At 43.4% G+C, this 144,179-nt stretch overlaps 1 protein-coding gene across 4 annotated transcripts; it reads right to left on the bottom strand.

Annotated features, from left to right (window-relative positions):
• Positions 1-45,494: 45,494 nt before the first annotated feature.
• Positions 45,495-140,022, bottom strand: fam120b (family with sequence similarity 120B). 4 transcript variants are annotated; one of them, XM_055639254.1, is made up of 12 exons: positions 139,934-139,949; positions 129,877-130,167; positions 110,259-111,313; positions 100,544-100,724; positions 89,471-89,584; positions 88,913-89,088; positions 80,491-80,583; positions 63,400-63,606; positions 60,078-60,180; positions 56,839-56,964; positions 50,073-50,152; positions 45,495-45,631 (listed from the first exon to the last, which is right to left on the bottom strand). In XM_055639254.1, exons 3-11 carry the CDS (start codon positions 111,270-111,272, stop codon positions 50,094-50,096), a joined length of 2,073 nt encoding a protein of 690 aa, XP_055495229.1. In that variant the 5' UTR covers positions 111,273-111,313; positions 129,877-130,167; positions 139,934-139,949; the 3' UTR covers positions 45,495-45,631; positions 50,073-50,093. The 4 variants fall into 4 exon arrangements, with proteins under 4 accessions (XP_055495229.1, XP_055495226.1, XP_055495227.1 ...); XM_055639251.1 differs by lacking the exon at positions 129,877-130,167 and having other exon boundaries at positions 139,934-140,022; XM_055639252.1 differs by lacking the exon at positions 129,877-130,167 and having other exon boundaries at positions 50,073-50,134; positions 139,934-140,022.
• Between the last annotated feature and the right edge of the window lie 4,157 nt (positions 140,023-144,179).

Genomic DNA, 144,179 nt, shown 5'->3' with positions numbered 1-144,179 from the left:
AATTATACATAAATCACACATTTTATTTTGCAAGATAGTAAGAAGAAGAACTTGACTGTGAAAAAATACAGCAATTGTGCAAAACACAATCAGAAATATAAATGTATGGTAGTGCAAGAGTAATCTTTAGCTTTCTCTTGTCCAGGTAGAATTAGGATTGTGTTGGTTAGTTCAAGAAACTGATAATTGTGGGAAAAATAGCTGTTCGTGAACATGGTGTGTGACTTCAAGTGTCTGTGTCTCCTGCCACTGAGCAGTGAGCAGAGGACATGGCCCGGAAGGTGGGATCCTTCTGATGATAGATACTGCCTTCCTGAGGTAGCACCTCATGTATGCTAACACATCACTGCCTGTGATTTGGCCACCAACAGCAGTGTTGTTGGTGAATTTATACATGGCATTTGAGCTGTGTGTGGTCACACAGTCATGGTGTAAAAAGGAGTAGAGCTTAGGGCCAAGCTCGCAGACTTGAGATGCACCCATGTTAATGGTCCATGAGGAGAAGAATTATTCTTGTTACTGATCCACCCTGATCAAAGTTTACCAATGAGGAAATTAAGGATCTGGATGCAAAGAGATGTACGGAGACCCAGGTCTTGGGGCTTGGTGATGTTTAAAGAGAATTATAGTGTTGAACAACAAGCTATAGTCAATGAACATCAGCCTGCTGTATATATAAGTGTTAAAAGATGGTCCAGAGCAGAGTGGAAACCCTGTGAGAGCATCTGTTGCTGATATGTTGTGGCAATAGGCAAACTGAAACCGATTCAGCAGTTTCTAAGACAGGAATTAATTTGCGGCATAACCAACCTCCGTATCACTTCATTACAGTGTATGTGAGTGCTACCGGATCATTGATTCATGACACCATGCTCTTCTTGGGAACTAATACAATAGATGCGATTTTGAAGAAAGTGGGAACCTCAGACCACAGATGCAGGAGGTTAAAAGAAAAGATCTTAGAGCAGAGCAAGATAGGCCACTCCTGCGAAATACAATGGGCTGACGTGTAGTGCTACGGAGGGGATCCTGGGCATTTTTCACCGCCCATTTGAGTAACCGGAGCCTACCTGACCCGACCCGACTCGCAGTGTAATCAATGTCGCGGGGTAACAGTTTGTTTGTGTGATATAGGGTTAGATTCATAATTCTGTCAGTTCATACTTCTTGTCAAGAATAAAATTTGACTCTAGTAATTGTCTTTTTTAATGTTTTTTAAATCATTTATTTTTAAATGGCTCACAAGCAGTGTTTGAGTTGATTTTGTAGTAACCGGAACCTACCCGACCCGACCCAACTCGCAGGGTAATTAACATTGCGGGGGATGTTTTTGTGTGTGATATAGGGTTAGATTCATAATTCTGTTAGTTCATAATTCTGTTAATTCTTGTTAAAGAATAAAATGTTTACAAACACACATACATGAATGTGATATAAATGTATATAATCATATAACACACACAATTATATTTCTTCTGATCCAATGATGAACTTTATTTCAGACTAGACAAGGGACATTAAATAAGAAACATTGTAAACCTCCCCGCAACTTCACACACACTAGGCCTTATCCCACCCCTCAACTCTCCCCACCCCAGCACTCCCTCGCCTCCCCCCACACTCCCTCTCCCCGCTGCCCCGGGCTGCTCACTCCTTCTCCCCACTGCCCCGGGCCCCATACCCCCTCTCCCTGGGCCGCACACTCCCTCTCCCCAGGCCGCACACTCCTTCTCCCCGCTGTCCCGGGCCGCTCACTCCTTCTCCCCGCTGCCCCGGGCCGCACACTCCCTCTCCCCCGCACACTCCCTCTCCCCGGGCCGCACAATCCCTCTCCCCAGGCCGCACACTCCTTCTCCCCGCTGCCCCGGGCCCCACACTCCCTCTCCCCAGGCCCCACACTCCCTCTCCCGCTGCCCCGGGCCCCACACTCCCTCTCCCCGGGACCTACACTTCCTCTTCCACTGCCCCGGGTCACACACTCCCTCTCCCCGCCCAAGTCAAAGACCAAAGCGAAGATACGGGAGTGGAGGCGGAAACAAAGATCCGATCTTTGGCCGGAAGCAAGATGGCGGAGCAAGATGGCGGAGCAAGATGGCGGAACTAGATGGCGGAACAAGATGGCGGGGGCTGGTTGCTAATATGGGTCCATGAATCACCCATGAATCTGCCCATGAGCGTACTACAAGTTTGCGTGAGAGTAACCCAACTTGCTCTGCTCTAAGATCTTTGGTTAAAAGGGTGTCCTTGAATACTCCAACCAATCGGTTTGTACAGGTCGTTAGCACTCAGCAGGTATGACGTCTGGGCTGGATGTTTTGTGTGGATTCGCTCTCCTGAAGAAAGCTCTGATGTCGGCCTCAGAGACTGAGATCACAGGATTGTCAGGGCTGTGTGGCTTGTGTAGGTGTGTCATTGTTCTCCTTTTCATCACATAAAATGCATTGAGCTTATCTGGAAATGACTTGGAAGAGAGAATGGCTGGGGTGTGAGCAGTCCTTGATTATGTTGACTGCTTTCCTGAGGCAGTGTGAAATGTAAATTGTCGATGTTGAGGAGGCTGGTTTATGTGATGCACAATTCAGGCCTGGCAACAAAACATGCTAAAGATAGACACAAAATGCTGGATTAACTCAGCGGGACAGGCAGCATTTCTGGAGAGAAGAAATGAGCGACGTTTTGGGTCGAGACTCTTCTTCAGGTCTTTTCCAGCATATCTTCGGTGTAAACCAGCATCTGCAGTTCCTTCCTAAACATAACATGCAGGAAGTGGAACCACAGGGGAAAATAAATGATAATCCAATCAGATTTGTATTTTCTGAAGATGGGAGTAGGATAACGGTCCACAAGTTGAAGTTGTGCACAAATAAACACAACTCTGCTGAATGCTAATAAACAGATTTTAAAGTTTTAAGGGAGAAATGCAGGGAGAAGTCTTCACAACTGTGGGTCAGGCACAACGTGACAATAAATAAACTAACAGGCTTCAAAAAGCTGCTGAGTGCATTGGGACTTTGGGACATGTAAAGCCCATTACAAATGTAAGTATTTTTCTTCTGTTGTCAGGCCCATGATGGATTCGTCCAAGTGCCGGTCAACTTAATAAAAGGGTTGCAATATGGTTAATTAAATGAATTGCTTGCCTACATACCAACCTAAAGCTGGTATTAAAACCTGAAGCTATACAACTAGGTATGACTGCTCATTGGAGAGGAGGCAAAACCTTTACCTCCACAGGCACCTGGCATGGAGGTTGGAACCCAGTCACAGGAAGAGTGGCAGACGAGGGGGTCAATTTGACTCGTTATTTGCCCTTGGTTAGTCCAGTGTTGTTTAATGTATCACCACTGTCCTCGTGAGGCAAACAGGGAATACAAGTACAGCTAATTGCATTTTGGGTTTATAACTAATAAAATTAGCAACTGTCACAATCTTTAAGCATGAAACCTCAATCCTGATTTTGAAAGATAAGATTAACCTAGTTATGCAATGTGAGGCGCCATGTCTCTCCACCTAAAAAAGATGTGCATGTTATAGAGGAGTTCAGTTAATGTTCATCAGACATGTTTTCCAGGATTACAGATCTAACATTTGAGGAGATGCTGAGTTGGCTAGACCTCTCAGAATAGAATTTAGAAGAATGAGAGGTGATATAGCAATATTTTGTCAGTTAGAGAGCCTGACAGGAAAGGTGTGTAGAGGATGTTTGCTCTGTCGAGAAACAATGGGAATAAGTATGCCATTTAGAACTAAGATGAGGAGAGATTTCTTCACACAGTCAAGAATAAAGACCGTTTAATTATCACATGTACTGAAACAGAACAAAATTCTTACTTGCAGCAACACAACAGGTTTCAAAACACAGTAGTCAATAGATAAAATAATAAACAAACAAAAAAAGAAGTTCAATAAATTAAAAAAATTAGCAAAAAGAAGCCAGAAGTTGCTCATGCAACCAAGACAGTTCGAAGTTCAAAGTTTAGTTGGAGTTCGCAGAGTTCAATAGCCTGATAGATGGGAAGAAGCCGTTCCTGAACACCGACATCATAGTTTTCAGACTCCTATAGCTTTTACCCGATAGCAGGAGTGAAATGAGAGCATGGCCAGGGTGGTGTGGATCCTTGATGATGCCCCTTTTGCGACAACGCCTTCCCCTCAACATTAACAGATTTTTTACAGGATGGAGTTTCCAACCAATCTCTGCATTTCCGTGCATGAAGAAGTATTTCCCCACATGATCCAATTAATTGTTCAACTCTAATTTAAAGGTAACTTCTCACAACCATATAACCCTGTAACCAAGTAAACTAGCAGGCTCCACTCTATATGGTTTCAAAGTCAAATGTGAAACTCTTGAAACTGTCTGCATGATCTGTTTCAGCCACTGCCTGACAAAGTATAATAGCAACATTACGATTCAAGTGTTTAATTGTTATATGTACTAACAACAGCACAATTAAGTTCTTACATGCAACAGCTTAACGGAATCATAAACACAATACACAGAGATAAATATAATATAATAAGTTAACAACTGTAATACCAGTGCAGAAAAAAGCAGAAAACAGTCATTAGCGCAAAAAAACCCGACAATGTATAAAGAAGCATATATTTGTTGAGGTTAGTGATGTGTCATGTTTAAATGCCTGATGGTTCACTGGAAATAAGCTATTCTTGAACCTAGTGGTCACAGTTTTCAGGCTCCTGAACCTTCTTCTCAATGGTAGGAGTGAATTGAGTGTGGCCAACGTAGTGTGGGTCCTTGATGATGCTGGCTACATTTTTGAGGCACGTGAAACTCTTGAAGGTGGTGGAAGTGCCTGTAATAGACTGGGTGGTGTCTACCATTTCTGTAATCCCTTTCATTCCTGGGTGTTTGAGTTTCCGAATCAGGCCATGGAAACAGGTCATAGTGCAACCAGTCAGGGTGCTCTCTACGGTACATTTGTAGTTGTTCAATGGAGTATTCATCAACGCTTGAATCTCATCAATCTTCTAAGCAAGTAGAGGCATTGATGAGCTTTCTTTATGATTACATCAATGTGCTGGGCCCAGGACAGATTTGTAGAGCAATGCATGCCTGCGGACTTGAAGCTGTTGACTCTCTCCACTGCCATCCTTCAATTAAGACATTTTTGTGGATCTTCAACTGTCCCTTTCTGAATTCATCAATCAGCTCCTGAACCTGATGTGTGGAACTTCAGGCTTCTTTCTGTACCTCCTTTATCAGTAATCACTGGTGCAGCAATTATAGTTAAGGATAAGCCCAAAGTCAGAATTACTGGATTGCAGAGATCCTGGAGGCTACAAGGAGAACATTAGGTGGAGTAGATGCGGAGCTGAGACCATGGAGAAATTTGAAAGCAATTAAGATAATTTTAGAAATTGAAGCATTGCTTAACTTGGAATTGGTGGGATCAGCGAGCACATGAGTGAACAGTATGTCAGCAGAACTTTGGATGAGTTTAGCTAACAAAGAATGAAGAAGGCTGGAAACATAAGGAACTGCAGATGCTGGAATCTTGTGCAAAACACAAAGTGCTGGAAGAACTCATGGGTCACACAGTATCTGTGGAGGGAATGGACAGGTGATGTTTGGGGTCAGGATCCTTCTTCTGACTGAATGGTCCTGACCCAAAATGTTATATCCCTTCCCTACAAAGATGCTAACTAACCCATTGAGTTCCTCCAGCACTTTGCATCTTGCTCAAGATTCCAGCATCTGCAGTCTCTTTCATCTCCTGTATACCAGATAAACTTTTTCAGTGGGCTTTAAGATGTGAATTTTATATTTCCCACTACTTGATCCAATGCATTGAAGGTACACATCAGGCAGTCAGAAGAATCTTGTAAAGGTACATCTGGACTGTTGGAATAAGTAAAATGTTCCCTTCCTAATGCTATTATCAGTAAGCGGTCATTTATTATCAGAGTCCTGTGAATAAAGTTTGGCCCCTGGAATCATGGATAACAAAACACCTTATTATTGTGACAATCTGTGCATTCAGAAGAGGGGATGTTTGTGTCGCAAAAAAATAATTTACAGCCATTCCTTTGCACTGAGGAAAAGTGAAATCTGAGCATAAAATGCTTTCAATGCCATTGCACTCAGTGGCTCAGTTCCCATAGCGACTAGAGCACTTAATCAACTTGGTAAACAGATGGTCAGTGTGCAACAGGCAGCATATGTGACAATGAGGCCTGACATCACCACAGATGGAGGGTGGAGAGAAGGCTGGTGCAGAAACATAACCTGACATTTCCTCCTCATTTGGTGCTGCATTGTAATCTCTCACACATGTAGATTAGCTGAGGTTATTCATGCAGAAAACAAAAGGCAGTGCGGAACCTGCTCCTATACAACTTGCCACTCACACGCTTACCGAACAAGGCAAAAGGCAATTCTGGACCACTGCTATGATTATGTTTGCAAAAAATATTACTTGTTTTGCAATATGACAAGAGATCTGACATCTGTACTAATGTAACCTTACCTCAGAAACAAACTACTATCGACCTTTTGTAGTTTGCACATCACTCTTCAACTTGTAATATTCTGTCTCGTTACCTCATATAATTGATAATTTATTGTGTTATTTACCATATATTTATTTATTGTGTTGTTGCATTAAGGTATCTGTAAAGTTGCAGCAAGTGAGAAAGTTGTAGCAAGTGAGAATTAAACACTCTTGACGTACCTTCTATTTCTCCAAAACACTCCTCCCCTGTGAGAGCATTCAGTCTTTAACTGGGAATATTGTTCCTTGATAAGTAGCTGTACTTATATGTGGATCTGTGTAGTCAAGAACTGTGGGTCATCAGCAGTAACAGAAAATAAAGTGTCTCTCTGATGCACTTCATATTCCAGTTCCTGAATTCAAATAGCACTAAGAAGACAGAATTTATCCTTTCCTAAACTTGGCAACGTTAAAGTCAATCACAGTGGCCTAGTGCCTGCTATTATTCATACCTGGGATCCTTCCTTACTTTTGACCACATGTTACCAGCTGTAGAGAAGGCTTTGCTGAATCCATCATGAAGCACAAGAGCATAAGAGGGATGACATTGACAAGCAGTGGGAGCACTCAGATTAACGCCTCCCTGAACATGAATGCCATCTTCTGCTCGATCCGCCCACAGTCAGTTCGCCGATTGATTAGCATCTGCAACATTTGAGTTGACATCAGGAGTCATGGTAAATCACAGCATGAGCAAAGCCATGCTCTACGGCGACTGGTCCGACCAATTGATCGTCCACTTCATCATCAGATCTGACTACCTGGCAGTGCCGGGGATCTGGTTTGGAGGGGCCGGGACGTGCAACGCAAATTGACCGGAGCAAATGGCCAAGGTCAAACATGAATTGGGGCTATCGAAGCAGCACTCCCTCTCTATGACCAGCAAAAATGTGATCATCAGGTGTGAGGTGCTCTTGGGGCTGCTGTACTTGACGCAGCTGTGGTTCGTTCCCACTCCTCAGCCTCAGCGATTACCTGAGCCACATTTCAGTTCATCTGGTGTTCAAAGATGGAGCGGCTCCAACAGATCATGACGTACAAGTCCACAGACAATGGAGGCAAAAGCATACTCAACATCACCCTCATCCTGATGGCCACCTTCATGTGTGGCTGCATCAGGCTGTGTGTAGAGCCAAAGTATGTGGTCACCAAGTGTAATTTACCTGCTGAGGTTCTGCCTGTCTCCGGTGTTGTGAAGGATGAGCCTGGTACTGAAGCCACACAATGTGCCAGTCAGCTGGACATTGTCACACCATCTGTCCTTTGTGGAAAGGTCCTTCCAATTAACACCTATGACGACAAGGCTATTTTGACAGTGGTCAGCATGGAACATTCTGCAGGCACTGCATGATAAGGAACAGATGGATCCTGGCGAGTGGTTTGATGAGAGGACTACCCACTTTGTCTGGCAAAATGCCTCATCGCCAGAACTCACAAGACTTTGCTTAGCTGACAGTGAGAGGGGCCCTCCCAATCAAATCCTTCCGATTCTTACAACCGATGCATCCCTGCCTTCAGGATGGCTGCTACGAAGAAGAGACGATTGCCTACCTCTTCACAGAGTGTCGATTTTCGAAGAGGGTCTGGAGAAGGATGCTGCTGAAAGATTATCAACTCAGTGAAAGACACTCTTCCTGTGGGTTGTCTAGCAGAGCAAGATGTCCGTAAAGGGGAATGATGCCAGTCTGCAGGAGTACGTGCTGAGGGACGCTCTGAAGCTTGGTGCAGCCAACGCAAAGGCTCTGTGGGGGAGGATCACAATGTAGGGTTACATTGAGGGGCTTTTGCTGGTGGTGATACCCCTGATGCAAGGGAATGGATATCACTCTTGCAGAGGAACAACTCCAGGACTGTTTGGAGTCTGTAGACTGGGCAATGTTTAGGGACTTGGCAACGGACCTGAATGAATACGCCACAATCATTACAGACTTCATAAAGAAATGTGTAGAGGACTGCATCCCAACAAAACCTTCCAAGTGTTTCCCAATCAGAAGCTTTGGATGAACTATGAGATTCGCACTCTTCTGAAGTCCAGACACTGGGCATTCATGTCTGAAGATACTGAAGACTACAAGAAAACCAGATACGACCTTAGTAAGGCCATCAAAAAGGCCAAAAGGGACTTCTGCTCCAAGCTGGAGGATGAGACGGATGTTCAGCAGCTGTGGCAGGGCCTGAATGCACCTCCTACAAGGCAAAATCAGGAGGCAACACACATGTCAGGGAAACATCACTCCCTGATGAGCTCAATGCGTTTTACGCACGCTTTGATAGGGAGAACACTGATGTGCCTTCTCGAGCCCCCATTCGCTGTGATGGTATTTTGGTCATGGTCACAGAGGTCGACGTCAGAAAATCCTTCAGAGGGGTGAACCCTCGGAAAGCGTCTGGTCCTGATGGTATACCTGGTCGTGTTTTAAAAACCTGTGCGGACCAACTGGCTGGAGTTTTTACGGACATTTTCAATCTCTCACTTCTGAGGTCTGAGGTTCCCACCTGCTTTAAAAGGCATCAATTATACTGGTGCTCAAGAAGAGCAAGATGATGTGCCTCAATGACTATCGATCAGTGGTACTAACGTCGGTGGTGACTAAGTACTTTGAGAGGTTGATCATTGCGCAAATTAACACCTATCTCGACAAAAACCTGGACCCGCTGCAGTTCGCTTACCACCACAACAGATCAACGGTGGATGTGATCTCGCTGGCTCTCCACTCCGCTCTGGACCACTTGGACAACAAAAACTCATATGTCAGGCTGTTATTCATTGACTACAGCTCGGTATTTAACACAATCATCCCCTCCAAGCTGGTTACCAAACTCTCAGAACTGGGTCTCTGCGCATCTCTCTGCAATTGGATCCTCGACTTCCTCATTCACAGACCAGTCTGTTCGTATTGGTAGAAATGTGTCAACATCGATAACAATCAGCATGGGAGCACCTCAAGGCTGCGTGCTCAGCCCCCTGCTATACTCACTCTATACTCATGACTGCGTAGCCAGTCATAGTGCGAACTCCATCATCAAGTTCGCTGATGACACCACTGTTGTGGGACGTATCACTGATGGAGATGAGTCAGAGTATAGAAGTGAGATCGACCATTTGACCAAATGGTGCCAGCACAATAACATGGCTCTCAACACCAGCAAAACCAAGGAACTGATTGTGGACTTTGGAAGGGGTAGGATGGGGACCCATAGTCCCGTTTATATGAACGGGTCGATGGTGGAGAGGGTCATGAGCTTCAAATTCCTAGACGTGCATGTCTCTGAAGATCATTCCAGGTCCAACAACACTGGTGCAATTATAAAGAAAGCTCATCAGCGCCTCTACTTCCTGAGAAGATTACAGAGAGTCGGTATAATAATAATAATTATTATTATTTCATTTTTGGGCGCCTTTCAGACATCTCAAGGACACCTTACAGAGATTAACAGGAATAAATTAATATAATCAGAATAAAATAAATAATAAAGACATCACAGAAACACAAATTAAAAACAGAATTCAGTCCAAAAACAAAAAATCAAAAACACAATGTGAAGAGAGAGCAGCGGCAGCTAAAGCGTGCCAGCGTCCACTCTCCCTTCACGGCAGCCATCTTGGACAAAGACTAACAGGATTACCTTACAAACAAAAAATCATCCCCCCACAATGGATACCACTGTGGGGGAAGGCACAATGTCCAGTCCCCAACCCCAAGTTCACCCCAAAGTCAGGCCTATTGAGGCCACCGCAATTGCCTCTACGGAGGCCCGATGTTCCTGGCCGTTCTCACCGGGTGGTCTTGCCCCGGCGTCGGGAGAGTCCTCTCAGCGGCTGGGCCACCTGGAACGGCCGCTTCCTAGCTGGAGACCGCGGCTTCCGAAGCCGACAAGGCCGCGCCGGTTTGGAGCTCCCAGGCTCCCGATGTTGAAATCGGCGCCGCCCGCTCCGCTCCGCAGACCCGCAGCCCGGAGGTGTTGAACACGGCGGTCTCAGCTCACCAGAGCTCCAGCGCGTCGATCCAGCGCGGCGACCCAGGCAAGGCATCGCCCGCTCCGCTCCGCGATAGCGCTCCAGCGCTGTGCCGCCACCGAGGCCGAGGTGCTGGGCGGTCCCCGCCAGGAAACGGCGCTCCAAGCCCGCTGGTAGGCCACGAGGACGGGTCGACGGGCAGCCCGGAGAAAAAGCTGCCTCACCGACCAGGTAGGGACCTAGAAGTAAAATTGCCCCTTACCCCCACATTAAAAAGTCCATTTCTCCAACGGACAAAACACAGGACTTACTAAAAACTTTTTAAAAAAGCGAATTAAACGGACGGCTGCTGGAAAGCAGCCGTTCCCCAAGATGGCTCCTCCTCCATCAAGGAGGTATGTCAAGGAGGACTCTCTCAAACTTCTACAGGTGCACAGTAGAGAGCATGCTGATTGCATCATGGCTTGGTTTAGCAACTTGAGCGTCCAGGAGCGGAAAAGTCTGCAAAAAGTTGTCAACTCTGCCCAGTCCATCATCGGCTCTGTCCTCCCTACCATTGAGGGGATCTATCGCAGTCGCTGCCTCAAAAAGGCTGCCAGCATCATCAAGGATCCACACCATCCTGGTCACTCACTCATCTCCCCGCTGCCTTCAGGTAGAAGGTACAGGAGCCTGAAATCTGCAAAGTCCAGGTTCAGGAATAGTTACTTCCCCACAGCCATCAGGCTATTAAACTCAACTCAAGCAAAACTCTGATCATTAATAGCCCATTGCACTTTATCTGTTTATTTATGTGTGTGTATATATATATTCATTGGTATATGGTCACACTGATCTGTTCTGTTCTGTTCTGTATTTATTTATGCCTACTATATTCTGTTGTGTTGAAGCAAAGCAAGAATTTCATTGTCCTATCTGGGACACATGACAATAAACTCTCTTGAATCTTGAATCTTGCGGACTGCATGAGTGGCAAAGGTCTTTTGCTTAAAGTTATGTGCGAACTGAATATGACCCTACAAATGTATATAGAATGTCTAAACAGTTCTTGCATGGTTTTTGTTTTGTATATATATTTTTATTCTGAATAAAGTTTATTTCTGAAATTTAAAAGAGATGGGAATCCTGCACCAATTTTAGAAGAGCCTTCCCATCCTTGAATGAGAGAGGTGCACAGGAAGGGGTTAGTAACTTATTACATTTTCTCCAATTCTTACAAAGTTCTATTAAATCAGATTTCAAAGAAAGACAACCTTGTTTGCTTTTTGATTTTGTCTATTATTATTGTCACGTGTACCGATATACTGTTAAAAGCTTTGTTCATGTGCTATCCAGAAATCATATTATAAATGCATATACTCAAACCACACCCTAGTACAACAGTGCAAAGATAAAAAATACCAGAATGCAGAATATAGCGTTAGATCATTATAGTGTATGGTTACAGTTATGTAGTACCTTCTAGTTTCAGATGTTAAAAATACTTTCTCAGTTTCCACAGCTGTGATGTGGGAAATGTGGCAGCCAATTTGCACACAGCAAACTCCCTGATGATTGGTGGACAATCTATGAGCTGTTGGATGAGCAGCAACCAGTCCCCACCATCACATCAAACCTTGCACTCATAAATGCTATATGTCTGTGGAAACCAAAACTACATTGGAATAAATTGGCTGAAATACTCTTATTATATCTCTCATTAATAACTTATTCAAAAACACATATTGCACCTACCTTCAATATTCTGAGCTGCTGTGACATTATATGCGTACACTATATAGTACATCGCTTCTATGGCTATGCTTCATATAACCATATAACCATATAACAATTACAGCACAGAAACAGGCCATCTCGGCCCTACAAGTCCATGCCGAATGTTTATTCATGAATAAACTTAGGCAGCAATTATCACCTGAATATTTGACTCTGTACAACTTTGCAGCCGAACCTGACCATGTCCTAATTGTGTGCATTAATACAACTTTAAAGCAGGAGGCACTCAGTGTCAATGAGGCTTGGCAAAAGGGCATTGGTGATGTCCACATCCATGTCCACATGCATGGTGAATAACCACAGATTCTCTCTGATCACTGCATCAACAAGCCTATCTCCCCGGGAGATAACTCTAAAACTAACAAAGGATATAATTCCATGATGCAGTCTTCACAAACCTTCAGCTGAACTGTACTAGGTCAACATTGCCCCTTATAAGACTGTTTTTGATGATCAATGAACAGATTGCAGTCTATTTCACTGAGAACAGGCTCAAATCTGGCCTTGCATTCAATTAAAGACTTGCCAAGGGTTCACTGGGTGAGGGAGAGAGATTTTCAATAGATGTTTGTCTGGGTCAGATTCTGCATTTTCTCAACCGATGGAAAGCATGAAAACAAGACAAATTCATGATCTCCCAGCGTACTCCAAGGCACACAGGAAAGAACAAGGATGTACATTTACCATGAGAAAAGTGCTTTCAAGGACACATTTCAGCTTGCTCCCTTGGCTGGAAAAGCTTAGCTGCATGCAATTAGAAAAAAGTGTGGGGTAAATTGTCACACTTTACATTAGCAGTTGAGAACATGTATACATTATGACTGTGTGCTCAGTGCAATACTGCTATGGAAACGTGCACCTGGTTTCTGGTGGATCTGTATTATGCGCACTGACTGCGTTGCTCATTAAACCCTGTTAAGATAATGATAGGAATGAATTGCTTGGCTGCTGCGGTAACTGCAGCAAGAACCATTTGCTGCTCGCTTTTGGAATTGGCACACTACAGCTTTGTTCTCTAACTCGATTTTGCCCAGGACTCTTGCTTTTTTTGTCTGCTCCTTCCACACATGACAGAGCTTTTGCTATACCCAAAGAGGTTTAACATTAAGGGAGCAATGGCCTGCCAGTCTACACCTCCTCACACCTTGTCTACTGCATTTGGTGGTCTTCCCAACATGAGTCACACTAAGTGCAGATTAGGCAACTGATGTGCAGAGCACCTGCGTTCTGTCCTCAATGGCCGTCCCAAGCTTCCGGTTGCACGGCAATTCAACTTCCCTTCCCTTTTACATACTGACCTGTTCATTCTCTGCTTACGCCACACACAGGGTGAGGCCAATCTCAAACTTGGAGAACAACACCTCATATTTTGCATGGGAAGTGCACAACCCAACGGTTTGGACATTGAATTCTCCTACTTCAGGTCACCCTCACTCCTGTGTTCTCCTCTTTCTCCTTCTGATCCACTTGGGTCTTCCCATCCTCTTTTTTCCCCCACATCCTCTACAGCCTCCATCGCCTGGTTTTATGAAGAAGGGTCCAAGCCTGAAATGTCACCTATCCATTTCTCCGAACTGATGCTTCTCTGCACTGATGCTGCAGAAGTTCCTCCAGCACTTTGTTTTTTTGCTCCAGATTCCAGGGTCCCCTCCCCCACGGAGTTCCATCCACCAATCACCCACTTACTTCTCCTATCCCTTCCGTCATCTAGTTCCATCTGTCCATCAATCCTCTTTCACCTAGTTCCACATTGCCTACCTTATCAAAGAACAATACTCACACCTCTTGTGCCTCCACTTCACCCTCCAGCCTCTTGACTCTTCTCTCCCGCACTTGACTCCATTTGTCCCTTTTTTCCCTTTGTCTCTTTACTTATCACATCCTAGATTCTGTCTCCTAACTCCACCATCTGCTTCCTGGCTCCTGCCTCACCCCTCCCGCAGTCTCCTTTATATTAGCTATCCTCCCTATACCCTCTCAGTCCTGATGCAGGGTCTTTGTATACAGACCACCAAACAGCAGCAGGGAGGTTGGGGGTAGCATCAAGCAGTAAATTAGGGATGTGTGAAGCAAAGGTACAGCGGTTATCGTGGGTGACTTTAATCAACATATAGATTGGGCAAACCAAATTGGTAACAGTGCTGAGGAGGAGGATTTCCAGGAATGTGTAAGGGATGGGTTTTTAAACCAATATGTAGAGGAACCAACTAGAGGGCAGGGCATCCTAGACTGGGTATTGTGTAATGAGGAAAGATTAGTTAGCGACCTTGTTGTGCAAGGCCTCTTGGGCACCAGTGACCTTAATATGGTGGAATTCTGCATTAGGATGGAGAGTGACACAGTTAATTCAGACTAGGGTATTGAACTTGAATAAAGGAGACTTTGAAGGTATGAGATGGGAATGGCCTAGGATAGACTGGCAAATTATACTTAAAGGGTTGACAGTGGAGATGCAATGGCAAAGATTTAAAGACCACATGGATGAACTCCAGAACGTGTTCATCCCTGTCTGGCGAAAAAATAAAACTGGGAAGGCGGCTCAACCGTGTTAAATCAAGGAAGTGGCATATAAATTGACCAGAAGAAGCGACAAAACAGAGGACTGGGAGAAATTTAGAACTCATCAACAGAGGAGGACAAAGGGGCTAATTAAGAGGAGGGAAAAAGAGCATGAAAGAAAGCGTGCGGGGAATATAAAAATTGACTGTAAACGTTTCTTTAGGTATGTAAAAAGGAAAAGATTAGTGAAGACGAATGTAGGTTTCTTACAGTCAGATACAGGTAAACAAGTACTTTGGTTCTGTCTTCACTAAAGACGACAAAAACAATCTCCCTGTGGGAGGGAGGAACTGAAGGGAATCCACATTAGTCTGAAATTGGTGTTAGTGAAACTGTTGGGACTGAAGGCAGATAAATCCCCAGGGCCTGATGGTCTGCATCACAGAGTACTAAACGAGGTGGCCCTAGAAATCATGGAAGCATTGGTGATCATTTTCCAAGGTTCTCTCAACTCTGCATCAGTTCCTGTGGACTGGAAGGTAGCCAATGTAACTCCACTTTTGAGAAAAGAGGGAGAGAAAACAAGGAATTATAGACCAGTTAGCCTTACATTGGTAGTGGGAAACATGCTGGAGTAGATTATTAAAGATGTTATAGCGGTGCATCTGGAAAGCAGTGACAGGATTGGTCAAAATCTGCATGGATTTATGAAGGGGAAATCATGCTTGACTAATCTTTTGGAATATTTTGAGGATGTAACAAGTGGAATGGATAAAGGAGAGCCAGTGGATGTGGTGTATCTGGACTTTCAAAACACCTTTGACAAGGTCCCATACAAGAGATTAGTGTGCAAAATTAGAGCACACGGTATTGGGGGTACTGTATCGACATGGATAGAGAACTGGTTGGCAGACAGGAAGCAAAGAGTAGGAATTAACGGGTCCTTTTCAGAATGGCAAGCAGTAACTAGTGGGGTGCTGGGACCCCAGTTGTTTACAATATATATTCATGATTTAGACGAAGGAACTAAATGTAACTATGTTTGCGGTTGACACAATACTGGGCGGCAGTGTGAGCTGCGAGGAGGATGCTATGAGGCTGCAGGGTGACTTGGATAGGTTGGGTGAGTGGGCAGAAGCATGGTAGATGCAGTATAATGTGGATAAATGTGAAGTTATCCATGTTGGTGGCAAGAACAGGAAGGCAGATTATTATCTCAATGGTGTTTGATTAGGAGCAGGGGAAGTGCAACGAGACCTGGGTGTGCTTGTCACTGAAAGTAAGCATGTAGGTACAGCAGGCAGTGAAGAAAGCTAATGGCATGTTGGCCTTCATTGCAAGAGGATTTGAGTTTGGGAGCAAGAAAGTCCTACTGCAGTTGTACAGGGCCCTGGTGAGACTGCACCTGGAGTAGTGTGTGCAATTTGTAGAAATATATAAAATTATTAGAGGATTGGACAGGGTAGATGCAAGAAAAATGTTCCTGATGTTGGGGGAGTACAGAACCAGGGGTTGCAGTTTGGGAATAAGATAGATAGATAGATAGATAGATATGCCATTTATTGTCACTATACATGTACAGTGAAACTGAAAGCTGCTCGTACTCAGTGCATACATACAATTTAGCACAAAAAACAAGAAACAGAAAAACAAAAACAGAAGGGAGATGGGGGGGGGGGGAAAAGGGATAGGTGCACAATTCTGCGGCGCTACATACATATATACAAATATACAGATGGAAGTCCGGGTGTTGGGCTGTGAAGTCAGTGCATGTAGGCATCCAGTAGGCGGCGCGACTCTGGTCAGCAGCGGCCTCTGCAGCCTGTCCGCGTTTTTATTATTTTTTGTCTGTGTTTTAATGTAGTTTTTGTTATTTTATGTTGGGGTGTGTGTGTGGTGGGGGTGGGGGTGGGGTGCGAGGGATGGGGAAACTTTTAAATCTCTCCCTGCACTGGAGACCCGACCTTTTCTCGTCGGGTCTCGGTTGTCGTTGAGGCCGCAACGAGGAGCGGCCTCCAACGGGAAGAAGCCGGGGACTCTGGTGCCGACTCACCTCACCGTCGCGGAGCTGGCCGAGACCAGAGCGGGTGGAGCGGTGGAGGAGCGCTGCCGCTGCTGCTGCTGCTGCTGCTGCCCGACCTCCGGAGATTGGGAGGCTGCTGCTGCGGGTCTGTGGACGACGACACCAGGAGCCCGCGGCTCCCTGGAGGGAGACCGCTTTTCGGGGCTCCTGCAACGGCGACTTCTCCCGCCCGAGTTGCGGGGTCGAAGAGCTCCTGGAGCGGGGCCTAACATCACTGCCCCGCGCGGCTGGAACGGCCGCGGGACTCTGCGAGCGCACACCAGGGGGCTCCAACACCAAGACCCGGTGTGCGACCTCGCACCACCCGGCGTGGCTTTAATGGCCGCGGGACAATCGCCATCGCCAGCCGGGGGCTTTGACTTTGACTCTGACATCGGGGGGGGGGGAGAGTGCAGTGGAGAGATAAGTTTTTTTGGCCTTCCATCACAGCTATGTGATGGATGTTTATGTAAAATGTAATTGTGTTGTGTCTGGGGTCTATTTGTGTGTAATGTATGGCTGCAGAAACGGCATTTCATTTGGACCTCCAGGGGTCCAAATGACAAATAAATAGACTATTGACTATTGACTATTGATGTGTGAATTTGAATTAAGAGTAGTTATAATTCTCGGAAAGCAACTATTTCTGAGTCTATTTGTCCTGGATTTGATGCACCTATAGCGCCTTCCAGAGGGCAGCAGGTCGAACAGTCCAAACGCAGGATGGGAGCTGTCTTTGATGATCTTCTTTGCCCTGCTAAGGCAGCGGGAGGTGTAGATGTCCAAGGGGTAGGACTGAGATGAGGAAAACCTTTTTCACCCAGAGAGTTGTGAATCTGTGGAATTCTCTGCCACATAAGGCAGTGGAGACCAATTCACTGGATGTTTTCAAGAGTTAGATTTAGGGCTAAGGGAATCAAGGGATATGGGGAAAAAGCCGGAATGGGGTACTGAGTTTGGATGATCAGCCTTCATCATATTGAATGTCGGTGCTGGCTCGAACGGCCGAATGGCCTACTCCTGCGCCTATTTTCTATCTTTCTATGTTTCTACCTGAAACTTTATTCCATTCTCTTCACAGGTGCTGTCTGACCCAGCTCCTGCAGCAGTGTATTTTGTGCTCTTTATCCCCCTAATTGCTGTTAGTGAAAGGCTTCTCTCAATTGTGCTTTAATTACCATGACGGTGCCAAAGCTGATGTATATGTGCATGGAAAGTATCCTGCAACAACAGAGGGTCAAACACCCTCGACCAAGGATTTGGCAACAAACCTAAATGAATACATTACAGTTGTTACCGACTTCATAATGAAATGTGCGAAGGAGTGTGTTCCCACACAAATCCATCTGAATGTCCCCCTACCACCCCCCCTCCCCAACCTCCCCTTCCCCCCCCCCCCCCCCCCCACCTCTATCTTTCAGTCTGAAGGATTCCGACCTGAAACGTCACCCATTCCTTTTCTCCAGAGATGCTGCCTGACCCTCTGAGTTACTCCAGCATTTTGTGTGAACATTGCTTTCAACATCAGTAAGCTCAAGGAAATGATTGTGTTCTTTGGATGAGGAAGGAAGAGAATTCACAAACCTGTCATCATCAACGGGACGGCGGTGCAGAGTCCAAAAGCTTCAAATTCCTGGGCATGCATATCTCTGAGGATCTGTCCTTGACCCAGCACATTGATGCAATCACAAAGAAAGCCCATCAACGCCTCTACTTCCTAAGAAGATTGAGAGATTTGGTATGTCAACGTACATCTCTCTTGAACTTCTACAGGTATACGGTAGATAGCATATTGACTAGTTGCATCATGGTTCTGCAACTTGAATGCCCAGGAACGCAGAAAATTGCAGAAAGTCCATCACGGGTATTGACCTCCCCACCAACAAAGGGATTTACAAGAGTCGCTGCCTCAAAAAGGCAGCCAGCATCATTAGAATAACGGGGGGAGGAAGGAGAGGTGGGAGGGGGGGAGAGGAGGGGGGGGGGGAGGGGGGGGGGGGGGGGGGGGGGGGGAGGGGGAAGGGGGGGGGGGGGGGGGGGTGGGGGGGGGGGGGAGAGGGAGGGGGAAGGAGGGGGGGAGGGGGGGGGGGGGAGAGGGGGGAGAGGAGGGGGTGGGAGGGAGGGGGGGGGAGAGGAGGGGGAGGGGGGGAGGGGGGGAGAGGGGAGAGAGGGAGTGAAAGGAGGAGGAGGAGGAGGGAGAAGTGTGGGGGGGGTGAGAGGGCTGCATCTTTTGAATAACGGGGGGAGGAAGGAGAGGTGGTGGGGGATCAATTGTGATATCATCAGCGAAAGACAGTTGTTTTTTTTTTTTTCCAAGTTTTGTCAGATTTGTGAACATTTTCGTTAATAACGAGAAATAACGCATAAATTTTCCAGATAAGGCAATTTTGGACTCCAGGAGAAAAATCTCTAGCGGAATATGTAAAAATGTTACCGTTGCCACGTCTTTTTTTTTGAGAAGATGTGATTATACACAAACAAATAAACACACACAGCCAAAGATCAGACTTTTAATTGTGACTAGACCAAGTGGGACCTGTTGGGGTCCCGTCCCGTCATTGCGTAGTTCTGGGGGGTGGGGGGGGGGGGGGGGGGGGGGGGGGGGAGGGGAGATGGGGGGGGGTTTGGAGGGGAGTGGCCTGCGGCATCTCACGCATACTAACCACCCCCCATACACACACTAACCACCCCCTCCCCACACACACATTAACCACCCCCCCTTGATATTATATTAGTATTATTCATTTGCTCCTTTTACCCCATCCCCGCCCTATCCATTCGCGCATAGCTCCCAACTCACAGTTACGTCTAGAGAGGAGAGGTGGGAGGGTGGGGGGGGGGGGTACAGAGAGAGACGGAGGAGAGACAGGGAGAGAGAGGGGCAGAGAGAGGGGGAAGAGGGGAAGAAAGAGGGGTGGAGTGAGGGGGAGAGAGAGAGAGAGAGAGAGAGAGGGGAAAGAGAGAGAGAGAGGTGGAGAGAGGGGCAGAGAGGGGGGGGGGGGTAGAGGGAGAGGGGGGAGATGGAGGGAGGAGAGATAGGGGGGGATATGGGGGGAGATAGAGAGGAGGAGCGAGGGGGCAGAGAGGGGGTGGGGACAGAGGTGGGGACAGAGGTGGGGAGAGAGGGGGGGAAGAGAGGGGGAGAGAGGGGGAGGATAGAGAGGGGAGAGAGAGAGGGGAGAGAGAGGGGGAGAGGCGGTGGGAGAGAGGGGGGAGAGGATGGGGAGAGGAGGGGGAGGAGGAAGAGATGGGGGGGTGAGAGGGGGCTGAGGGCTACGTCTTTTAAATAATGGGTGAGGAGGGAGAGTTGGGGGGGTAATGTCGCTCGCAGTGCGTGGAAGACAGCAGGTACGCAGGTCTATTGTGACATCATCAGCGAAAGATAGTCATTTTTATTTCAGCGTTTTGTCAGATTTTTGAACATTTTCATTAATAACTCGAGAAATAAAGCATTACATTTTCAGAAAAGGCGATTTTGGACCAGGGGAAAAATCTCTACCGGAATATGTAAAAATGTTACCGTCATCGTATCGTTTTTTCGAGAAGATGTGATTATGCACAAACACACACAAACACACACACACACACAAATAAATACACATCCAAGATCAGAGTTTTAAGTATATAGATATGGATATATATATATATATATATATATATATATATATATATATATATATATATATATATATACACTTAGCTTTCTTTTGTCATTTATTATGGGTTTACAGAGTACTATGTTTCTGCAGTTCCTTCCTACACATTATGTTCACATGTCTGTCGTGCTGCTGCAATAAGAATTTCATTGTTGTGTATTGGGACATATGACAATAAAACACTTTTGATCCTTGGTTTCTTCTGCCTCTTGCCACTTACTATTTAGGTTGCAAGAAATTACTTCAAGAGAGTCAAGAGTGTTTATTGTGTAGGAACCAAAGATAGGCACAAGATGCTGGAGTAACTTAGCGAGACAGACAGCATCTCTGGATAGAAGGAATGGCTGACGTTTGGGTCTTGACCCGAAACGTCACCCATTCTCTCTATCCAGAGATGCTGCCTGTCCAACTGAGTTACTTCAGCAAAAATGTTTACTGGTCATATGTATCGGCACAGCATAATTAAATTCTTATTTGCAGCAACTTAAGCAGACTGTAAACCCAAAACACACAAATAAATATAAGAATAGAAAAACCAATATAACTGTAATACAAGTGCAAAAGGAAATCAAAGTCCTTAGTACAACTAAAAGCACAGTCCAGTGAAGTTCATAGCTGCTGAGTTTGATGTTGTGTAGTGTCCAAGAGCCTGACAATTGCTGGGATGAAGCTGTTTTTTAAGCAGGATGACTTACAGATTTCAAACTCCTTACCTTCTTCCCAATGGTAGCAGTGAAAACGGAGCCAGGGGGTATGGGTTTTTGATGATATTGGCTCCTTTTTGAGGGTGTGGAGTCTGCTTCAATGATGGACTGGGCAATGTCAATCACTCCGTGTGTATATGAATTGAATGCAGTGTCTATCTGTTTTCATCTTCCATCTCCTAGTGGAAAATGTTTACTATAAAATCATGCATGTCTTGAAGATCAGCGGATGGGGCTATCACTAATGGCTTTAAAGCGGGCACATTTATATTTACTGCTCTTCCAGCTCAATTGTGAATTGTATTCAAAATAACTCCTGCCACTTTAGTGTGTATCTTTTAAGTTTCGTTTTGAAAGTCACTCTTGAATCTGCTTCCAAAGCCCCTTAAGGCAATACCAGCTTCTCACGACTGGCTGAAAATTTTGAATTCTCGTTGCTTTCTCGGATTATTTACTAACTTGTTTAAATGCAAAAAAATTGTTGAGGGTTCTGGCCTCGTTATGTCTTGAACTGTTGTATTGAGACTAATAACATTACTGCAAGCTGTTGGAGGATGAATTGCCCAATTGGAACCTGAAGCTCTATGTGGGCAAGTAAAATTCACTGGAATGCGCGACTGAGGATTGAAAGTTGAATTTCCCATTTAAAAAAAAATCAATGTTATTCTTAACTTGCTAGTCTCCGTATATAATCAACAATTACCACAAATATGAACAAAATAGATACAAATAAATGCACACCTGGCAGGTCACAATCTGTGAAAAGAGAAACAGTATTAACTTTTTTCCATTTTAGAACAAATGAAGCTGAAGCAAAAGTCCATACTTACTCCACCATTCAATAAGATGATGATCGCTCCGATCTTGACCTCAACTCCACTTTCCTGACTATTCCCCATAATCCTTGTCTCCCATAAAAATTAAAAATCTATTTCACTCTTGAATATGGCCAGTGAGACCTCCACAGCTCTTTGTGGTGGAGAATTCCAGAGTGCAGAATATTGCGTAATCCATAGCAGTTAGGAGACGTGCTCGTTCCACAATGAGGTAGGTTGGAAGATCAAGTCTACACTCTAGATTGTGGGAGGACCATTCAATAGCTTGATAACAGCAGGAAAGAAGCTGTTCCTGAATTTGGTGGTATGAATTTTTTGTATCTTCTGCTCAGTGGGAAAGGGGAGAAGAGGGTGACAGGGGTGAAAAGGGTATTTGATTATGTTGGCTGCTTTCCTGAGGCAGCATGAAGTGTACATTTAGTTGATGGGGTGTGGAGAGGAGGGTGGTCTGTGTGATGGCCTGAGTCACAACCACTGCAATATCTTGTCGCCTTGGGCACAACTGTTACCAAGCCAAGCTGTAATACATGGATGCATTCCAAGGAATTCAGAAAGATTTAGCACACAATTGGTGTGCTTTCTTCGCTGTAGCTTCAATGTTAGAGATATTTACACATAAGAACTGGAAGTTGACTCTTAATTGGCACCTTACTCTGGAACCATCCCATTTCTTCCTCCACCTAAATTCTCTCAGAAAAGCAGCGAGAGATCTTTTGAAGATTGGCGAGTAGCCTATGCGTCAGAAGGATAACAGGGATATTCCAGGAAATTGTAACTCAGTAAGCTTAAGTGGGAGGGACGATATTGGGAAGGATTGTTAAATATAGGATTTATTCGCATTTCGAAGAGAATGAGCTAAGATAGGACAGTCATCATCACTTTGTGTGGGGCATGTCTTACAAACTTACAAGTTTGTCAATTCTTACAAACGATTTAGTCACTTGGAAACAGAACTGTCTTTCCCACAGAATATGTAGGTTAGAGGTGGAAGGGTGTTATTCTGGCTGGAGGTCTGTGATCAATGATGTTCTGCAGGGATCTATGCTTGGACCTCTGTTCTTTGCGATAAATATTAATGACATGGACAAAAATGTAGATGGGGTGTGTAATAAATTTCCAGGTAACATAAAAATTGTTCAAGAAATAAAAATTGTGTAGTTGCAGACAGCGAAGAAGGTTGTCAACAGATACAGCAGATATAGTTAAATTACAGATATGGGCAGAAAAATTGAGATGAGGTTTAATAACCATATAACCATACAACAATTACAGCACGGAAACAGGCCATCTCGGCCCTACAAGTCCGTGCCTACACAACTTTTTTTCCCTTAATCCCACCTGCCTGCACTCATACCATAACCCTTCATTCCCTTCTCATCCATATGCCTATCCAATTTATTTTTAAATGATACCAACGAACCTGCCTCCACCACTTCCACTGGAAGCTCATTCCACACCGCTACCATTCTCTGAGTAAAGAAGTTCCCCCTCATGTTACCCCTAAAACTTCTGTCCCTTAATTCTCAAGTCATGTCCTCTTGTTTGAATCTTCCCTATTCTCAAAGGGAAAAGCTTGTCCACATCAACTCTGTTTATCCCTCTCATCATTTTAAAGACCTCTATCAAGTCCCCCCTTAACCTTCTGCGCTCCAGAGAATAAAGACCTAAATTATTCAACCTATCTCTGTAACTTAGTTGTTGAAACCCAGGCAACATTATAGTAAATCTCCTCTGTACTCTCTCTATTTTGTTGACATCCTTCCTATAATTGGGCGATCAAAATTGTACACCATACTCCAGATTTGGTCTCACCAATGCCTTGTACAATTTTAACATTACATCCCAGCTTCTATACTCAATGCTCTGATTTATAAAGGCTAGCATACCAAAAGCTTTCTTTACCACCCTATCTATATGAGATTCCACCTTCAAGGAACTATGCACGGTTATTCCAAGATCCCTCTGTTCAACTGTATTCTTCAATTCCCTACCTTTTACCATGTACGTCCTATTTTGATTTGTCCTGCCAAGGTGGAGCACCTCACATTTATCAGCATTAAACTCCATCTGCCATCTTTCAGCCCATTTTTCCAAATGGCCTAAATCACTCTGTAGACTTTGGAAATTCTCTTCATTATCCACAACACCCCCTATCATCTGCATACTTACTAATCCAATTTACCACACCTTCATCCAGATCATTGATGTACATGACAAACAACAAAGGACCCAACACAGATCCCTGAGGCACCCCACTAGTCACCTGCCTCCAACCCGATAAACAGCCATCCACCATTACCCTCGTGCTTCTCCCATTCAGCCACTGTTGAATCCATCTTGCTATTCCTGCATTTATACCCAACAGTTGAACCTTCTTAACCAACCTTCCATGAAGAACCTTGTCAAAGGCCTTACTAAAGTCCATATAGACAACATCCACTGCTTTACCCTCGTCAATTTCCTTAGTAACCTCTTCAAAAAATTCAAGAAGATTAGTCAAACATGACCTTCCAGGCACAAATCCATATTGACTGTTCCTAATCAGACCCTGTTTATCCAGATGCTTATATATATTATCTCTAAGTATCTTTTCCATTATTTTGCCCACCACTGAAGTCAAACTAACAGGTCTATAATTGCTAGGTTTACTCTTAGAACCCTTTTTAAACAATGGAACAACATGAGCAGTACGCCAATCCTCGGGGACTATTCCCGTTTCTAATGACATTTGAAATATTTTTGTCATAGCCCCGGCTATTTCTACACTAACTTCCATCAATGTCCTAGGGAATATCCTGTCAGGACCTGGAGACTTATCCACTTTAATATTTTTCAAAAGTGTCAGTACTTCTTTTACTTTGAACCTCATAGTATCCACTAGTTTCCCTTACCTCACATAATTCAATATCCTTCTCCTTGGTGAATACCGAAGAAAAAAAAAGTTGTTCAATATCACCCCCATCTCTTTTGGCTCTGCAGATAGCTATCCACTCTGTCTCTCCAATGGACCAATTTTATCTCTCGTTATCCTTTTGCTATTAATATAGCTGTAGAAACCCTTTGGATTTACTTTCACCTTACTTGCTAAAGCAACATATCTTCTTTTAATCTGGGCAAGTGTGAAGTAGTAGTTTGTGAGGTCAAATGTCAGGGGAAGGTATAGAGTTAATGGCAGGACCCTTAATAGCATTGATACTTAGAGGGGTCATGGGGTTTCCATGACCCCTCTAAGTCCATAGTTCCCACAAAATAGGAACACAAGTAGTTAAGAGTGGTAAAGGGTAAGCTTTTTTATACCAAGAGTGGTAGGTGCCTGGAACTCTGTGCCAGGGGTGGTGATGAAAGCAGAAATAATAGTGGCGTTTAAATAGGCATATGAATAAACAGGGAATGGATGGATATGGATCACCTGCAGTCAGAAGGCAGTAATTTGATTTGGCATCATGTTAAGCACAGGCATTGTGGACTAACGGGCTTGTCCTTGTTCTGTACTGGTCTATGTTTTATAGGTCACTCCCTGTGCCCTCAATGTGACTCAATGTAGGTTAATGTTGTGGGCCTGAATCCAGAGTGCAGTTGATGCTTGAACAGAGAGGGCAAAGGACTGCCTCCTCTTCATACTTGGGATAAGTGGTCAGTATCTGCTCCCATATGAGGACAAACCATTTTCCCAGATCAGTGTTAAATCAGAAAAAAATGTTGAGTATCAAGTGGGATGGATCACAGGGCGGAGGTGAATGACATAGTCATCAGCAATGTTAAGTTGAGCTAGATCGAGATGCAGTCACTCCTTACAGTATTTTAAGGCCAGAACTACATGAAATCGACAGGCTCACTTAACTGTAGAATGGATTAGGTTCAGCCTTCTGTGGGTAACTAATTTCACCGAGCAAGCCATCAAAAGACACTAAGTTCCCTAACGTACTCAAAGGCTCAATTATTTTTTATGGTCCAGAATACTTCAAAACATAGACATGAGACTAAAGTTTATAACAGAGCAAAATGTCTGCAATGAATACCAGTTCCTGTTTTTCTGGTCTTTTACATTGTGTTATCTTATGTAAACAATTGCAACTGTAACTTAAATGGTTTGGATATGGTCTTAATTTAATACTGATACACACTTTATTTTCCCCAGTTGGCATTTCTGCTGGTTATGTTTGGTATTTTACCTTCAGTTTATGAAATACTGGTTATGTTGCCAGACCAGTTTCCAGCACCCTGTACTATTGATTTGGAGACATATAGGGATGGAAGATTGGAACCTTCACGTGGTCCGCCCTGTTTCGACGAATGCAATCGTCGAAACAGGGCGGACCAGGCGTGCACAATCAAATAAGATCAAATAGAACAAGTTGTCCTACAACTTTAGGCTGTGCATGCCATATGCAAGAAGAAGAAGATGAAGGAGGCAAATGCTGGAGTCTCATCAGAGCAGCTCGGGAATTTATTTTAACTAATTAAATGAAACTGATAGTATCAGTGATGACACCCCTGGATTATCTAGAAAAAAAACCTTTTATTCAGTAATGTCCTCCAGAAAAATATGGTCTTAACAATATATGACCCCCAGACCCAAAAGTTTGGTTGAATTTTAACTATCTTTGAAAAGCAGTCAGTTCAAGGATACAGGAATTTACAATAAATACGAGCCTTGCCAGTGAGACCAATTTCAAGTGAAGGAATAAATAAAAAAGAATCCCAATCACGCCTCTTGGATGATCCTGTAGATAAAGACAGATTTGTACCAAACCTATTCTTTATGTGTAGGCCAACTCTCCACCGCACATCACCATTGCTCAGCCCTCCTTTGCAGTTTAACCATGGATGTTGGTCTCACTAACCCTCACTTTATGATAATCGGTATTAGTTAAAGTTGCGGCTGAGGATCCTAGCAGATCTGTAAGAGAGTGCTGTTGTCTATAATAATTAAAGTACTAGCCCAGGGAATTGAAACTTCTGCTTGGAATTAAATTTAATTTGCAATTACAACTCCCTCTGGAAATGACAATTTCCGGAGTGCTGCTCATTCCTATTGGAGCACGAGACTACCATATAACCATATAACAATTACAGCACGGAAACAGGCCATCTAGGCCCTTCTAGTCCGTGCCGAACACTTACTCTCACCTAGTCCCATCTACCTGCACTCAGACCATAACCCTCCATTCCTTTCCCGTCCATATACCTATCCAATTTATTTGTAAATGATAAAATCGAACCTGCCTCCACCACTTCCACTGGAAGCTCATTCCACATAGCTACCACTCTCTGAGTAAAGAGGTTCCCCCTCATGTTACCCCAAAACTTTTGTCCCTTATTTCTCAAATCATGTCCTCTTGTTTGAATCTTCCCTACTCTCAATGGAAAAGTCTTATCCACGTCAACTCTGTCTATCCTTCTCATCATTTTAAAGACCTCTATCAAGTCCCCCCCCTTCACCTTCTGCGCTCCTAGAATAAAGACCTATCTTGTTCAACCTTTCCCTGTAACTTTGGTGCTGAAACCCAGGCAACATTCGAGTAAATCTCCTCTGTACTCTCTCTATTTTGTTGACATCTATATTACTAAAACTCTGTTCTTGACCGGTTTTGGCTTTCTGTGCTGCGGTTTCCGAGAGTACGCCACCACCTACAGCCGTCATTTTTGGCCACTTCGCTCAGAGCCCCCCTCCGCCGCGTGTGTGTCGAGGATTTTTCCCGTCGATGAAAATTGACAGAGATGTTAATGTTTTTACAACTTTCCCCATTCTCTCTGCTGCCCCTGCTGGAGGGAGGGGTAGCGCCTATAAAACCAGGAAGTGGTGTGCCTCAATCAGTCTCTGCAAGTGGTGTGCCTCAATCAGAGCTTTGAATGACACTGACAAATGTCTACAGCACTGTGAGTACCCTTAATTTGGTTTGAAAATGAAAATATCGTTAGAGGTAATAAAGCACTGCCTGCAAATAGTTGTTTGGGTTTGGGTTGAAGTAAAAAGGCACACTCTCCCCCCCCCCCCCCCCCCCCCCCCCCCCCCCCCCCCCCCCCCCCACCCCCCCCCCCCCCCCACCCCCTCCCCCCCCCCCCCCCCCCCCCCCCCCCCCCCCCCCCCCCCCCCCCCTCCCTCTCCCCCCCGCTCTCCCTCTCCCCCCCCCTCTCCCCCTCCCTCTCCTCTCCCCACTCCCTCTCCTCTCCTCTACCCCCCTCCCCTCTCCCCTCTCCTCTACCCCCCTCTCCTCTCCCCCCCCTCTCTCCTCTCCCCCCTCTCTCCTCTCCCTATCCTCTCACCCCCCTCTCCTCTCCCAACTCTCCTCTACCCACCCCCCCCTCCATCTGCCATCTTTCAGCCCACTCTTCCAAATGACCTAAATCTCTCTGTAGACTTTGAAAATCTACTTAATTATCCACAACACCACCTATCTTAGTATCATCTGCATACTTACTAATCCAATTTACCACACCAGCATCCAGATCATTGATGTATATGACAAACAACAGTTGACCCAACACAGATCCCTGAGACACTCCATTAGTCACCAGCCTCCAACCTGACAGTTATCCACCATCACTCTCTGGTATCTCCCATTCAGCCACTGTTGAACCCATCTTGCTACTCCACTATTAATACCCAACAATTGAACCTTCTTAACCAACCTTCTACGTGGAACCTTGTCAATGGCCTTACTGAAGTCCATATAAAAACATCTACCACTTTACCCTCATCAATTTCCCTAGTAACCTCTTCAAAGAATTCAAGAAGATTAGTCAAACATGACCTTTCAGGCACAAATCCATGTTGACTGTTCCTAATCAGACCCTGTTTACGCAGATAATTATATATATCATCTCTAAGTATCCTTTCCATTCATTTGCCCACCACTGACGTCAAACTAACAGGTCTATAATTGCTAGGTTTACTCTTAGTACCCTTTTTAAACAATGGAACAACATGCGCAATACGCCAATCCTCCGGCACCATTCCCATTTCTAATGACATTTGAAATATTTCTGTCATAGTCCCTGCTATTTCTACACTAACTTCCCTCAATGTCCTAGGGAATATACTGTCAGGACCTGGAGACTTATCCACTTTTATATTTTTCAAAAGTGTCAGTACTTCCTCTTCTTTGAATCTCATAGTTTCCATAGCTACTCTACTTGTTTTCCTTACCTCACATAAGTCAATATCCTTCTCCTTGATGAATCCCGAAGAAAATAAATTGTTCAATATCTCACCCATCTCTTTTGGCTCTGCAGATAACTGTCCACTCTGACTCTCTAATGGACCAATTTTATCCCTCATGATCCTTTTGCTATTAATATAGCTGTAGAAACTCTTTAGATTTACTTTCATCTTACTTGCCAAAGCAACCTTATATCTTCTTTTAGCTTTTCTAATTTCTTTCTTAAGATTTTTTTTACATTCGTTATACTCCTCAAGCACCTCATTTACTCCATGCTGCCTATAATTATTGTAGATCTCTCTCTTTTTCCGAACCAAGTGTCCAATTTCCCTTGGAAACCATGGCTCTTTCCAATTATTACTCTTTCCTTTCAACCGAACAGGGACATAAAGATCCTGTACTCTTAAAATGTCACCTTTAAATGTCCTCCATTTCTCTACTACATCCTTCCCATGAAACAAAATGTCCCACTTCACTCCTTTTAAATCCTTTCGCATCTCCTCAGTTAGCTTTTCTCCAATCAAAAATCTCAACCCTTGGTCCAGTTCTGACCTTCTCCATAATTATATTGAAACTAATGGTATTATGATCTCTGGACCCGAAGTGCTCCCCAACACATACATCCGCCACCTGACCTGTCTCATTTCCTAACAGGAGGTCCAGCACTGCCCCTTCTCTAATAGGTACCTCTATGTATTGCTGCAAAAAAACTACCCTGCACACATTTTACAAACTCCAAACCATCCAGCCCTTTTTACAGAATGTATTTCCCAGTCTATGTGTGGAAAATTGAAAACTCCCACAATCACTACCTTGTGCTTACTACTAATATCTGCTATCTCCTTACATATTTGCTCTTCCAATTCTCTCTCCCCATTAGGCGGTCTATAATACACCCCTATAAGTGTTGCTACACCTTTCCCATTTCTCAGTTCCACCCAAATAGCCTCCCTAGATGAGCCATCTAATCTATCCTGCCAAAGCACTGCTGTAATATCTTCCCTGACAAGCAATGCAACACCTCCACCTCTTGCCCCTCCAATTCTATCAAACCCGAAGCAACAAAATCCTGGAATATTTAGTTTACAATCACAGCCATCCCGCAACCATGTAGGTCTTGTAGGTCAATGTAGGTCTTCTGTTGTGGACTGAAGTGACTGCTACCCATGGCAAAAACAGTTCCTGAAACAAATTATACCAATTTGCTAACATTAGCATTGAATGCTGAACACAGTTTCCCTTTGTGAGCTGAAAGCGTTGCAGAAAATTATCGGTCATGTTTCAAATCACATTTAGCAAGACAACCAATCAAGAACAATTTTCCTATAACCATTCAGGTTCTTGAACCGACCTGCACAACCCTATTCCTACCTCAGCATAGTAATACAATGGACCACCTCTTCCACTACCATGATCTTGTTTTCCTAATTGTGTAATTTTGCACCAATGTTTTTTACTTACAATCTTTTTTGTTTTACTATCTTGTAGAATTTATGTAGGTTATGTTTTTGTGCCTTGTTTTAGTCTATGTGCATCTGAAGCGGAAGCAAGCCAGATTTAATTGTACCAGTACCTCACCATACTCATGCATATGACAATAGGATTGCCTTGAAAGAAAATACTGCAGATGATAGAAGCATTCAGAAGATCAGACAGTTGAGAAACCAAGAAAGAGTCATTGTTTTAGGTCAACAATCCTTTATCAAACTAGTGAGCATGACTGTGCGATCGAACTGGATACATTTGCAGAGATATCATCAAAACCCGCTTTAGGGTCTATAAACAATTTATTGCTCTACTGGAAAAATACAAAAAAAATATATATTTTTTTAAATATTTTATTTTTTTATTAGAAGCATATGCATATCATAATCCAAACCAATACAAACTTTGTTTAACAATTACATATTATCAGTATCTAAGATTCATAGGTCCTCATTTATCGGTTACATATTAACATTGCCTCTAATTGTTTATTTATATTTATAAATAGAAAAAATAAAGAGAAAAAAAGAAAATTAGAAAGATAGAAAAAACTGCCATAATACAACTTAGGAGATAGGTCCGCAGGTCAGAAAACATAACTATTCATCTAGTCCTGAATTCAAGTTTGTCAGGCTTCCGCGCCGGCCCAATCTACCCTTTCAAATAATCTATAAATGGAGACCATATTATAGTAAATAATTCTGGTTTGTCAATTAAGACAAATCTAATTTTTTTCCAACTGTCTCCAACATCTCCATAATCCACATTTTGATTGTGGGGGTTGCTGGGTTTTCCCAAAATTTTAATATTAATTTTTTCCCAATTATTATACTATAATCAAGGAATTTTCTTTGGTTTGTTGTAAGTTTTAGGTATTGTTCTGATATGCCCAATATTATTAATTTAGGGTCAGGATCCAATTGGGTATTAACAACTACGGAAATAATTTAAAAAATATCCATCCAGAAATTTTTAATTTTTATACAATTTACAAAAGTATGAGTTAAATTAACTGCTGAGTATTGACATTTATCACAGACAGGAGAGATATTAGGAAAAATTATATTTAATTTTGTTTTATAATAATGCAATCTATGTAGTACTTGTATTAAAGAATGCCTGGCATTTAACGAACTTTGATGTATATGTTGTAGACTTTCATCCTAAGTATCTTTCGTTATAGATTGAGCTAATTCATTTTCCCATGCTAGTCTATATAATTCTGTCAACGGAATCTCACTGTCTAAAAGAGTATTATAAATGTAAGATATTAATTTGACTGTATTAGGGTGTTTATTCAAACATTCATCTAGAATCTCTGGCTCTCTAGTTCTGTATTCTTGTGTATGTGATTTAACGTAATCTTTAAGTTGTAAATATCTAAAAAGATTATTTGAATGTAATCCATAATTTTACTTCGGAGTCACGTGAGTGACTACATGAAGGCTGTCATCACGCATGCGTGTCATTACGTCTGACGCATTGCGCAATGACTGACTGGCGGGCGCGCTGCTCCTTCCAGCGGTAAGTTTTTAAATGGTCAGGTAAGTGTTCATAACTTAGCTGAGGTCGTTGCTCCCGGTTCAGGATTTTTTGTTTACCTTTTCAGCATCGGACTTCGGGAGAACATGTCCAAGGTAAAGAGGCGGGCCGCGACGAAACCGGCTGCGGAAGACCACGGGCCTGCGGGCAGCGGGCGGCCACCAAATTCGCCTTCAGGGTCGCTGGCAGAGGAGCCAGCGACTACAGACTTGGTGCTGCCAGAAAGCGCCTTGGCTACTCCACCAGAAAGTCTGTGAGGACCCTGGACTCAGATGTGTCGGGCCAGGAGGTGAAAATTTCCCCTCCTTATATGGGCAGCAATATTGACAGGCAGACCCACATGGAGAACCTAGTGGAGTGGTTGCTCCAGAGAGATATGCTCCAAAGGAGGGAGCTATCGGAGCCCGGGGATTACAGAAAACCCGAGGCAGCAGCACCTGTGTCAGGGCTGCAGAATATCTCCCCCTCTGATGAGGGGAGCGTACGAGGCCAGTGTTATACTGACCATGAGTACAGAGGCACAGTTGGGCAGCATAACTTTATGGAATGAGGGGCAAACATCGGATGTACCCCCTATGGCATCCAGATTTGCTATCCCTGCCCTAACTGGGGAGCCATTGGAAGAAGAGCTCGCCTTGAGCATAAATTATCTGGCCTCCCATCAACTCCAAGACCAAACTATGGAGGAAACTACTGCCAAGTATAATACTCCACTGAACTGTAGCTGACTAAGTGTCCCGGTTGTAAACCCATCTATCTGGGGACACATTGGAGCCCAAGAGGTAAAAATTCAAAACGTCCTCAGGCTACTTGCCTCAGGCATCACGGCCTTTGCCAGGTCAGTCGATGGGGCGCCCCTCTCTGATACCCAGCAGGACGTGATGGCATTAATGTGTAATGCACATTTTCAAATCAATTGCCTCAGGAAGAATGCCATCCCTCCTGCTCTAAATCCAAAATTTGCTGGGCTGTGCAAGCCGGGGAATGTCCAACCCACAAATCTCCTGTTCGGAGAAGACCTGTCTAATCAGGTAAAAGAACTGGATGAGGAGGCTAAAACCATCGGCCTTATGAAGGCACCTCACAAGGTATCATCTTTCCGGCGACAGTACCCCTACCCTCCTCTCCACACCAGACGGTTCACCAGATATGGTGGACGTGGTTCCGAGCAACAGGCACAGAAACCTTTTTTAGGGCAGGGCCCAAGCCGGGCCATGTTCAAGATGCGGGGATGGCGTCCTCCAACAGCCCCACCCCCCAGACCTCGGGGGCAGAAGCAGAGACCATACCGCCGGTAACCACTAAGGTAAGTGAGCCTACGATGGATCAGTTACAAGTTGGGGGGAGATTGCAATTTTTCTTACATGAATGGCATTGGATAACATGTGACCTGTTTGTATTGCACAGTATACAAGGTTTCCAAATTGAGTTTATTTCTGACTCGCCTCCACCCACTCAGCATACACCTAGCCGCACTTTGGTGTTTTCACAACAGGAGTGCATACGTGCACAAGGAGAAATTGAGTCTTTGTTCAAGAAAGGGGTAATTGAGAGGTCGAGTCGTGAGCCTCACCAGTTTGTGTCCAACATACTTAACCAGGCCAAAGAAGGATGGAGGATGTCGAATTATCCTTGATTTAACAGAGCTTAACACCTTTGTGCAGTATAAACACTTCAAAATTGAAACTTTTGTCACTGCCAATCAACCGCTTTACAAGGGGTGCTACATGGCAAGCATTGACCTCAAAGATGCTTACTATTCAGTGGCCATTCATGTAGATCACAGGAGATTTTTGAAGTTTAACTGGATCGAGCAGTTGTGGCAGTTTAAAGCATTGCCTAATGGTTTAACCTCAGCTCCCAGACTATTCACTAAATTGCTAAAACCAGTCCTGGAGCTACTCAGGGCACAGAATCATATAGTCATGGCATATTTGGACGACATCTTAGTCATTGGGAGGACTTTGGAATTAGCTGAATTATCTGCGTCAGCTACAAAACTAATTTTTGAGAAACTGGGGTTCTTAATCCATCCAGTTAAGTCTAAATTGGTGCCATCTACGATAATTGACTATTTGGGATTCACCATTAACTCAGTACACATGTCAGTGACTCTGCCTCGGGGCAAGCAATTGAAGCCTGCAGGAAACTCATTGTTAATAATCAACCTTCTATTAGACATGTGGCTAGTATAATTGGAAAATTAGTGGCTGCTTTCCCAGCTGCTCAGTTCGGGCCTTTGTACTACCAAAACTTACAGCGTGCAAAAGGAACAGGCACTCAAGCTTCATAGAGGTCGCTTCGATAGACCCATGCAATTGCCAGCTGAAGCCCTGGCTCAGTTACAATGGTGTTACCAATGGTGGTATTACCACCATATTGCAGTGATGCCAGTACGTAGGTTGGGGTGTTACCGATTTCGAGCTGCGGTGGCAGATCAGTATCACGACTTCATCACGTACACGATATCCTGCAGGGGCGACTGACAATGCCAGTGTTCGCTGGGTTGGGGTGTTAAATCCGAGTGCACTGTCGTTGTGTCTTGGGCAAGAGCACCCACCTTTGCCTGGTGTAATGGAGAATGGCGGCAGGCGCGGGCAATCATCGATGCTTTCAGTCACACGTTGTCTCTGATATGAACAAAATTGAATCATTTCATTTGTTCATTTCATTAACTAAAGAGTTGTTGGGAGCACTCTATGGGTTAAAGGCTTTTTGTACCAACATGCATCATGTGCATTCCAACTTCAGAATGACAACACTACAGCAGTAGCATACATTAATCACATGGGTGGAAGTAAGTCTGTATCCTGTGATAAATTGTCTAATCTTATCTGGCACTGGTGTATTGCGAGAAACATCTGGGTTTCAGCTATCTACTTACCAGGTAGATATAACACGGTGGCAGACACCAGGTCACGAGAATTCAATGACAACAAAGAATGGATGTTGAATCACAAAGTGTTCAATGTCGTTGTCCTTCATTATGGTGTAGGTTGATCTGTTTGCATCCGGGCTTAATCATCAGTTACCAATTTACGTGTCATGGAAGCCAGACCCAGAGGCAGTAGCAGTAGATGCATTCTCGCTGCACTGGGGTGGGAAATTTTTGTATGTTTCCCCCCCCATTCTGCCTCATTAGTCGATGTTTGGCCAAAATCAAGCAAGACTCCGCCTTTGGCACATTGGTAGTACCAGACTGGCCTACTCAGCATTGGTTCCCACTGGTTCTAGCTTTAATTACACAGCTTTTTATGGCAGAGCCCAAGAGCAGAAAACCCGGTGACAGGGGAAAGCCACCCTCTTCATGACCGTATAAATTTATTGGTTTGCAGATTCTGAGGAGACCGCTCCTGGGGCTTGGGCTTTCAGAGCGTACGATAGATGTCATCACTGCGGCCTGGAGGAAGAGCACACAGAAACAGTACATCACTCACGTAAGGAAATGGGAGATGTACTGTTCCCGCTCTAATATTTCATATGACACGACTTCTATCACGGATGTTTTGGAGTTTCTTTTGTCACTCTTTTATGATAACAAGCTCAGTTACAGTGCCAGGAGCGCTTTGTCAAATTATTTATGGCTGGGGTCAGGGAACCACACGGTAGGATCTCACCCTTTAATAACTAAGTTTATGAAGGGCATTTTTTAACTCCACTCCCCCTAGGCCCAGGTATTCACATATATGGGATGTGAGCGTGGTTCTCACGCTGCTCCGCCAGTGGGCACCAGCTTCATCTCTGTCTCTGCACCATCTTACACTTAAAGTAGCCATGCTCATGGCGCTGGCCTCAGCACAACGAGTCCAGACATTACATAAACTCAGATTGGACAGTATGGGTACATCTTGTAATAGCATCACCTTTTTTGTTCATGACATTAAGCAGAGCAGGCCAGGAATATTGGGGCTCAAATTGAGTTTTATGGCATACCCCTCAGATCCACGATTGTGTATATTGTCACACATACTTCAATACATAAAGATCACTAAGAGCCTGAGAGGCTCGGAACTCTCCTTCTTTGTTAGTTATACCAAACCTCATAAAAAGGTTACGGTGTAGACCATCTCTAGATGTATTAAACAGGTTCTGGCGTGTGCAGGAGTGGACACTGACACTTTTAAACCTCATTCCAACAAGGCTGCATCGACATCAGGAGCAAGGGATATGGACGTCCCTCTCGACCACATTCTAGCGGTTGCGGGATGGTCTAATGAGCGGAAGTACCAAAGGTTTTATAACAAGCCTATCGCCAGACCGGGGATTTTTGCTGATTCTGTTTTAAGTTCTGTTTCACAGTTTCCCCCTGGGCGAGAGGGGTCACTGTTATTGTTTATTTTGTTATTAAAGCATCAGTATTGTTTAACCATGTCATGTTTGAACGCATTAATTTTCTCACTCGTCCTGGTCAATTGATGCAGTTCTGATGCGTGGACTCGTTCCTCGGCATGAAATCACAGAGCTTCAAAATCTTCACGTAGTCACTCACATAACTCCGAAGTAAAATAGTAAGATTAAACGAGAACTTACCAGTTTGAAGTTTGATCTTATTTTTATGAGGAGTTACGATGAGCGATTACGTGCCCTCCGCTCCCGACCCTCGTAACATAAAGATCTTTTTGTAAGTTCTAGCCAACTCTAATCTTACTATTTTAGTTCAACAACTCTTCTCTGTGATTTCACACTGCTGCTTTAAAGATTGACGCGCATGCGTGGTGACGGCCTTCTTCACGTAATCACTCATCGTAACTCCTCATAAAATAAAGATCAAACTTCAAAGTTCTCGTTTAATCTTACTATTCTGTTGTGACTCCTGAAACGAAAGAAAGATACCTTTTCTATAAAGATGTCCCATCTTTTTAACTCCATGATTTTTCCATTGTACAAAACGTTTATTCAACACTGAAGGTTTAAATGAAGGATTATTTACAACGGGGAGAGAAAGTGATAAATTATCCAATTTTAACGTATTTTCTAGTTGTTTCCAAATTCGTATACCACTGTATATTATAGGATTTTCTTTTTTTTTTAAATATTTTATTTTATTAGAAGTACAATCATATGGCACCAAAGTGCCTAATATATATTTTCATAATACATTTTATGTACAGCTTCTTTTTTTTTTGTTATATTAAAGAAAGATTAGAATAAGAAAAATAAATTAGATAGTAAAGGATAGAAAAGCGTGAGATATATAGTGTGTGAAGAAAAAGAAGAAAGACGAATGAGTGAAGAAAGTTGAGAAAAAGAAAATAGAAAAAAGCGAATAAGACATAAAAAAAAAAGGGCAAGGAAATAATTGTTTATAATCTTGACCAACCCTCGTCCAGTCCTGAAACAGTTAGTTTTTACAATTGTGTTGCACCATATGATTCCAAAAAGAAGACAAATGGAGACCAACTCGTTATAAATCTTCTCTAAGTACCTCTGTCGATGGTAGGTCTATATTTAGAATACTATTATATAAATATGATATTAATTTTTGTGAGTCAGCTTCAATATTCATTGCTTCTTCCAATAATTCAGGAGTTATTTTTTGATATCCTTGTACAGGTGCACAACCTTTTATCCGGTGTTCCGGAAACCGAAAACCTCCGAAAACCGGCCATTTTTTCCAGGATGTCATTGGCACACCAAAGCTCGCGTTTGGCGCCAAACTTGACCCGAAACGACCCACGGTCAACCCAGGTCTGTACTACTGTAGCGGCTGCCTCCTCCCCGGAGACCGGGGAGACACTTAAACATCTGTAAATCATTGCTTAAATGTTAGTCAGTTAGTTTGGAGGGCTTTTATGTGAAGGGGGGGTTGAAGGGGTAAACTTTAATTCTTAGTCCCCTACCTGGTCGGAGAGACGGGGAGCGGTCAATGCCTTACCGGGTCGCCGTGCAGTAAGCTCCGCAGCGCTGTGGCCGCTCAACTCCCAGCTGGGGCTGCGGGCGGCGCCGGTTGTAGCTCCGACCCCGGCAACTCTACCCCTGGCTGCGAGGCGCTCCAAATCCACCGCCGCCCGCGGCCGGACGCCCCCCACCCCAGCTCCGCAAATGTTGGGAGTCGGCGGCGTCGCAGCGCTGGGATACCAGCGGGGAGCGGGCAATGCCTTACCGGGTCGCTGTGCGGTAAGCTCCAGGGCGCGGAGGCCGCCTTCTCCCAACATTCGCGGAGCTGGGGCCGCGGGCGGCGCTGGATTTGGAGCGCCTCGCAGCCAGGGATAGAGTTGCCGGGGTCGGAGCTACAACTGGCGCCGCCCGCGGCCGGACGGAGCCCCCAGCTCCGCGATGTTGGGAGTCGCCGACCAGGTAGGGGACTAAGAATTAAAGTTTCCCCCTTCACCCACCCACCCCACCACCACCACCACCACCACATAAAATCCCTCCAAACTAACTGACTAACATTTATGCAATGATTTACCATGATTCCCCGGTCTCCGGGGAGGAGGCAGTCGCTCCAGACTTTTCAAGCCGCCCGCGCTACCTACCTAATCTACGCTAAAAATCGTCCATTCGGAAATCCGAAAATGTCCGAAATCCGACAAGTGTCTGGTCCCAAGGCTTTCGGATAAAAGGTTGTGCACCTGTATATATTTTTTCATGAAATCGCAAATCTGAATAAAATATTGGTTGTTTTTCAGTTTAAATTTTAATTGTAATTGTTAGAATGATAGTAGGTTTCCCATTTCGTACATATCCCTGAGCCTTCTAAATCCGAGACTTTCCCATTGGTTATATGTCTTATCAATAAGAGATGGTTTAAATAACGGGTTATTCGCTATTGGCATTAACAATGATAGATTTCTTAATTTTAAAGATAATTTTATTTGTTTCCAAATTCTTATTGTACCATATATAATTGGGTTCTTCTTATATATTGTGTTATTCAGTTTTTCGGGGAGAAGAAGATCGTTCCTATATTACAAGGATGACAATCCTCTATCTCCATTTTTATCCATTCTGTCTGTTGGGTAGAACTATCCAGCCAGTGAATTATATTCTTAATATGCACTGCCAAGTAATAATACATAAAATTCGGAAGTGAAAGTCCCCCGACCTCTTTTGGTTTACATAAGTGTTTTTTTGTAATTCTATGTGATCTATAGTCCCAAATAAAATTAGTAAAATTAGTAATTTTTTAAAAAATATTTTGGTATATATACCGGTATAGACTGAAATAGGTATAGTAATTGTGGTAGGAAGATCATTTTTATTGCATTTATTCTACCTAATAATGATAAAGGAAGTGTTTTCCAAAATTTAATCAGATTATTAAGTTTATTTAATAAAGATATAAAATTAGCGTTGATTAATGCTTTATATTTTCTAGTAATCTGAATACCCAAGTATTTAAATTTTTCTGTTGCGATTTTAAAGGGGAACTTCAATAAGTGTGTAGGTTCATGAGGTTTTAATGTCGTGATTTCACTTTTATTCCAGTTTATTCCATATCCAGAAAAAGACCCAAATTCCTCTATTAAATTTAATAAATTTGGTATGCTCGTTTGTAACTTTGTAATATATAAAAGTATATCGTCTGCATATAATGAGATTTTATTCTTTGAGTCACTAGTATTATAGCCCTGAATATTCGGATGAATTCTTATACTTTCAGCCAGAGGTTCCATCATAAGGGCAAATAGCAGGGGTGATAACGCACATCCCTGCCTATTACCCCATGATAGTTTATGAGATAACATGTTGTTAGTTAAAAATTCTTGCCATCGGTTTATCATACAATAATTTTACCCATGTTATAAAATTCTCTCCCATATTAAACTTTTGCAGTTCTTTATACAAGTATTGCCACTCTACCTGATCAAATGCTTTCTCTGCATCCAAAGAAATAATTGATATATCTTCTTCCTCTACTTTATGCGAGTACATTATATTAAACAGGCGTCTCAAATTATTAAATGAGTATCTTTTGGGTATAAACCCCGTTTGATCAGGGTTTATCAATTTACTAATATATTTGCTTAATCTTCTTGCTAAAGTCTTTGCTAAGATTTTCTGATCTGTATTTAAAAGTGATATAGCTCTGTTCGAGCCCGGATCTTCTAAATCTTTATCTTTTTTTGGAATAAGCGTAATAGTTGATTCTGTTAGTGTTTCAGGTAGTTTGTTTTCTTTAAAAGCGTGGGAGTATAAATTAAATAAATAAGGGGTCGTTATCTCATGGAATTTTTTATAAAATTCATTACTAAAACCATCTGGTCTCGGTGTCTTACCATTTTTCAACGATTTTATTGTTTCACCTATTTCTTTGATTGTAATTTGAGCTCCAAGTTCCTCTTGTTCCAAAAGGTCCAGTTTTGGAAGCTTACAGTTACAGGTGCACAACCTTTTATCCGAAAGCCTTGGGACCAGACACTTGTCGGATTTCGGACATTTTCGGATTTCAGAATGGAAGATTTTTAGCGTAGATTAGGTAGGTAGCGCGGGCGGCTTGAAAAGTCTGGAGCTGCTGCCTCCTCCCCGGTGACCGGGAGAATCATTGCATAAATGTTAGTCAGTTAGTTTGGAGGGATTTTATGTGGTGGTGGTGGTGGAGTCGGGGTGAAGGGGGAAACTTTAATTCTTAGTCCCCTACCTGGTCGGCGACTCCCAACCTCGCGGAGCTGGAGGCTCCGTCCGGCCGCGGGCGGCGCCGGTTGTAGCTCCGACCCCGGCAACTCTACCCCTGGCTGCGAGGCGCTCCAAATCCAGCGCGGCCCGGGCGGTCGGACGTCCCAGCTCCGGGAATGTCGGGAGTCGGCGGCGTCGCGCTGGGATACCAGCGGGGAGCGGGCAATGCCTTACCGGGTCGCCGTGCGGCAAGCTCCGGAACGCTGTGGCCGCCGACACACAACATCGCGGAGCGTCGCTGGATTTGGAGCCGCGGAGCTGGGGGCTCCGTCCGGCCGCGGGCGGCGCCGGTTGGAGCTCCGACCCCGGCAACTCTACCCCTGGCTGCGCGGCTCCAAATCCAGCGACGCTCCGCGATGTTGTGTGTCGGCGGCCACAGCGCTCCGGAGCTTGCCGCACGGCGACCCGGTAAGGCATTGCCCGCTCCCCGCTGGTATCCCAGCGCGACGCCGCCGACTCCCGACATTCGCGGAGCTGGGGCGTCCGGCCGCGGGCCACGCTGGATTTGGAGCCGCGCAGCCAGGGGTAGAGTTGCCGGGGTCGGAGCTACAACTGGCGCCGCCCACAGCCCCACCGGCCACAGCGCTGCGGAGCTTACTGCACAGCGATCCGGTAATGCATTGACCGCTCCCCGCCTCTCCGACCAGGTAGGGGACTAAGAATTAAAGTTTACCCCTTCACCCCCCTTCACATAAAAGCCCTCCAAACTAACTAACATTTAAGCAATGATTTACAGATGTTTAAGCGTCTCCCGGTCTCCAGGGAGGAGGCAGCCGCTACAGTAGTACAGACCTGGGTTGACCGTGGGTCGTTTTGGGTCAAGTTTGGCGCCAAACGCGAGCTTTGGTGCGCAGACGACATCTGGAAAAAATGGCCGGTTTTCGGAGCTTTTCGGTTTCTGGAACACCGGATAAAAGGTTGTGCACCTGTATCTAAATTTTTTTTAATTTTACTATCTTCTATTTTAATTTTAGATGTGTATAAATGTTGGTAAAATTGAGCAAATCTATTATTAATATCTTTAGGTAGTATTAGTAATTCACCTTTCTCCGATTTAATTTTAGTTATAATATTTTCCTTTTCTTGTTTTTTCAATTGGCGAGCTAAAAGCTTATGTGGTTTGTCACCAAACTCAAAATGTTTCTGTTTCGTAATTTTGAATAGTCTTATTACTCTTGCCGATAAAATTCGATTAAGTTTAAATTTCAGTAATATTATCTTATTGTGTTTATCTGTCGTGGAATCTTTAGCATTATCTAACTCTAACTGTCTGATTTCTTGTTCGAACAACATTTGTTCTGTCTTATTCTTTTTATTTTGAAAACTTTGATATGAAATTATAATTCCTCTCATAAATGCCTTAAAAGTTTCCCATAATAAAGAAGGCGAGGTACCTGGTATATCATTTGTATCAAAAAAAAGTTTAATTTGTTTTAAATATTGATAGCCTTGTAAGTCATTTAAAATATGTGTATTAAACCTCCAAAAAGATTTTTTACCCGGCATTCCCTCAAATTTTACTGAAAATGTCAACGGAGAGTGATCTGAGATACTACTAATGTGGTATGTTGGATTGATTGTATATGGCATTAATTTCATATCCACTAAAAAATAATAAATTCTTGAATACGCTTTATATACCGAAGAGTAAAACGAGTATTCCCTTCCAACTGGATTAGCAGATCTCCATACATCTATTATATTAGTATTTTTTATATATGTATTTAGAAGTTCACTAGTCTTAGATTTTAAATTACTCCTCCTTTGTTTTGCTGATTTATCTAGATATGAATCTAAAACACCGTTGGAAGTCCCCCCCCTATTATCACATTTTGGTAATTAAACTTTGATATTATATCTATAATTTTATCAAAAAATTGGGGGTTGTCAAAATTCGGAGCGTAAATATTTATCATGATTATTGGGGTTGCATAAATTTCTCCCGAAACTATATTATACCTTCCCTCTTTATCTGATATAGTATTCTTTAATTTAAAAGGTATACCTTTTTGAATAAGAATAGCTGTACCTCTAGATTTAGAAGTAAATGAGGAGTAGTATGTTTGGCCTATCCACTTCGCCTTTAATCTCATTTGTGTTTGTTGTTTTTCATGTGCGTTTCTAGCAAAAAACATTATGTCGCTTTTCAAATATTTTAGTTGGGCAAACATTTTACCCCTCTTAATTGGTTCGTTGGCACCCCTTATATTCCAACTACAGAATGTAATTCCTCCATTCTTTATTTGTCTATCGTCTTGCATTGTAAATCAAGATAGTATTCCTGAATCATATGGTGCAACCAAATACCTCAGAATTCTGGGAGTTGGGTGGTCATCCCAAGTTATTAGATTTATATTGCATCTCCTTCTTGTAAAGTGCCTTAAAAATAGAAAGAAAAAATGTGATATACAATTAATTACAAAAAAAATAAACAAATAAAGATCTTGATTGTGCTTTAAAAAAAAAAGTTCTATTAAGGTATCTAAGAAAAAATGTATAGACCTCCGTGATGTTGTTATACATTGAGCTCCTCCCCCTTGGTAGAGCCTCATAAAAAGTTACATACCGTTTCATATTTTGTCTTTTCTTATATGAATTTATCAAACCAGCACCAGTGAATGCCGAAAGAAATCCGGAAAAGACATAAGAAGTAAAAAACCAAATATAAAACACAACATATACACGATTATATAACCATATAACAATTACAGCACGGAAACAGGCCATCTCGGCCCTACAAGTCCATGCCGAACAAATTTTTTTCCCCTTAGTCCCACCTGCCTGCACTCGTACCATAACCCTCCATTCCCTTCTCATCTATATGCCTATCCAATTTATTTTTAAATGATACCAATGAACCTGCCTCCACCACTTCCACTAGGAGCTCATTCCACACCGCCACCACTCTCTGCGTAAAGAAGTTCCCCCTCATATTACCCCTAAACTTCTGTCCCTTAATTCTGAAGTCATGTCCTCTTGTTTGAATCTTCCCTATTCTCAAAGGGAAAAGCTTGTCCACATCAACTCTGTCTATCCCTCTCATCATTTTAAAGACCTCTATCAGGTCCCCCCTTAACCTTCTGCGCTCCAGAGAATAAAGACCTAACTTATTCAACCTATCTCTGTAACTTAGTTGTTGAAACCCAGGCAACATTCTAGTAAATCTCCTCTGTACTCTCTCTATTTTGTTGACATCCTTCCTATAATTTGGCGACCAAAATTGTACACCATACTCCAGATTTGGTCTCACCAATGCCTTGTACAATTTTAACATTACATCCCAGCTTCTATACTCAATGCTCTGATTTATAAAGGCTAGCATACCAAAAGCTTTCTTTACCACCCTATCTATATGAGATTCCACCTTCAAGGAACTATGCACGGTTATACCCAGATCCCTCTGTTCAACTGTATTCTTCAATTCCCTACCATTTACCATGTACGTCCTATTTTGATTTGTCCTGCCAAGGTGTAGCACCTCACATTTATCAGCATTAAACTCCATCTGCCATCTTTCAGCCCATTTTTCCAAATGGCCTAAATCACTCTGTAGACTTTGGAAATCCTCTTCATTATCCACAACACCCCCTATCTTGGTATCATCTGCATACTTACTAATCCAATTTACCACACCTTCATCCAGATCATTGATGTACATGACAAACAACAAAGGACCCAACACAGATCTCTGAGGCACCCCACTAGTCACCTGCCTCCAACCCGATAAACAGCCATCCACCATTACCCTCTGGCTTCTCCCATTCAGCCACTGTTGAATCCATCTTGCTATTCCTGCATTTATACCCAACAGTTGAACCTTCTTAACCAACCTTCCATGAGGAACCTTGTCAAAGGCCTTACTAAAGTCCATATAGACAACATCCACTGCTTTACCCTCGTCAATTTCCCTAGTAACCTCTTCAAAAAATTCAAGAAGATTAGTCAAACATGACCTTCCAGGCACAAATCCATGTTGACTGTTCCTAAACAGACCCTGTTTATCTAGATGCTTATATATATTGTATACTATATAAGTATACTAGACTAAGTGGGACCCGTTAGGGTCCCAGCATCACACGGGAGGGCTGGTCACCAACGCAATATTCCACCTCTCCACCAACTCCAATATTGCTCGCCAGTGTGGGGGTGGGTGGGGGGGCGTTCTCTCGGAAATCACACCACAGCGAGCCAAAAGCGATCAAGATCAGACTTTTAGTAATATAGATATGTTTTTCCAATTTATCTAATCTTAATCTAATCTAAACTTTACCATATATATCCACCCAGGATTCTTACATAATATTCCATTCTTTAACTACCATACAAGCAGGTACCAACACCATACAAGCAGGTACCAAGGGGTTAACTACCATACAAGCAGGTACCAAGGGGTTAAACTTTGAGCTTTTTGTTCAAGGTGCAATATGGCCAGGCTCTCAGAATAACACATTCCAGAGATATAAGCTTTATATTATAGGATTTTCACTATAGATTTTTTATAGAATAAAAAAAGAATTTAAATGTTGTTAATAATTAGATTAATGTTTCTCCTTCAGATCCCGTGTCGTCTTCACCACTTTAACATTCCCCAATCTAACTCCAACCACGCTGGGAACCTTGAAAACCATATGGCCTGAAATAAAATGATACAATATAATAATCAGAAACCCATGCTCAACATGTTGCATAAATGTGAAAATGTAATTTATTTTACACAATGTTTCAGGTCAAGGACACTTCATTGGAATTTTCATTAATCCTGATGTAGTTATCAACATGTAAGGTTAACTCTAGTTCTCTCTCCACAGACGCACCCGACCTGCAGATATAAATAGCATTTTCTGTTTTTATTTCAAGGATTTGAAGAAATTCACAAAGTATCACCATTAGTGGATCCATCCTCCACTAGGAGAGGAGAGCACATAACCTTCACTTGACATTTCACATGATGTTGGAATGATTAATTTTATGGTAGATCAGTAAGCCCGAATTTGAGGACACCAATGTTGAGATTTAGTTTTTGGCAATTTGAAGTTTATTTTTGTGCTCAGTATAACACCATTCCTCATGCACAACCACCTCCTCCCCACACCCCCTCCGCCTAGAATTTTCATATAATTATACAAATTCAAAGCAATTCCACTGAGACACTTCTTCAGATATCCCACACAGTTATCGTCACACCTGTTTAATTATAAAAATCTCTCCACGTAGGCAATGCAAAGAATGAGGATTGCAAATCAGGAAAGATGCCTTGGAAAGAGATTTCATATTTGGCAAGCAGAAAGAATTTCAAACATGTGAAAGGACCTAAGTTATGCCCTTTATCAGAACCGTGTGAAAGATGCAAATAAAGCTATTCTTGAAGCTGGTGGTAGTTGCTTTCAAGCTTTTGCATCTCCTGACCGATGGAAGTGGGGAGAATCACTGGGTTGTAAGTGGTCCTTGATTATGTTGGCTGCTTTCCCGAGGCAGCATGAAGTGTAGATGGAGTCAATGAGGGGTGGGAGGGGCTGATTTGCGTGACGGACTGGGCTGTGCCCTTGACTTCATCACGACAGACTTTGTCAGGGCAGATTCTAGTACTATCTTCACCTGCTTCATCGATGACCATATTTTGAACGGTCAGAAGTGGGGATGCTCACTGATGACTGCATAACATTTAACTCAATTTGAACCCCCTCCAAATATAAGGCATGCAGCAAAGACTAAAAAAGTTAAGTTGGGTATGTGTACAAATATGGTGAGGTACGGTGAATGAAAATCTTGCTTGCAGCAGCCACAGGCACATACATCAGACAAAGAGTCAGACAAAGACACAAAAACATATATTATACATAAATTACACTTAAAATTCTGCACATAGAAATGAAAGTGTAAAGAAACACAATTAGAAAAATAAACATGTCCACGGTAATACAAAAGGTGGTTCGGGGAGTTGTGTTGTTGAGGTAGGTTTAGGATAGTGCAAATTTGTTCAAGAACCTGATAGTTGTACGAATGCAGCTGTTCCTGAACCTGGTGGTGTGGGACTTCAGGTTTCTGCACCTCCTGCCCCATAGTACCAGTGAAAAGAGGCCAAAGCCCAGATGGTGGGGATCCTCGATGACACATTCTTGACAGAGGTTGCAATGTGTAGCATTCACAAAATGCTTTGCAGTTATTAACACGTTTTAACGACATTTCCTAAATCCATGACCTCTCAGACTAAGAAAAACACAACAGCTGGAACCACCACCTGTAAATTCTCCTCCAAGCTACAGGTCTTCCTGATTTGGAAACAAATCATCTGTCCTTCATTGTCACTGGGTATAAATCCAGTCACAATGTTGACCTCTGCTTTTCCATATCCTTTTAACCTGTATTTCTCCAACAGCAGAGACCACACAATATGGGAATAAGGCTATAACTGTGACTGATGTATGAGCCAACTACTCATCAATAATGTCCCAAAATCAACCAAGATCTCTGGGGATCGTATGGAAAACTGGAGTAAATCTCCATTGTTCCTAGTCAGAATGTGGACACACTGCAGGCCTATATCACTGATCATCATGCCAGGAATACGTTTCTCAGCCAACTATGCATGCACCACCATGGAAGATAATGTGTTCTAGGAGAAGAACGTGGATAACTTATTACTTTTAAGGAAGAGGCCGTGTTAGGTGTGGCACAGCAGGTAGAGATGCTGCCTCACAGTGCTAGAGACATGGGTTCAATCCTGACGCTGGGTGCTGTCTGTGTGGAGTTCACGTTCTCTCTGTGACTCCGTGAGTTTCCTCCGAGTGCTCCGGTTTCATCCCATATCCCAAAGACATGCGGGTTTGTAGGTTGATTGGCCTCTGTAAATTGCCCCCAGTATGTAGAGAATGGATAAGAAAGTAGGATAACACAGAACTAATGTGAACAATTGATCGATGGTCAGTGTAGACATGGTGATCCGAAGGACCCATTTCCATGCTGTATCTTTCAATTCAAGGACAGGATGATATCTATCCCCAGTTGCTATAGGAAGCAAGGGAGGAGATAGCTGGGATCCTGCATTTTTTTTAGTCACAGACGACGTGCCACAAGGCTGGAGGAAAGTTAATGTTGTTCCTTTATCAAAGAAGGACAGCAGTGATTCAGTAGATAACAACAGGCTAGTGAGCCTTACATCAGTGATTGAAAATTTATTGGAGAAGATCCTAAAGGAAATAATTTATGTCCATTTTGAAAGGCAGGGACTGATCAGGTGTCAACATAGCTTTGTTAAGGAGAAATTCTATCTCACTAATTTGCTTATATTTTGAGGAGGTAAGTAAATGAATGCATGCAGTGGATTTTGACTATGTGGATTTTAGAAAGGCATTTGATAAGATTATGCATGGTAGCCTGGTTCAAAAGGTTAAGGTGAGCTAGCTAATCTATACATAACTAAAACTCTGATCTTGTGCTGTTCCGGTTTGCGCGGTTTTTCTATTTACGCAAAAACGGTACACGACAGCACTACGATTTTTCGCCACCTTACCATTCTCCTGTGCTCAAGTGCGACAAGTTTTGTTCCGATCGATGGTATATTGCAACGGTTATTAAGGTTTGAAAATCTTAAAAACTGCGCTTCCGCAGATTGGTCTCCTTCCCTGTCAGTCGCTGCCACACGGATTGGTTTCTTCTCCTGTCAGTCAAGAAAGGGTGTCGCCGGAACCACTGTCCACTGTCGGTCGTCTGGAGGTCACCACTGGCGTTGCGGTGAAGGAGTGGCGGCAGTCGGGTGGGGCGGGTGGTGCCGTGGGCCGAGCCCGGGGACTGGGCCTGGGCTGAAGACGAGCCGAGCCTGCAGCTGGAGCTGAAGTGAGGGTCGAGCCCAGGGCTTGGGATGGGGCCGTGACCGGGGCCGAGAAAGAAGCCGCGGCCTGGGATGGAACCAAGGACGAACCTGGGTCCGGGGTCGGGGATGAGCCCTCCTTCCCTCCCTCACTCCCACTCCCTCCCTCTCTACTTCCATCTCTACCACCCCTCCCTTCCTCTCAACTACTCCCTCTATCCACTCTTTTCCCTGCCCCTCTACCCCTCTCTATTCACTGTAAAACTGATACACCCCTCACTCTCCCTCCCTTTCTTTCCATCCCTCTCTCTCTGCCTCTCACTCACTCTCCCTCCCTCCCTCCCTCCCTGTCTCCCTCCCTCCATCCCTCTCTCTCTCCTTCCCTCCCCCCACCTTTCTCTCTCTCCCTCCCCCTTTCCCTCCCTCTCCTCCCCTCCACCTTTCTTTCCCTCCCTCTCTCTCCCTCCCACCCTCTCTTATTCCCTCCCTCTCTCTTTTTCTCCCTCTCCATCTCTTTCTCTTCCTCCCTTTCTCGCTCCCCCCTCCCTCTCCCTCCCTCCCTCCCTCCATCTCTCCCTCCTGCCTTCCTCCCTCCCTCTCTCTCCCTCACCCTGCTTCTTTCTTTCCATCCCCTTCTCTCTCCCTCCATCTCTCCCTCCCTCTCCCTGTCTCCCAGGTGAAAGAAGCGGGAGTGTCAAGAAGAGGGGGGCGGAGTGCCGAGGGATGAGGGGGAATGGAGGAGGATAGGAGTAGGAAGAAAGATGGCGAGGTAATGGAAATATTAAATGCAAAGTTATTAACTTTAACTTAACTTCTGCCATTAGTGCGGGACCATCAGCCGATCATGGGCAGTTGGGGGCTATGGCTTAGTGGTGGAATATTGCATTGGGGTGATAAAGGGACTCAACGGGTCCCACTTAGTCTAGTTAGATCTAAAATTGGCTTGATGATAGGAGGCTGAGGGTAGTGGTGGAAGGATATTTTTTCTGATTGGAAGTCTGTGAATGTGGCAGGAAGCTGAGGTGGAGTACTGCAGGGATTGATGCTGGGGCCCTTATAGTTTGATGTATATTAACAACTTGGATGTCAATGCAGGAGATAATATTAGTAAGTTTGTGGATGACAAGTTTGTGGATTGCCACTTTCATTTCACTGCACATCTCGTATGTGTATGTGACAAATAAACTTGACTTGACTTGACAGGACAGTTGGTGGTGCTGTGGTCAGTGAAGAAGGCTGTCAAAGCTAGAACAGGATATACATTAAATGGAAGGTACACAAAAATGCTAAAATGAATGTACAATGGGTGAATGAGTGTTTGTGGCCAAATACTGAGCGAGGGAAGAGGTAAAGAGGGAAGGTGTTACATCTTCTGCAGTAACACAGGCCATTGCGTAGTTTCTGCATTTGTAATCTGACACAAAGAGAAAGAAAATACAAGGACTCCTCATACTCTCCGTGATGTGTACTGTGGTCATTTGTTGTAGGATCCTGGACGCGGTTGAGATCTTCTACCTGAAATAAACAAGAAGGCTGCACAATAAGTATGTTTGATAACAGTGTCACCGATGCATTTTAAGAGAATGTGTTAATTTGATGGTACAATGAAGAGAAAAGACATGTACCAATTGTATTTCCTGTACATTATATTATAAATAATGTATATTTTTGAAATTCTGAAGTTTTATCCTTCTGTTTTTTGTTGCTTCTTACATCATTTTATACAATCAGTACTTTTTATACAATCAGATTAAGCTCCTTGAGGAGCTTAATCACTTCTATGGCCGCTTCGACAGGGTCAATCTAGAGACAGCCATCAAGGCTGTGCTACCTGCCGATCGCCAACCCCTCACACTCACCCCCTACGACGTATACGTGGCACTGAGTAGGACTAATGCACGTAAAGCTTCTGGCCCTGACGGCATCCCCGGGCCCGTGCTCAGGGCCTGTGCTGCGCACCTGACAGACGTCTGGACTGACATCTTCAACCTGTCACTTGCCCAAGCAGTTGTCCCCACTTGCCTTAAAACCACCTCCATCGTGCCAGTGCCAAAACACTCCACTGCGGCAAGCCTCAACGACTTCCGCCCAGTTGCACTTACCCCCATCATCACCAAGTGCTTCGAGAGGCTGGTCCTGGCACACCTCAAAAGCTGCCTACCCCCCACACTGGACCCCTATCAGTTTGCCTACTGCAAGAACAAGAGTACGGAGGATGCCATCTCAACGGCACTTCACTCCGCCCTCTCCCACCTCGACAACAGAGACACTTGCGTAAGAATGCTGTTCATCGATTACAGCTGTTCATCGAACACACCATTATACCATCAAAACTGATCACCAAACTCGGTAACCTGGGCATCGACCCCTCCCTCTGCAACTAGATACTGGACTTTCTAACCACCAGACCCCAGTCTGTTAGGTTAGACAAGCACACCTCTTCAACCCTCACCCTGAACACCGGCGTTCCACAGGGCTGTGTGCTGAGCCCCCTCCTCTACTCCCTCTTCACCTACGACTGCACACCTGTACATGGTACTAACACCATCATCAAGTATGCAGATGATACAACGGTGATTGGCCTCATCAGCAACAACGATGAGTCGGCCTACAGGGAGGAGGTCCAGCACTTTGCAGCATGGTGCGCTGACAACAACCTGGCCCTTAACTCCAAGAAGACCAAGGAGCTCATTGTAGACTTCAGGAAGTCCAGAGGCGGCACGCACACCCCCATCCACATTAACGGGACGGAGGTGGAACGTGTTTCTAGCTTCAGGTTCCTGGGAGTCAACATCTCCGATGACCTCTCTTGGACCCACAATACCTCAACTCTGATCAAGAAGGCTCACCAGCGTCTCTTCTTCCTGAGGAGACTGAAGAAGGTCCATCTGTCTCCTCAGATCCTGATGAAATTCTACCGCTGCACCATCGAGAGCATCCTTACCAACTGCATCACAGTATGGTATGGCAACTGCTCTGTCTCCGACCGGAAGGCATTGCAGAGGGTGGTGAAAATTGCCCAACGCATCACCAGTTCCTCGCTTCCCTCCATTGAGTCTGTCCAAAGCAAGCGTTGTCTGCGGAGGGCGCTCAGCATCGCCAAGGACTGCTCTCACCCCAACCATGGACTGTTTACCCTCCTACCATCCGGGAGGCGCAACAGGTCTCTCCGTTGCCGAACCAGCAGGTCGAGGAACAGCTTCTTCCCGGCGGCTGTCACTCTACTCAACAACGTACCTCGGTGACTGCCAATCACCACCCCCCCGGACACTTATTATTATTTATTCAAATTATTTGCTATGTCGCTCTTCCAGGGAGATGCTAAATGCATTTTGTTGTCTCTGTACTGTACACTGACAATGACAATTAAAATTAAATCTGAATCAAAAGACACAGAACGAATTTGCCCGACAGTCGCCAAAGACAGCAATTTTCCTGATCTCAAAATTGCCAACGAAATACAGTGAGCTTCCTGTCTTAAGTGTCCGAAGAAGGGTCTCTTCCATTCCTTCTCTCCAGAGATACTGCCTGTTCTGCTGAGTAACTCCACCATTTTGTGTCTATCTTCGTTTTAAACCAACATCTGCAGTTCTTTCCAACACACTTCCTATGTCTTAAACCGTACAACAATCATATTGATCAATTGCATGTCTTCCCCTGATACTTTTTTTGATATTTTCTCTTGACTTTTAAGATTTGGGAGTAAATATTTATATGGAAATGAAGGGGAAAAAAATGACATGTTGCGGTTGAAAAATATTTAAATGTGCATGACAAGGAAACAGGGAGTTCCAGAGATCTGGGCACCACATTCCTATTTAGATATACAATATTTATAGAAATATTAAACAAAGTGCGCCTTCTCCTACCCAATATTCTACCACTCACCCGTTCCCCCAACACAACCCCTTCCCCCAATGCAATATTCCACCACTCACGCATAGTCCCCAACTGTGCAGGTGCGGTTCATTTCTCCTCACCCCCCAGCACTCCCTCCTGCTCTTCCATCCCTACAGAGGGAGGGGAAGTAGAGAGGGAGGTAGAGAGGGAAAGTAGAGAGGGAGGTAGAGAGGGAGGTAGAGAGGGAGGTAGAGAGGGAGGTAGAGAGGGAGGTAGAGAGGGAGGTAGAGAGGGAGGTAGAGAGGGAGGTAGAGAGGGAGGTAGAGAGGGAGGTAGAGAGGGACGGGTGGTGGAGAGGGAGGGGGGGGTGGGAGAGGGAGGGGGGGTGGAGAGGGAGAGGGAGGGGGGTGGAGAGGGAGAGGGGGAGGGGCGGTGGAGAGGGAGAGGGAGGGGGGGTGGAGAGGGAGGGGGTAGAGAGGGAGAGGGAGGGGGGGGGTAGAGAGGGAGAGGGGGGGGGTAGAGAGAGGGAGAGGGAGGGGGAGAGGGGGAGGGGGAGGGGGGGAGAGGGAGGGAGAGGGGGGAAAGGGGGGAGAAAAGAGGAGGGAGAGGGGGGGGGGGGGGGTAGAGAGGGAGAGAGAGGGAGAGGGGGGGTAGAGTGTGGGGGGGGGGGGGGTAATGAGGGAGAGGGCGAGGGAGGGAGAGGAAGGAGGGTGGAGAGGGAGGGGGTAGAGAGGGCGCAGGCGAGAGAGGGAGTGTAGACGAGGCAACTATCCTCCCTACCTCCTCCTCTCCCTCAAACCCCCCCACTCTCCCTCCTCACCTCCCCAGTGGCCCCATCATCGCGAGGTCTCACCGCCACAGTCTTGATGCCTCCTTGATGGCCGCATAAAACCTCTGCCGGGGAGTCGCAGGCAAAACCCCGGGTGCGAAAAAGCTGGGGGGGGGGGAAGGGGAGGGTGGCCCACTTTCCTTTCCATAAATTTGCCCACCACTGACGTCAAACTAACAGGTCTATAATTGCTAGGTTTACTCTTAGAACACTTTTTAAACAATGGAACAACATGCGCAGTACGCCAATCCTCCGGCACCATTCCCTTCTCTAATGACATTTGAAATATTTCTGTCATAGCCCCTGCGATTTCTACACTATCTTCCCTCAATGTCTTAGGGAATATCCTGTTAGGACCTGGACACTTTTATATTTTTCAAAAGGGTCAGTACTTCCTCTACTTTGATCCCCATAGTTTCCATAGCTACTCAACTTGTATCCCTTACCTCACATAATTCAATATCCTTCTCCTTGGTGAATACCGACGAAAATAAATTGTTCAATAATCTCCCCCATCTCTTTTGGCTCTGCGGATAGCTGTCCAATCTGACTCTCTAATGGACCAATTTTATCCCTCATTATCCTTTTGCTATTAATATAGCTGTAGAAACCCTTTGGATTTACTTCCACCTTACTTGCCAAAGCAACCTCATATCTTCTTTTAGCTTTTCTAATTTCTTTCTTAAGATTATTTTTACATTCTTTATACTCCTCAAGCACCTCAATTACTCCATGCTGCCTATAATTATTGAAGATCTCTCTCTTTTTCCGAACCAAGTGTCCAATTTCCCTTGAAAACCATGGCTCTTTCCAATTATTACTCTTTCCTTTCAACCGAACAGGGACATAAAGATTCTGTACTCTTAAAATGTCACCTTTAAATGTCCTCCATTTCTCTACTACATCCTTCCCATGAAACAAAATGTTCCAATTCACTCCTTTTAAATCCTTTCGCATCTCCTCAGAGTTAGCCTTTCTCCAATCAAAAATCTCAACCCTTGGTCCAGTTCTGACCTTCTCCATAATTATATTGAAACTAATGGTATTGTGATCACTGGACCCGAAGTGCTCCCCAACACATACCTCCGCCACCTGACCTGTCTAATTTCCTAACAGGAGGTCCAGCACTGCCCCTTCTCTAATAGGTAACTCTATGTATTGCTGCAAAAACTATCCTGCACACATTTTACAACTCCAAACCATCCAGCCCTTTTACAGAATGTGTTGCCCAGTCTATGTGTGGAAAATTGAAATCTCCCACAATCACTACCTTGTACCATATTTGCTCTTCCAATTCTCTCTCCCCATTAGGCGGTCTATAATACACCCCTATAAGTGTTGCTACACCTTTCCCATTTCTCAGTTCCACCCAAATAGCCTCCCTAGACGAGCCCTCTAATCTATCCTGCCAAAGCACTGCTGTAATATCTTCCCTGACAAGCAATGCAACACCTCCACCTCTTGCCCCTCCAATTCTATCACACCTGAAGCAACAAAATCCTGGAATATTTAGTTTGCAATCACAGCCATCATGCAACCAGGTTTCACTAATCGCCACAACATCATACTTCCAGGTGTCAATCCAGGCTTTAAGCTCATCCACGTTTCTTACAATGCTCCTAGCATTAAAATATACACATTTAAGAAACCCACCACTTCTTATTATCTGTTTATTATCTTTTTCTTCTTTCTCCCCTACATGTTGTGTCTGAGTACTTCCCTTCTCTGCCTCCTGCCTCACACACTGTCTAGTAGCTTTCTTTATTTGAGTCCCTTCCCTCAATTTCTCTGTAAGACAGACAGAGAATGGCCAAAGCTTGAGCTGGGATTTGAAATCTCCGCTAATGATCCGGAAACTAAATCAAATGTAACAGTGAACTTTATTGCTAAAGATCCTGTTATTCTTTTGATGGATTTTCACACTTCAACATTACTGTTACAACACATTCATGAACAGATCGGACATGGGGGAAGACGTTTCATGCTATCAAAGCTTTGGACTATTATGTTTTGGACTATATATTGGGTATCATGCCTGAATTTAAGGGTACGACTTTGAACTAAAACCAGTGTGTTAATAAGATTAATAACCTAGTTATGCTTGTGGAAGAAGGCGAAAATGAAGATGGAAGAGTCGATGAAGAATTCTGATTGCGGATATATATAGTGCATGATATTTTTTCCTCGTTGGTATAGTGTTTAGTATCCCCGCATGTCATGCGGTTCAATTTCCCGACGAGGAGCCACCGGGGTTTAATTCCCTGATCTTTTGTGTTTTTATATATGTTAAGCCTGCATGGCTACCTTTTTGATGTTTATTAGTAATTGCCTCGCTATATACTCGGACCAATTAGGGGCCAGTATGTAGTGGCCATTTGGCTTGTTTTGCATGTCATTGATGATGGCATGTGCCTTTAAATTTTAGACTACCCGTTATATTGTGGCTGGGATTTATGACGTATTTTTGGGCATGTTTTGGGCTGTGTAGCTTGCGCAGAAGTTTAGTTTTGAGATTAGTTTGGCGAGATCATGGAGAAGGTTTACGCTTCGCCCATGCGAGGTGTAAAGGAGATCATGCGAAGTGTTACGGAGACACAAGGAGTTTTTTAAGGTTTAAAACAACAAGCTGGAGTTCGATGAAGCCAGCAGTAACGAGTTGGGAGAGGTTTGGATGTATATGAGTGTTTTCCATGAACAATAAAGAGCTTATTAATCAAAAGATTTGTGTTTTGAAGACTTATCTGTGAAGAAGCTCTGAAGGTCTCTGTGGGTGAGCTTGCATACGTTTCGAAGACATTCCCCTTAACCATGCTCATCCATTTAGCGGTTAGAAGGTTGATTTCTCAAATGATATAAAAATCGGCCGCTACACTAACCTTAACTCATCCAGCGTCTGGAAACTGACCGACTGACTCTGATTGGGAAGGGAGAGATGGATCAGCCATGATTGAATGGCAGACTAATTCTGCTCCTATCACTTATGAACTTTGAGGACCTTGATACAAAATGCATTGTATTTTCCGTATGACCTTCTAATGCTTGACTGAGCAGTTGTCTACAATTTGAGACTGGGAAATAAATGTTTAACCATTCTAAAATGATGATCATACCAGGACCCAAAAGATGTTTCCATCTCTCCTTAACTCAATGATACTGGTCAACTGTTGGACTTAAAGTGTTAAAGTGTTGGGAACGTAATATTGGTTTGACAATATCTAATACTCTCAACCTCCACCAGCACGAAGATCAAGATCATCAAGTACAGGAGAACATCACATTCCAAAGTCGAAATGTAGCAATATTCCTTCATCAGAGCAGTCAAATTCCTGAAACACCACCAAGGGAGCCACAATGCTAAGACTGCAGCAGTCAAAGCACTTTCTCAATGACAATTATAATACACAATAAAAACTGTATCGTTAACAATGCTCACATTCAGGGAATGAATAAAAAACAAACACCCAGTGATATTGGGAATATTTTTGTTGTTCTTTTGGTTATTATTAGATTGTGAAGTAATATTTGTTGATATAAACAATCTGTAACATACCTGCTTGAGCCGAGTTGGTCCAACCAGGCTGTGGATATCGTCCCTGATACCTTGGGTGATGAGTAGGCTGTGCACGCTGGAAATTGTGATGGCTGCCTCCACCGTGGGGGTCAGGCCTGTCTCTGACTATAGAACATATAAAAGAACCATCTTACTGTTACAGATTGCTCGATGACAATACAATGGCAAATGAATTCTACTAAATGGCCGCTCTCAATATTTTCACATGAGAACAATGTAGAATATTCAATGAATGTTTCATAGGGTTTCATCTTACTTTTGGTGACTTTTTTTCTCCCTTAAAGGCAATGACAGCAGCTGGTGAATCTGGTGCCAAGCACCTGCTGTTACTTTACTCAAACGTGGGTGATGATAGTAAGTATCAGCAACGTATCAATGCTGAGGAGATCACAGACAAGCTGAATCCCATTTGTGCTCCATTAGTTTCCAACAGAAGTCATTGGACAGAGACCACTAGCAGGGATTTTGGATAATTTTCTTCTCACTTGTAATAAGCTCTTGGTGAAATTCATAAGCTATTTTGTTGGCCAAGATTAGCATTCAGTTTAAACCAGGGATTGAATCTGAATCTTACGGCTCCATTATGGATGAGCATATGTTTCAGTGCATAACTGAGAGAGGGTTTTCCCACTTAGGTAGAACATAATAGATTGCACAATCCTACTGGAGTGAATTACACTCAAGCCAATGCACCTCATACAAATAACAGGTTTAGGTTTATTAGTGTTGTGTGTATGGTGAAATGCTTTGGTTTGCATGCTATCTAAACGGATCAGATATACCATACCTGGTCAAACTCAAGTGTACTAGTTGTAGCAAAGGGGAAGTTACAATGTGCAGAATATAGTTTCAGCATTGTAGCACATCAATTCCATAGACAATACCCAGTGTCTACAATGGGACAGAGTTAAATTGGACAGTACCCGAGCTTCCAGAAGGACCATTCAGATGTCTGATAACAGAGGGGAAGAAGCTGTTTCTGAGTCTGGTGGAGTGTACTTCCAAGCTTCTGTACCTTCTGTCAGATGGGAGCAGGAAGAAGGAGGAATGACCTGGATGGGATAAGTCTTTGATTATGTTGACTGCTGTTCTTAGATAGCATGAAGTGTAGGTGGAGTAAATGGTGGGAAATCAGCTCTGTGTGATAGGCTACATTCACAACTCTCTGCAATTTCTTGCTGTCTTAGGCAGAATTGTTCCCAAATCAAGTTGTGATGCAACACGACAGTATGCTTTCTGTGGTGCATCTGTAAAAGTTTGTAAGAGTCATTGGAGACTCCTCAGTCTCTTCAGGAAGTAGAAAAGTTTCAATGTGGTTGATCCATAACACATCACTAATTAATGCCAAGGATTTGAAGCTCTTGACCATTTCCACTTCTGCCCCATTGAAGCAGATTGGGGCATGTATTCCACGATACTTACTTAATCAATAAGTATCTCCTTCATCTTACTGACATTGAGGGAGAGGTTATTGTCCTGAAATCAGGTTACCAAGCTCTCTACAACTGTACTCTGTCTCAACATTGTTCGTGATTCGGCCCACCACACCGGTGTCATCTGCAAACATGGAGTTGAAGCCAAATTTGCCTGTATTATCGTGAGTGTATAGGGAGCATAGTATGGGACTGAGAACACATCCTTACGGGGCACCAGTGTTGAGAATTATTGTGGAGGAAGTGTAGTCATCTATTCTCACCGAGTGTCGTCTATGGGTCAGAAATTTACGGATCCAGTGGCAGAGGGGTCCAGGAATTTGGAGACGAGTTTGGATCTGATTATGTTGTTGAAGGCAGATCTATAAATAGGAATTAAGTGTAGTATTCATTGTCAAGGTTTTCCAGAGATGAGTTTAGGGAGAAGGCAAATGGCAAATGCAGTGGACCTGTTGCAACCATTAGCAAAACTGCAGACGATCAAGGATGGCTGGGAGGCTGGAGTTAATGTGCATCACCACAGTCTCTCAAAGCAATCTGTGATGGTGGATGTCAGAGCCACTGGAGAGCAATAATCACAGCACGCTGCCTTACTTTCCTTTGGCTGTGGGATGATGGTGTTTTTTTTTTAAGCAGGTGGGGACCCCAGACTGGAGTAGTGAGAGGTTAAACATGTCTGAAAATACCTCTGCCAGCCTACCTACACAGGTCCTGAAGACGCAGCCAGAGACTTCATCCGGACCAGTTGCTTTCATGGATTGATTCACAGGACGAACAATCTCACGACTGCTAGAGTAACTGCTAGTACAGGCGCACGTAAGACTGGCAGGGCAGGGCAGGAAGTGATTCTCCACTGACCTTTTGTTCAAAGTAGGTGTAGAATGCACTACATTCATCAGGAATGAACCCATTGTTGCCAGCTATACTGCCCACCTTCAAATTGCAGCCCATTATAGCATGCAAGCTTTGCCACAATCTACAGGTATCCATGTCACTACCATGAGACTCCAGTTTAGTCCGGAATTCCCTATTGGCATCCTTAATGGCTCGGCAAAGATCGTAGATAGAATTATTGTATCGTTCAGGATCATTTAACTAGAAGGCTACAGACAGCTACCCATCATTTCCGGTTGGGTAACATATGCATTGGCTTCTTTGGTACACAGTCCTCTACACATTTGCTGTTGAAATCTGTTGCAGCAGTGGCATAATTATCTCGGTTAGCAGCTGAGTTGTTGAATATGAACCAGTCCACTGACTCAAAGCAGTTGCGATGTTTCCGTGGACCAACACTCCACAACCTTTGGTATTAGGTCCTCCAGCTTCACTTTCTGCTTCTATGCAGTAAGAAGCTCAGCCAGGTAATCAGATTTACCAAAGTGAGGTCTGGGAATAGAGACAGGACACGGCCAAGGAAAAAGGACGAGAGTTTTAGTCTGCGTCAAGCTATGGCAAGCTACCGACATTTGGCGACCCATAGGATGTCCACCTACGACCACATCTATGACAACCTTTCAAAACCTAGCGGGGACCAGAAAAAAGGTTAGACTCTTTGGGCGACTGAGGAGACCATACACGCGACACCCCGGCGACCATGTGGCGACAGCCTAGTCGCCTTTAGTCGCCTAAAAAATCGCCTAAGTGGGACAGGGGCATAACTCTCCAAATTCCTTATCATTTATGCAATGTGAACTAACAGTCAAGAGTTTAATTCCGTCTCCGTGGTCTACAATATAGTGAAGGCAGTGAACAAGGATACATTTACATTATAGCCTGACCACTGACCTGGGGCAAGAGGCCGAGGTTTGCTCTGTAAAATTCTATTCTTTCCTGCACATACAGTGTTGATGAGAAACTTCATCTTCTGAAACTCGTGAACCAGGATGTCCTAGTAATAAAAGAATGAATGAAAAGTAAATGACAAAAGAAATATTCTCAGAATTGAATAAACTTATCAGCAAAAAGTATCATCACTAAAACTTGCATTTACATTGTATTTTAAGGATATTAAAACTGCCTGAGGAGTTTCACAGGAGCAATTTCAAACAAAATCTGACACCAAGGAGATTTTAAAACAGGGTTTAGGTAAAGAGGCAAGTTATAAAGAGTGTCTTAAAGGTAAGGAGGTTGGTAGGTTTAGTAAGGTATTCCAGTGCCTTAGCCATTGAAGCACAAATGTTAATGGGGAGTGTGTTTACAATGAAGAATGCAAAAATAAAACCCAGGAATGGAGAACAGACAAAATCTTGGAGTGATTACAAGATTAGAGACAAAGCAAAAGAAGGGTTTCGGACCGAAACGTTGCCTATTTCCTTCACTCCATAGATGCTGCTGCACCCGCTGAGTTTCTCCAGCATTTTTGTATACCAAAAGAAAGTCAAGAATGGATTGTGAAAAGTGGCAACTTTAAAATTGGCACATTGCCATACAAGCAGTCAATATGGGAGGATGACCAGTAATGTATCGATATAGTAAAAACCAGAGGTCATAAAGGTATAGTTGAAAGCTGAAGTAAGAAGTGAGAAGTGTAAGCTTTGGAGTTGATGGAAGGCAATCTAGATCCTGAATGGGTTGCCTAATGTTCATTGAGTTAAATTCAACCAAGCTTTAAATGATGTAGATCAGCCTCAAACAGTCACGGAGGAGAACAAAGAACAGTACAGCCCTTCGGCTAATGATGTCTGCGCTGAGCATGATGCTAATTTACGATACGATAGAACTTTATTCATCCCCAGAGGGAAATTGGTCTGCCAACGGTCACAACACACAAGATACACAAAAAAAGAAATTAAAATGAAATTAAAAGTGAAAAAAAAGAAAAAGACAAGCGACTGTTGGCTGGCTGCCGCGTGCAGTGCCTTAACCGGAACGAACGAACAAACAAACAAACAAACAAACGTAGGCTTATCCCCTTGGCAGAGGATTCTAAAACTAGAGTGTCCCCCCCTCCTCCACACCAGGCCCCCCTTTGTTCTCCCTCACGTCCCTCACGGCAGTTACCCTTTACCATTTACTCTGTTTATATATGTCATAATTTTATAAACATCTATGAGATTTTCCCTCAGTTTCCAATGCCCCATAGAAAACAACCCATTTTTGTCCAACCTCTCCTTATGGCTAAAGATATGGAGTCCATATTCTTTATTTACCAGTGGAAAGGACAAGTGGCAAGAGAAGGAGGAGGGTATAAGGTCCCTTGAGCCTGCTCCATCATTCAATATGATCATATTGAACACCCACTGCATGTCCTTTATGCAGCTAGACAACACAGGAGAGGCAATGGAGAAGGATAATATTGGAACTGAATTTAAGGTGTCAAGAAGTGGCCATTTATCATGGGTCACAATTCCATTGTATTTCAATCGTACTAATAATGGAAACGAGGCAAGCAATTCTAATCTCACGTTATGATAAAGATGAGCAATGTCAATGAAGATGAGTAACTGTTTTCATCCTGCTGCTCAAAAATAAATTGTGATCCCTCTGCCCTTACAAATTACTGTAATACTGCCTTCTGTATCATTCTCGAAATGGCTTCCTCTAAAATCCAGGCCTATCTTTCTCATAGCATCATATATTATTCCCTGTTAACTTTATTTGGATGTGTATCTCTTGGACAAAGTGTGGTCTGAGAGGACATGATCAAAGAAACCTGGGAAAAAATGCAAAATCTGGGCTAGAGCAGTGTAACCCTTGGATTACATAAATTCATGGAGCTACACACCATGGAAACAGGCCCTTTGGCCACCTTGTCCACACCGACCAAGTTGGCATTCTGGAATAGTTCCATTTACAATTGACTCTGCGGGCAATTGGAATGGTGGGAAACAGCAGAGTAGTCCAATTACTTTCTTGTCTTGTTGAAGGAAACAATGGAAAAAGTGGAAGGGGAAAGTTCAAGGTTGTGGTTTATGATGGAGAAGAAATCATGGCATGATTGCTGCATTTCAGAATGATCATGAAATAGTGGTTAGAAGATCAATTGAAATTTGCATCTGCAAATGAATGGGGAGAAACCAGACTTCACCCGAATGTCCGTTTACTTCTCTTGGACTGAAAGAGGCTAAGATAAAGGAATTAATAAGAGAATGACCAGGATAAGGAGGGATCATCAGATTTAATAAGAAGAACCACAGTAAAAATAGAGGTGAACTTATGATTAAGTAAATTGATTGTTTCAGAAATAAGAAGAATGGAGTTGGAAGGCAAGACAGCTGGGAATTAATGATGGGTAAAAAGAAACGTCCGATTGCCAAATTAAACTGGCAACCCCAGGCGACACGCGACACGAGGGCTGGGTGATTCAGCTGGCATCGGGATCTCCATTCTTAGGGCACAACGAAAAAACAAACAATCTCTCTACCAAATGCTATCTAGTGACCCTGTTAATGGTTATGCACGTGTTACAATACGATACAATAGAACTTTATTTATCTCAGGAGGGAAATTAATTTGGCAAGTCACAAAAAACACAAAATACATGAAACATGAGAAAATAAAGTGAGGTGGTAAAGCTTTGGGGATGATTGTAGAGGTGGGGTGGTCAATCTCAGAACAGTTGATGTCATGCCAGAACAAGATAGGATGTCCCGCATGATCAAATAGGCTGCTGACAAAAACAGTTAACGCTGACAGATAAATAATGAGTATCTGGTGAAGAAGTGTCCGTTGAACCTTACCTGATGGGACCAGCAGATTGGAAGTTGGAAAGATAAAACAGGGCAATGCACAATAGTTTGTAGTGTGACTTTAGTGAAGACGCTGCATGTTAAGCAACAAGAGTAAAATAATCAAATGGTTTTTTGTTGACTGGTACTAGCACATTGAATTGAATACCCCCTTCCTGTCATATATTCTGCAATGATTTCCAGTTTGTTTTTAAATTCCATTTGTTCCAAAGAACACACAAATGAAGTACATGCATTCAAATATGTACACACAAGCTGACTTTGGACCGAAACGATTAATAATTAATTTTGCCTTGTTTTTGATAGCTGTTCTTTGTATTTGTTACCAGATGGTATTTGCTTTTCAAAATGACCTACTGTAAACCACCATCATTAGTAGAGAACCACCTCAAGCATGAACACTCCATCTGTATACGTACATTTTTTTCCAAGAGGTCCTCCATTGTACATCCATTGTGAGACTGCAGGTACTTTGCGTGGAAAAGCTTCCCGTCAAACACCTCCCATGGCATCAGGCCGACCATTTTAAATGGGAACCCACAAGCACTATTAGCTGCAATGAGCACGGAGAGGCCCCGCACAAAAAGGGAAGCCAGGTGCACAGCTCGCGAATCAACATGGGGTACCTGAAGAAGAGAATCAAAGATTAACGACCGGACGATGATGGCAAGTTAGTCACCTGCTGCACACGCTGTGTGAAACAAGACAAGTTAGCGGGAGGTCCATCTGGTAGCATCCGTGTTACCACAATGGTCAAAGTAGCACGGCCAGCAAAGTACACGACAGTTTGAGAAGACATAGAACAGTACGGCACATAAACAGGCCCTTTGGCACTCGATGCCTGAACTGACCATAATGTCAATTTAAATTGCACATCTGCCTACACGTCTACATCACTCTATATAGTCTACAGGCTTCCCTGCCCGTTGATGTTTAAATGCCTCTTAAAGGACATTTGGTATCTTGGCAAACTGCAAAACCAGCAAGATGTGTCTTTTGCCTTCAAGCTAATACAAATGCAATCCAATGTTCACATTTGTAATTGCAATTTGCCACACCTGGAGGTTCATAATACTTTCATTGTTGGTTTTTCAAATCATAACGTTAGAGCGAAATGGCGCATTAATGGCAAACTGATCTCAATATCAATGAATGTGCGAAATATCCTGAAGCTATCTGTTCCCTTTCATAAGGTGCAAATGCAACATTGTAAAATATATTGTTAATTAATTCCCAGGATGTGTAATTGATGATATACCACCATTTATTGCCCATCCTTACATGCCTTGGCTGGTTCCACTGGCTAACCCTGAGGGAAGCATGACCACAACAGTAAATGCCAGCTTTCCAAATTTAAGAGACATGAGTGAACAGGTTTGTTTGTTTTTAAACCAAGATGAGCCAGGCCCATTTCCACTGATGCTGGATGTTCAGCTCCTTTTTCATATTTAAACAAAATTGAAAATGTCAACATCCTGTGGTGAACTCAGAATTTGGATCATAGTTCAGTGATGTGACAGATGCAGCTCGATAATGCCCATCTTCCTCAACCCATTGCTCCATAACTCCAACTCACTCCACCAATCCAACCCTCTGACTTTATCTGGTTCTCTTGGCATGGTCTGCACGCATTATGCCGGCGTCACATGCTACAGGTAAAAGCAATGTCGAAAGGCGTTTTTCTGGTATTTTGGGCCTTGATATATTGTCTGAGTGGAGGGTTCTAATGAGGGAAAAGAATGTAACTTCCTTACCCATCCTGTCATAGTAACAGATCAGTGGAAAGTATCCTCTGTTAGACTGGAGTAGCTCCAATCCTACTCCAGAAACACATGCACATAATCCAAGTTGACCGTCTACAGCACTGAGGGAGTTTTGCAGGTCTGGGGCTGCAGTCTTTCATAAGAGATATTAAACTGAGGATAGACACAAAATGCTGGAGTAGCTCAGCGGGTCAGGCAGCATCTCTGGAGAAAATAGGTGACGTTTCGGGTCGAGACCCTTCTTCAGAAGCTGTCTGACCACACAGATAGATGTAAAAATAAAATCTAATGATACGATTTCAAAAGAATAGATCTCCGGTGTCTTGACCAAACTTCATATTTCCACAAAGAGCATCACATCCGATTGTCTGTTCATTATCTCTTGTACTTCCAGGATGTCCAGAGGTCATGGCAGGCACTATATAAACCCCAACATCAGAATCCCTGACAGCTCTTTGCCTTGCAGTGGCCAAAGCAGGCACAAAGTTGCTGACTTCTCAAATTTGAAAATAATAACACCCACAGATCACTGCAAAATTAATGCCTCTTAAAGCCTATCCCACTGTACGAGTTAATTCAAGAGTTCTCCCGAGTTTGCCCTGATTCGAACTTGGAGATTTACGGTAATGGCCGCTCGCAGGTACTCGGGGCTGTCATGGACATTTTTCATGTTGTAAACATGTTGTAAAATCTTCACGAGTCTTCCCGAGCTTACCGCGTTTCCCGAGTACCTGCCGTTAGCGTTACAAGCTGCTAAGAGATGTCCCCGAGCTCCGACGTACCCGCTATGTTCATTCTACGTGCTTCCACGAGTTTGATTTTTTTTTTAATCTCGGGAGAGCTCTTGAATGAACTCGTACAGTGGGACAGGGCTTTTAGAAAATCTCTCCTGCAGGACTTCCATATTGTAAAATGAAAGCATCCAAATATTAGGTCACACAGGGAAATAAAAATAACATGTATTAATTTATTGTCACTCGATGCATAAATCAATAGCAGACAGTGAGTGCATGTGTCAGGCAGAAGGAGTGTCAGGCAGAAGGAGAATGCAGTGTAAAAGCAGGCATTATTTAGGAGGAGTCTGTGAGCAAATCCCGTCCCTGGGATCTGCATATGGCTTCAGCGAAGTTCACAACTCGAGCCTGTATTTTCCAATGCAGCTGAAGGAAAAAGAAGGGAACAAAAGAAGAAAAGCCATAGACCCATTAAAGCGAGTGTTTCCCGCACAAGGGCAGAGAATGTGTCTGATCTGCAGAAGGCTTAAGACAATAGTCCAAAAGCAGGGCATCTAACGTTACATTAAAATGAAGGGATAATGTCTGCTGGGTTATAGATAACAGACAGTAGGCCTTTGTGAACTTCAACTGACAGCAGTTAAAACAATACCAGCGTCCTAGCAAATTTGCTACAAAACCCACTGCCAACTTTTAAACGTGTACTGTATTTCAATTAGGTTTCCCATTGGCTTATACAGTATGGGATGCAAATAGTCATGGGAAAAATCAGTGAAAAGTCTGTCCCATATAATTAGCATCAGCTCCACAAAAATCATTTGAAATGATATATTCACAGACACTGCAGCTCTGTCAGCTTTGTTTATTAATAATGATCCCAATTTTCTCCCTCCCAGAAGTCGCCATTCACTTTACATTTGCCAATCTGAACTAGAAACTCTGTTGGTCTGCTATTCATCACAATGGGTATCGTGGCTCAATCTGAACCTGTGCCACTGGACATCTCCTCCTCTGCATTTTCCATTACTGGTCACTTGAAACAAAAACCTCCAGCTGGAAACAACACTACATTAGCTCAAACTACTATAGTTCACCTTCTGTTTCTTAGTGTGTGGGGTTCATTGGTTTATCCATGCAGAAAGATGCCAAAAATCCATTACAAGCATAATTTATTTTATGTAGCAACTATATGAAAACTGTCTGCCAATACAATTTCTAAATACAGAACCTAAAAGGTGCTTTTTACACAGACAATATTACTAACTTTTTTTAAAGGTTCAAAATGTTTCCCTGCCAAACTTCAGGCACTTCGTATTAGTGTGGTGGCATACAAATATCAGGTTTCCATTCATTCTTAGTTTACCCTCTAATCCCAGGAGCCAGCCTCTGGCATGCTGGTCACCAGATTCCTTTGCACGCAAACTTCATCCTAAAGCCCCTGTCCCACCATGCGAGTTCACCCAAGAGCTCTCCCGAGTTTAAAAAAAATAAATCAAACTCGTGGTATGTACGTAGCGGGTTCGTAGGACCTCGTGGATGTCCCGTAGGGGCTCGTAATGCTAACAGCAGGTACTCCGGAAATGCGGTAACTCATGAAGTTTTTTCAAGATTGTGAAAAATGTCCAAGAGTTTCCCCGAGTACCTGCCGTTAGTTACCGCGTTTCTCAAGTATCTGCCGTTTGCATTACGAGCCGCTACGGGACATCCACGAGGTCCTACGTACATTCTATGTAGTTACCACGAGTTTGATTTTTTTTTTTTTTAACTCGGGAGAGCTCTTGGGTGAACTCGCATCGTGGGACAGGGGCTTTACAAAGACCACTGATCAAATTTTCTTTGAAGGGCTTATTTTCAATTGGGATTGCCTTCTCCTTAAATAAATTATGCTCAGAAATGTTTCTACCATGAAACCTAGTCAGGGAATGGAGGTTAAGTAGCACAGAGCATGAGTTTAACATTCAGAAGTGGGAGGAGGAGGATCAAAGCACATCAAGAATTGCAACAGCAGAGCCCAGAACTATTTCTGCTCATCTGACCTACAGATACCTTCCTGTCTTGAAAGAGAAGTGAGGTATTTGTTACTCTATAAACACAAAATATGAGATGGGCTTAATGGCTCCTCTTGTTTCTCACTGATCCTGGATTGTGGAAGGAGCTGTACAAGTGCAATTGACACTGAATACCCTTGGGCTTTTATTTCACCCCGCTGCTGCTTTGTTTAGCTATCATACTTAAAAGGGAATGAGAGCAGAGGACCAGTGATAGTGGCGCTCACATGGACCAATGGATGTTGTCAAGCAGTCAGATACTTGATTATCTGTATAAATACCAGGTCTTTCAAAGGAAATACTACATGTCTACTGTCAGGGTGTAGCTAGCAAGAAGCTATCTTTGAAACAAGTTTATTCATGGATAACCCCTTGAGATGGACAGTCATCTCGTTTTCGAGGGGGTCCAACATAGAACATACAGCACAAGACATAACATACATAGAGGCTCTCATTGACCCACCTACCCACACACCAATCCCAAAACCCCTCCATCCCCACTTGTTATAGTTTATAACAATTGTTAATTGACTTTACATATCCAATAATAACAATAGTTATGTGTTACAACATAATGTTAATGCATAATACCATATACCACCTATCATACATCGTACGTTAATACATACTATCAACATTATTACATGATATATTATTTCATGATATTGTGACATAATACAATATAAGACCTTGTTACACTATGCAATACAATAATACATAAGTGTAATGGCCATGCATATACAATAGTTATGCCAAATGATCACACACAGAGCAAGCTAGATAAAGGAGCTTGAAGACTCTAATACTAGAAACAGGTACATGGTTTTATAAGGAAGGGTAAAAGTGTATTTTTAAATAGACAAAATGAGCTAATAGTTCTTATGGTACTAGGCAGAGTGTTCCAGTCAGAAGGAGCTTTGAATTTAAATGCACGTCTCCCAATTTCTTTGTTAGTTCTTGGAATGAAAAAGAAGGGTTGCTGAATATGTCTTAGTGAATATGAGGGTGTGTATGGTAATAGGTCTTGTTTTAAATAAGAAGGGTAATTGAGATGGATGCATTTAAAGATGAACTGGAGCCAGTGGTAGCATCTTCGAGCGTGGGGGGATAACCAGTTTAGAGTTTCGTACATAGAACAGTGGTGAGTTATATATGGACACCGTAAAATAAATCTGCAAAGACTATTATAAACTATATTAAGGGGTTGAAGATATGTATCAAATGTATTCTGATAGACAATATCAGCATAATCCAGTGTTGGTAGTAGTAGTTGAGAGACAATTCTTTTTCTCATCTGAAAGGTGAAACAATTTATATGGCGGTAAAGAATAGCTAGATTACAGCTGAGTTTTTTAGTAATCGTCTCACTATTCTGCGTAAATGAAAGCGTTGGGTCGAGCAAAACACCAAGATATTTGAAGTTCAATACTTGTTCTAATGGCGATCCTTCATTAAATGATATAGTCAGATCTACAGAATTACCAAGGCCTTGTCTGGTACCAAATAACATACAGCATGATTTATTTTTTATTTTAAATTAATTTGTTAAATAATAGCCATTTCTGAACAGAAGTAAGATCTAATTGAAGGGATCTTTCAATTTCAGGCTTGTTAGTACTAGATGTATATAGCACTGCATCATCGGCATATAGTTGTGTTTGACAGTCAGAACAGATATTAGGGAGGTCGTTTATGAAAATAGAGAAAAGGAGTGGTCCCAAGGACGAACCTTGCGGGACCCCCTTCTCAACAATTAAGGAATTGGATTGACTTCCATTAATAGCATTAAAGGTGACACATTGGCGTCTGTTATGAAGGTATGAGTTAAACCACAGTAGATTGTTTTGAGAAAGACCAATAGAGTAAAGTTTATCAAGCAGCAGGTAGTGGTCAATCAACATCAAAGGCCTATTTAGTCGCCAGGGGTGGTTGGAAAATTAGAGTTACGTGTGTCAAACACCGCCAGACAAACCCAATCCGGACGATTTTCCCCAATGAGGGGGTTTTCCCTACGCGCCTTATATGGTTGCGCGGTGCAGAGCAGACAACTGGGTGCTGGGTTCGCAATGTTGTGAGAGAAAAAAAGCCCAACATTGTAGCGAAGGGACCTCCCTCTGGGCAGTCATCTGTGTGGTTGCGCGGGCTGCATGGTGGATACCTTTATCTTTACACTGTGTGGAGCAGCATGGTGGAGGAAAGAGCTCAGCCAACCGCAAAGCATCTCTGTGCTAGGCCCTTCCCAGTCTCCCGATCATCTCAGAAACCCACACTGACCAGGTGGGCCCTCTTGGATGCCAGCGCTAATATGGTGGCGGAGAAGTAGACCTTACGAAACAACTTTCTTGAAGCCTACGACTGTAAATTAATACCAATCATAAAAGTAATGCTTGCTAGGCAATCTTCTTAATAAGAAACAAAATTTGTAAAGTGAAACACTTTGTAGTTATAGCAGAAACTGAGACACATGATGGCAGGTTGAAAAAAACGAAGGCAACGAAAGTTGTAGGAACTTGCGCGCGTACGTTCACACATGCACGACTGATCCAGCCCGCATGAAGTCGCATTTTGCCCAATCCGGCCCGTGACCTAAAATGAGTTTGACATCCCTGAACTAGAACAAGCGTGGATCCATTGGGTCCCTCTCCCCCAACGTAATATCCCCCACAGTACCACTCATCTATACACAACGCTGGATGTTAAAATGACGAATCCGGCCCGGCAATCCTCCTCAAACTGTGCAGGCGCGGCTGACAGGTCCCTGTAGTGACGCAAGTCAAAATTGCGATCTCAAAATGGAGGTGGGCCCGGAAACCCCCAACTCAGGGGTTCCTTGAGACATGAAAATCATTTCAAGGGTTCCGCAAGGGTTAAAAAAGGTTAAGAAATGCTGATCTAAATAGTTGACGTGCTTTTGGTCATTTTACTCCATTAAAAATAAGGTTATTTGAAGTGAAAGAAACAGCTTTCATTATGAGTGTTCAAATCACAAAATAAATGTAGATATGGGAAGCCTTTCTAACTATCTTCAATCATATTTTCAGAAATATTCTGAACATAATTTGCAGCATCAAACTGATGATCTTAAATTACTCCAAGCCCCTCACCCCCACTTTCCTGTCTAGAAGGCCATTCCATCCACTGACTTGAGGTCAACTGTCAGATATTAGTGTTAAACTAACTAACTAACTAACTGCGAATCCCTCTTCTTCTCTCATAATGTAAAACAATGTTCTAAATGTACTATTCCTAATCCTTTAACTATCAGGATACATCTGCAAGATTACTTCTATGATTTATTGGAATTCTTCCAAATTAACTAGAATGAAACTAATAATGAGTGAAGGAGCTCAGTTGTTCCAATGGGATAGAGAATCCCAGGAAGAGATTGGAAAAGACATTCAAAAGTATAATTATTCTGTTAAATCATCGGCTGTCACTCCATAGGGTCATTAGGGTGGATTCCCTATATGGATGACGTGGGGAGACTGGTGCACAGACAGCCACCACACGGCCTTGACAGATCTGGGTCAGGATACAGTGGCATAGATTCCAGGACAACCAGGGACCCTTTTCTGCTGCAGCCTTCATCCGTCTTCCCGGCCGTTGTGACACTACACTAAGTCAGCCATCATCCTCCGTCTGTTCCACATTGTGGTCTTGTTTGGATTACTCTTTGTCAGGGACTCCCCCCCTTACCGCCATGGTGGCCCTACCAGGAGCAAAGCTCCAGACGGCATCGCTCTCGGGATCTCAGGACCACACCAGCTTCTCCACCACGACAAGGTGACAATCCACTGTTAAATAAATAGATACAGTAGTAGGTTCAGACCAGAGCACCCTGTGTGCCAATCTTGGGAGTGCCTGTATCAATGGTTACCGTGGCAGATGCAAGATTGGCCTTCCTGAGAATGAATCTGTGGAAAGCAACTGGTCTTGATGGAGATCTTGGCCGTGTCCTCTGGAGCTGTGTGGATCAGCTGGCAGAGGTATTCACAGACCTCTTTAAAATCTCACTACTATATTCTGAGGTCCCTAAATGCATCAAAAAATTACTATCACCCTGTTGCCGAAGAAAGGTAAGGTAGCTTGCCTTAATGACTAATGTCCAGTGGCTCTGACATCCATCATCATGAAGTGCTTTAAGAGACTGGTGATGGCGCACATTAACTCCAGCCTCCCATCCAACCTTGATGCAGTTTGCGATGCAGTTTGCTTACCATCGCAACAAGTCCACAGCAGACACCATCACCCTCACCCTGAACCTATCTCTGGAACACCTAACCAACAAGGACTCCTACATTAGACTCCTATCTATCGATCATAGCTCTGCCTTCAACACCATAATCCCACCCAAACTCACCTCCAAACTTCTGAAAGTAGGAGTCAGCTTCATCCTGTACCACTGAATCCTCGACTTTCTGACCCACAGACCTCAATCAGTGAGGGTAAGTGACAACACCTCTTCTCAATAATTCTCAATACCAATGCCCCGCAAAGATGTGTAGAAAGGAACAGCAGATACTGGTTTAAACCGAAGATAGACACAAAAAGCTGGAGTAACTCAGTGGGACAGTCAGCATCTCTTGAGAGAAGGAATGGGTTACTTTTCGGGTCGAGGCCCTTCTTCAGACTGAAGTCAAGGGAAAGGGAAACGAGAGGTATAACCATATAACCATAAAGAACACGACAGCGAGATAAAGAACAGTGAATGAAAGATATGCAAAAAAGTAATGATGATAAAGGGAAAAGGCCATTGTTAGCTGTTTGTTGGGTGAAAATGAGAAGCTGGTGCAACTTAGGGGGAGGATAGAGAGTGAAGGAATGCTGGGGTTACTTGAAGTTAGAGAAATCAACACTCATACCACTGGGCTGTAAGCTGCCCAAGCAAAATATGAGATGCTGTTCATCCAATTTGCATTTAGCCTCACTCTGACAATGGAGGAGACCTAGGACAGAAAGGTCAGTGTGGGAATATGAAGGAGAACTAAAATGTTTACCAACCGGCGGATCAGGTAGGTTCAGGCAACAGAGCGAAAGTGTTCAACGAAACAATCACCCAGTCTACATTTGGTTTCGCCGATGTATAAGGCTCCACATCTTGAACAATGGATACAGTGGATGAGGTTGGGGGGAGGTGCAAGTGAACCTCTTCCTAACCTGAAATGACTGTCAAGGTCCCTGGACAGAGTCGAGGGAGGAGGTATAAGGACAGGTGTTGCATCTTCTACAGTTGCTGGGGAAGATACCTGGGGAGAAGATGGTTTGGGCGGGAAGGAATGAGTTAACCAGTGAGTTGCAGAGGGAACGGTATCTGCAGGGCGGAAAGGGGTGGAGATGGGAAGATCCGAGTAGTGTTGGCATCCCGTTGGAGGCAGCGATCCCGTTGGAGGCGGCATATTCTCAGTCACCTATACTCCCTATACACTCACGACTGTATAGCCTAATTCAGCTGTAATTCTATCTACAAGTTGGCAGATGACACCTCTGTGGTGTGCAGAACCACAAACAATAATTATTGACAGAAAGCATGGTGGAGTACATGCCCCAATCAGTATCAGTGGTTACAAAGTGGAAATGGTTGAGAGCTTTAAGTTCCATGGCATTAATATTACCAATGATCTGTTGTGGACCAACCACATTGATATGACAAACAACTTGCCTCTACTTCCTGAAGAGATCGAGGAAGTTTGGCATGTCTCCAATGAGTCTTACAAACAAGTACATATGCACCATAGAAAGCATACTGTTGGGCTGCATCACAGCTCAGTTTGGGAAAAACTCTGCCCAATACCTCAAGAAATTGAAGAGATTTGTGGATGTGGCCCCTTTTAAAACACAGATCAGACTTTCCAACATTGACTCCATCTACATTTTGTGCTACCTCAGAAGAGTAGCCAATGTAATCAAAGACTTGTCCTACCCCGTTCATTCCTTCTTCTCCCTGATCCCATCCAGCAGACAGTACAGAAGCTTGAAAATTTGAATGACCAGACTGAGGAAGAGCTGGTGGTGCACACTTCCATAAGTTGTCCGATTCACCTCTACCCCATTGCGGACAATGGTCTTCGTCTATGGAACTCATGCACCACAATGTTGAGAACTATATTCTGCACTCCATATCTTTCCCCCTTGCTCTGCCTATTAAATCTGAGTTTGACTTTATTGTATTTGTGTATGGTTTATCTGATCTGTTTGGATAGCATTCAAAACAAAGTGTTTTGCTGTACCTTGGCACACATGACAATAATATGCCTAAACCTAGTACCTGCCTCAACTACATCCTCAAATCTGGATTTAAAATCATCTACATGGGCGTAATAAGAGGTGGAGAAACCAGTTGCAGCCCACTTGATTCAATGCTTCATGGTAAATAATCCCCATTCATATTTATGCTACATATTTTCAGTTGTCAAATTGGTCCGGCAAATGGAAGTTCCAAATGGAAGTAACCAAAAGAAGTTCATTTTGTAATCAAAGGCTTCAAAGGTCTTTTAATGTCACGTGTACCAATTAAGGTACAGTGATATTTGAATAACCTGCATTCCTAAGTTTAGAGCTTATCAGATGGCCTGGCAGGACCCTGCTGTTGCCAATGTTTAGAGTAAACAATACAGGTAACGAGCATCTGCAGTCTTTGGCTTTTCAAATACAGATAACAAACTCTACTGGCACATCGAAGAGATTTAATAGTTCTGAAGGTTTGAAGTTATGAAGAACACCAGGAATAAAAGTTTCCACTGACTGTGGGCGTGTAACCAGTTTTAAACAAAAGAATCAAAGGGAAGATGAGAATTCTTTTTTTTGAGTCCCTACAAAAAAAGACTTAGGGTGGTGGACAGCCATTCAATAGTATCTTTCAAGAGAGAATTGGATAAACAAAAGGAGAAACATTTGCAGGAACAGGGAAGGCAAGAGAAAGTCAGACTAATTATGCAGCTTTCAAAGAGGTGTGCAGACAAGATAGGCAGAAATTCTATATTATCATGTCCTTCGGACAATTTGATAACCGGAATTGTTATCACTAAAAACAGGTGCTCAAATTACATGGGTGGGATTAGGAACATACAGTGCCCTTCATAATGTTTAGGACAAAGACCCATCATTTATTTATTTGCCTCTGAACTCCACAATTTGACATTTTTAATAGAAAAAAAATCACATGTAGTTAAAGGCATGAGAACATGCAAACTCCACCCAGACAGAACTGAAGTTCAAAATCAAATGTGTTGCAGGAGCTGCAAAGCAGCAGCACTATTTACTGCACCACTGTGCCAACCAAAGACGCTCAGATCTGCTGAAAGATCACATGCAAGGGTTACCAGAAGTTAGAAAAGTATATGTTCATACCGCCATGGGTCTTCTGTTTAACAGTTCCTATATCAGTATCTCTCCCTCTCTCTGTATTTATATCGGCCGCGAGATTACTCCCTCTAGTCACTAAGTGGACTACATGATTAAGGAGAATGTCGTAATAGATAGATAGATAGATAGATAGATAGATAGCCTTTTATTGTCATTCAGACTGAAGTCTGAACGAAATTGCAGCAGTCATACATATAATATAATACAATAAAACAACAATAAACACATATTAACATCCACCACAGTGAGTCCACCCAGCATCTCCTCACTAAACCAAAAACAGATCAATATGCATGTGATCTCTCCATCAGAGACCTTCAGAGCTTCTTCACAGATAAATCTTCATAACAGTCTTTTGATTAATAGATTGGTTATTGTTGATGAAAAACAGTAAGGTACATCCAACCTTACACTCCAACGTACACTTTAATCTTCATCGAACTCCAGCATATCGCTTTAAAGGTTAGAAAACTCCTTTAAAGGTTAGAAAACTAAACCAAAAACAAAGCTTCTGCGCAAGAAACATAGCTCCAAACACGCCCTAGAATACGTCATGAATCCCACCCACATAATAACGGGCAGTCTAAAATTTAAAGACACATGCCATAATTAATGACACACAAAACAAGCCAAATGGCCACTACACATTGTTTGTATTTCTAGTTACAGAATTTATCTACATCAACATCTGTACCCGTTGTTAGACTGTACCTGCATGTCTCCCCTCACAGACAAAGGTATGTGTCTGTCCCTGTGCTCAGATGAATGGATTTAGAGAGGGCGGGTGCAATTTCCTGCCAGCTGCTGATCCCTTCAGTGGCAGCCCTGTTGGATGGTGTGTTGTAGGGGCATTATGGCCATGCTTTTTTCTCACTGCTTCTATCAGGAAGAATGTACAGGAACTTGAGAACCACTACCTCCAGGTTCAAGCACAGCTTCTTCCCGTCAATCATCTGGTACTTGAATAATGCTGCACAACCCCAGCCACAATTCTACCTCAACTTAACTGTGTCACTTCGTTCTTTGCGCTACTACAGTTGCGCTATGTCCTTTGCCTTTTACACTATCATGGTCCAATTTAGTTTGAAGTTTTGTTTATTGTCACGTGTGCTGAGGTACAGTGAAAAGCTTTTGTTGTGTACTAACCAGTCAGTGGAAAGACAATACATAATCACAATCGAGCCATCCACAGTGCAGATACATGGTAAAGGGAGTAACGTTCAGTCCAGTAACGTCCGATTAAAGATATTTTACTTAAAATAACTGATAATTTAATGTACATTTATTGCTGTTATTGTTGCAAGCAACATGCCTGTAAAACTACAGCAAGTAAACATTGTATTGTTCTGGTTCATATCCAGTACATATGACAAATGAGCACACTTGACTACTGATATCCCTCTCCAGCAAATCTGTCCATCTTATCTCTGCTCCTGTATCTCACCCTCACTCTCCTCATTCCTGAACATCTGCCTCTCAAATAATTCTCCTTCACCCTCTCCACAAACACACGCATCTGTATGTTCATGCCTCCTCTATGTCTCTCTACTACCACTCCAGTATCTGTCTCTTTATTCACGTACAACTGTACACGTCAGTCCTTATCATTCCCTCTGCCCATAGCTCACAATGTACGCAAGTTAACTCTGAGCAAACGCACTTGTTGGAAACATTGGTCCATCTTCATCACATGCAATGATGACCGACAGATGCACACTGGCGGCAGATGCAAGACATTTTTGTGTTGCTGCATTCCAGACCACGTGCAACAATAGGATCCCCACCTCCTCCCCAGGACCCAACAGGTGCGCAGGAACCGCGGCAGATGACAGGCAGGTGCACGGACCGCTCCCGGTTTGCTGCAGGCCAGGCCCTCCCTCAGGCAGCACCTGCCGCTGCTGACACCAGCTAGTTCCAAAGAGCAATCTGATACTGTCCAATTGACTAACTGTCAGCCTCACCCCGTGTTGCACAAGCCTCCTTAAACATTCACCGGACATTTAACTGGTAATACTGTCATACTGGTTTGCAGATTATTTGTTTTAAAATGATTTGGGGGAGGGGTTAAGTTTTACAGGTACTAACAAAAACAAGCTCTGGTGTATCCAGATCTGTCGAGCCACTGTCAGATTTTAATGAGAACCACTTCCCCAAACAGCATGATGTCCTCATTATAAATTACCCACTCTAGCACGATGGAATGTGTGCAGTTCAAATGAAGGATTGCATGGGGCAAATGTTGTTAATGAAAGGGTTCGCTTTTGCTTGAACTGAAGTGGGGGTGGGGGAGTAAAATTTACATTTCCAATTCTAAAATGAGCCAGTTAAATCACCGTAAAGGATGGGGAATGAAAATTAGATGACATTAACATTACACAAATGAAGTGCTAAGTCCTTATAGCATATTTCACTGGCAGGTTTCACACTTTACTATTTCACTGCCGTATTTGGTATGGGTGATAGATGTACAGCATTCACTGTTCATCCGTCCTCACTCCAGCAACGAGAATCCTCTGGAGGCAAACTTTCCACGTGTCATATTGAGTCGTGCGTGCTGCAGTGATTGCCCATAACACACTATGCAAAAAAAGCCAGGAGTCAAAGCTCAGCTGCCTTACAACAGAAACATCACTCATTATTGCAGGCTTCAGAAAGGCCTGGCGTGTGCCTTGGAAGTTCTGGATAATTAACCAATTTTTGTAGTTACACCTTAAAACACCCTTGTTCACAAAACAACTTTTCTCCCTGTTAACGGTCTCTCATATAGGTAGACAGAAGCTTAGCACTTCATTTGTGTAATGTTAAAAGCTTTTAAACTGTAGGATGGAGCCAGAACGTAGCCATTTGCTTGCAACATTCTGCTAGTAGTTACATCTAATTTCCCTTTATCATCATCAGAACCTATCCACACAGGAAGTCATTTGATGCTGGCTGACAGCTATCTTGCCCAATCATAAGATCCTTACAAATTCCTTACATCCTTACAAATTCATTTCACTTGCACTTTATGTGCAATGTGACGAATAAAACTGATTGATTGAGATAGGCACAAAATGCTAGAGTAACTCAGCAGGTCTGGCAGTATCTCTGGAGAAAAGGAATAGGTGACGTTTCAGGTTGAAACACTTCTAAAGACCTAATCTTCATGCCTAGTCCTATTTCTGCTTCCTGTAAGGACTCCATCCCCTCCTCCCAATTCCTCCGTCTACGCCGCATCTGCTCCACGGATGAGGCGTTCCACACCAGGACATCTGAAATGTCCTCACTATTCAGGGAACGGGGGTTCCCCTCCTCCACCATAAATGAGGCTCGCACCAGGGTCTCTTCCATACCCCGCAACACTGCTCTCTCTCCCCATCCCCGCACTCGCAACAAGGGCCGAGTCCCCCTAGTCCTCACCTTTCACCCCACCAGCCGTCACATACAAAAAGTAATCCTCCGTCAGTTTCGCCACCTCCAACGTGACCCCACCACTCGCCACATCTTCCCCTCTCCCCCCATATCTGCCTTCCGCAAAGACCGCTCCCTCCATAACTCCCTTGTCAATTCTTCCCTTCCCTCTCGGTCCACCCCCTCCCCGGGCACTTTCCCTTGCAACCGCAAGAGATGCAACACTTGTCCCTTTACCTCCCCCCTCGACTCCGTTCAAGGACCCAAGCAATCGTTCCAGGTACGACAGAGGTTTACCTGCATCTCTTCCAACCTCATCTATTGCGTCCGCTGCTCTAGATGTCAGCAGATCTATATCGGTGAGACCAAGCGGAGGTTGGGCGATCGTTTCGCCGAACACCTCCGCTCGGTCCGCAATAGCCAAGCTGACCTCCCGGTGGCTCAGCACTTCAACTCCCCCTCCCACTCCGCCTCCGACCTCTCTGTCCTGGGTCTCCTCCATGGCCACAGCGAGCAGCACCGGAAATTGGAGGAACAGCACCTCATATTCCGTTTGGGGGGTCTGCACCCCAGGGGCATGAACATCGAATTCTCCCAATTTTGTTAGTCCTTGCTGTCTCCTCCCCTTCCTCAGCCCCCCTGCTGTCTCCTCCCACCCCCCAGCCTTCTGGCTACTCCTCCTTTTCCCTTTCTTGTCCCCACCCACCCCCGCCCCCGATCAGTCTGAAGAAGGGTTTCGGCCCGGAACGTTGCCTATTTCCTTCGCTCCATAGATGCTGCTGCACCCGCTGAGTTTCTCCAGCTTTTTTGTGTAACCTATTTCTTAACTCTTGGTCTGAAACCATGTAGGTTCATCCATACACTTTTCAAATGGATTCAGATTTTTTTGCACAATTTCTGGCTGACAAAAAATCCTTTTCAGAGCATTCTTAAGCCTATATAATGTGGGAAAGAGATCCTTACATTATTTAATACAAAAATATACATAATCACAAAATCTAATGATTTTGATCGCTCCCTTCAGAGGATTAGGATATTTGGTGAGTGGAAGTAGGAGTGGGTGGGACGGGGTGGGTTCTCAGATGATTGTGACATCTAGTTTGAAGCCAGTAAGATTATTTTGGATCCCTATATCATTGAAGAAGATATCTTAGACTGCCCAGCCTCAAACAGGTTAGCAAACCCACAAGAAGCAGCTCCTGCATTTTCAAAATTCCAGTAACAGCATTTTACTTAATGATTAGCAATGACAGCTGAAGCATGGTCTCTTGACTCAAACACTACTAACCACAAAGGCATTTAGAAAGTGTGCTAAACAAATGCTTGTGACCAAGTGGCTGATTCACAAAGTATCCTCGCATTTTGCAACACTCTTGTACTGTCTATTACACCTTATATACTTCCAGCTAATCCTTCATAATGGTGGTGGAGACTACATCCTATCCATATACTTATGTCACATCATAAAAGCACTCAGAGGAGGTGGTGTTTCTCTCCCTCCAGCCTCTTGCCTTTTCATGAAAAGAGCAACTCAATTGGTCGCAATGCCTGCTCCGTTCCAATAGCCCTGCAAATGTAGCCTCCAGATAGGCCTAATGCAACATAGACTGCAATCTCACTGCAAAATAAATTATGATAAAAATAAATTATGATTAACCATAATTTTCTTCCTTTGATGTATGAAAGCCAACTATGGTCCACCCCTGGTTATCATGCTGAGAGAGAATGGTGGGCTACCTTGCAAGTCCTACTGTGACATTCTCCCTGAATAGTTATGCAACTCCTCCACCACTTTTCCCTCCTTCTCTATCACGTCTGAAAAATCAAAACTCTAGAATGTTGATCTGCCAGTCCTGTCCCTCTTGCAATCATATCTGGTAATGACAATAACATCATACTTCTAGCAACTAATCAAAGCTCCAAATTCATCTGTTTTACCCATAATAGTAATTGGGAAAGTACCCGTCTTAACTACGTCCTCCGGCAGTTCGTCTCATTTACCCACCACCTTTTGTGTAAAAGTTACCCCTCAAGTTCCTATTAACTCCTTCCCCACTCACCTTAAACCTATAACCTCTGGCTCTCAATTCCAAAGTAAGTATAGAGATAGAATTAATTATTGAATGGATGATAACATCGATTTTGTGCTGTAAAAATTAGGAAGGGCAAAATAAAAAGAATCAGGGTCAAGCGGGAGACTATGCAATACATACCTGTATTTGAGCGAGATGGTCAGCTGGCTTATCACGGATACATACAACTTGAGCCAAATATGCATCTAGGTCCTCCACACATAATGTGGTGACCTGTAACAAACAATGAAATACATTTAAAGCTCTGGCGCCACAGAAGACCTTCTCCAATCTACCACAAGATTATTTTGATCTCAAGTATTCTATGTTATACTTTCCAAAAGGTGCCATGGACTTCATTTCCTGCAGCCTAACTGATGCACATAACATCAAGATCTACACTACCTCCTGTGGCTTCCCCGAACATGTTTAGTCCTGATATAGTTATCGATTGCATTTACAACTCTGTCCCCAAATCATTTTGGGATTTCCTCCTTTTATTTAAATGACTAAAATCCCATTAAAATTGCCTGCTCATTTTCACGGTGTATCTGCGTGCCTGAGCAGATTCAAGGTAATTTAGATATATTGAGTGACTGGACCAAAATGTCTGGTTCAAGCTGTGAATATTTTTATGTGAATATGTGAATGGTTTTAGCAAAACAGTAATTTAGAGTACTATTTAAATAATTAAAAAAATTATACAAAAGTGGTTCTGGGTACCAGTACAACAGTTAGTGACAGTAAACAGGCAAGTACAGCAAGCAGATAAGGCAGCCGGAATGGTATATTGGACTGCACTCATGAGGATTTGAGTACAGGACCGAGAATGTCTTACAACTATTCTACAGGTCCTTAATGAGACCACATTTAGAGGATTGTATTCAACACAATACATACTGTGAGTCCTTACCAAAGAAAAGATATACAATGCATTCAGAAAGTATTCAGACCCCTTCATTTTTTCCACATTTTGTTACGTTACAGCCTTATTCTAAAATGGATTAAACATTTTTTTTATCATCAATCGACACACAATACCACCACAATACCATAATAAAAAAACAAAAACAGGTGTTTAGAAATGTTTGCAAAGTAATTAAAAAGAAATAACTGAAATATCACATTTACATATGTATTCGGACCCTTTGCTCTGACACTCAAAATTGGGCTTAGGTTCATTCTGGTTCCATTGATTATCCTGGAGATGTTTCTACAACTTGATTGGAGTCCACCAGTGGTAAATTAAATTGATTGGATATGATTTGGAAAGGCACACACCTGTCTATATAAGGTCCCACAGTATGTCAGAGCAAAAACCAAGCCATGAAGATGAAGGAATTGTCCGTAGACCTCTGAGACAGGATTTTGTCGAGACACAGATCTGGGGAAGGGTATAAAACAATGTCTGCAGCATTGCAGGTCCCGAAGAGCACAATGGCCTCCGTCATTCATAAATGGAAGAACTTTGGAACCACCAGAACTCTTCATAGAGCTGGCCGCCCGGCCAAACTGAGCAATTGGGGGAGAAGGGCCTTGGTCAGGTAGGTGACCAAGAACTCGATGGTCACTCTGGCAGAGTTCCAGAGTTCCTCTGTGGAAATGGGAGAATCTTCCAAAAGAACAACAATATCTGAAGCACTCCACCAATCAGGCTTTCATGGTAGAGTGGCCAGATGGAAGTAACTCCTCAGTAAAAGACACATGACAGCCCACTTGGAGTTTGCCAAAAGGCACCTAACCAAGATTCTCTGGTCTGATGAAACCAAGATTGAACTCTTTGGCCTGATTGCCAAGTGTCATGTCTGGAAAAAACCAGGCACCGCTCAACACCTGGCCAATACCATACCTACAGTGTAGCATGGTGGTGGCGGTATCATGCTGTGAGGATGTTTTTCAGCAGCAGGAACTGGGAGATTAGTCAGAATCGTGGGAAAGATGAACGGAGCAAAGTACAGAGAGATCCTTGATGAAAACCTGCTCCAGAGCGTTCAGGACCTCAGACTTGGGCAGTGGTTCACCTTCCAACAGGACAATGACCTTAAGCACACAGCCAATACAACGCAGGAGTGCCTTTGTGACAAGTCTGTGAATGTCCTTGAGTGGCCCAGCCAGAGCCCGGACTTGAACCTGAGCGAACATCTCTAGAGGGACCTGAAAATAGCTGTGCATCGACGCCCCCCATCCAACCTGACAGAGCTTGAGAGGATCTGCAGAGAAGAATGGAGGAAATTACCCAAAAACAGGCATGCTAAGCTTGTAGCATCATACCCAAGAAGACCTGAGGCTGCAATCGCCGCCAAAGGTACCTCACCAAATTACTGAGTAAAGGGACTGAATACTTATGTAAATGTGATATTTCAGTTACTTCTTTTTAATTACTTTGGAAAAATTTCTAAACACCTGTTTTTGCTTGTTTATTATGGGGTATTGTGTGTAGATTGATGATTTAAAAAAAAAAAAAATGTAATCCATTTTAGAATAAGGCTGTATCGCAACAAAATGTGGGAAAAGTGAAGGGGTCTGAATACTTTTTGAATGCACTGTATATCTGCCATTGCGGAGTGTAACAAATGTTTACCGGCCTGATGCCCAAGATAGCAGTACTATTACATGAGGATCAATTAGGTTGACTCGGCCTGTATTCTCCACGGCTTAGATGAATATGAGGAGAGAGGCCTAGAAGCGGTTGGAGCGGCTAGTGCAGCGTGTGGGTGGTAAGTTTAAAAATCGAGCGCAGGGCTTTGTTCCACAGAGGCCTTAGAGTGGCTGGTGCAGCGTTCGGGCGGTAAGTTTAAAAATCGAGCGCGCGGGGCTTTGTTCCACAGAAGCCCAGGAGCGGTTGGAGCGCCCACTCTGCAACGTTCCATCACACTTCAAAAGAAGTGGTCTGGAGGAAGCCGCTGATTGGTCGAAGCGGACTAGAGGAAGCGGCTGATTGGGAGTAACCCCAATATTTCTGCTTTCTGTTCGTACTTTTTAGTTAAGGGTTCAGTGCTTTTTAGTAAAGGTACAGTTTAAAGGATTAAGATTTTTATAGTGGGAGTGAGTTGATTTAATTTGGGGGTAAGCCATGTGAGTTGAGATCGGCCCCGTGAATTGCTCATCCTGCAACATGTGGGACATCAGGGATATTGTCGGTGTCCCTGGTGACTACGTGTGCAGGAAGTGTGTCCAGCTGCAGCTCCTGGCAGACCGCATTGAATGGTTGGATTTGCGGTTGCATTCATAATGGAGCATCCACGCTGCTGAGTCATGAATAGCACGTACAGCGAGTTGGCCACACCGCAGGTAAAAGTTAAGGGGACAGAAAGGGAACGGGTGGCCACTAGCCAGCGTAGCAGTAGGCAGGTCGTGCAGGAGTCCCCTGCGGTCATATCCCTCCTAAACAGATATACCATTTTGGATACTGCTGGGGGAGATGGCTCATCAGGGGACACGTTCATGGCACTGTGGGTGGCTCTGCGGCACAGGAGGGGAGGAAAAAGAGTGGAAGGGCTATAGTAATAGGGGATTCAATTGTAAGGGGAATAGATAGGCGTTTCTGCGGCCGCATACGAGACTCCGGGATGGTATGTTGCCTCCCTGGTGCAAGGGTCAGGGATGTCTCTGAGTGGCTGCAGAACATTCTGGAGGGGGAGGGTGAACAGCCAGTTGTCATTGGCACCATCGATATAGGTAAAAAACAGGATGAGGTCCTACAAGGTTAATTTAGGGAGCTAGGGGATAAACTTAAAAGAAGGACCTCAAAGGTAATAATCTCTGAATTACTACCAGTGCCACGTGCTAGTCAGAGTAGAAATAGGAAGATATTTCAGATGAATATGTGGCTTGAAAAATGGTGCAAGGGGGAGGGATTCAAATTTCTAGGGCATTAGAACCAGTTCTGGGGGAGGTGGGACCAGTACAAATAGGACGGTCTGCACCTGGGCTGGAATGGAACCAATGTCCTTATGGGAGTGTTTGCTAGTGTTGTCGGGGAGGATTTAAACTAATGTGGCAGGGGGGAGGGAGCATGAGCAGAGGGGTGTAAAATGAGGGTAGAAGCAATAGGTAGCAAGGTGAAAAGTAAAAGTGGCAGGCAGACAAATCCAGGGCAAAAATCAAAAAGGGCCACTTTTCAACATAATTGTATAAGGGGTAAGAGTGTTGTAAAAACAAGCCTGAAGGCTTTGTGTCTCAATGCAAGGAGCATTCGTAATAAGGTGGATGAGTTGAATGTGCAGATAGTTATTAATGAATATGATATAGTTGGGATCACGGAGACATGGCTCCAGGGTGACCAAGGCTGGGAGCTGAACATCCAGGGATATTCAATATTCAGGAGGAATAGACAGAAAGGAAAAGGAGATGGGGTAGCGTTGCTGGTTAGAGAGGAGATTAACGCAATAGAAAGGAAGGACATTAGCTTGGAGGATGTAGAATCGATATGGTTAGAGCTGCAAAACACTAAGGGGCAGAAAACGCTAGTGTACATGCCACCTAACAGCAGTAGTGGAGTTGAGGATGGCATCAAACAGGAAATTAAAAATGTGTGCAACAAAGGTAAAACAGTTATAATGGGTGACTTAAATCTACGTATAGATTGGGTGAATCAAATTGGCAAGGGTGCTGAGGATGAGGATTTCTTGGAATGTATACGGGATAGTTTTCTAAACCAACATGTAGAGGAACCAACGAGAGAGCAGGCTATTCTAGACTGGGTATTGAGTAATGAGGAAGCGTTAGTTAGCAGTCTTGTGCGTGGCAGGGTATGAGATGTGAATTGGCCAAGATAGATTGGCAATTGATTCTTAAAGGGTTGACGGTAGATATGCAATGGAAGGCATTTAAAGACCGCATGGATGAACTACAACAATTGTTCATCTCAGTTTGGCAAAATATTAAATCATGCAAGGTAGTTCATCCGTTGATAACAAGGGAAATCAGGGATAGTATCAAAACAAAAGATGAAGCATACAAATTAGCCAGAAAAAGCAGCCTACCAGAGGACTGGGAGAAATTCAGAGTCCAGCAGAGGAGGACAAAGGGCTTAATTAGGAAAGGGAAAATAGATTATGACAGAAAACTGGCAGGGAACATAAAAATTGACTGCAAAAGCTTTTAAGGTATGTGAAGAGAAAAAGATTAGTTAAAACAAATGTGGGTCCCTTGCAATCAGAAACAGGTGAATTGATCATGGGGAACAAGGACATGGCAGACCAATTGAATTCAATAAGGAAGACATAAATAATCTGCTAGAAATAGCAGGGGACCGGGGGTCAAATGAGATGGAGGAACTGAGTGAAATCCAGTTTAGTCAGGAAGTGGTGTTAGGTAAATTGAGTGGATTAAAGGCCAATAAATCCCCAGGGCCAGATAGGCTGCATCCCAGAGTGCTTAAGGAAGTAGCCCCAGAAATAGTGTATACATTAGTGATAATTTTTCAAAACTCTTTAGATTCTGGAGTAGTTCCTGAGGATTGGAGGGTAGCTAATGTAACCCCACTTTTTAAAAAGGGAGGGAGCGAGAAAACGGGGAATTACAGACCAGTTAGTCTAACATCGGTAGTGGGGAAAATGCTAGAGTCAGTTATTAAAGATGGGATAGCCGCACATTTGGAAAGTGGTGAAATCATTGGACAAAGTCAGCATGGATTTCTGAAAGGTAAATCATGTCTGACGAATCTTATAGAATTTTTCGAGGATGTAACTAGTAGAGTGGATAAGAGAGAACCAGTGGATGTGTTATATCTGGACTTTCAGAAGGCTTTCGACAAGGTCCCACATAAAAGATTCGTATGCAAACTTAAAGCACACTGTATTGGGGTTCAGTATTGATGTGGATAGAGAACTGGCTGGCAGACAGGAAGCAAAGAGTAGGAGTAAACGGGTCCTTTTCAGAATGGCAGGCAGTGACTAATGGGGTACCGCAAGGCTCAGTGCTGGGACCCCAGCTATTTACAATATATATTAATGATTTGTACGATGGAATTGAATGCAACATCTCCAAATTTGTGGATGACACGAAGCTGGGGGGCACTGTTAGCTGTGAGGAGGATGCTAGGAGGCTACAAGGTGACTTGGATAGGTTGGGTAAGTGGGCAAATGCATGGCAGATGCAGTATAATATGGATAAATGTGAGGTTATCCAACAGGAAAGTAGACTATTATCTGAATGGTGGTCGATTAGGAAAAAGGGAGATGCAACGAGACCTGGGTGTCATGGTACACCAGTCATTGAAAGTAGGCATGCAGTTGCAGCAGGCAGTGAAGAAAGCAAATGGTATGTTGGCATTCATAGCAAAAGGATTTGAGTATAGGAGCATGGAGGTTCTACTGCAGTTGTACAGGGCCTTGGTGAGACCACACCTGGATGTATTGCGTACAGTTTTGGTGTCCTAATCTGAGGAAAGACATTCTTGCCATAAAGAGAGTACAGAGAAGGTTCACCAGACTGATTCCTGGGATGGCAGGACTTTCATATGAAGACTGGATAGACTCGGCTTGTACTCGCTAGAATTTAGAAGATTGAGGGGGGATCTCCTAGAAACTTACAACATTCTTAAGGGGTTGGACAGGCTAGATGCCGGAAGATTGTTCCCAATGTTGAGGAAGTCCAGAACGAGGGGTCACAGTTTAAAGATAAGGGGGACGTCTTTTAGGACCGAGATGAGAACATTTTTTTTCACACCAAGTGGTGAATCTGTAGAATTCTCTGCCATGGAAAGTAGTTGAGGCCTGTGCATTGGCAATTTTTAAGGGGGAGTTAGATATGGCTAATGGGATTAGGGGGTATGGAGAGAAGGCAGGTACAGGATACCGAGTTGGTTGATCAGCCATGATCATATTGAATGGCGGTGCAGGCTCGAAGGGCCGAATGGCCTACTCCTGCACCTATTTTCTATGTTTCCATCTCATTAAAATATACATTCTTCTGGCAGGGTCTGACTAGTAAGATAATGGGAATGTGTTTACAAGGTGGGGTGGGTGAAACCAGGTGTCACAGCCTCTGAATACAAGGTTAGACATTTGGGTCAGGAGAAATGTCTTCACTCAAAGGGAACGCAGTTCCTCAACTGTTGACCCTTTTACCACCACGAGATTTGTATATCTGGATCCTGCAGAATTCACAGCAAGCAGTGAAGACTAAGTTACTAAATATTCTTAAGATGTATGGCAATTAATTTCTAAATACATAAACAGCAAGAAGTCTTCAAAGGGTGTTAGATCAAAGCAGCGGGTCATATTGGTGGAGTAGGCTCATGAGGATAAATTGCCTTCTCCGGTTCTTCTGAATTCAATACAATCATTTTCCTATCTGCAAAAATATTAAGCAGTACAGGTGCACAACCTTTTATCCGGTGTTCCGGAAACCGAAAAACTCCGAAAACCAGCCATTTTTTCCAGGATGTCGTCTGCACACCAAAGCTCGCGTTTGGCGCCAAACTTGACCCGAAACGACCCACGGTCAACCCAGGTCTGTACTACTGTAGCGGCTGCCTCCTCCCCGGAGACCGGGGAGACACTTAAACATCTGTAAATCATTGCTTAAATGTTAGTCAGTTAGTTTGGAGGGCTTTTATGTGAAGGGGGGGTTGAAGGGGTAAACTTTAATTCTTAGTCCCCTACCTGGTCTGAGAGACGGGGAGCGGTCAATGCCTTACCGGGTCGCCGTGCAGTAAGCTCCGCAGCGCTGTGGCCGTAACTCCCAGCTGGGGCTGCGGGCGGCGCCGGTTGTAGCTCCGACCCCGGCAACTCTACGCCTGGCTGCGAGGCGCTCCAAATCCACCGCCACCCGCGGCCGGACGCCCGCAGCCCCAGCTCCGCAAATGTTGGGAGTCGGCGGCATCGCAGCACTGGGAAGCGGGCAATGCCTTACCGGGACGCTGTGCGGTAAGCTCCAGGGCGCTGAGGCCGCCTTCTCCCAACATTCGCGGAGCTGGGGCTGCGGGCGTCCGACCGCGGGCGGCGCTGGATTTGGAGCGCCGCGCAGCCACGGGTAGAGTTGCCGGGGTCGGAGCTCCAACCGGCGCCGCCCGCGGCCGGACGGAGGCTCCAGCTCCGCGATGTTGGGAGTCGCGGACCAGGTAGGGGATTAAGAATAAAAGTTTCCCCCTTCACCCACCCACCCCACCACCACCACCACATAAAATCCCTCCAAACTAACTGACTAACATTTATGCAATGATTTACAATGATTCCCCGGTCTCCGGGGAGGAGGCAGTCGCTCCAGACTTTTCAAGCCGCCCGCGCTACCTACCTAATCTACGCTAAAAATCTTCCATTCGGAAAAAAAGCTGTTGGTCACTTTAAGAATGTAGTCAAAATATTTCCTTTACACTTCTGGATTAGGATCAGGACCGTAATTTACACATTGAAATAATTAATTTCTGCTTTTAAGTGGAATTCTAGAATGTTCACTTCTATTTTGAAATCATATTCAAATAATTTATAATTATATTAACATTTACTTTCAGTGACTAAAATACTTCACTTTTATGAGTGGTAAACACGCAATCTCTTAAACACGAGGTTTTCATGGCATTATTGCCATGACTGAAACAAGCAATTCTTCTCCTTACCTGCAGCGTCATATAGAGCAGCAGGCAGCAAACAACTGCAGTCGAGGGAAGCTCCAGATGAAGGAACTCCTGAACAAAATCTTGTAAGCCAAAACATGCGAGAAACATCCGGTAACGTAACTTCTCAACTGCGGGTCCTTCTGTTAGCCATAAGGTTTGTAAATCTGGAATTCCTCCTGCAAATAAGGATTTGATTTATTATTGATACTAAAGTCTTCAGTGAACATTTTCCTACTCAAGTGGCTTGCTTCCATTGAGGAGCACTGCTCCAAATTCTGCAGGCAATGTCAATATAACAGGTCTAGTTCTCATTGATGGATTCAATCAATATCATAGCAAAAAGGAAATAACTAATCGTATGTCTCAGAGGTATTTATAGGATCTTGCTTTATGTAATCTGGCTGCCACATTTTCATACAATAGTGATCCCAGTTCGAAGGTACTTTGTTGGTTGTACAGTGCAGCAATGTCATCCTGGAGACACTTAAGGTGTTGTAACTAATTTGGGCTGTTTTTATTTTTTTGCTAAATTGGTTAAAACACAGACAGTCGAAGTACCTGGTAGTTCTGGTGGCAAAGCTAGTACAAGATCTGGCTGCTGGAGTAGGTTCCCTGGATACACAAACCACTCCTTCACCGTAGGATACAATCTGGCAGAATCCGGCTGGGCATCTAGACATAAAGAATTTCAAACAAGATTATCAACTGAGTAGAATGTCCTCTTTCAGCCGACCTACAGACAGTGAATAACATTTTGCAGACTGATAAGTCATTTAAATCCACCAGGATTTCTCATTCGTTGATCAATCCATAGCATTCACTTCTTCTATCAGTGTATATCAATAAAACTGCATATTAAATAAAAATAACAGTACCTATCTATTCATCATTGAATTATACAAGACAAAAGGCTTCCATTTAGTCATCTTCCCTTTGCCAGCTCTTTGTGGTGTTCATGCAGTCCCACTCTGGTGCTATTTTAAAAATAGGCCAGCAATATATTTCTGTCTTGTGTCATTAACATGAAACTGTATTAGAATGACAATCTTTTGGAAGTTCATGGGTGGCTCTGGTTAAGGTAGTGAGTTGATAAGAGAGGAAGCTAAGTTAGGAAACACTAACCACTATTAAGAAGATAAAAAAGCTGGAGAAACTCAGAGGGTGAGGCAGCATCCATGGAGTGAAGGAATAGGTGACGTTTCGGGTCGAGACCTTTCTTCAGACTTCTCAACCCGAAACGTCACCTATTCCTTCGCTCCATGGATGCTGCCTCACCCGCTGAATTTCTCCAGCCTTTTTATCTACCTTCGATGTTTCCAGCATTCTGTAGTTAGTTTAGGCTAATCACTATTTTACAGCCTAAACTGAACTAGAGTGAAAATACGTGTGGGTTTGTTGCACCTGTGATATGCCCAACACCTACAATGTATTTAAGGTGCCCCATGCACAGTCATCCATACCTTTAACAAAGTCCATGACCTCAACATGGAGAAGCATAGTTAATCATTGTTTTTATAATAATTCATTGAGAATGAAGAAGGAAACAAATAAGTGAGCTACATGGTTGTTATTTTATTATCCAGTGTTGGGAAAGGCAGGAATCCATTATCAAGGCAGTGAGTGGTAAGAGCACTTGGAAAACCATAGTAACATGATGTATGGTTTAATGAAAGGGAAATTATGTTCAATTAATTTAGCAGTTGGCAGAGAAGATAAAGTGTGTAGGAAAGAACTACAGATGCTGGTTTAAATCGAAGGTAGACACTAAATGCTGGAGTAACTCGGCAGGACAGGCAGCATCTCTGGAGAGAAGGAATGGGTGACGTTTCGGGTTGAGACCCTTCTTCAGACTGATGTCAGGGGAGTGCGCGGGACAGAGATAGAATGTAGTTGGTGACAGTAAGACTGGTGGGAGAACTGGGAAGGGGGAGGGGTGGCGAGAGAGGGAAAGCAAGGGCTATTTAAAATTAGAGAAGTCAATGCTCATACCGCTGAGGTGTAAGCTACCCAAGTGAAATATGAGGTGCTGTTTCTCCAATTTGTGCTGGGCCTCACTCTGACAATGGAGGAGGCCTGGGATAGAAAGGTCAGATTGGGAATGGGAGGGGGGAGTTAGTGCTGAGCAACCGGGATATCAGGTAGGTTAAGGCGGACTAAGCGGAGATGTTAAGCGAAACGATCGCCGATCCTGCGCTTGAACTCGTTGATGTACAGTTAACACCTGGAACAGCGGATACAGTAGATGAGGTTAAAGGAGGTGCAAGTGAACCTCTGCCTCACCTGTAAAGACAGTCGGGGTCCTTGGATGGAGTCGAGGGTGGAGGTAAAGAGACAGGTGTTGCATCACCTGCGGTTGCAGGGGAAATTACCTGGGGAGGGAAGGGACGAGTTGACCAGGGAGTTGGGGAGGGAACGGTCTCTGCGGAAAACAGAAAGGGGTGGCGATGGGAGGATGTGGCCAGTAGTGGGATCCCATTGGAGGTGGCAAAAATGTTGGAGGATTTTATGCTGTATGTGACGGCTGATGGGGTGGAAGGCGAGGATAAGGAGGACTCTCCTTGTTACAAATGGGGAGCAAGAGTGGAGCTATGGGATATCGAGGAGACCCCAATGAGAGTCTAGATACAATGCCCTCCATAATGTCTGGGACAAAGACCCATCGTTTATTTATTTGCCTCTGTACTACACAATTTGAGATTTGTAATAGAAAAAAATCACATGTGGTTAAAGTGCACATTGTTAGATTTTAATAAAGGTCATTTTTACACAATTTGGTTTCACCATGTAGAAATTACAGCAGTGTTTATACATAGTCCCCTTATTTCAGGGCACCATAATGTTTTGGACACATGGCTTCACAGGTGTTTGTATTTGCTCAGCTGTGTTTAATTGCCTCCTTAATGCAGGTATAAGAGAGCTCTAAGCACCGAGTCTTCCCTCCAGTGTTTCCATCACACTTAGAAACTTGTATTGCTGTTTATTAACAGGAGGACCAAAGTTCTGCCAATGAAAGTCAAAGAAACCATTATGAGATTGAGAAACAAAAATAATACTGTTAGAGACATCAGCCAAAACTTAGACTTACCAAAATCAACTGTTTGAAACATTAAGAAGAAAGAGATTACTAATTGCAAAGGGACTGGCAGGTCAAAAAAGACCTCCGCAGCTGATGATGGAAGAATTCTCTCTATAATAAAGAAAAATCCCCAAACACCTGTCGGACAGATCAGAAAAAACTGGATTTGTGGATTTGTCAATGACAATTGTCCGCAGAAGACTTCATGAACGGAAATACAGAGGCTACACTGCAAGATGTAAACCACTGGTTAGCCGCAAAAATGGGGTGGGAAGGTTACGGTTTGCCAAGAAGTACTTAAAAAAACAACCACAATTCTGGAAATGGGTCTTGTGGACAGATGAGACGAAGATTAACATATCAGAGTGATGGCAAGAGCAAAGTATGGAGGAGAGAAGGAACTGCCCAAGATCCAAAGCATACCACCTCATCTGTGAAACACGGTGGTGGGGATGTTATGGCTTGGGCATGTATGGCTGCTGAAGGTACTGGCTCACTTATCTTCATTGATGATACAACAGCTGATGGTAGTAGCATAATGAATTCCAATGTGTATAGTCACATCCTATCTGCTCAAGTTCAAACAAATGTCTCAAAACTCATTGGCCCACGGTTCATTCTACAGAAAGACAATTTAGAGATACAGCACAGAAACAGGCCCTTCGGCCTAACAGGACTGCGTCGACCAGCGACCCCAGCTCATTAACACTATCATACACCCACCAGGGACAATTTTTACATTTACCAAGCCAATTAACCCTTAAACCTGTATGTCTTTGGAATGTGGGAGGAAACCAAAGATCTCGGAAAAAACCCACGCAAGTCAAGGGGAGAACGTAAAAAACTTCGTACAGCCAGCACCTGTAATCGGGATCTAACCCGGGTCTCCGGCGCTGCATTCGCTGTAAGGCAGCAACTCGACCGTTGCGCCACCGTGACTGCCCGGTGATCCCAATGAGAATGATCCCAAACTTACTGCTAAAGCAACAAAGGAGATTTTCAAGGACAAAAATAGTAAATTCTTGAGTGGCCAAGTCAATCACGCGATCTGAACCCAATTGAGCATACCTTTTATATGCTGAAGAGAAAACTGAAGGGGACTAGCCCCCGAAACAAGCATAAGCTAAAGATGGCTGCAATACAGGCCTGGCAGAGCATCACCAAAGAAGACACCCAGCAACTGGTGATGTCCATGAATCACAGACTTCAAGCAGTCATTGCATGTCAAGGATATGCAACAAAACATTAAATATGAATACTTTCATTTACATGACATTGCTGTGTCCCAAACATTATGGTGCCCTGAAATGGGGGGAACTTTGTATAAACACTGCTGTAATTTCTACATGGTGAAACCAAAATATATTAAAATTGCCTTTATTAAAATCTGATTTTGGAGGGCACAGTAGCTATGGCAGTCAGTGGGTTTGTCGTAGATGTCGGTCAATAGTCCTGTGATGGAGACGGTGAGATAAAGTGTTCTAGCAGAGTAGATAAAGTGGATATTATGCATTTACATTTCAAAAAGATATCCAGAAAGGCGTCTCATAAAAGGTTAGTAAAAGATGCGGGTTCATGGGTTTGAGGGTAATACTTTAGCATGGATCGACAATTAGAACTGAGAGTAAGGATAATTGGATCATCTTTGGGTTGGTAGGGGAAAAAGTTAGATGTCTCGGGCATTAGTGCTAGGGCAGCTATTTACAATCTATACTGATGAATTTGATGAAGCGGTTGAGTATAACATATATGAGCATAATAAAAAATAAACCACTGGAGGAAGTCAGGGAGCATCTGTGGAGGGAAATGGACAGAGTGACATATCAGGTCGGGAACCTTTTTCAAAAATTCCCATGTCTGCTGAAGAGGCAAAGATAGCGTGTGAAGACATGTATCTGCAAAGATATATTGGGTCACTGGGCAAAAATATAATATTTGTCCATGTGAGGAGAAATGAGAGGTTATCCATTCTTGTAGGATGGGAAATCATATATCATATACTTATTAAAAGTCTGATCTTGTACATTTTCGCAAAAAAAACGGATAAAATATTTACATATTCTGGTTGACATTTTTCCCGTCGAGTCCAAAATCACCTTATCTGAAAATTTCATGCTTCATTTCTCGACATTACTGAAAATGTTAAAAAATATCAAAAGACTTTGAATTTAAACGAGCAGCTCTTGCTGATGACGTCACAATGGGTCGGCTGGGCGCAGCCTCACGCACAGAACCATCCACGTGCTTCGAGTGACGTAACCTCAAATGAAGTGATTTTAAATTAGTGGGTGAGTTTTTTTTGGGGAGGGGGATTAATTTATTAACTACCGAGCTGCTGAAAATGCTTCAGCAGCTATCACTTCATGCAGATACAAGAGGAGTTAGGAAGGGAATCTATTTTATGGAAAGTGAACATGAATAAGGATGTTTTGCTTTAACCGTATAGAGCTTTGGAGTAATGCGTCAAATGTTCCCTAGATTAAGTCCTGAGATGATGGAATGTCCTACGAGGAAATACGAGCAGAATTGACCGACATGACTTTAGGAGAATAAGAGATGATCGCATGGAAATATTCAAGATAACGAACACCATTAACAGGCTAGACATTGTGGGAATGTTTGCCAAGGTGAGAAATCTAGAACTTGTGGCACAGTTTGTGAGTCAATCACATAAAGGCTGAGATGAGGAAGAATTTCCTGAGTCAAAAGATAATGAATTTTTTGGAATTTTCCATCCCAGATTACTGTGGATGCTGAGTCATTAAGTGTATTCAAATTTAATATATATATCGGCACTTGAGGATAATGGGGTTTGAATGGGAGCATAAAGCTGTGGTCAGATACCATACAGTGTATTGAATGACAAAACTGTTCTATGCGGCAAAATGGCGTACTCCTCCTTCTATATCTTACACACAAACGAAATTAATGTAATTAATTTAAAATCACTGCATTTGAGGTTCTTAACCCTTCCCTATCCTTCTCTATGACTGAAGTGATAATGATGCAACAATTAGTTGGCAACACTGGATCCAACAACAAAGTGGGTGAGTTTTCTTTGGGGAGGGGGATTAATTTATTAACTACCGAGCTGCTGAAAATGCTTCAGCAGCTATCACTTCAAGCCAGGCTCAGATTAGTTATGATGTTACCAGCAGCCAAAGAGACTTCTAATCCACAGTGCCTTGGCTCACAAAGGCTGTGTGGGTGAAGAGATTTACTGGAATGATGCTGGAGAATAAGACTGTATATGCCTTGCGTAGGATTTATTTTCTCGGGATGAGGTGGCTGTCCCATGAAAAGTGGCTGAGGAATTTTCCCCTATATTCACTGGAGACAAGGGTCAAGGGTTCTAAAGGATCATATGCATCAGCAACGGAGCAATTAAATTTTTACTTGTTGTAGCTTTAGTGGCACTTTAATGAAACAACGTAAATATACAGTGAATAATACAATAAATGATCAGTTATACTAGGTGTAGTGGCCATTTGGCTTATTTTGTGTGTCATTAATTATGGCATTTGTCTTTAAATTTTAGTCTAGACAATAGGTGCAGGAGTAGGCCATTTGGCCCTTCGAGCCAGCACCGCCATTTAATGTGATCATGGCTGATCATCCTCAATCAATACCCCATTCCTGCCTTCTCCCCATATCCCCTGACTTTGCTATTTTTAAGAGCCCTATCTAGCTCTCCCTTGAAAGCATCCCGAGAACCTGCCTCCACCGCCCTTGGAGGCAGAGAATTCCACAGACTCGCCACTCTCTGTGAGAAAAAGTGTTCCCTCGTCTCTGTTCTAAATGGCTTACTCCTTATTCTTAAACAGTGGCCCCTGGTTCTGTACTCCCCCAACATCGGGAACATGTTTCCAGCCTCTTGCGTGTCCAAGTCCTTAACAACCTTATATGTTTCAATGAGAGCCCTCTCATCCTTCTAAACTCCAGAGTGTACAAGCCCAGCTGTTCCATTCTCTCGGCATATGACAGCCCACCCCCTTCCCGGGAATTAATCTTGTAAACCTACGCTGCACTCCCTCAATAGCAAGAATGGCCTTCCTCAAATTAGAGGACCAAAATTGCACACAATACTCCAGGTGTGGTCTCACTGGGGCTCTGTACAACTGCAGAAGGACCTCTTTGCTCCTATATTCGATTCCTCTTGTTATAAAGGCCAACATGCCATTTGCTTTCTTCACTGCCTGCTGTACCTGCATGCTTACTTTCATAGACTGATGTACAAGGACCCCCAGATCCCGTTGTACTTCCCCTTTTCCCAACTTGACACCATTTAGATAGTAATCTGCCTTCCTGTTTTTGCAACCAAAGTGGATAACCTCACATTTATCCACATTAAACTTCATCTGCCATGCATCTGCCCACTCCCCCAACCTGTCCAAGTCACCTTGCATTCTCATAGCATACTCCTCACAGTCCACACTGCCACCCAACTTTGTGTCATCTGCAAATTTGCTAATGTTACTTTGAATCCCACATCCAAATCATTGATGTATATTGTAAATAGCTGCGGTCCCAGCACCGAGCCTTGTGGTACCCCACTAGTCACTGCCTGCCATTCTGAAAGGGACCCGTTAATCCCTACTCTTTGTTTCCTGTCTGCCAACCACTTCTCTATCCATGTCAGCACTCTACCCCCCCCAATACCATGTGCCCTAATTTTGCCTACTAATCTCCTATGTGGGACCTTATCAAATGCTTTCTGAAAGTCCAGGTACACTACATCCACTGGCTCTCCCTTGTCCATTTTCCTAAATACTTCAAAAAATTCCAGAGGATTAATCAAGCATGAGTTCCCCTTCGTAAATCCATGCTGACTCGGACCAATCCTCTTACTGCTAACCAAATGTGCGGCTATCTCATCTTTTATAATTAACTCTAGCATCTTCCCCACCACCGATTTCAGGCTAACTGGTCTATAATTCCCCATTTTCTCTCTCCTGCCTTTCTTAAAAAGTGGGATAACATTAGCTACCCTCTAATCCACAGGAACTGATCCTGAGTCTATAGAACATTGGAAAATTATTACCAATGCATCCACGATTTCTAGAGCCACTTCCTTAAGTACCCTGGGATGCAGACCATCAAGCCCTAGGGATTGCTCAGCCTTCAGTTCCATCAGTCTATCCAACAACATTTCCTGCCTGATGTGGATTTCCTTCAGTTCCTCTGTCACCCCCAATCCTCTGGCCACTACTATATCAGGAAGATTGTTTGTGTCCTCCTTAGTGAAGACAGATCCAAAGTACCTGTTCAACTCATCTGCCATCTCCTTGTTCCCCATAATAAATTCACCTTTTTCGGTCTTCAACGGGTCCAACTTTGGTCTTAACTAATTTTTTCCTCTTCACATACCTAGAGAAGCTTTTACTATCCTGCTTTATATTCTTGGCTAGCTTACCTTCGTACCTCATCTTTTCTCACCGTATTGTCTTTTTGGTTATCTTCTGTTATTCTTTAAACATTACCCAATCCCCTTACTTCCCGCTCATCTTTGCTGTGTTGTACTTCTTTGCTTTAATTTTTATACTGTCCCTGACGTCCCTTGTCAGCCATGGTCGTCCCTTTCTCCCCTTGGAATCTTTCTTCCTCCTAGGAATGAACTGATCCTGCACCTTCTGTATTATTCCTAGAATCACCTGCCATTTTTGTTCCACTGTCATCCCTGCTAGTGTATCTTTCCAGTCAACTTTGGTCAGCTCCTCCCTCATGGCCCCATAGTCCCATTTATTCAACTGACACCTCCGATCTACTCTTCTCCCTCTCCAATTGTAGATTAAACCTGACCATGTTATGGTCAATGCCTCCTAATGGCTCATTAACCTCGAGTTCCTTTATCAAATCTGGTTCATTACATAACACTAAATCCAGAATTGCCTTCTCCCTGGTAGGCTCCAATACAAGCTGTTCAAAGAATCCATCACAAAGGCACTCTACAAAGTCCCTTTCTTGGGATCCAGTACCAACCTGATTTTCCCAGTCTACCTGCATGTTGAAATCTCCCATAACAACCACAGCATTACTTTTACTACATGCCAAATTTAACTCCTGATTCAACTTGCACCCTATGTCCAGGCCTGTAGATTAGTTTGGGGGCCTGTACATTAGGCCCATTAGGGTCTTTTTACCCTTACAATTCCTTAGTTCTCTCCATACTGACTCCACATTTCCAGTTTCAATGTCACCCCTTGCAAGGGACTGAATTTCATTCCTCACCAACAGGGCAACCCCACCCCCTCTGCCCACCTGTCTGTCTTTTTGATAGGAGGTATACCCTTGAATATTCAGTTCCCAGCCCTGGCCCTCTTGCAGCCATGTCTCAATAAATCCAACATCACACTTGCTGGTGAAACCAAAATGTATAAAAATACGCTTTAATAAAATCTGACAAAGTGCACTTTAACCGCATGTGGGTTTTTTTCTATTACGCATCTAAAATTGTGGAGTACAGAGGCAAATAAATAAATAATTGGTCTTTGCCCCAAACATTATGGAGGGCACTGTAGGTGGTGTAAGACACTAATGAGATGTTGAAGAGATATGAATTTTGTTGTCTCTGTACTGTACACTGACAATGACAATTAAAATTGAATCTGAATCTGATGAAATGTGGGAAACCAAAAAAGTAGACTATTATAATGTAACACAACACTTGCTGATCACACAGCCCTAATCCGGAAAAATACATTTCATAAAAGTTTATTCTTAGATTTTTTTATTGAGCAGTTATTTTGATCCTGAGCTTTGTTTTAGTTAGATCTTGTGTTTTAGAACATAGAAAATTGGTCCAGGAGTAGGCCATTCGGCCCTTCGAGCCCGCACCGCCATTCAATATGATCATGGCTGATCATCCAACTCCGTATCCTGTACCTGCCTTCTCTCCATACCCCCTGATCCCTCTAGCCACAAGGGCCACATCTAACTCCCTCTTAAATATAGCCAATGAACTGGCCTCAACTACTTTCTGTGGCAGCGAATTCCACAGATTCACCACTCTCTGTATGAAAAAAGTTTTTCTCATCTAAGTCCTAAAAGACTGCCCCCTTATCCTTAAACTGTGACTCCTTGTTCTGGACTTCCCCAACATCGGGAACAATCTTCTTGCATCTAGCCTGTCCAACCCCTTCAGAATTTTGTAAGTTTCTATAAGATCCATAGAAACGTACAAAATTCTTACAAAAGTACCATACCAGACCAAAGTACTGATTGTGGATGATCAGCCATGATCACAATCAATGGCGGTGCTGGCTCGTTGGGCCGAAATACCTACTCCAGCACCTCTTTTCTATGTACCATACCAAAGGTCATGCAGCATCGCAGGAGAACATGGAGAAACCAGGAGGTGCCGTGTCTGGTCGGGATGGGGGGGGGGGAAAGGAAATCTGGAAGAGAAGAGCAGGAGAAAGCCTGGCAAGTAATAGGCCGACACAGGTGAAGAGGGCTGTTTGACAGGCAGATGGTTGGACAAAGGCCTGAGATGTAACGACAGAAGATGTGAGGGAAAAGGATTGAAGATGCGTGATTGATGAAGCTAGCGGAAGAAATGGGAGGGGAGGGGGTGAAAAATTAGAGTCCAGCTGGGGACGAGGGGAGAGTGGAAAATGGACAGAAAGGGACCTGTTTGAGAAGGAACTGCAGATGCTGGAAAATCGAAGGTAGACAAAAGTGCTGGAGAAACTCAGCGGGTGCAGCATCTATGGAGCGAAGGAAATAGGCAACATTTCGGCCCTAAACCCGGAAGGAAATGGGTAACCTTCGAGCCTGCACCGCCATTCAATATGATCATGGCTGATCATCCAACTCAGTATCCTGTACCTGCCTTCTCTCCATACCCCCTGATCCCTTTAGCCACAAGGGCCACATCTAACTCCCTCTTAAATATAGCCAATGAACTGTGGCCTCAACTACCTTCTGTGGCAGAGAGTTCCAGAGATTCACCACTCTCTGTGTGATCAACAGCTCTTTCCCTTCAGGGTTTCGGCCCGAAACGTTGTCTATTTCCTTCGCTTCATACAAAGAGTTGAACAATCTCCACTATAGGAAATAGGTAACGTTTCGGGCCGAAACCCGGAAGGGTTACGACCTGAAACGTTGCCTATTTCCTTCGCTCCATAGATGCTGCTGCACCCGCTGAGCCACTCCAGCACTTTTGTCTACCTTCAGTGTTGTTCTTTAGTTAGATCTTGTAAGTGATCTGTTTAAATGAGAAAGTCCTTCTGACACAAATTGGCATGTTGTGATTCTAAGAGGAAATAAAAGTAATCTTAGCTCTCCCGTTGTTTGAATGACAGAGTTGACCTCATTTAATGACCAAATTCCCCTAAGAGCATCAAATATAAGGTGCAGTGTATGTTATTAACCAAAGGGTTCAAGTTGATGCTTTTGTGTGTGATAATTCAACAGCCTCATGTATAGGAAGTTCACAGCACCAGGTCCACTAAAGCTGTGACTGGCAAGTGAAATCAGCATGAATAAATGCAAGGAATCTGATAATATCTGAAACTGTGTAATTTGAATGGTTTAAATATTTACAGATTACCTACTTGGCTCAGCTGAGAGAAGAATGCCATAAATAGACTGTCGAGCGGGTCGGTAAATAATTCCTTGTCCAGGAAGATCTGCATCCAACTCGTCTTCCAGAGTGTTGCTGCAATCAACTTCTCCTTTAATCAAGACTTTATAGACCATAGAGCTCTCAGCTTTGATGTGCTTTTCTCTTGCAAACTTTTAAAATTAAAAAGGGAAGTAAATGTAATGAGCATACTTTCGTTTAAACATTCAGTCTTGTGAATTTACACATTCAGTGTGGTGAGCTAACTTGAACAACATATAATTATTTCCAGTGTTATACAGTAAGGAGATTTAGATTCCAGTGACAATGAAATGGCCAGTACATGTCCGCATCAGGAAGGTGTGCCCCCAGAAAATAGTAGTAGGAGATCAATATGGTCATGACTGACCTACCCCAGGCCGCAAATGCTCTTTTGTGTCTACTCCTCACAGTCTTCAACTCCACGATCTTATACATATGTATGGATCTCCTCTTTAAAGGGCCTGTCCCACTTAGGCAATTTTTTTGGCGACTGCCGGCGACTGTCACTGTTGTAGCAGGTCGTCGAAAAAGCGGTGACTGGACCCTCCCTACAATAATATCTACGACAACCTACCACCTAATTGACGTCAAGCTACGGCAAGCTACCAACAACTGGCGACCCATTCAGATGTCCACCTACCACAACCTACGACCACACAGGCGACAACCAAAGTCAACCTACGTCCACCCGCGACAAGTTACGACAAGCAACAACTCTGTCGGCGACAACGGAAGACAATTCGGTCGCCTGAATTCCAATGGAATTCACAAAAGTCAGCACCTGGCGCCAACCAATGTCACCTGGCAACAACCTGCGTCATCCTGGCGACAACCTACGACAGCACCCACCACAGGAGAAGACGAGCTTCGTCAAGCCCACATGCGCCGAAAAGTTTTGAACATTTCAAACTCCAGCGGCGACCAGAAAAACGTTACGATGCTTTAGGCGACTTGAGGAGACTACTCACGACCATACATGCGTCACCCCGCGACCATGTGGCAACAGCCAAGTCGCCTGTAGTCGCTGAAAAAATCTCCTAAGTGGGACAGGGGCTCTAATATTGATATTAGATATAGAACAATTTTTTTCCTTCGGTATCCACCAAGGAGAAGGATATTGAATTATGTGAGGTAAGGGAAACAAGTAGAGTAGCTATGGAAACTATGAGGATCAAAGAAGAGGAAGTACTGACACTTTTGAGAAATATAAAAGTGGATAAGTCTCCAGGTCCAGACAGGATATTCCCTAGGACATTGAGGGAAGTTAGTGTAGAAATAGCAGGGGCTATGACAGAAATATTTCAAATGTCATTAGAAATGGGAATAGTGCCGGAGGATTGGCGTACTGTGCATGTTGTTCCATTGTTTAAAAAGGGGTCTAAGAGTAAACCTAGCAATTATAGACCTGTTAGTTTGACGTCAGTGGTGGGCAAATTAATGGAAAGGATACTTAGAGATAATATATATAAGCATCTGGATAAACAGGGTCTGATTAGGAACAGTCAACATAGATTTGTGCCTGGAAGGTCATGTTTGACTAATCTTCTTGAATTTTTTGAAGAGGTTACTCGGGAAATTGATGAGGGTAAAGCAGTGGATGTTGTATATATGGACTTCAGTAAGGCCTTTGACAAGGTTCCTCACGGAAGGTTGGTTAAGAAGGTTCAATGGTTGGGTATTAATGGTGGAGTAGCAAGATGGATTCAACAGTGGCTGAATGGGAGATGCCAGAGAGTAATGGTGGATGGTTGTTTGTCAGGTTGGAGGCCAGTGACTAGTGGGGTGCCACAGGGATCTGTGTTGGGTCCACTGTTGTTTGTCATGTACATCAATGATCTGGATGATGGTGTGGTAAATTGGATTAGTAACTATGCAGATGATACTAAGATGGGTGGGGTTGTGGATAATGAAGTAGATTTTCAAAGTCTACAGAGAGATTATGCCAGTTGGAAGAGTGGACTAAAAGATGGCAGATGGAGTTTAATGCTGATAAGTGTGAGGTGCTACATCTTGGCAGGACAAATCAAAATAGGACGTACATGGTAAATGGTAGGGAATTGAAGAATGCAGGTGAACAGAGGGATCTGGGAATAACTGTGCAGTTCCCTGAAAGTGGAAGCTCATGTAGATAGGGTGGTAAAGAAAGCTTTTGGTGTGCTGGCCTTTATAAATCAGAGCATTGAGTATAGAAGTTGGGATGTAATGTTAAAATTGTACAAGGCATTGGTGAGGCCAATTTTAGAGTACGGTGTACAATTTTGGTCGCCTAATTATAGGAAGGATGTCAACAAAATAGAGAGAGTACAGAGGAGATTTATTAGAATGTTGCCTGGGTTTCAGCAACTAAGTTACAGAGAAAGGTTGAACAAGTTAGGGCTTTATTCTTTGGAGCGCAGAAGGTTAAGGGGGGACTTGATAGAGGTCTTTAAAATGATGAGAGGGATAGACAGAGTTGATGTGGATAAGCTTTTCCCACTGAGAGTAGGGAAGATTCAAACAAGGGGACATAACTTGAGAATTAAGGGACGGAAGTTTAGGGGTAACATGAGGGGGAACTTCTTTACTCAGAGTGGTGGCTGTGTGGAATAAGCTTCCAGTGAATGTGCTGGAGGCAGGTTCGTTTTTATCATTTAAAAATAAATTGGATAGTTATATGGACGGGAAAGGAATGGAGGGTTATAGTCTGAACGCAGGTATATGGGACTAGGGGAGAATACGTGTTCGGCACGGACTAGAAGGGTCGAGATGGCCTGTTTCCGTGCTGTAATTGTTATATGGTTATATGGTTAATATCTCAGGTGATCTACTCTCCAATAATACCTGGAGAATTCCAGAGATAACCATCCTCAGCAAAAAGTAATTCTTACACATTTCATGATGGGTTCCTTATCTTGTAACCATCCCCCTCATTCAAGAAACTTCCACAACTGGAAACATCTACTCTATCACACCCCTTTGGGATCTTGTATCAAAAGTCACCCAGAAACTCTAAGGAATACAAATCTAACATTTTTAACGGTTTGTGTTAGGACAATGTTTTCATCCTAGGAATCAGCCCAGTGAATCTTCTCTGGACTGCTTTTTCATCTAGTATAACTCTTCTTAAATAAGGGGACCAAAAATATGCACTTACTACAGGTGTGAGTACAACTAGAACAGCACTTCCCTATTTTTAATAAACAATTGAAGACCAAAAACTGTTGATTGAGGCACTCTTCTACCCCTGTCCTTCCAGCCTCAAACAGGCACATTTATTTGGTCTCTTTCTTCTATGTGATAACCAGTCATCAATTCATGTCAACACACTTCTAGCAATACCATGAGCTTTTCAAGTAGCACTTTATCAAAATACCTCTGGGAAGTCCAAAAGCATTGTATCTATAGATTTAGTGAGAATGGGAATTAGAAGGAATTTATTTAGCCAAAGGGGGTGAATATGTGGAATTCAATGCCACAGATGGTGTACCCAACTCATTGGGTTATTTTTAAAACGGAGATTGATAGGTTCTTGATTAGTAATAGCTTCAAAGGTTACAAAAAGGCAGGAGAATGGGGGTTGGGAGGGAAAAATCGATCAGCCCTGATCAAATTGCAGAGCAGACTCAATGGGCCGAATGGGCTAATTCTACTCCTATGTTTAATGGCCCGCTTTCTCAACTCTACACATTTATAAATAAATAATTTAGTCACTGTTTAATGATGTGTTAAGTTTATTCAGAGACTTTCAGTGCCTGATATTTCCCCCAAATCTTTTGAAATCTATCACTGATTTCACTGGAAAAACTCATCTGCAAGGAAAATGTCACAATCAAATATTTTCTGGACTCAAAACTCAATGTTCATATGACGAACAGTTCCTGTATTTTTATTCCGGATATCAAGCACTTATAGTTGTTCCTTCTCGAATTGCAGAAAAATACTTTGCTTTGACTGTTCCCATCTCTTCTTGACTGACCTATGTTCTCTTATTTGTCTCATTACCTCCATCTTTCACTGTTATCTCTAATATCATTTAATCTATTCTGCTTCCAATTCTACCTCAAATCTTATTTGTGGTCTATTTCTGTCTCTCTCATTCCCCTTTCACTGAAGACTGATGTTCTATTCTAACCTGAAAAGTTAAGTTTCTCTTTCTCTGGTTATTGAGCGACCAGCTGAGTATTTACAGCATTTTATGATTTGAACCCAATCTTTTTGTTTAGTTGCTATAATCTTTAAGATAAAAATGCACGTATAAACCCGTTCGATACCTCCTGCATGCTCCAAAATGCTCTATACACCAAAGTGCTTTATGTCTAAAGATGTATTCATTAAATGTAGCGACAATGTAACGTTGAGAAAGGTAGCACAACATACTATTGGATTATCTGCTTTCACAGATTATAGCCAAGGGAGCACGGAAACGGGGCTATCGGCCCAACTCATCCATGCTAACCAAGATGCACCCATCTAAGATAGTCACATTTGCCCACGTTTTGTCCATATCCCTCTGAACCATATCTATCAGTTACTTATCTGCATATCTTTCATTAATTTGTTCTATATCTCTCTACATCACTGTCTATATCTCTAGTTTCCCCTTCCCCAGACTAGTCTGAAGAATTGGCTCGACCCCAAACGTCACCCATTCCTTCTCTCCACAGATGCAGCCTGTCCAGCTGAGTTACTCCAGCATTTTGTGTCTATCATCTGCAATTCCTTTCTACACAATACACCAAATGTTACTTCACCAACCTCTTGTACAACCATAATATAACTTCTTAACTTCTTTGTTCAATACCCTGACTGATGAAGACCAGTGTACCAAAAGACTCTTTACTACCCCATCTATCTGTGACACCACTTTCAGGGAAAGTGGTGTCACAGAAAAATAGGGTGGTAAACAAGGCTTTTGGTACTCCTGTACTCCTCATTCCCTCTGTCCTAAAACACTCCCCAAGGCCCTACCATTCACTGTGAAGGTCCTGCCCTGGATTGACCTCAAATTGCAACACCTCGCTATATCTGCAGTACATGCCTTGTACATTGTCATCAAATAAAACATTATTACGAAGATTCAGCATAGATTGATTATACTCTCATCTTTTAGATATTAATCCATGAACCCCTGACCTCATAGTTTACGTGCATTTCTAACAAAAGGCATCAACGAGGAAACATTATCAATATGGCCATACTTTGTTTTAACACTGATGTAATAATCTCAAATTACAAATTGATTTTTTGTTTCTAACCTGAATTCTTGTAAAATTACAAATAAATTGACTTAAACAAGTTGGCTAACCAATATCATTGCTGCCTTTGAGTGAAAGTGGTTACTTATGGTCCATTTGAATAAATCATTCATTTTAAATCATCGTGCTCTGTTTAATTCCATTGAAAAGATCTTACCTCAGGCAGCTCTGTCAAAGTTTTATCCCCAATGCTCAGAGGTAATTAACAGTGAATTTGATTAAAGACCAGTTTCTTAAGTCTGTCTTCTGTCAAGTGAGTTAGAATTATTCCTGGTGGGTTATAGTTCTGCTAATTTGGCAGGCTCACTCAGGAGGTGTGGGTTGCCATGTATTTGGGTAGTGCTGAGGCCCTTTGCTGAGGAAAATTCTCTGTTATGCCTGCATTGGAGTATATTTAATCCTAGCAGTTATGTCCAAAATGCATGATGCTCTTTTATTTTCACTTCTTTAATTTTTAGAAGATAAAATGTAACACGAGAATTCCCAAAAGAGGGGGGAGGGAGAGGGGAGGGGGGTTGCGTTGGCTCAGCTGCTCCCGGCCCCGTCTCTGACCGCACTCACCGGCTCCAGGACCCGGCTCCGGACTCACTCAGCCTGTCGCACTAATCGGCTCCCAGCTCGTCTTGACACCAAACACAGCCCCCGCCCGAGAATACAGCCCCCACCCGCACTCTGCTCACTCAGCTCCTTCAGCTTAATTCTCGCCGCCGGTGATTGACAGCGGGTGCCGGAAGGGGCGTCACTGTCCCGGCAAATGATAGACGAATAATTTTAATAATATTTCACCGGTCGGAATAAAATTTGATGCCCTTGCAGCACAGGACTCTTTTCACAAATTAAGGTCTCTCAAGTGCTTTCCAAATCTTCTTTCAAAGGCACAAATTGATTCTGTTTCCATGACCTTTATAGGCAGTGAATTCCAAATCTGAATCATACATGAATAAGAAACTTTTTCTCCCACCTACTTGTATCTTTTGTACAGGAGTTTAAATCTGTATCCCCCTGATCCTTGGGCATCAATTAATAAGAACAGTTTCCTTCCAGCTTTTTGCTCTAAGAAGAACCCCAGTTCCCCCATTCTAATCTTAAAGCTGAAATCCCGATCCCTAGAACTAATTTTGTAAATCTCATCTCATGCTCTCCAGGATCTTCACATCCTTCCACAAATGCAACAGCCAAAATTGGCCGATATATTTATGTTGTGGACTAATCAGTGTGTTGTGAAGATAGACATAAGAAGCTGGAGTAACTCAGCAGGTCAGGCTGGAGAAAAGGAATAGGTAATATTTCGGTTCGAGAACCTTCTTCAGACTGAGTCAGGGGAAAGGCAACCAAGTGATATAGACGGTAATATAGTGAAATATAGAACAAATTAATGAAAGGTATGCAAAAAGTAACGATGATCCAGGAAAGTGGAGCCCGCAATGGTCCATTGTTGGCTGAGGGTAGGTGATAACAAGTTATACAGGCAGTGAAACTTAACAGAACCACAGTGAAACTAGTAGGACAACGAAGGTGGGGGAGGGACAGAGAGAGGAGGGGATGCAAGGGCTACCTGAAGTTAGAGAAATCAATATTCATACCGTTGGGTTGTTAGCTGCCCAAGCAAAATATGAGATGCTGTTCCTTCAATTTGCATTTGGCCTCACTCGGACAATGGAGGTGGCCCAGGACAGAAAGGTCAGTATGGGAATTGGAAGGGGAGTTAAAGTGTTTGGTAACCAGGAGATCAGGTAGGCCAAGGCAGACCGAGCGAAGGTGTTCAGCGAAATAATCTTCCAGGTTGTGCTTGGTCTCGCCGATACATAGTAGTCCACACCCGGAACAGCGGATACAGTAGATGAGGTTGGAGGAGGTGCAAGTGAATCTCTGCCTAAACTGAAAAAACTGTTGGGGTCCCTGGATAGTTGAGGGAGGAGGTATAGGGACAGTGTTGCATCTCTTGCGATTGCAGGGGAAGGTACCTGGGGAGGGGGTGATTTGGGTGAGAAGCCATGTTAACCAGGGAGTTGCGGAGTAAATGGTCTTTACGGAAAGCGGAAAGGGGTGGAGATGGGAAGATGGACTAGTGGTGGGATCCCGTTGGAGGTGGCGAAAATGTCAGAAAAGTATGTGTTGTATGCGATGGCTGATGGGGTGAAACGTGAGGACTAGGGGGACTCCATCCCTGTTGCGACAAGGGGAGGGGGAGCAAGAGTGCAGCTGCGGGGTACCCACCCTACACCCCTTCTGGAACAAGCATGTTACATATGTCATTTTCTAGCCCTCCAGCATTTTCCCTGTAACTGTGGAAGATGATGGAAATCCCTTCTGTAATCTATATATCTCCTCCCCTTGTAATGTTGAATACATCCCATTCAGACTTGTTCACTTGTTTACTTTTAACATAGGCAGCCATTCCTCTTTACCAATGGTCACAACATCCATTATTACGATTAGACGGGAGATTAATGCAAAGACATTCCCGCTATGTATTCCATCTCAATCCATAGATCAACTTCTTTACATCTTATTGGATCTACCCTGCTTTTTGCTGCTCAATTACTACTAAGCTGCTTATAGAAGACATAAAATAATACAAATTAGGAGCAAGGGCAGGCCACTAAGCCCCTTAAGTGTAGTCTACCGTTTAATAAAATTTGTTGTAACCTCAATTTGGTGTTCCAGTCTACCTGCTTATCAAGAATATTAAATTACTTTGCTTCAAGGACCCTTTGAGCATGAGAGTTCTATAGGCTCAATGCCCTCTGAGAGAGAACAAAAAAAACTGCCTTAAATTAGCCACCATCTACTTTTAAAAGTGATATTAAGTTCTAGATTCATTCACTGGATGAAACATCTTCACTACATCCATTCTTTCAAGACACCTCAGGATCCCTATTTTTAAATCAAGTTACATCTCACCCTTCCAAACTCCAGCAGATGCAAGACATTAGGAATTACTTTTACATTACATTCTCTGCTCATATTCAGTCTGTTTATTTTCAGGCATTCAGACTGGCTCTCGCTGGAGTTATTCATCAGACGTTTATCAAACTTTCCTTTCTCTTTATCATACGCTTTGTCTCCTTTGTCATCCAAGGAGTTCTGGGTTTTGTTCCCTCGCTTTTCCCTTGTGGGAATGTAGCTCGCCTGCAACTGAAACATATGCTCTTTAATAGTTCTCGTAGTGACCCATCATCTATTTGGCCCACTTCATTCCCGGAACCAGATTTAACAATGCCTCCTTTCTTGTTGGTCTCAAGCATATTGATCAAGGACGTTCACTTGATATTTTTAATGGTAAACGACGTAGAGCTGAACTGCTGCGACGTAGGTGAGCTGTGGTAGTGGAACCCCGTGGCTTTGCACTGTCTAAAATGCTGTTCTTTGGATGTAATGTTTAACTGTGGCCCTGTTTGATTTTTCAGGCAGATGTAAGAGAACCCATGGCATGACGACAAAGAACAGCTGACGCAATTCGTCATGAAATGGTCAATATTTCCCCCTTAAGCAATGTAAGAAAATGGATTATCTTGTCATAACCACATTGTTGTTTGTGCAAGCTTGCAGCGTGCAAATTGGCAGCTGTGTTCTTTCATACAAAACAACAATTATGTTTTTTTCAAAACTACTTCTTTCACTGTAAACAGTTTGGAATATCCTACGGTTATAAGGGCACATTAGAATAGATATTAAGACATTATGCAAAATGCGGGCCAGTTTTGAAAAAGGGTCTTGACATGAAAAGTCAACCGTCCATTTCTCTTTACAGCTGCTGCCTGACCCACTACGTTCCTCCAACGGCTGTTTTCGGCTAATTTATAATCTGGATTTTCAGGAAGTAACAACAAGCTGTCATTGCAGACAGCGCAGTTTAAGCTTGAAGGGATACTTTGACTGATTCAAAATGTATTTCCAGAGGTATGAAAGATAAAAAACGATTTTTTTCCATTATGCGACGCCACTTTCACTTAAGCTTTTTAAACCAAAAACACTGTTAAGTAAATTACTCAGTGCAAAGGCTTTTTGCAGTTCATCAACAATATTACAAAATTAATTTGTATGTTATTGTACTGTATTGTATTTATGCAATCGGCTCCATGTTACCTTTGATACTAACAGCATAGATTCTATTAACGTTGAAACAAGGAACTGCCGACATTGGTTTAAAGAAAGGGACGCAAAGTGCTGGAGTAGGTCAGCGGATCTTGTAGCATCTCAAGAGAACGTGGATAGGTAGCATTTCACGTCGAGACTTTGTTACTACATTTTGATTGCTCCACTGCGGGTCTGAAGAAAGGGACGGGACTGTAATATCACATATTCACCGGAGATGCTGCCTGAACTGCTAAGTTACTACAGCAATTTGTGTCCAGATTCTATTAATGTTTTCTATCAAACATGTATTGCCTTGCAAACTAAAATTATGACAGCGAGTCAATTACTCACCTGCAAAATCCTATGATTTAGGCATGTAGGCATCTCACACTGCTGTGTCACTGGAGATATTTTGTTGCGGGGAAGCCATGGTGAACTCTGTCCAGGCAGTATATAAGATTCCACTCCCTTTTCCAACAAGCTTTCATCTGAATGGCATGGCAGGTTTCTCTTCACTTCTCTCAATCCACTGTGAGAATGGTCCACATTGCAAATGTAATGTGCTACTGCCGCAACTATCTGCTTCCTCTGCCTTGCAGTTCGGCCGTTTGGCAAGTATTCATCCAGGCACCGGTACTTCAATCTGTCCACCGTGTTTTCTGGCACTGTGTCGTTACCAAGAAGACAGGCTAAAAGTGGTAAGTCTGCCATCCGTAGGTTGAGGGAATGGCAGAGTTTTCCACGGGAGTACATGACAGTAGATAGCTTTTCCAGCGACAGTTTGGTTATCGAGAGGTAAGGCACTGTGTCATAAATGAGGAAGTCCGTGTCCTGGCTTAGAATCGCCATACACTCATTTAACCTCGCGTAGTTTGCTACTTCATAATCGGCCTCCTGCAGGGAACACTTGATGTTTAAGCCCATGGATTTCAAGGCAAAGCGAGTGAACGTGGCCAATCCTGATGGAATAAAGAACATCTCCGTACCTGGTTGACAGGCGTTTGCCTTTATGTATTGAAAGATTTTTGCGATCTCTAGGTTGCACCTCAGTCGTCGTTTGATCCATTCATCTCTTTTTTTCTGTTCTATTACCCCATCAAAGAAAAACACCAGCCCTATGCCGGCCGTTGAGAAAGCATTCACAAAACGTTTTAGACTGTCTAAATACTCACGCCACTGTCCACCGTGAACCCAGGCCTCAGGGGTGTACCAATATCGTAGACATGCCATGGTGTCCACAGCCACAACAGGAGAACATTCAGGATGGGAGCGTTGATATTGCTCTGCCATCTCCTTCAAGTCCACCCATACCTTCACAGCTGGACAGATGTGATCCACAAACTGCTGGAGACCCTTTACACCCATCACAGAGTAGGCTAATAATCCCAATGAAATGCGTTCAAAGTCTGGACGAGAAAAAAAAAGAAAGAAAATATTAATAATTAATTACAAGGAAACAATACCTTCACCACTCATGTCAGGAAGAAAACATTAATTTGTTCATATGTGAGCAAATATGACAACTAAAGTATGTACTTTCTGTGCATACTCGAACAGGTAGGGAAGTTGGTGGGTGTTGAAGGTCATTATTGAATATTTCCTCCAAAGTAAAACAACGCTGCTAATGTGACGCCAAGATAGTACTGCAGAGGCATGACATGCACAATAAGTGGTCAAACTTGAAGTCAGCTTAGAACCAACAAACTTGACTCAGGATAAAAACAACATGCTGGGAGAACTCAGCTGTGGAGGACATCTATGGAGGAAAATGGATAGATGACATATTAGGTCAGGACAGGACCGTATTTAGATGAAGAGAGGCCCTCGGCTATTCCACTTGTGAGGCCCCTCCCAATCCCTCACCCCCACGACGAGAGGAAGATGGAACAGTCCACAAGATTGACACCGATGTGCAGCCGAGTGTGGCCAATGAGATAAGGGATGGAAAGCTGCGCTTTTTATTTCTTGCCAGTGCTAGTGTCGAGTTATCAGCTTAAAACACTATTATTCTGAAATGGAGGACAAGGAAAATTACTGAAGTGTTGTTTAGAGACTACAGTCTGTTGTGACATAGGTAAGACAGGCTTATGACAGTGTCAAAAATATTATACATCAGGCTCGTACGAAGCTTTTCAAAAAGGGGGGTGGCATGGCAGGATTACAAAAAAATTATGTGAAATAAGTGCACGCAGCGCATATCACAAATGCGAAGCTGAAAGACCCTTATGGCCGGGGTCCTTGACTCGCTTAAGGGCCCTGGAAGCTTTGGGGTTTTAGTTGCTCTCTGGTACATTCTGAGCCTTATTTTGGAGCATTTTTGCACCAAATTTATGACCAATATTTCAGAAATAATTTTGGATGTCAAGAGTAATGAGTGGTTGGAATGGGATGATTGGAATCATTGTTGTATACATTTTTTTAAATTAAGAATTGAAGCTGTCCTTTTTTTAATAATCAAGTTGTACTGTAAAATGTTATGTAAAATGTTATAAAGGAGCATGGAAACACTGCAAATAAAATACTGTAAGTTTTGGCAGTAAATAAAGCTTTTTTTTAGAAAATGTTTTGTGTGTTGAGTTGATTGCCTGGTACTGTTCTGACTGTGTTAGTGTGTGCACATTAAAAATATGATGTAAAATGAAAGTCGCAAACTATGGAGTTCATATTTTTCAGTATTGTTATCAAGGAAAAGAAAGCAGTTCCAATTGTTTGATATTATTCATATGGAGGAAATATAATTGCTCAAATTTACCTTAATTTTGCAATCTCACTAAAGATAATCCCCCTTTCCCTCCACCCCTCCTCCTTCCCCGTCCCTCCACCTCTCCCTCACCATATCTCTCTCCTCTCCCCCCTCTCTCTCCCCCCCCCCCTTCCCCTCTCTCTCCCTCCCCCCCCCCCTTCCCCTCTCTCTCCCCCTCCCCCCTCCCTCTCTCCCCCCCCCCTCCCCCTCTCTCCCCCTCTTCCCCCCCTTTCCCCCTCCCTCTCCCTCCCTCCCCTTCTCTCTCCCTCCCACGCAGTGAGGCTCCGACTCTAATTTTAGTCACCGGTGCAGGACATTATCAAAGGCTTTATGAAAGTCTACACTACATACACTGACACCCCTTCATCCATTTTACTTGTCACATCCTCAAAAAATTCCAGAAGATTAGTCAAGCATGATTTCCCTTTCATAAATCCATGTTGACTTGGACTACTCAGGGCTCGAAATTAACAATTGCCAGGGTGCCACTGACCACTCAAAGCGCCGCCTGGCAACCTAAACACCTTGGCAACCAGATACTGTTTTGTACCGAAGACACAAAAAACTGGGGTAACTCCGCGGGTCAGGCAGCATCTCTGGAGAAAAGGAACACGACGTTTTGTGTCGGCGGTGACGGCTGGATTGCGTGGGAAAGATACTAGGTGCGGGGTGAGGAAGGGTCGGAGCGAATGACGGGCCCCGAACAGCAGCTCCATCTCCTCCCCATCTTCCCCCCCCCCCCCCCCCCCCCCCCCCCCACCCCCCCCCCCCCCCCCCCCCCCCCCCCCCCCCCCCCCCCCCACCCCATCTATTAATCCTCCTACGCTGATCACCCTATCCACCTCGCATTGATTCTCCTGCCACCCCCCCCATCCATTCTACATTCGTCCCCCAATTCATCCTGTACTTACCCCTTTCCCATCCATCCTGCACTTCTCCTCCATCCATCTGGCACTGATCCCCCATCCATCCTGTACTAATCCACCCATTCATCCCGTACTGACCCACCCTCCATTTACCCACCACCTTCCCCTCATTCATCCTCCGATCCACACTGACCCCACACCCATTCATCCTGCGCTGATCCCCTCCCCCATCCATCCTGTACTGATCCTCACATTCAAGAAGAATGGGGGGAACAGTCTGAAGAAGGGTCTCGACCTGAAACATTGCCTATTTCCTTCGCTCCATAGATGCTGCCTCGCCCTCTGAGTTTCTCCAGCACTTTTGTCTACCCCCATCCGTCCCGTACTGAACCCCACTTTCAACCCCACTGACATCCCCCTTGCTCTCCCCTCACAATTTTACCTATTCCAATCAACATGTACTAATTCACCCATGCCTCAATCCATCCATTCTGCCCCGACTGCCTCTAACCCCCCCCCCCCCCCCCCCCCCCCCCCCCCCCCCCCAATCCCCCCCCCCCCCCCCCCCCCCCCCCCCCCCCCCCCCCCCCACCCCCCCCCCCCCGCCATCAATCCCCCGCACTGATTCACACACACCCCCCCTTCCTGACCCTATTGTCCTGGAAATGGCTTCAGAGTGAACATTAACTATGTTTGATAAAGGAATGCAATCAAATATGTTTTAATTCCCATTATTTGTTTTAATCCATAAAGATGGATTAATTCAATTCTGAACACGTGAAACATTAAAACCGCAATGTTCAATTGTCACTGCTGCCGATGACATGTTATTACAGAATTCATTTTAACGGCAAATCAATGCTCTTAATATGGAGTATCAGTACTGTAGTTATTTAATGAGCAACATTCACAACTATACGTATGCATATATGTTACCACGGTCCACGAATTATTGACACAGGTTGATCATATGCTGAATAATCCAACCATATTTTTGTTTGGAAGTGGAAAGAACTAATAGAAATTGCATTAATTGCAACGTGTAAAAGAGTTGAGATACTGTCTTAAATTTTTGCTGCATGTCATTGTGGGATATATCATGTCTTGATTGGTGAATATGTTTAGTTTGGTGGATCAGGCCTCCCGTGTGACAGGGACCCAACGGGTCCCACTTGGTCTAGTTACTATTAAAAACTTAGAGACTGGAGACTGAGACATTACAATTCCTGAATATTCAAATTTGCATCATCGATTGGATGTAATATACCTTATGAACGCAACAATTCCTGAATATTAGGTAGACAAAAAAGCTGGAGAAACTCAGCGGGTGCAGCAGCATCTATGGAGCGAAGGAAAAAGGCAACGTTTCGGGCCGAAACCCTTCTTCAGACTGAAGAAGGGTTCCGGCCCGAAATGTTGCCCATTTCCTTCGCTCCATAGATGCTGCTGCACCCGTTGAGTTTCTCCAGCATTTTTGTCTACCTTCGATTTTCCAGCATCTGCAGTTCCTTCTTAAACATTCCTGAATATTCATATTTGCATTATCAATTGGGTGTGATATACCTTGGAATCTGTTTCCAGCATAGGGTCTCAAGCTTTAATTGTGCTGCCAACACCACTCTACACTGTGTCTGATGTATCGCATTGGAAGACAGCAACAAGGGAATTTTCAGTACATTTCTGTAGACCAACATTGCTGATTGCTCGACACTCAGAGGTTACTCTCTATAATATAACTGTCATGAATTAGTGGTAGTGGGGGAGGAGATGAGACATCCACTTTGAGTAGCAGAGGGACAATTATTGTATTATGTTTCATGCATTCAGTCAAATACTCAAGAGTACAGAAATTTCCATGAAAGCACTTGCTGTAAATCACCTGCTGTTCACCAAAATTGCTCTGATCAGGAATTCCCATTTGCACTGTCACTAACTTAATCCCCAAACTAATTATCAAGTCTGGCAAAGACATCAACACGCTAAATCCTGTTTGATATAGGAACAATTCAAAGCAATATTATGCAAATTAAATATTTTTAGGATTTTCTCCAGTTTCCTTATGATGTGACGGACATGTGGGCACGTTGAGTCTACAGCCGCTCAGACAGCAATGCCATTCCCCTCTAATTTTCCATGCATCTTATTTCCCTAAAGAGCCTAAGAGGAATATTTTATTTCAGATCTAGTGTTATGCAATGAAGACTTAACTAGTAATCTAAAGGCAAGAGAAATTACACACGAGTATATGATAATTGTAAAGTGAGTAAACTAATAATTTTGTGCCCATCTTCATGCAAACAGATGCAGAAAGTTTCCTAGAAATTGTGGAGAACAGTGTAACCAATGGAGTGCCACAAGGATCAATGCTGGAGCCCCAGCTATTCACAATCTATAATAATGATTTTGGACGAAGGGATCAAGTGTAATATATCCAAGTTCACTGATGAGTCTAAACAATATGGGCTGTGAGGAGGATGAAGAAAGCCTTTGGAGGATATAGATTGATAAAGTTAATGGTCGTAGACATAGCAATTGTGAGGGCAACTTTTGGTGGAAAAAATAGAAAAGCAGAATATTTCTTAAATGATGAGAGGTTGAAAGATGTAGATATGCAGAGAGATCTGAATGTCCTTGTGCATCAATCATGAATGCTAAAATGCAGGTACAGTGACATTTAGGAAACTCCTTTATAGAGAAATGTTTCTATCCCCTCTATTCATTCCCCACATCATTTTGTATATCTCTACCAGGTCCACTCAACCCCTTAGTTTCCTCCGCTTTAAAGATAGTAGACCCAGCCTATCCAGTCTCTCCTCATAACTGACTTTTAGTCAACTAACCAACAGACCACCCCTTTTATTCCCCCCACCCCCTTATTCATTGTGCTCCACCTGGATGTGCACCCTCCCACTATCACACCCACTCTGTTGCCATCCCACCATCGTCTTCCACCTATATCACTTCCTCTACCCCCGCACCTCATGCATTTTCTCTCCTTCTCCAACAACCTTTTTTCTCCTTTTCATCTCTGGCCTTTGTCCACCCATCTGCCAATCAAACCCCTCTCACCTGTATCCACCCCTATCACTTGCCTCTCCTGCTCCTGCCTCCCTTCTAGTACAATCAGTTTGAAGAAGGGTCCCAACCCAGAACAATGCCCATCCATGTCCTCCAGCGATGCTGCCTGACCCACTGAGTTACTCCAACATATTGTGTCTTTTTTTTATACTCGCATCTGCAGCCCCTTATGTATGTCTCCTCATAACTGATTTGTTCTGTCCTAGGCAACATTCTGGTAAATCTTCTCTGTTCCCTCTTCAGTACAACCATATATTTTCTATAGTGTGGTAACGTTTAAACCATGCTCTTATATTTCAAGCTCAGCTACTGAAGACCAGCAACCCATACATCTTCTTCACTTCTAATATCCACTTGTGCTGCCACCTCTACTGATGCATACCACGGCCCCTCAGTCCCATCTAGGGTTGTTGGTAGACTCATGGTGCTAGAGAGTCAAATTTTGGGGAATAAAATGTAAGTCTGGACCTGGTTAAAACAACTGTCACTGGACATTTGCCATGAAATGCATTTTATTTTTAAAAAACAGCCTGAAGGGCATTCTACTCTGGATGCATATATATTATGGAATTTACATAATTTATTTTCTAATGTTTGCTGAGTAATTTTAAAACCCTTCTTGTGGATCAAAGGTCTTGTCTACAGAGATGTGTTCTTTTCTGCAACAGGGTTGCTGTTTTGAGAATCATGTCCATCCCACTTTCCCTGCAGACCTGGAATGACTCCTCGTTTAGCACTAATGCAATCCCCAGGCCCAGTCATTATAATTTTATTATTTTTCCTGTCCCAGGTGGAATAATTGCAGGGATGCCTAAGACAGCAATTATTTGAGTTCTAAGAGATATAGTGGACAGTGTGGCCAGCAGTCTTTGGTGCCACATTAGTGTTAATAGGTAATGGGGAAAATCACACAATGGTTTTTGTGAGAAGTTCTTAATTTTTGACAAATTAGGCGCACTGCTGTTGTGCTTCTTCCAAGGTAGTTTCTCAGGATCGAGAATGATTCTGGTCCAGAGGAATGGGAGAATATGCAAAAATAATTTTTACGTGTGATGCTCGTGGCACACGAGCTACCAAATTATTTATGGAGTCATTGAATTATATACCACGGAAACAGGCTCTTTGGCTCAATTTGTATATGCCAACCAAGTTGCACAACCAAGCCAGTCCCACTTGAGTGCCAATGAACTAAGTGAGATCTTGTTCCATGGCAATGGGATCTAAGATGATTGGAGACCAGCCTTTGCTGGACAAACTCGGCAAACACGAGAGAAGGAATGGGTGACGTTTCGGGTTGGTTAAGGATAAGGGAAATGAGAGATATAGACGGTGATGTGGAGAGATAACGAACAATGAATGAAAAATATGCACAAAAAAGTAACGATCATAAAGGAAACAGGCCATTGTAAGCTGTTGGGTGAAAATGAGAAGCTAGTGTGACTTGGGCGAGGAAGGGATAGAGAGCGGGAGAATGTCGGGGCTACTTGAAATGAGAAAAATCAATATTCATACCACTGGGCTGTAAGCTGCCCACGTGAAAGCGAAATATGAGATGCTGTTCCTCCAATTTGCGTTTAGCCTCACTCTGACAATGGAGGAGATCGAGGACAGAAAGGTCTGTGTAGGAATGGGAAGGAGAATTAAAGTGTCCAGCAACCGGGAGATCAGGTTTGTTCACGCGGGTTGAGCGAAGGTGTTCCACGAAACGATCGCCCAGTCTGCGTTTGGTCTCGCCGATGTACAAGAGTCCACATCGTGAACAACGGATACAGTACATGAAGTTGGAGGAGGTGCAAGTGAACCTCTGCCTAACCTGAAAGGACTGCCGGGGTTCCTGGACAGTCGAGGGAGGAGGAATTGCGACAGGTGTTGAATCTTCTGCGGTTGCAGGGGAAGGTACCTGGGGATGGGGTGGTTTGGGTGGGAAGAGATGTACACCAGGGAGTTGCAGAGGGAACGGTCTCTGCAGAAGGCGGAAAGGGGTAGAGATGGAAAGATGTGGCTAGTGGTGCGATCCCGTTGGAGGTGCGGAAATTTCGGAGGATTATGTGTTGTATACGATTGCTGATGGAGTAGAAGGTAAGGACTAGGGGGACTCTGTCTCTTGTTTCGACTAGGAGGAGCAAGGGCGGAGCTGTGGGGTACCGAGGAAACACAAGTGAGGGCCTCCTTCACAAACACAAATTCTTTCAGTTCCATCTACTTCAATTACATCCCCTCTTCAGCTTTATCTTTTTCAACTACGCACCCCACCATCAGCACATTCACGCAACTCACCTTCTTCTCAGATACCTCCCCTTCACACGACCTTCTAGCTGCCAATTCCTTCACATTCCTTGCCTCATATTCCTCTATTCCTCTCAACACTCTGCTCCTTCACAACTTTATCTCAACTGCCTCGCTCCGCTCTCTCCTTGCGTACAGTTTTGGTCTCCTAATCTGAGGAAAGACATTCTTGCTATAGAGGGAGTACAGAGAAGGTTCACCAGACTGATTCCAGGGATGTCAGGAATTTCATATGAAGAAAGACTGGATAGACTCGGCTTGTACTCGCTAGAATTTAGAAGATTGAGGGGGGATCTTATAGAAACTTACAAAATTCTTAAGGGGTTGGATAGGCTAGATGCAGGAAGATTGTTCCCAATGTTGGGGAAGCCCAGAACAAGGGGTCACAGTTTAAGGATAAAGGGGAAATCTTTTAGGACCAAGATGAGGAAAACATTTTTTCACACAGAGAGTGGTGAATCTCTGGAATTCTCTGCCACAGAAGGTAGTTGAGGCCAGTTCATCGGCTATATTTAAGAGGGAGTTAGATGTGGCCCTTGTGGCTAAAGGGATCAGGGGATATGGAGAAAAGGCAGGTACAGGATACTGAGTTGGATGATCAGCCATGATCGTATTGAATGGCGGTGCAGGCTCGAAGGGCCGAATGGCCTACTCCTGCACCTATTTTCTATGTTTCTATGTTTCCCTGGTAGTTCACTACAGCTAACTATCATTTTCCCTTTCCCTAGGTAGGGTTGTCCTCAGTCTGAAGAAGGGCCTCAACCCGAAAGGTCACCCATTCCTTCTCTCCAGAGATTCTGCCTGTCACTGCTGCATTTTGTGTCTATTGTTCCGAGCCCATTCCCCCCCCTCTGTGGCCATTCGCCATTTGCTGATCACTTCCCTAGGTTTCAGCAGCTGCTTCACGCAAGGTCTGCAGCCTAGTTCATATTCCTTTAACTCCCCCCAGAAATCCGTAGAACCTCTAGCCCGCTCCCCTTTCAATCAGCTGCTCTCTCTGCCACCTTCTTCTCTTATTTTCCCTCCGTTCTTATCAACTTGACTACTCACCTATACACAAGTGGAAATTTACAGAGGCCAATTTGTACATGGGTCAAGTTGTAATTCAGTAAAACTCCAATAATACAACATTTAAATGTATGGAAATCCCGATGGTTCAGCTATTTGAGGTCTAGTATTCTGTGCTCCATACAAACACATCGGGGCTTTGCTATCCCTGTTCCATTTAAACACACTGGGGTCCTATTTCTTTAAATACCGGTACTTCCTTTAAATACATCGGGGTCGTTTCCTACACTTATTTCAAACACACTGGGGCCCTGTTTCCTCACCCTTAAACTCAATGAGGGCCTTTTTCTGGTACTCACTTTAAGCACACTTGGGCCCCGTTTCTACACTCACTTTAAACACACTAGAGCCCTGTTTCCACACTCCCTCTAAATAACCACAATTCTATTCCATACATTCCCTTTAAACTTATTGGGACTCTATTTCTGACACTCACGCCTAACAAACTGTGGTCCCGTTACCTGTACTCTCTTTAAACTCATTGAGGGCACTTCTCCGATGCTCCCTTTCAACGTAGAAGGCCCATTTCTTGTGCTCCCTTTAAGTGTGTGGGTCCTTTTCCAACACTTTAAGCACACTAGGACTTTTTTCACTGTATTCCCTTTAGACTCACCAGTTTATTGGAACATTTATTAAACTATTTTGTAACATCTGACAAAAAAAACAATTAAAAGTGTGTTGCAAATTTATAGGAGTAGCATTCAATAGTCCGGGAAATCTGCTTTCCAGTACCACAGGATTATCAGAGCTTTAATGCACAGAGATTAATAATTTCTGTAGTTCCGTTTAAAAAAAATTTTGATCTAGTTGCTCGTACTCCTTTAACAAAATCTCTTTCCTCATCCTATGAATGTCATTGGTTCCCAAGTGGACCACAAAGGTTCAATCTTTTTACCTCCCATATTAAGTTCCTTTCCAGGCCTGAGAAGATATCCGCAACATTGTAATGCAACCTTCAAGACTCTCGCTCACAGTTACAGAGAAATGTAAGCATCCACCAACTGCACTTTCCCCTTTCATAAGTACAATCCTTTGTCCTCTCCAGCTTGAACACCTTTCTGTAACACCGCACTGTGGTCAGTTTGCTCATCCCACTATCTGCTTTCATCCACACAGGCTGCATTAAACCTTGTTTCTGTGGACTGTGGACTTAGGCTCCTTCAATGCTATCTGCCCCCCCCCCCCCCCCCCCCCCCCCCCCCCCCCCCCCCCCCCCCAACCACCTATTTTGATGGACTACTTCTGTGGTATTTCGTCTGAGGGGCCCCTGGAACAAGTAACATTCATCTTCTCTGCTGCCATGCCCAAATCTCAGATCCTAAGCCTTTAGCTGTAGATTCTTATTGCAGACGTGGTCACCATGAATTACAAAGATTTCTATCAGCTCCCATGTACTACTGCTGCAACACATTACCTGTCCTGCCTGCATTAATTAGGTAGCCTGAACCTCACCAAAGTCCACATTCTGCAGGCAATTTGATCAGTGGCATGACAGAAATCAAAAGATACAAGATACAAGATACAATTTATTTGTCATTTGGACCCCTTGAGGTCCAAACGAAATGACGTTTCTGCAGCCATACATTACAAACAAATAGACCCAAGACACAACATAATTTACATAAACATCCATCACATCGCTGTGATGGAAGGCCAAAAAAACTTATCTCTCCACTGCACAAAACTTATATTGTCAGGTTCCACATACACTGGTAAATTAATTGGTCACTGTAAATTGTCCCAAGTGTGGTACAATCTGAGAGGAGAACGAAGCTATTGAGAAAGTGAGATTACAAAAAGGGATTAATGTAGAATTAATCTAAATGAGTGGTTGATGGTCTGCACGGATTTGGTGAATTGTTTGCATGTTTATCTCTGACTGAGATCCTTCCCCTTTTACTCATTGTTCCACACTTCATAGACACCACATGCAGCAGTAAACATGCTTTAATATGTAGAATGGATGAGAATGAGACGAGGAGGGGTGGAAAGAGAATGGTGCAAAGGGTAAATACTTGCATTGAACATTATGCCAAATGATCTATTACTGTGCTAAAAATTATTTGTAATTTCCCATCCTGATATAGAGATGCTGAAGCTAATTGTGGTTCCCTTTTCTTGTGCTGCAGATAACAGATACCCCATAGAGACCAAGAGTTAAAGCCAGTCACACACTGTGTTTACCAGGCAAGCCACTGGAAGAATAGTACAACCAATTTAAAGCATTTCCTTAGCTTCTAACCTACTTTCAAATCATTAAGTGGCAGTCCTGGAATTTGTCTTACCTGAAAGAAAGAAAGAAACCAAGGCCTAAATGGAAGTTAAACCGTGGCTCGTGTCCAAGTTTTTTTAATGCCATTAACTCCCGTGCCAATCACCTGGACTGAGTCTCCAGCAATTTCTTGTCATAAGACGTCCATTAACAATTTATCAAGAACAGTAAACACACCTGCCTCTAAATAAGCATCAATACAAATCGAAGCACAAAGTTAATAACAATGATTTGTGATGTTAGCATGTAGTTTCCTGCCATTAGGCCTCTGAAACTGTCGGAATCCGTCAAAGTATCCATACAATAAATATCAATGAGTGTGCAATGATCAAATTACGTCCACAGAGTGGGATGAGCCGATAGTTGAACTGCAGGAGTGAGATGAATGCAGTAACTCCCATAATTAAAAATAGCACTGATGTCACATCTGTGGTGATCTGGTGAAAATAAATCCAAGGTTTATTAAATTGTATTCCATTTATTATTCCTCAGAGTGCAGTTTGTCTGTTGAAGAAATTGACACTTTCCTAGAGGCTAACATCTCCCATCCCAAACAAAACATCATAAAACCATATAACCATATAACAATTACAGCACGGAAACAGGCCATCTCGGCCCTTCTAGTCCGTGCCGAACACGTATTCTCCCCTAGTCCCATCTACCTGCACTCAGACCATAACCCTCCATTCCTTTCCCATCCATATAACTATCCAATTTATTTTTAAATGATAAAATCGAACCTGCCTCCACCACCTTCACTGGAAGCTCATTGCACACAGCTACCACTCTCTGAGTAAAGAAGTTCCCCCTCATGTTACCCTTAAACTTCTGTCCCTTAATTCTCAAGTCATGTCCTCTTGTTTGAATCTTCCCTACTCTCAGAGGGAAAAGTTTATCCACGTCAACTCTGTCTATCCCTCTCATCATTTTAAAGACCTCTATCAAGTCCCCCCTTAACCTTCTGCGCTCCAAAGAATAAAGACCTAACTTGGTCAACCTTTCTCTGTAACTTAGTTGCTGAAGCCCAGGCAACATTCTAGTAAATCTCCTCTGTACTCTCTCTTTTTGTTGACATCCTTCCTATAATTAGGCGACCAAAATTGTACACCATACTCCAGAATTGGCCTCGCCAATGCCTTGTACAATTTTAACATTACATCCCAACTTCTATACTCAATGCTCTGATTTATAAAGGCCAGCACACCAAAAGCTTTCTTTACCACCCTATTTACATGAGATTCCACCTTCAGGGAACTGTGCACAGTTATTCCTAGATCCCTCTGTTCAACTGCATTCCTCAATTCCCTACCATTTACCATGTACGTCCTATTTTGATTTGTCCTGCCAAGATGTAGCACCTCACACTTATCAGCATTAAACTCCATCTGCCAACTTTCAGCCCATTCTTATAAAAGATAAAACGTTTTTCTTTTGAAGAAGTTGAACCTATCCAAGGCAAAGTTAGTGGGTTGAGTTTTTAAGAGCCAACTACATTGCATGAATGGGTCACTCTGGCTTGCAATATGCTTGCTCTAACCTCATCTACTGCATACGGTGTCCCTGATGTGGTCTCCTGTGCATCGGCGAGTCCAAGCGTGAACTCAGCGACTGTTTCGCTGAACACTTACACTCGGACCGTAAAGGCCTACTGGATCTCCCGGTTGCTACGACAGAGTCCCCCTTGTCCTCACCTTCCACCCCATCAGCCGTCACATACAGCATATAATCCTACAACATTTTCGCCACCTCCAACAGGATCACACTACTGGACACAGCTTCCCATCTCCACCCCTTTCTGCTTTCCGCAGAGACAGTTCCCTCCGCAACTCCCTGGTCAACTCGTCCCTTTACACCCAAACCACTCCCTCCCCAGATACTTTCCCCTACAATCGCAGGAGATGCAACACTTGTCCCTTTACCTTCCCCCTCTACTGCATTCAAGGACCCCAAAGAGTTTCTACAGCTATATTAATAGCAAAAGGATAACGAGGGATAAAATTGGTCCATTGGAGAGACAGAGTGGGAAGCTATCTGCAGAGCCAAAAGAGATGGGGGAGATATTGAACAATTTCTTTTCTTCGGTATTCACCAAGGAGAAGGATATTGAATTATGTGAGGTAAGGGAAACAAGTAGAGTAGCTATGGATACTATGAGTTTCAAAGTAAAAGAAGTACTGACACTTTTGAAAAATATAAAAGTGGATAAGTCTCCAGGTCCTGACAGGATATTCCCTAGGTCATTGAGGGAAGTTAGTGTAGAAATAGCGGGGGCTATGACAGAAATATTTCAAATGTCATTAGAAACGGGAATAGTCCCCGAGGATTGGCGTACTGCGCATGTTGTTCCATTGTTTAAAAAGGGTTCTAAGAGTAAACCTAGCAATTATAGACCTGTTAGTTTGACTTCAGTGGTGGGTAAATTAATGGAAAAGATACTTAGAGATAATATATATAAGCATCTGGATAAACAGGGTCTGATTAGGAACAGTCAACATGGATTTGTGCCTGGAAGGTCATGTTTGACTAATCTTCTTGAATTGTTTGAAGAGGTTACTAGGGAAATTGACGAGGGTAAAGCAGTAGATGTTGTCTATATGGACTTTAGTAAGGCCTTTGACAAGGTTCCTCATGGAAGGTTGGTTAAGAAGGTTAAACTGTTGGGTATAAATGCCGGAATAGCAAGATGGATTCAACAGTGGCTGAATGGGAGAAGCCAGAGGGTAATGGTGGATGGCTGTTTGTCGGGTTGGAGGCAGGTGACTAGTGGGGTGCCTCAGGGATCTGTGTTGGGTCCTTTGTTGTTTGTCATGTACATCAATGATCTGGATGAAGGGGTGGTAAATTGGATTGGTAAGTATGCAGATGATACCAAGATAGGGGGTGTTGTGGATAATGAAGAGGATTTCCAAAGTCTACAGAGTGATTTAGGCCATTTGGAAAAATGGGCTGAAAGATGGCAGATGGAGTTTAATGCTGATAAATGTGAGGTGCTACACCTTGGCAGGACAAATCAAAATACGATGTACATGGTAAATGGTAGGGAATTGAAGAATAGAGTTGAACAGAGGGATCTGGGAATAACCGTGCATAGTTCCTTGAAGGTGGAATCTCATATCGATAGGGTGGTAAAGAAAGCTTTTGGTATGCTAGCCTTTATAAATCAGAGCATTGAGTATAGAAGCTGGGATGTAATATTAAAATTGTACAAGGCATTGGTGAGACCAAATCTGGAGTATGGTGTACAATTTTGGTCGCCCAATTATAGGAAGGATGTCAACAAAATAGAGAGAGTACAGAGGAGATTTCCTAGAATGTTGCCTGGGTTTCAACAACTAAGTTACAGAGATAGGTTGAATAAGTTAGGTCTTTATTCTCTGGAGCGCAGAAGGTTAAGGGGGGACTTGATAGAGGACTTTAAAATGATGAGAGGGATAGACAGAGTGGATGTGGACAAGCTTTTCCCTTTGAGAATAGGGAAGATTCAAACAAGAGGACATGACTTGAGAATTAAGGGACAGAAGTTTAGGGGTAACATGAGGGGGAACTTCTTTACTCAGAGAGTGGTAGCGGTGTGGAATGAGCTTCCAGTGGAAGTGGTGTCGGCAGGTTCATTGGTATCATTTAAAAATAAATTGGATAGGCATATGGATGAGAAGGGAATGGAGGGTTATGGTATGAGTGCAGGCAGGTGGGACTAAGGGAAAAAAGTTGTTCGGCACGGACTTGTAGGGCCGAGATGGCCTGTTTCCGTGCTGTAATTGTTATATGGTTATATATGGTTAACAGTTTCATCAGGTGAGGCAGAGGTCACTTGCATCTCCTCCAACCTTATCTACTGTTCCTGATGTCAACTCCCAGGCCTGCATGAAGCTTTTCAAAAAAGGGGGTGGCATGATAGGATCACCCAAATTTTATGTGAAATAATATTCGTGCAGCACACATCACGAGTGCGAAGTGTGAACTCCCTCGCGGCCGAGGTCCAGGGCCCGCTTAAGGGCACTGGAAGCTCTGGGGTTTTAGATGCTCTCTGGTGCATTCTGAGCCGTATTTTGGAGCATTTTTGCACCAGATTTATGACCAATATTTCAGAAATAATTTTGGTTGAGTCCAGAGTAATGAGTGGGTGAAATGGGATGATTGGGGTCATTGTTGTATACATTTTTTTTTTTAATCAAGAATTGAAGTTGTCTTTGTTTTAATAATCAAGTTGTACTGATGTAAAATGTTATATAAAATGTTATAAAGGAGCATGCAAAAACTGCAACTTAAATACTCTTAAGTTTTTGCAGTAAAGAAAACCTATTTTTAGAAAATGTTTTTTGTGTTGATCTGTGGAGATGGAGAGATAAAGGCTTGTGAATGGTGGTGTTATATTTCAGACGGCAGAATGAATAACAACTTACACGCAGGTTGCCTGGAGCACGAGAGAGATTTATTACCCAACATTCCCATCTTATATTGAACACCAACTCATTAACATATGCATGAAAATGTATGAATACGTTACACTGCTCTCCTTTTATCAAGTATTAAATCTAAGTACTCAGTCACAATTTTTTTGTTGTGATACTTGTTTTAAACCAATATTCATGAATCATCATACATTTATTTTACATATCTACACATTTTCATTTTACTTATACAGTGAGTTACTTAGCTTACAAACTTAATCTGACTACTGGTTTACGGATCCTGCCTGATCCTCTAACAGCAACAGGTGTAACAGGTTTAGGTGTTGACTCCACTGTTGGCTTGTTTGGCTCTGTTTTAGTACCCTGATTTTGACAAGAGGAACCCGTTTCTTTTACCACCTCTGACTGCGCAAATGCACATTTACTCTGTCACAGTTTGACATTGTGGCAGATCAGTCGTGTGAGAACTTGCTCAAGGATTTCCAGATGTTCTACCATGCCCTCTGTGAATATCAGTAGGTCATCCTGGTTGCACACACAGTGCGGAATGCCTTGTAACATTTTGTCCATGAAATTTTTCAGGGGGGATTTCACACCATAGGGCAGCTTTGTATATGAATACAAACCCTTATGTGTGTTGATAGTCAAGTACTGCTGACTTTTCTGGTCGACATTGAGTTGGGCGTAAGCGTGTAACAAATCCAGTTTAGTGAAGACTTTTGCTCCGCCAAGTTCTGCGTACAGATCTTGCGAGATTGGTAACGGATATTGTTCTTCTTCAATGGCTTGGTTGATTATGAGTTTGTAGTCACCACATAGTCGAACAGTTTTGTTGGCCTTGGGTACGGCAACAATTGGCATTGCCTAGTTACTCTGGTCTGTCTTCACGAATACTCCATTCTGCTCTAACCTATCGAGTTCTTCCTCCACTTGTTGCTTTAGTGCATATGGTACAGGTCTTGGTCGACAATACACAGGTCTCACATCTTGCTTAAGTCGAATGTGTGCAGAGTACCCTATTATTCCCGTGTAACTGTCAGCAAAAATGTTTGCATGTTTGCTTATGACGTTTTCAAGACGTGATTTGGACAAATCATCGCTGAAAATGTTCTTCCAGTATAACTCTATTCTGCTCAGTCAATCCTTTCCAAGGAGGGTTGGTTTATTTCTGTAGCTGGCCACTATGAAGGGCAGTGTTACTGACTAACCATTATGCTGAACTTTACAGTTCAATTTTCCACATGTCTCCAAAACTTCACCCGAGTAGGTTCTCAGCTTGACCTTACTCTCAAACAATATCTGTTGGAACTTTGTTTCGTACAAGTCTTTGCTCATGACCGAACAATCTGCTGTCATGTCAATACACCTATCGATTAACTGTTCATTTATCAATAGTTTCGTTCGAAAGTCCTTGCCTTGGCTGGTTGTAGGCTTATCGATGTTGGTTGCATAAATGTACAACCCAAGTTCATTTCCATCTAGGTTAATCTCCAAGTTGTGAACTCCTCTCTGGTGTTGTCGCTTGATTCCCGTAGATTGGTGGTTTCCTGTTTTAAGCTGGGCCCAACATGCTGAGGCGATATGGCCTTTCTTCTGGCAGTTATAGCACTTGGCCATTTTGATCTGACAAAATTGGGATGAGTGATTACCATTGCAACGATAACTGGCTGAACTCGGCTCCCCGCCATATTTTGGTTTTGGTTTAGCGCCTCTTGGTTTGGCCTTGTGGCTGTAACTGGCCACTGAAGTCCATGGTGGACGAAACTTGCGAGCATTCTTTGATGCCATTTCCATTGTGGTAGCAATCTTGCATGCTTTCTCGAATGTAAGATCTGGAGTGTTCATGAGTTTGGACTGCATTTGTTCATCCACTAGACCACAAACAAATCTGTCACGTAGTGAGCATCAGAGAAAGGTTCCAAAGTTACAATGCAAAGTTGCGTTTTTCTGCTTCTGGTTTCTAGTGCCAAATTTATAGCTTTCTGCAATTTCCAGAGGCTTTGGGTTGAAGTGCTCCTCCAGCTTCTTCATAATGTAATTGAATGGCACGTCTTTTGCCTTTATAGGCACAAGGAGATTCACGAGTGTGCCCTACACTTCAGGACCGATCTCCGTGAGTAGAATCGCTTTTATGCGTTCTCAAACGGCCTTATGTGTTTCAATCACAGTGGTCTCTTCCAACTCAATTTCAGATGAAAACTCGGGGATTAGGACGTCAAGCTCAATTTTTGGTTCATCTTTGGCTGGAATCATTTGATCAACATGAACACTTTTGATCCTATCTCCTAAGTATCTTTTTGTTCCACACACTTCCATGTCTTTTACCTTCATGGGCGCAAGGAGATTCACGAGTGTGCCGTACACTTCAGGACCGATCTCCGTGAGCAGAGTTGCTTTTATATGTTCGCAAACGGCCTTATTTATTTCAGTCACTATCTCTCCTTCACCACTAACCTCCATTATGTTGTTTGCCGTGAAAAACATGTTTGCTAAACGGCTCTCTACTCTTGTCAAAAGTGCCAAGGTTTCCGATGTAGCCCGTGGACGCTGCCATCGTGTCATTCTCTTTTTTTTTTAAAGTCCGTTCAAAAACCCCGATTTCCTGTCTCTTTTGGTGTAACAATTCACCTAAAACTTAGCTGTACAAAGGCTATTCAGCTTAAGGAACTTGTCAAAAAAACACTCAGTCTAAAATGTTATACAATCCCAAGGATGACATCTCGCCACGTAGACACAACATAGAGATAGCCTGACAAACATTTGCCGATTTGTACAGCTGCGGTTTTAAACTACAGTCCCCTGCATAGAAGGATCTGCGGCCTATCGTGTCCAGCTCATAAACAACTGCGACACAACTCCGTATTTACTGTTTAAAATGTTAAACAATACTGCATGTTGCAAAATAATCCTGCACTGTATTTAAAGGATGAGTTCACAAACTCTATCACATCCTCGTCGCCAAATTTATTATATTCCGGACGGCAGAATGAATAACAACTTACATGCAGGTTGCCTGGATATGTATGAATACATTACAGGTGGAATCTGGTTTAAAAAAAAAGGATGGTGAGGTGTGAAATGTAGAAGCAGATGATGGGTAGATAAAGAGGGGGGGGGATTGAAGAAAAATGGGGAACCTGGAGTAGGGGAGAGGATGGGTGGTGAGTAAATGGAGAAGGTTGAGGAGGGGGGAAGGAATTAAGCGGCAGGGGCAGGGAGCCCAAGTAGAAAAAGAGGGGTTTACCTGAAATTGGAGAATTCAATGTTCATCTCATTGGGTTGTAGGCTCTCCAAGCGGGATATGAGGTGCTATTCTTCCATCTATGTGTGGATTTAGTCTGAACGAAAGAGGCCAAGGCTAGTGTGGTAAATATGGGACGGGAAGGTGAACAAGTGGCTAGCAACTTGGAGCTCCAGGTGGCCCTGCCAGACACAGTGCCAGTGTTTAGCAATGTAGTCGCCTCTTGGTCTCACCGATGATTTTCCAGCAATTTGTTCAAGTCCACACCGTTCTCTCCTCGCTTACACAATTGTGCTGCAGGTGGAAATTATTTATTCCATTGTTAGCTCACTAGAAAATGATTTCACACAATTAATTTAAAATTAAAATGTGCAAAATTATTAACTGGAATGTGAAAACTGTGACAGATTGCATTATCTTCTGTGAAGTTACTTTTCCTTCAAACTGGCAATTTCAATCTCAGGAACAAAACAAAAAATGGATACTCTATTCGAAATCAAACAGTTCTGAAGGTTTAGGATGTAAGTGGACACTGTATCTGTCACTGCAGAAAAATCATTTGAAGTTGTCACATTGATTTTTCAAAATTAACTCCAGAACATTTATAGTGGTATTCCATTTTGCTCTACTTTGATTAGCTTGATTTTCACCAGCTATCCCAAAACTGTAACTTCTAATTTACAAGTTGGACATGTTCCCATAAATAAATGACCATAATATCAACATGTTATGCAGAATTTCTAATAAATTATCAGATGCAACCCTTCATCATTTCAAATGCCACTATTTGTATTTCCTCTTTTATGTTTAGCCAAATCGCAGGTTGCACGGGATCACTAGGCAGACTCTGCTTTTGAGTTTATTGCAGCTACATGATGCCTACTAAAAGCTTTCAACCCACGACTGCACTGCAGGAGCTCAAGGCAGTCTTTCAATAGCTGTTATTTTGTTCATTTTACTTTAGGATACATTAATGTGATATACATAATAGACAGAGAGAAAGATATACTACTGTATTACCTCCTTCCACTTGTTATTCAAGAACAGTAGGAACACCCCCACCCACCATCAATATCTTGGGGATAGCCAATAATTTACTTGTAATGAATTATGTGCATTATGGGAACAGGTTAGAGTTTGAGTGTCTGCAACAAATAACTCACTTCCTGATTCCCCAAAGTCTATTCACATGAAGAAATGTTCTTCAATTTGATGAGTGCAGTTCCAACAAAAGTCGAAGGCAAAGCAACCCTTCCAGCACTCTAGACATTCAAGGACCTGTCCCACTTACGTGTCCTTGGCACGCAAATTACGCGACCTCGTGGTCATGTTGAGCCGCGATGGTTCCGCAAAGGTCGGGCGCGATTACATGCGTACGCACAGCCGTCTGGAGCGCGTGACGTCGTTTGAAGATAGACACAAAACTGGAGTAACTCGGCGGGTCCGGCAGGATCTCCGGAGAGAAGGAATGGGTGATGTTTCGGGTCAAGACTCTTCTTCAGTCTGAAAAGAAGGGTCTTGACCCAAAATGTCACCTATTCCTTCTCTCCAGAGATGCTGCCGGTCCTGCTGAGTTACTCCTGCATTTTGTGTCTATCTTCAATTTTCTTGGCCCCGCTCTGGGAGTAGACGTGGGGGCGCATCCGGACCACAACGGCCGTGAGCCCCAGGCCTCGTTTGCCTGCTTCTGCTGCTGTTGAAGGTGAGACGTTGCATCGCGCCAGGGTCTTGGGCCTGTCCCACTTTGGCCGTCAGTTCCGCGACAGGCCGTTGACGCGCGAAGATTTTGTTCACTACAAATATTTGAGCCCCGCGCGATGTCGCGCACAACTACATACCGCTCCGCGCTTCTAAGCGGGACCGGCCCCACGCGGCCATACGATGCCCATGCGCCTCAACGTGACCACGAGGTTGTGTAATTTGCGTGCCAAGGACACGTAAGTGAGACAAGCCCTTCACTCTCACCACCACTGGCGTACCTGCCAGATAGTCACTTCAACAATTCAATAAAACCTATTTCATAAGCATCTTCTCCCACAATCCCAACCATAAAACCTGCAGGACCCTACCAATTTAAAGAGTCAAAGACAACAAGTACTTGAAAGATAGCTCACATGACTGAAATATTAAACAATTACTTTGTCAAAGAGCCAAGGATTCATGACATCAAAAAATATATAATTGTGTTAAATACTAAGTAAAATACTGGATAAACCAATTAAGCTGTATATTATATGAAAAATAATTATCCAAATCAGGTAAAGGATAAAGATATTGGATTACAAATATGGAAAGTACCACAAGTAATAATGATGTTTAATGGAAACAGAATAACAGATCAAAGAAGAGTCAGAACAGAAAAACAGAACAGAAATCTTGGTTAAACCACACGGAACAGTGAATATATTCTGTTCATTACATTATGAAAGGAATTTAGAATCAGGGGTGATGGTGAAGAAAGAATTTATGAATTGATTCATAAATCCAAGGTTTTGTCCGTTAGAAAAAGCTATACAGATTGGGCCACTTTTCAAAATTATGAAAGGTTTTGATGCACACAAAGGGAAGGAAGATCACCCTTGTGTTATGTACTGCCTGGATACCATACTCCAATTGCAAAATTTGATTGATATAGAATCAGTGAAATCCCAGAGGTGTGATACAATATCCAGCTGCGACCACAGTATCCACATTTAGCACAAGCAACAAAAGACAAATTTCTACACAGAATATTTTCATATTAAAATATAGGAATTAGGAGGATGAGTCTGGGAAGGACCTTTTAGCTTGATTATGGCTGATCCCATTCATCAAGATTATGGCTGAACTCCTACCTCAGCACTTCCCCTTGATTCATTTCATGTAAAGGAACATCAATTACTGTTTAGAATGAGCTCAATAACCTTCCTGTAGGTCAGAGATTGAAAAAGTAAAACGAGAGACCACAGAAATGCATTCAAAAATAATCAAATAAGGGTCTTGAACATTTTACCCATTGGATCAGGATATGAAACTTTCCATACCACACAGTTGGCTGAGAATAATAGATCAATTTTAAGAAAAAGCTGAATGAGCATCTTGGGGAAAAGGTGTGATGATTACAGGATAACATAAAGATTGGAGAAGGCTCACGTGCTAAGTGTGGAATTGTACCGGCTTTGTGTCATACTCATACGTTTAAGTCATTGAAGCAGAATGCCATTTGGCCCATTGAATCTACTCCGCCATTCAATCATGGCTGATCTATCTTTCCCTCTCAACCCCATCCTCCTGCCTTCTCCCCATAACCTTTGACACCCTTACTAATCAAGAATCTGTCAATCTCTGTTTTAAAAATACCAAATCTCATCTCCTTTCTAAAGGTACGTCCATTTATTCTGAGGTTGTCTCCTCTGGTCCTCGATGTCCGCTCCACATTCACTCTATCCAGGCCTTTCACTATTTGATAAGTTTCAATGAGGTCCCCCCACATCCTTCTAAAGTCCAGCGAGTATAGGCCCAGAGCCGTCAAACGCTCATCATACGTTAACTCAACCATCCCCGGGATCATTTTCCAATGCCAGCATATCCCCCCTCAGATATGGGGCTCATAGCTGCTCACAATACTCTAAATGCAGTCTGACCAGTGCCTTTTCAAGCCTCAGCATTATATCCAGCCTTTTTATTCTAGCCCTCTCGAAATGAATGCTAACATTGCATTCACCTTCCTTACTGCCGAATCGACTTGAAAATTAACTTTTTTGGGAATCCTGCACTAGCACTCAAAGTCCCTTTGCAGTTCTGATTCCTGAATCTTCTCCCTATTTAGAAAATAGTCTATGGCTTTATTCTTTCTACCAAAGTGCATGACAGCACATTTTGCGCTGCTGTATTCCATCTGCTATTTCTTTCCCCACTCTCCCAACCAGTCCAGGTCCTTCTGCAGACTCCCTGCTTCCTTTACACCATCTGCCCCTCCATGGATCCTCATATCATCTGCAAATTTGGCTGCAAAGCCATCAATTCCATCTTCCAAATCATTGTTATACAAGGTGAAGTAGAAATCCCAGCACCGATCCTTGTGGAACAACACTAGTGACTGGCAGACATCCAGAAATAGCCCCCTTTATTCCCACTCTTTGCCTTCTGACATTCAGCCAATCTTCTATCGATGCTGGTATCTTCCCTCTGATACCATGGGCTCTCATTTGTATAGCAGCCTCACGTGTGGCACCTTATCAAAGGACTTCTGAAAATCTAGGTAAACACGATCCACTTACTCGCCTTTGACTATCCTGCTATTTACTTCTTCAAGGAATTCCAACAGACTTGTCAGGCAAGATCTCCCCATCACAAAATCATGTTGACTTTATCCTATTTGACCTTGTACTTTTTTAAATCTGCACTTTCTCTACAGCTGTAATATTAAATTCTGCATAGAACACAAAGTGCTGCAGTAACTCAGCTAAGCATCATCTCTGTAGGCCATGGGTAGATTGGGTAGAACACAAAGTGCTGGAGTAAATCAGTGTCAGGCACCATTTCTTAGTTTATGTGAGATGTTACCCGACCTGCACGGAGTTACTCCAGCACTTTGTGTTCTTCACAAGATTCCAGCATCTACAGTTCTTTGTGTCTACACTATATTCTGCACTTTGTTTGTTTTCCCCTTTGCCCTCCCTGTTGTACTTGTGTACTCATACTGATTGTACTCATGTATGGGGTTAGCATGCAACAAAGTTTGGGAGGGGAATATGGTATAATTTGAATAATTAGTCACCAGTCGTTTTATTGCCGAATGTCCCAAACCAGACCAATGAAATTCTTACTTGCAACAGCACAACAGATATGAATGAATACGTTTATTGGCAAGTATTCACATGCAAGGAATTTACCTTGGTGCTCCGCCCGCAAGTGACAACATAACATAGTGACAGTTAGGAATGACACATAAAACATCAAACATTAATAATAAAACATTATCGATTAAACATGTGAATTAAATAAAATACCAGAGCAAAATGAGGCTACAGATTTTTGGTTATGAGTAGAGCTACTACTCGTGGAAAAAAGCTGTTTTTATGTCTGGGTGTGGCAGCTTTGACAGTCCGGAGTCGCCTTCCAGAGGGAAGTGATTCAAAGAGTTTGTGGCCAGGGCGACATAGTACTCAGTAGACACCATAATAAACACCAAAAATAAGTTTAATATATAAAAACAAGCAGATAACACATTAAAAAAAACGGAATCTCAGTACACATGACAATAATAAACCAATACCAAATATCAATCATTGAAATCCGAGAGGTGTCGCAAAACATCCAGCTGTTTCCATAGATGGAGCATGGATTTACAATATGGAATGAATGGCTTGACTGGTTACCAGTTGTTCCATGTCATTTGAAACAGAATGTCGTTCTGCAGCTTTAAAGCTCTCCTGTCAGCACATGGTCAGACTCGAGGAACTTGCCCAGCATTATGAGAGGCTCTTCAATACTCCAAGTTTCTAAATCCTTTATTTGATTTAAAAACAGAAAATGCTGGAAGAACTCAGCCAGTCAAGCTTCATCTGCAGAAAGAGAAGCTTGCTAAAGTTTTGGCTCAGGAGCCTTTCCACTGAACAGGCTTTAAGAAAGGTTCTCTCATGCAAACTGTTAATTGCTCCTTTCTACAGAGGTTGCGTCACTGGCTGATATCTTCCATAATTTTCTGGTCCCACTATCAAAAGCATCTACATTAGGCGGTGGCAAAGATTCCCACAATCTGGCCTATACCCTCTTCTTGCTATTGCCTTAGAAAGGACAGAAGTTTGAAGGTTCATATCACTAGGTTCAGGAATAACTACTTTCCTACAACTGTAGGGTTCTTGAACCAAGCTACGCACATCACATTTTACCTCAATACTATGGACCACTTCTTGCACTATCATGGACTTATTTTTCTCTAATTTTACACTTATGTTTTGTTTTTTGCAGATCTTTTATTTTAATTGCAGAATTTGTGTAATTAATGTATGACTAATGTTTTGTGTGTTACCTGGAGTCTTTTATGTTTGTGATGTTGCTGCAAGCAAGTTTTTCTTATACAGGGTATCTGTATCTCACAGTACTTGTGTGTTTGACAATAAGACTAGAAGTGATATTCCAGGATCTACAGTCCCATGTGTTTTCCTTATTCGACTGTTGGTATTCATAGAAAATTACGGCAGAAAAGCAGGTCCTTCGGCCCACAATGTCTGTGCCGAACATGAACCAAGACCAACACTTATCTACATGCGCATAATATATATCCCTCTATTCCTTGCATATCCATGTGCCTATCCAAATGTCTTTTAAATGCCGCTAACGTATCTGCTTCAACAACCACCCCCAGCAGCGTGTTCCAGGCACTTAAGGGCCTGTCCCACTTGGGCGTCATTTGCGCGTCACGCAGATGGCGCGCGAAGATTTAGTACATCCAATAATCCTGGGGTGCCGCGCACGACCGCGCGTCACTGCCTAAGCCACCACGCACCATGCGTGCCTAATGCGCACTATGTGCGCAGCACCACGCGCGTGTCGCGCAAATGATGTCGCGTAAATTACGAGCAAATTACGCCCAAGTGGGACTTGGGGAGACTTTAAACTAGTATGGTCTGGGGAGACTTTAAACTAGTATGGTTGGGGGAGGGACTCAAATTGGGAAAGCTAGCAGTCAGTGTGTGAAGCAGGGGGCAGAGAATGGTAGCATTCTGACCCAAAATGTAGGGGAGAGAGAAGAAAAAGAAAATAATCAGAGAATAAGAGAGGGTGGGTTTCTTAAATGTGTATATTTTAATGCTAGGAGCATTGTAAGAAAAGTGGATGAATTTAGAGCCTGGATTGACACCTGGAAGTATGATGTTGTGGCGATCAGTGAAACATGGTTGCAGGAGGGCTGTGATTGGAAATTAAATATTCCAGGATTTCGTTGCTTCAGGTGTGATAGAATTGGAGGGGCAAGAGGTGGAGGTGTTGCATTGCTTATCAGGGAAGATATTACAGCAGTGCTTTGGCAGGATAGATTAGAGGGCTCGTCTAGGGAGGCTATTTGGGTGGAACTGAGAAATGGGAAAGGGGTAGCAACACTTATAGGGGTGTATTATAGACCGCCAAATGGGGAGCGAGAATTGGAAGAGCAAATATGTAAGGAGATTGCAGATATTAGTAGTAAGCACAAGGTAGTGATTGTGGGAGATTTCAATTTTCCACATATAGACTGGGAAACACATTCTGTAAATGGGCTGGATGGGTTGGAGTTTGTAAAATGTGTGCAGGATAGTTTTTTGCAACAATACATAGAAGTACCTACTAGAGAAGGGGCGGTACTGGACCTCCTGTTAGGAAATGAGATGGGTCAGGTGGCAGAGGTATGCGTTGGGGAACAGTTTGGGTCCAGTGATCACAATACCATTAGTTTCAATATAATTATGGATAGGGACAAAACTGGACCTAGGGTTGAGATTTTTGATTGGAGAAAGGCTAACTTTGAGGAGATGCGAAAGGATTTAAAAGGAGTAAATTGGGACAGTTTGTTTTATGGGAAAGATGTGGAAGAGAAATGGAGTACATTTAAAGGTGAAATTTTAAGAGTACAGAATCTTTATGTCCCTGTTTTTCAAGCCATGGTTTTCAAGGGAAATTGGACACTTGGTTCGGAAAAAAGAGGGAGATCTACAATAATTATAGGCAGCATGGAGTAAATGAGGTGCTTGAGGAGTATAAAGAATGTAAAAAGAATCTTAAGAAAGAAATTAGAAAAGCTAATCGAAGATATGGGGTTGCTTTGGCAAGTAAGGTAAAAGTAAATCCGAAGGGTTTCTACCGCTATATTAATAGCAAAAGGATAACGAGGGATAAAATTGGTCCATTAGAGAGTCAGAGTGGACAACTATCTGCAGAGCCAAAAGAGATGGGGGAGATATTGAACAGTTTCTTTTCTTCGGTATTCACCAAGGAGAAGGATATTGAATTATGTGAGGTAAGGGAAACAAGTAGAGTAGCTATGGAAACTATGAGGATCAAAGAAGAGGAAGTACTGACACTTTTGAGAAATTTGACACTTTTGAGAAAAGTGGATAAGTCTCCAGGTCCGGACAGGATATTCCCTAGGACATTGAGGGAAGTTAGTGTAGAAATAGCAGGGGCTATGGCAGAAATATTTCAAATGTCATTAGAAACGGGAATAGTGCCGGAGGATTGGCGTACTGCGCATGTTGTTCCATTGTTTAAAAAGGGGTCTAAGAGTAAACCTAGCAATTATAGACCTGTTAGTTTGACGTCAGTGGTGGGCAAATTAATGGAAAGAATACTTAGAGATAATATATATAAGCATCTGGATAAACAGGGTCTGATTAGGAACAGTCAACATGGATTTGTGCCTGGAAGGTCTTGTTTAACTAATCTTCTTGAATTTTTTGAAGATGTTACTCGGGAAATTGATGAGGGTAACGCAGTGGATGTTGTGTATATGGACTTCAGTAAGGCCTTTGACAAGGTTCCTCATGGAAGGTTGGTTAAGAAGGTTCAATGGTTGGGTATTAATGGTGGAGTAGCAAGATGGATTCAACAGTGGCTGAATGGGAGATGCCAGAGAGTAATGGTGGATGGTTGTTTGTCAGGTTGGAGGCCAGTGACTAGTGGGGTGCCACAGGGATCTGTGTTGGGTCCACTGTTGTTTGTCATGTACATCAATGATCTGGATGATGGTGTGGTAAATTGGATTAGTAAGTATGCAGACGATACTAAGATAGGTGGGGTTGCGGGTATTGAAGTAGAGTTTCAAAGTCTACAGAGAGATTTATGCCAGTTGGAAGAGTGGGCTGAAAGATGGCAGATGGAGTTTAATGCTGATAAGTGTGAGGTGCTACATCTTAGCAGGACAAATCAAAATAGGACGTACATGGTAAATGGTAGGGAATTGAAGAATGTAGGTGAACAGAGGGATCTGGGAATAACTGTGCACAGTTCCCTGAAAGTGGAATCTCATGTAGATAGGGTGGTAAAGAAAGCTTTTGGTGTGCTGGCCTTTATAAATCAGAGCATTGAGTATAGAAGTTGGGATGTAATGTTAAAATTGTACAAGGCATTGGTGAGGCCAATTCTGGAGTATGGTGTACAATTTTGGTCGCCTAATTATAGGAAGGATGTCAACAAAATAGAGAGAGTACAGAGGAGATTTACTAGAATGTTGCCTGGGTTTCAGCAACTAAGTTACAGAGAAAGGTTGAACAAGTTAGGGCTTTATTTCTTTGGAGCGCAGAAGGTTAAGGGGGGACTTGATAGAGGTTTTTAAAATGATGAGAGGGATAGACAGAGTTAACGTGGAAAAGCTTTTCCCACTGAGAGTAGGGAAGATTCAAACAAGGGGGCATGACATGAGAATTAAGGGACTGGAGTTTAGGGGTAACATGAGGGGGAACTTCTTTACTCAGAGAGTGGTAGCTGTGTGGAGTGAGCTTCCAGTGAAGGTGCTGGAGGCAGGTTCGTTTTTATCATTTAAAAATAAATTGGATAGTTATATGGATGGGAAGGGAATGGAGGGTTATGGTCTGAGCGCAGGTATATGGGACTAGTTGAGATTATGTGTTCGGCACGGACTAGAAGGGTCGAGATGGCCTGTTTCCGTGCTGTAATTGTTATATGGTTATATGGGACATGCCCTTTATCACCCTGTGTAAAAACCTTACCCCGCCCATCTCCTTGAAACTTTGCCCCTCTCACCTTAAAGCTATGTCCTCTAGTGTTAATTTTGCATTGGCTCCTAATTTTGCTACAGATGAGTGCCAGCAAGTCTAGCACTGGTACAGCTCCCCACCCACACCCCTCCATCACCACCCCAGGACAGCGTGATCGCAGGCAGTCTGCAGTTGAACTTCACGCCGGGGATGGGTGCGAGTAGCCTATGCGGCCTACTTCCCTGTCCCGGGCCTCGACGAAAGACACTCCCACCTCAGGAGCGGCACTGGTCGGCAGGCTGCCCCGAGGACGGAGAGCCCCAGAGCCCGCTTCAATGCAGAGTAGCCCAGCGCCATCGCGACCTCCACATTCCCTAGCACCTGCCTACCTGCCGCCGCCGATGCCGCTGACTGCCGCCGCCGTGCGCGCCCACGGAAAGCGAGCTCCCGACGCGCGTGCACGACAGACAGCGCCCGCTGGTGGTGTTCAATCCAGCGCATTCCAGTTTCGTCTTTCCTTGCCCACCCCCTTGGGCTAAATTATGTGGAAATGGGAAAAAATAATTTAAAAAATCCATAGACGTTAAAAACCTTTTTTTTTAAAAAACATTCAGTAGGTTAGAGAGTACGAAAAGGTCCTGTACAACGTTTATTGATTCCCTTTCCACTGAAGCTGCCAGACCTGCAGGTTGATTCCAGCATCATCTCTTGATTTGGAAATATATGGCATTTCCTTCAATGTCACTGTCTTTCTTTCAACGTCACTGTAGGATTATCTTCACTTGCACAATTGGGCTCGCCACAAACTTTCTCAAGGGCGTTAATAAATGCTGGTCTTGAAGCAATGACCACCGGCAATGCAGACCTCAACCATATTGCATGTAGATGATTTTTTAATGTTCATTGACGGGATGGTGAGCTGCCTCTCGAACTGCTGGTGTCCTTCGGATATGGATATATCCACAATCCTGTTAGGGAAGGAGTTCTAGGATTTTCACCCAGTAACAGTGATGGCAAGATACTGTTTGGCTTGGAGAGAAACTTCCAGGTGGAGATGTCCCCGGGCTCTTGCTGTCCTTTTGTAAGAAGGAACTGCAGATGCTGGTTTAAACCGAAGATAGACACAACGCTGCGTGCTCAGCCCCCTGCTGTACTCACTCTATACCCATGACTGGTAGCCGGTCACAGTGCGAACTCCATCATCAAGTTCGCTGACGACACCACTGTTGTGGGACGTATCACTGATGGGGATGAGTCAAAGTATAGAATAGAGATCGAGCAACTGTCCATATGGTGCCAGCACAGTAACCTGGCCCTCAACACCAGCAAAACCAAGGAACTGATTGTGGACTTTATGGAAGGAGTAGGATGGGGACCCACAGTCCCATTTATATCAACGAGTCGACCATTGAAAGGGTCAAGAGCTTCATATTCCTGGGTGTGCACATCTCTGAAGCTCTTTCCTGGTCCGAGAACACTAATGCAATTATCAAGAAAGCACATCAGCGCCTCTACTTCCTGAGAAGATTACGGAAAGTCGATTTGTCAAGGAGGACTCTCTCTAACTTCTACAGGTGCACAGTAGAGAGCATGTTGACCGGTTGCATCGGGGCGTGGTTCGACAACTTGAGTGCCCTGAAGAGGAAAATACTACAAAAAGTAGTAAACACTGCCCAGTCCATCATCGGCTCTGACCTTCCTTCCATCGAGGGGATTTATCACAGTCGCTGCCTCAAAAAGGCTGGCAGTATAATCAAAGACCCACACCATCCTGGTCACACACTCATCTCCCTGCCACCTTCAGGTAGAAGGTACAGGAGCCTGAAGACTGCAATAACCAGGTTCAGGAATAGCTACTTCCCCACAGCCATCAGGCTATTAAACCTGGCTTGGACAAAACTCTGATCATTAATAACCCATTATCTGTTATTTTCACTTTATCAGTCTATTTATTCATGTGTTTATATTCATATAATGGTATATGGACACGCTGATCTGTTTTGTAGTAAATGCCTACTATGTTCTGTGTGCTGAAGCAAAGCAAGATTTTCATTGTCCTATCTGGGACACATACAATAAACTCACTTGAACTTGAACTTGAAAAGCTGGAGTAACCCAGCGGGACAGGCAGCATCTCTGGAGAAAAGGAATGGGTGACGTTTCGGGTCGAGACACTTCTTCAGTCTGAAAAGAAGGGTCTTGACCCGAAACGTCACCTATTCCTTCTCTCCAGAGATGCTGCCCGTCCTGCTGAGTTACTACAGCTTTGTGTTTCGATCTTGCTTAGCTGAGAGAGGTTGTGGATTTGGAAGGTACGGTTGAAGGAGTGAATGAACTGCAGTGTAAATGATTGAGCAGATCGAATTTTACATCAAGGTCTTGCCTGCCTGTTTGTGTGAACATACATTGCATTGTACAACTCAGCTCATTGCTGTTCTCAGGATAAATGTCCCTATCAAAACAACAATATTCAGCCTTGCAGGAGCAAAGAACAGATCATCCAAACTTTCTGTCCAAGCCAAATACTATCCTTACTTAGAAATATACCACACTGTTGCAGGATGAAAATTCTAGGAAGCATTTTATCAGGATGCATTGCAGCATGGTTTGGGAGCTGCTCCATCCAAGATTGCAAGAAATTGCAGAGAGTTGTGGATGTAGCCCAAGGTTGGTTTGCATAATGGGCATGAGCTACATCAACAACTCATAAAACCTTTTTCAGATGGTTAGGATCAGCCTACTGGGAGGAAATGGGGGAAATGAGCAAACAAAAACACTGTGGAAAAGCACAGTTTCTATTGCAAACAATCTACCTATACTATGACTAAAACTCTCACCTTGACCACTTCCGGTCTGCGTTGTAATTAAATTTGCACAAAAACGCTATCCTATATCGCTAGGATTTTTTCACTACCTTACTCACTGTTCTCCTCTACTCCAAGACACCAAGTTTTGATCCGATTGGTGAAATATGGGAAAAGTTGTGAAGGTTTAAAACATCATGACATCAGCAGATTGGTCTTCTCACCTGTCAGTCACCGAGAATAAAGCCCTAGAGGCGGGGCTGTGTAAACAAGCCGTGCTAATTGAGTCCGCAAGAGTGGAGTCGGGAAAGCCGCTGTGTGGTGCCGCGGCCGGTGGCCACTGAGTGGAGTCCCTCCCTCCCACACACCCCCCTTCCCTCCCTTCCCCCTCCCCCTCTCCTTCCACACGCCCCCCTCCCCCTTACCCTTCCCCCACACCCCCCCTCCCATCCCCAAACCCCCCTTTTTACCCTTCCTGTTCCTTCTCCCACCCCCACACCTCTCTCCCCCAAACCCCCCCTCTCCCACACCCCTCCTCCCATGTGACTGGGACCCAACGGGTCCCACTTAGTCTAGTCTCTGTTTAAAATCCATCCCAACATATTCTTAATAATAGTTCCTGCTAATGTATTTTTGAGCAAGCGAACATGATCAGGTGCCTATGAACACAAGTACAATTACTGTGCTTTATTCAACATTGTTTTTAATCTGAAGTTGGCTAAAGAGTTCTCCCGGTTGGATTAGAAATGAACAAAGTGATAAAGTCCACAATCCTGTGGATAAGTGCTTGCTAATTTCAGTCCCGAATTATCAAGCTCCAACTTTAAGCTAAGAACACACAAAGTGATGGAGTAACTCACTGGAGAACATGGATAGGTGATGTTTCGAGTTGGGTCAAGCTGGAAGAGAGGTGGGATTGGGACAATGTTTGACAAGTGAATGGTGACAGGGATTTTTGATTGGCAGATGGTTGAAAAAAGGTCAGAGATGAAAAGACAAAACGTGTGAGATAAGAATAGAAGAGGCGCAAAATGTGAAGCCAGAGGAAGGAACATAAGTGGAAGGAGAGGGGGTGGGGTGGCGGAAAGGGAGAAATGGATACACATCCTGGTTGAGAGGGGTAAAAAAGAAGAGGGACATATGGCAGAACGAGCGCAAGTGTTGAGCGAAATGGTTGCCTAGTCTATGCTTGGTCTCGGCACTGTAAAGGAGACAACATCAGGAGCACAGAATGCAGATAGATGAGGTTGGAGGAAATGAACATGAACTTCACCCAGAAGGATTGACGTGAATCCCTGATGGATGCGAAGGCAGAGTTATAGGGACAGGTTTTATATCTCCTGCAGTTGCAGGGGAAAATGCCTGGGGAGGGGATGATTTGGGTGGGAAGGGATGAGTGAACCAATGAATTTCAGAGGAAACGGTCTCTTCAAAAAGCAGAAAGGGGTACGGACGGGAAGATATGACTGGTAGTGGGATCACATTAAAGATGGTGAAAATTCATCATTCTCCATGAAAATATTGGAATGATGTGTTGGAAGCAGATACTGGTGGGTTAAAAGGTGAGGACCAAGGAGACTATCTTTGGTCCTTCTGGGGAGAAAGTGAGCAGGACCAATACTGTGGGACACAGAAGAAATTTGGATGAGGGATAGCAGGGGAGAAACCATGTTTACTAAAGGAAAAGGAGTAGGAGTAAACGGGTCCTTTTCACAATGGCAGGCAGTGACTAGTGGGGTACCGCAAGGCTCAGTGCTGGGACCCCAGCTATTTACAATATATATTAATGATTTGGACGAGGGAATTGAATGCAACATCTCCAAGTTTGCGG

This window comes from Leucoraja erinacea, chromosome 8 (assembly GCF_028641065.1).
Source record: "Leucoraja erinacea ecotype New England chromosome 8, Leri_hhj_1, whole genome shotgun sequence".
NCBI lineage: Eukaryota > Metazoa > Chordata > Chondrichthyes > Rajiformes > Rajidae > Leucoraja > Leucoraja erinaceus.
Note: the sequence above shows the minus strand (reverse complement) of the source record. Positions and strands in the feature narration are given on the sequence as shown.

What these genes read in the sequence shown, in the direction of transcription:
- fam120b (XM_055639251.1), bottom strand. Translation starts at nt 111,272, where the DNA reads ATGGGTGTAAAGGGTCTCCAGCAGTTTGTGGATCACATCTGTCCAGCT. An exon ending in TCTTCTCTCAGCTGAGCCAA is followed by an intron (nt 89,585 to 100,543) that starts GTAGGTAATCTG and finishes CTTTATGTCTAG; the next exon opens with ATGCCCAGCCGGATTCTGCC. An exon ending in ACCATCTCGCTCAAATACAG is followed by an intron (nt 63,607 to 80,490) that starts GTATGTATTGCA and finishes TCTCTTCTTCAG; the next exon opens with GTACCCCATGTTGATTCGCG.